Below are 144,179 nucleotides of genomic sequence, written 5' to 3'. Positions count from 1 at the left end.
GCAGTTAGGGAACAGATAAGTACGGCGTACAAATACAAATGGCTACAAAATACAGCGAACACATACAAAAGGCCACAAAATACCGATCACAAATGCAAAATAAATACAGATACAGCATAAAAACACAGAGCTAGACACAAATATAGAAATAAATACAACTTTACAACAACTACCAAATCAAAAAAAAAAAAAAAAAAAACTTTACAATACATCAGGGTTCAAGGGCTTTGATAAAGTTGTGTCTGTCCTTCTTCTTACTTATTATGCTGTCGATGTCGGCGTCCACACGGTTGAGGGCAGCGTGCATCTGCTTGGGAAGAAATCTCTCGGTGAGTACAAGCCTGTTGTGGTGAGCCACGAGTGCTGGTACCGACCTTAGGCTTGGCTGGGGAATCCTCCAAGAGCAAGCGTTCCAAATATTTGGAGATGATATCTGGCCCGTGATGAGTTTGGCTGTGAAGACCAGTCTCTTTTCCACGATCAGGAATTTCATCCTCGGGATGTCGAGTGCTTGTGCCATCATAGTGGTTGTGGTAGCGGGAGGTAGCCGAAGCTTGTTATTGGCCCATTTCAGTAACCAGTATTCAGCGGTGGTTTGAGGTTTGTATGTGCAGCGGAGGCCCATATTTCTGCACCATAGAGAATGGCGGGGTAGACGGTGGAGGTGATGAACCTTTTAATAGTGACAGGATGTCGGACGTGTAGCAGCTGCTGCTTTGAGATCCACCGTAGACGAGAAAATCTGGTACTGATTTTGTCGATCTGGTTGACAAAGGACATCTTTTGGTCAAACAGAACGCCAAGGTCTGTGTGCGAGGGTACGTTTGGTATTCGTACCCCTGCGAGTGAAGCGTTGAGTACTGTCAGCATGGATTTAAGGGAGAATATAACCTGAGCAGACTTCAGTGGGTTGATTTTTAGATTGAAGTTTGCCAGATACAATTCTAGATCCTTAAGTTGGGAATTGATCCTGTTGCTGAGCTGAACGGGATTGTCGCCAGGGTTAATTTGAGTCAGCAGTTTGAGGTCATCGGCATAGCATAGGAGAGGAGACCATTCGTTGAGGCAATGATTGGCTCGATGATAGCTGTGAATAGGACACCCCCCCCCCCTGCTGTACTCCAGCAGTAATGTCGCAGGATAGGGTATGTTGCTGCCGATGGAGAATAAGTATTCTGTGACAGAGAAGAGATTCCAAAAAGCACAGCATATCACCTCGAATATGAAATTTCTCCTTAAGTAGGAGGAGCAAGGCTGGGATCGACACGGCATCAAAGGCTGCGCTTATGTCGAGGTATGTGATTGCTAGCTCAGCTCTTTGTTCGAATGCTGAGAGAATGCGTTCTGTGGTGGCTGCCAAGTTGGTGATTGATGGTTTTCCTGCGATGGTATAGTGGATTTCAGGTGGTTTCGTCTGGAGGATTTGTTGAATGATTGTGGGTAGCAAAGCCTTTTCAAGAGTTTTTAACAGACAAGAGGCAACTGATATGGGTCTGAACTGGCTGACGTTTGTGGCAAATTGGTTTTTAGGGACGAGGTACACTCTGTACTTATTCCATTGGGGTGGGAAATAATGCTCAGCGAGGCATCTGTTATAGATCGAGAGAAGAGGGTCTATGATGAATGTGCTCAAGCATTTGATCATAAATTGCGGAATTCCATCCTCCCCAACAGCGGCTGTTGTGGGAAGGGAATTGATGGCACGTATGAGCTCCTGTTTCGTGATCTGGATGGTCCCTAGGACATCTGAAGGGCTTTCATAGTCAGGCTGGTTTGTTATTTGGTTTTTAGGAGCATTAGCAACTAAGGCCATATTGCTCCGGGATATGCGGTGGTCATTCCCTGACCTTTCCGCATCCTCCGTATGTGGTGGTGACGGGTTCGAACCCCGGTCTAATCAAGAAGCGTGTACTAGGCACTGCTGCTCCTTCCCACCTGGCTACGGAGGCGCCTAGTCAGGCTGGACATCTGTAGATGGGGCTGTGGTTGTATTTGAAAACCTGGCGATGTATTTGAGCCATTCTTGAGGATCAAGCATATGATTGAATCCACCATGTGGGGCAGCATAGAATGGCTTTCCTTTCCTCAGAGTGCGGTTAAGATTTATTTGGATTGCAGCAGCTTTCTTTCGATTAAAGTGGGCCCTGGCGCGGGAAAAGGCTATTCTGTCTTGACTGCCATTCGTAAGCTTCCATTTCTTATGTAGGACTTGTTTCATTTTGAAGCTGTTGTTGAGGTCAGCAGTCCACCACGATCTGGAACGGGGAGTTACTGTTACTCGTTTGGTGGCAGCATAGTCGGTGACGGATTTAATCCAGTTAGACAAGAGTGTCACTGCGAGGCTGAGGTCGCAGTCAATGAGGACATCCCAAGGAATGTAGGATGCTGCTTCTACACAGAGTTGAGGATTAAGGTATTTAGGTGCTGAAACGTATTTGACTATTTTGTTGTCAGGGATGTTGTAGTTTGACACCTGCAATGACCATGTCAAAACTATGGGCTGGTGATCGGACAGGAAGAATGCGATGGGATCATCCTCAGCTGTGCATGGTGTTGAAGCAAAAGCGAGATCCAGTAGGTTTAATCCCCTGGTGGGGTTCTCATTGACCCGTGTCATATTGATGGATTTGAAGGACTTGCAGAGCCTGATAAAGAGGTGATGTCGGTTTGGAGGCAGGTTAAAATCACCACAAACAAGGCGTTGTGCAGACGAACGAAGGTGGTTTTAGAGCCATTTCCCTAGATCTTCAATAATTTCAATTGTAGGCCCTGGGGGAATATACACAGATGCGATATCAATGTGGCTGGAGTGGATGCGTAGCGAGACTATAATCGCTTCGAAAGCTTGAGTTGCAGTTGAGGTCGAATTCACATATGAGAATAAGGAGGTGTTGTACAGTATGGCTACTCCACCGCCTCTAATGACAGTTCAAGAAGATCAGTGCCCACTGATGACCATTCTGTCTTCTCCCACTGAACCATCCCTTTATCCAGAGCAGAAACTTTCCCGTAATGGTGAACAAACTGGAGCTCTTAAAACGTTCTTAAGCAAAGAAGTATTTCTTATTTTTAGGTTATCCACACTATTTTCTATTCTCTGAAACAAGAATCGATAGCATATAGATCGGAGACCAATTTCTATCTCCTCCTGTGTACCGAAATTCTTTGATTAAATTAGATATAACGGAAATTGTTTTAGAGATCCCTGCCTCCAACTGTAACTGTTGAAATTCTGTCATTAACCTTTCACCATATTCATTTTGGTAAAAAGGGGTCGTTCAGTTACTAATCTCCTCGAGACTTTTCTTATCTCCAATGCAATTAATAATAAAAGTCAGTCGTATATAACTTACTCAGATTTGACTTTTCTTTTGATGCCGTAATCTTTCCGAAAACTTTTGCATCATTCGTGGAGGCCCTTTTTCACTTTATTTATTCATCTTTAGTTAATAGAATTTTAATCCTTAACGGTAAGGACTGTCACACTGTGAAAGAACAATTTCTGCAGGCATTCTCCAGAGTGGTACCTTGTCTATATTACTGATCTCGGCCTTTATTTCAGATCCACATGAAAAACAGCCCGCTATTCTTACATGCTGACTATTTAATGTATATTTTTAATTAATAAATTGATAGAAGAGGCAACAAATAACTGTCTTACTCCTACTGTTTTGCTAGTTTATTCGACTATTTTTGGCCACAAATTAATCCTGCCAACTCTGCTCATTGATTCCTTAAGATATCTGTTCCCTTTCAAACGTTTCCTGAAAGATACCACACGTATACTACAAATTGATTGCTCACATAAACCTTGCTTTTAAATGTTACAGTTCAAAATGTACGATCTATGAAAATTTGAGATGTTCTCCTATTATTAAGTTAATTCAGATAGAATCAATAATATTTTAATTTTTTTTAAATAAAATGCAAGCACCTTTAATTTTGGATAGCGTCAGTTTTCATATATCGGCTCCATGCACAAGAATACGATTATATCTGGTATATCAATCGTGAAACAAACTAGCACGCATTTTATACCCAAAAATTATTAAGCCTCATTATTTGTACTATTGTAGAGTTTTAGGAGCATCAACGACTAAGGCCATATTGTTCCGTATATACTGTCTGTAAATTGCGGGTGTTCTGAGGTCGATTTTCTGTTTGCGGGAAGAAAAATCAGTTCCCGGGAGAAAAAACCAAGTTGCTCTCCCCTGGAAGCGACTAACTCAACCACGTTATGAAAAAGGGTGATGATATGAGGAACATAAAAGTTGCCCATGTCATCTTTGGGGAGGACGGCGATTCTACCTGTCACCCCTCTCGCTAGTGGACGAACCCACCGCTTGGCAAGTGTTTAGATACACTGCATTCGATGTCAGTATGGGTAAAGGTATCTTTACCCATAAAGATACCTCTTTGCTCTTTCAAAGTTTACCGACTTTGAAAGAGTGATGATAGTGGGTGCCCGACGCATGGATCACTCTATCGCGGAGGTGGTACAGAAATTGCACTATCCCCGTTCGACAGTATCAACAGTATCGGGAATACGCCATATCCGGAATAACATCTCATCGTGGACAGCGCTGTGGGCGGAGAAAGGTGGTGGATGAATGTGGCCATCTGTTTCGCATTGCTTCAGCCAATCGGAGAGCGACAGTGGCACAAATCACCGCCGATTTCAACGAGGGAGGTGCCAGAAACGTCTCCACCAAGACCATCAGGCGATCATTAGCTGCAATAGGTTACGGTAGCCCCCGATCCGCCAGAGTCCAGTGCTAACACCACGACACAGGACTATGCGTCAACTGGGCGAAAGAACACTGGCACTGGACTTTGGATGATCGGAGACGGGTCCGATGAGTCCCGTTTCCAGTTATTTCGAGCGGACAGGATGGTGCGTATCTGGCGGAAACCGCACGAAGCTATGCACCCGCCACGTTAACAAGGAACTGTTCAGGCAAGTAGACGGTTGGCAATGGTCTGGGGCGTGTTCAACTGGCACACGTTAGGACCTCTGGTACGCTTAGACACATCTCTGAACGGTCCAGGTTACGTGTCCATCCTTGCAGATCATCTGCATCCCTTCATGGTCATCGTGCATCCACAGGGAACCGGACTCTTCCAGCAGGACAATGCGCCTCCCCACAGAGCCATGGTGACTAGAACATGGTTCGAAGAGCATTCCGTAGATTTATTTATACACAGTGTATTTACTATAGATGCTGATGCAACATCAGGCAAAAGAGAAAAAAAAAAAAAAAAAAAGTGTTCAAATACTCTTAAATCATTCCTCTTCATACTAATGTTCAACATACTGTACATACGCATTTTTTATTAAATTATTTATTATTTCGATTCAGTGGTTTTTATCCACTCTGATTCGCAAATATTTGGAGAATGCAGAAAACGCACTATAGACGCCTTTTTTAGTTTTAAAATAAGAGAACGGCAAAAAAAAACGAAAAAAAAAAAAAAAACTTTGCAGCATTTGCCATCGAAAAATTTTAAAATAAAAGTAAATAACATTAAACATAAAACCATGGAGATCGGGGACAATTTCGTTTTATAAATTCCAAATAGTTAACTTATCCCTCTCTAATCTAAATAATTTCTGACTATAAGGCTTATTGGAAACTTGTTCCAAATGTATTATTATGATTAAAATCAGTTTAATCCTATGTTTGGAAGGTAACCATAAACGGTGCGAGTATTAATTAAATTCTACATTAACTTACATGCGTAAATAAATTGATATATCGGCAGCTGTTGACATTTTCATTACACTAAGCTTGAGTTCACAGCTACTGGTAACAGTTGGCTGGTTTGTCGGTGTAGGATTTTAAGCGCATCAACAACTGACCATATTGCATCGTATATAATATGACTATAAATTGCGTGGTCAATTTGCTGTTTCCTGGACAAAAAACCCGAGATTCCGGGAGAAAAAACCATGCTACCCTCTCCTGAGACTAACTCAGCCACGTTGTGAAAAACACATATAAATATTCCTCGCGTCATCGACAGAATTCGAACTCGGGTCTTTTTCACCAGGTGAGGGGAGGGCAGTTAACTATAAAAGCTGTGCTATCCATGAGGGCAATATTCCGACCACGATTAGCTGTTTCCGGGAGACAGTACTGAGATTACAATAAATTATGGATATAGAATGGGTGGTCCTATTAAGCTGCCACAAGATCCAGTACTCTTCTACGAAAAAGTTTTTTTTAATGAGTGGAAGGGGGAACTCTGCTTCCTCCCATGAATTTACATTACGTAAAGCATCTCTGTACAAGCAAAACAGCGTTGTAAATTCCACCAAGGATGTTCCACTTCGTGCCCTAGAGCGATTAGTAAAATGGAGGGAAGATTCTCATTGCGCACAAGTGTAAAATTTCTGCGACTTGATCGTATGAAGTTCACCTTCGGGCAGGGTGTTGTGGAGAGACCAAATGAGTTTCCTGCAAAGGTGGCTGGAGGAAGAAAGTTTGGTAATTTTCAAAGAAGAATTCGATAATGATGTGTGCGTGTTTTTTTTTTTTTTTTTTTTTTGTAAGATGCCAGTTCGCTTCCTTGCACCATCATTCTATTATACTAATAGCAGATTAAAGCTTCAATTCAAGCCATGGTGCTATTTCCTGACGCCATTCTGAATCTTTTTGTAAAAGGTAAGCTGAGCTGTTACATGGCTGCTGATTTCTAATCCAGTGAACTCGAGGTAAGATTCATTTGTCTACATGCTTGCAGTCAGTTTGTTCGATAATTATAGGGACTCAAGATGGATTCGAGAGGAAACAGTTTCGGATCAGCAGCATAGAGACTATAGATTTCAGTAGACATGTAAAATAGGATACAGAGAGCACCCCTCCCAGTGGCACACTTGGTGAAATGTTTATGCAGTTTCTAGTGAGTAAGCAAGAGGGGTATGGGTCAAACAACCCAGATGCACAATAAAATGGCCCTAATCCTGAAGTGGGTTTTAAGAATGTGAATAAGAACTACGGAGATTTTGTCAAAAGTTTGTTTGATAACGAGAAATATGAAACGTTTGTGTCAAGAGTTTAAATTTTAAACCGAGTATCAGCAGGTTAGCGATTGTCGATCTTAAACTCTAAAGTCTATTGTCGATCTTAAACTCTAAGAGACTTTGAGACCAAGATACCTTTCCACTATTAAAGGAGACTTTTTTGTATATCTTTTGTCTGTCTCCGGACAAAATATATACAAAAACATATGTTTCGAGTTACGGCAATTCACTACTTCTTCAGTGTCTTGTTGCTGCCTCTTCGTTCATTTACGCACTAACTAATACTAAACTAGGGATCGTGTAATTTATCTATTTGGGAAAACTGTGCTGAGCTAAGGAGGCTGATGGCTAAAGCAGTATTGGATAACATTTGGAAGGATTTTTTTCGCAAAGAGATCCTGTAGATGATGCAGTTAGGTAATGCTATCTCTGCATCAAGAATGCCATCACGGAGTTACATCTCGGCTAGCAAATAAATGTTGAAATATGAGTCAGTTATAGGTTTCAGATGTTGGTACAATTTTTGTTTTTTAAGTTTTATAGGGATAGTTTCCTTGCGTGTTGAGACTATATTTTGACGTATGGTCTGGATGGGATCCTTATCAATCATTTCAATGATTCAAGACGAACGAAAGGGTTCATTTTAACCACTTTGGTCGAATTGAATAGAGTAACAAGATTTTACTAAGATAACGAGCATACATGCACACAGAAAAGTACTAATGATAAAGTAACACGAATAGCGGGAGTAACTTGAACCTTGCTATATTTTTTTTTTATTAATTATAACTTGAAGTTAAGGATTATATACAGTATATTTATTTCTAAAATAATTTTTTTTTTTAAATATTATAAGCCAGAATCCAGTAAATCCTGTAAACAGGAAGAATCTAACGATAATTGACTCATTTTAAAGTATGATTATTATTATATACGAGGGGGTATCAAAAAGTTCGATATCTAGAAATAATACCTAGTTCGATTACCTAGAAAGGTTAAACTTTACAGGAACTTTAATCCTTTTCTACGTACTCTCCATGTATAGTAACACATTTCTCCCATCTATGGATCAGCTGTTTAATGCCTTGATCATAGAAGCCCGCACTTTTTACCTGAAACTGATGACTTCCTGAGACGAATCAAAGCGGCGTCCTCGCAATGGTTTCTTCATTTCTCGAAACGAGAAGTCTGACGGTGCTAGGTCAGGCGAATAGGATGGGTGCTGCAGTAGTTCGAAGCCGCACTGGGCAAAAACGTTGGTGGTGTCAACGGCCGTGTGAGCCGTGTGAGAAGGTGTCCTCCTTCTGACAGAAGGAGGACACCTTTGGTTAACATTCCACGCCTTTTCACCTTCAAAGCATCGCGTAACTTTTTCAAAAGATTTCTGTAGTATTCTCCGGTAAGGTGTGCTTCCACTGCTTTGACATGTCTTTAGTCTCCGTATCATACTGGTACACCCAGCATTTGTCACCAACCGATCAAAAAAGTTCTCAATATCATCATTACACAAATCCAGCAGTTGGCAAGAACATTGCATTCGACATTGTTTCTGCAAAGACGTCAGCAATCTTGGAACACATCGTGCGGAGACCTTAGACAAGCGCAGATGGTCATGTAAAATGAGTCTCTGCGGTAGCACAGTGGCATCGTCACCGTCTTCACACCAGGTGGAAAAGGTCCGGGTTCGAATCCCGTCGATAATGCGAGGAACTTTAGTGGAATTTTTTCACTCAGTGGCTGAGTGGGTCGGTCTCAGGCGTATATAGCAAAATTTTTTCCCTGGAAACTTGAGTTTTTCGTCTAGAAAAACAGGCAAATCGACCATAGAACACACGCAATTTACAGACACAATACACGGCAGCAGATGACTGTAATATTCGAGTGGCCTTAAATAATAGTTAGGTCATGCAAAATGCTGTGGGCAGACCCATAACTAATTCCCACTGCATTTGCGATGAAATGAATTGTCACACGTCTGATTCAGCACCAGCTGCTCAACCTTTGCAATCGTCTCACTGTCTGTGGATGTTGATGGCTTTCCTTCTCTTGGCTCGTAAAAGGCATTTGTACGACCGCATTTTCACTTTTTTACAGTGTCAAAGGATGGATAATTCTGCCCATACACAGCTTTATTTCTTCGTCAATTTCCTGAGCTTTCTTGCCCTTCAAATGCAGGAACTTGATCATCACTACTCGATACTCCACTTTGTCAACCATAGCGTTCTTCCTCAGATTCCGGGCTCCACGTGTGCTGTACGATCACCTACGGGAATGAAATTTCACATGTTAGTTATTGACGCTGTAGACAACTTATATTAAAAACGGCATCGTTCTACTGATGTTTTATATAGGGTCAGGGTACGAACTTTTTGATATCCCCTCATAAAATTCGTTTGGTTCCAGGAAAGAAACATTCTTGGACACCTGTAAACTAGAAAGATGTCTTGATTCTACTATTTACAAGGACAGACGCACAGTAAAAATGATTAAACAAATCAGAGAGAGAGAGTAACTGCCTAATAAGCATTACTCTCCAGTTTCTGAAAGCACTCGGACGGACTGATTTTTAATTTCAATTCACAATGTTTTTTTTTTAATAAAATCGAACACGAATTCTTGCCATTGAGACCATGTAGTGTAATTAATCAGTCACCAGACGCAAACACCTGTTGTAACGTATGTAAAGAATTTTATGGAAACTGCAGAACCCGATTGTAGTTTGGAAAGTAACTATAGAAGCTGTTTCACGTAGTCTGATCTAGGCCCATTCTATGGAGAATCATGTCAATGCCAGGTGTTATACAGCTCGTCAACAGAGCAGCGTTTAGAGGGCAATACCATTGAAAACTTGTCTTCAACAGGCAGATCAGTCTCTTTTTTTTTTTCTTTTTTTTTTGTAGTTGTTGGCGCATAGGCTTCTATGGCCATAATGCACCTCCCAAGGTTTTTGCAGTACTTTGATCCAAGCCCGAGGCGGGAATCGAACCCGCGACCTTTGGGTTGCCAGGCAGGCACTTTACCCACCCGGCTAGCCCGGTCGGCCAGATCAGTCTCAATGCGGTTGAATCCTCCTGTGGAATGTTTCGGAGCAGCAAGCGAAAGCTAGACCACGAAGCAACGAATGAATTAGCAACTGCCTTCGAGTGTACAGTATACACACATCTTGTGAAAGTGTACTCGCTTTACTGATCGAAGGTCATTAATTAGTCTTGGGAGAAGGTTGCATTTTTTCCCTTTGGAAACTCGGTTTCCAAAGGAAAAAAGTACTCAATTAAAAAGGAGATTTTGCATAATTATAAATTCTTTTTTCATAATCGATGTATTCTTTAAGCATATAGTTAATCTACTCGCTGAGTGAATGTTTTCTCGTCCATGAATAAACAGTAGTTCATGCATTTTGTTGTTTCAGGAGATGCGAATACTTTGTCACTCTTCTCCCAATGGCGCAAGTTCGGCAAACTTCAATATTTCGTGCTGCCATACTCTCCATTCAATCGAATATGTTTATTAAATGCACATCTTTAATGAGCCTGCGTTGCCAGAATACAGAAAAGTCGTAAAAGCAAACCAATAGTCACACGCAGTTGCTCCCTCCCCCTTCCATCTCTTCACCAGAAAGAAATAATAGCGGGCGAACTAATTTGCTGTTTTTGCAAGAATAAGGCGAACTCATCTGGTATGGTCACACTTCAAAAGTTAGTTCCATCAATGGAGGCGCCCTCTGGTGATACCACGTACCACATGCAATCAAACTATTCTGGCTGTCTATTTCCCTTGGCAGCACTTTCGCGTCTCGCACGCTCTCCTGTCTCCCGGGGTGAGCGCGAAGGAAATTACTTTATCTTTGCCTGGGGGTGCTTTAATTTCCTACAACGACCAAACACCCTGACGCCTTTAGAAGTGCAGAACGATACGAACGCTCCAAGTTTACGATGTCAGCAACTGAGGTCACAGTCGTTCTTTTGAACTCTTAACAGAAATGTTTTCAATTATGCTTTCAAGTACCTCTTCTCAACACGTACACAACCCACCCATTGGGTTCTGACTCGCCACGAGAGAGGTTTGCACATTTTTCGACCTCTGAAGTAGTACTCGCGAAGTTGATAGATGGTAGGGGATAGATGAGAGGAGACGCATGACCGGGGCGCAAATATGTAAAAAAGGACATAAGGTTTTCACTCACGGAAAGCAAAGAGCGTCATGTCTAGAGCAGTGAGTTTAAATATTTACTTTGCACACCACAATTCACGAGGATGTAGTGTTTAACTGTGGGTCTTCTCACGAAGACCCACAGTTAAATCCACTGTTGTCCACTATTCTGTATCTTGTTATTAATAAAAATAAAAAAATAAATAAAATTCGACACAGGAGCCTCCACTCAAGAGTGAACTCAGTACGACTTAACGGATATCGACCCTAGTTGTCCCTGTGCAGCTTCTGCCAAATAGGATCCAATTCTACCTTAGTAATCATTGGTTATCCATCACTTCTCCCAAAGAAATCAAATTGAGACATCTAGTTAGAAAAGTCCGCTAAAAGTCACACAGGCTTGTGAATGTTTAGAGTAGCTATGAAACAGTATCTCTGCGTTTATCCACCTCTTTGACTTTGCTAGCATCACCCTTGCAACCCAGCCAAGATTCCCAATTATATACCAATTTAACTAATACCTGTGTCCCGGCTATTTAATCCCCCAAGTTTGGGCAAAGATTAACTGCTGCTCTCTCTCCCCTTTATTTGACACTCACTGATTCTATCGGTGTTTTCGCTTCTGCATGGAAATTTACCCTCATCCAACCAATTCCTAAAAAAATGGAAGAAGAACACGTCATCGAATTATTCGTAGCGCACGCAGCTCTTTCTAAAGTAATCAATTAAACTGCAGCCCTTACGCTTATCAAGGATCGCCAATATTATTTTCATATTAGCGAACTCTTGAAAGTCGACCCTGTAGGGTTTTAATGTTCATTCACAAGGGATCCCCTCCTTTGTGCTGTTCATCTGTAAAAAAAGTTGGAAAAACCGAAGTTGCTTTGGATGTAATATGAAATAAAAGCCTTGTGAGCAAGCTGCTATCCTGTGCTCTGTTGTCCTACTTTTGAAATTAAACGAGCAACTTCTTTACGCGTTCAATACATATGACTACTGTTCTTAGGAGCGTTAACAGACATGCGTAAAGCGTCCACTGTCTTCACCATGTCCATCCATATGTAACACCCAACTCCTACTAGATGAATTTTAATCAAACTTTGTATTATTACGCTGTTTTAGAAAGGTTTATCAAGCAATCACAAATTTTTAACTGAAATCGGACCAATAGAAATCCAGCAGTTATTATTTTGTTGTTGTTCATCTGCGTGTAACAACTCATTTCTCAAGTGAATGGATTTTCATAAAATTTAAATTTGTTTCCAGAACAATTTGCCAATATATCCCAAATTTCTAGATTTCTATTTAGAAATCTGAAAATTATAATTCTTTTATTTATTTTTTTTTTTTCACACACATATTACGTAGACTATCCACATGCCGTATATTGTGGCTGATGCACTGGGTATTGTTGCCATGTGGTAGTTGGAGGAATGAATGGGCAATGTGGTGGATGCGCAGAAACAAAATGTTCTTGATTCGCGCATGAAAGTCGTTGCTTTTTTTTTTTTTTTTGTTGTTATAAATCACGAACAGGAAATAATGATTATTTGTAATGCGCCTGAAATTCAAATGCACATTAACGAGTTTTATTTGCTCTTTTCCTATTGCACACCAACGATTTATATTGTCTTGAGGTTAGCTCCACTCCACAAACCGCACCAAAAAATGCTGTGATATCAATTGCCATTTGATGGTCAGAGTAGTAGCAGCTATGTTTTAATGCTGCTAAATGCAAGGTCTTACATGAAATAGCAACCCACAAATATTATAGACTTGGTGGGGTTGAATTAAGAACAGTGGAGGAGGAAACGCAAGTGGGGGCTACAATATGGGCAGATATGAAGTATTATGAACAAGGTAAACAGGAAAGCATGCCCTATCGATGATTTATCGAACACTGTCCTGTAGGGATAGGGAGGTCATAATGCGCAATTACAAGACCACATTCGGAATACTGTGTTCAAGAGTATGGAGACTCATTTGAAAAAAAAAAAAACACATCGAGCTTCTTGAAAAAGTCCCAGACGGGCAACTCGAATGGTTAGATCGGCAGAAGGACGGCCGTATGAGGAAAGACTCCAATTATGTGGGCTACAGAGCTTGGCAACTAGGCACCTCAGAAGTGAACTGATTCAGGTTTATAAGACTCTGAGAGGAATTAGTAAAATGAATGAAGGTGGAATTCTCACTGTTAGAAAGAATTCCAGAAGTAGGGGCCATAAATTCGAATTACAGGGCTTGAGGTTTAGATTTGATTGTAGGAAGTTTTATTTTAGCCAGCGATTGCTGGAACAAGTTGCCCTCGCAGGTAGTTGAGCTGACAGTTTGAATAAATTCAAAAAAGTTGAGCTGACAGTTTGAATAAATTCAAACTGTCAGCTCAACTTTCATAAAGGTCAACTGGATACTTACCTGTGTGAGGAGGAAAGCATATCATTTGTGTTTTCTTATCTACTTTTTTTTTTCCTTCCTTTTTTTTTTTTTTTTTTTTTTTTTGCCAGTGCAGCAAAAGCTTGTGGCTTCTTTGCGCTATATAGCGAATATTACTATTTCCCTAAGCACTGCTATCGAATTTATTCTCAAATGGTATGTGAATAACCCAGTGCCAGGAGATTGTTGTAGCGACGACCGATGCATTTGTCTTTGGAAGCAAGGATGGAAGGGGCGGAAGAGGATTTAATGATGTAAATTCCTATAATACACTTAGAAGGGAGGAGGATGGGCCCTCTTCAGAACATATACCCCACGTACTAACTGGTCTTGGGGTTTTGGAATAACTCCTTGAATCTCTATCGCTCTAAAATAACCCAATCTGCTTTATTCCTCGGGACAAAACAAATCTCGTTTGCTTATTATAACCTAGTCATACTCAGATTTCAGAATAAAAATTTCTTAGGCTTCTTTGTCATAAATTCCAAGCAGGAAAAAGTAGAACAGTAGCAATCCACAGAAAATTCTGTTATACTCAGTCTAACCTCTCCGAGAAATTTTCTGGTAATGAATACCAGCAAACTCGGAAGCCATTTGGCAACCAGCCAGCGTTCATTCAAGATCGACTTCCAACGCATCGCATTTTAATTCATTTATCCTCCGAAACAGTCGTCGTCCGCACGTATTTCTTAAAGTTACAGAAATTGATGTGCAAGTTACTTTTGCCTTGTTGAGTCCCTTTGGTTATTGAAACTATCTTTAAAAACACCGCGGTGCACGGAGGGTATTCGGAAAGCGCGCGTTGGTTTCAATAGAACGGATTAATCAGCTCGTAGTTATTTGCATCCATTCTGACCACGTCAATAATCGAACGCCTGAGTACAGAACTGCGAGGGATGCGAATACTCGAAATTGAATAATTAAATATTAATTACGGGGACTGTCATTACAGTTAAAACTGCATCCACAACAAGCGCTAATGAAGCGTCAGCTGCAAAGACGTCTCCGCTTTCGACGTTGAAGGCTTGCCTCGTGTTCCAAGCACTCATTATATGAGGGTGTGATTAATAACCGCCTCACGCAGGACACACAACTCATTCAGAGCTCACCAGGGAGCCACGAGGTATCCATCCTAAAAATCAGCCCTCTTGTGTCTGCAAGTTTGTCCATCTAGACTGATTTCTGCCGTATTTGACACCTCCCCAATGTGAAACCACATTTCTGTGTAACGGAAAATATTATTATTGTAATGAATTGCGATATTCTTTGAGGTCATGGCACTTCTCAACTTTTCATCCTACTGCCATGATATAATCTGTCGGATTTCCATTTGTGTTTCTCATGAATCATGCTGCTCCTTGACAGCATTTTAATTCTAATCGAGGGGTTGATAAGTTCTCGGCCTATAAATGAAAGAAACAAGGTAATCTAATTATATACATAGTTTATTTAACAAATTTGCCTTTCAACTACACACTCTTTGCACAGCGATGTTCCAGCATTAGTAAACCTCGTAAAAGGGGTGAAAGCAATCGCTTGCGATAATAATAAACGGATTTAATAATAATAATAATAATAATAATAAATAGAATTCGAAAGACTGCCTCCCAAACCAGCCTTCCGTATGACGTCATCATTTGATGCTAAATTCATATCCTTTAGATGTTTATTGAGATTTGAAAAGAGGTAATCCGATGGTACACGATCTGGTTAAAATGGAGGATGACGAAGAAGCCAGGAACCTTGTTCAGCTAATTTGGCATGTGTTTGATGTGCTGTGTGTGTGTGTGTGTGTGTGTGTGTGTGTGTGTGTGCACCAAAATATTGTCCTGAAAAAAGCAGGCGCTCCTCCGGCGAGCTTTCCCCTGCGTTTAGCTTTCAATTCCTCCTCCAGTTTATCCAAAAGCGATGAATAATTCTCAGCAGTTGTCGTTTTAGGATTTTTCAAGTAGTCAATAAACAAAATTGCAACCTTGTCCCAAAAGACAGAGGCCATAACAGATTTCTGGGTGCAGAAATTCCTTGGACGTAGGGGGAGCCACTGTGCCCCTCCACTCCAACTGTTCTTTGGTTTCTGGATCATAATGAAACAACGATATTTCGTCCATGGTCACAATTGCTGCCATTTATTATCATTGGCATCTTGCTCAAAATGGCAATTGAAAACAGCACACACTACGCTTTTGATCAACATTCAAGCCATTATGGCCAGAAAACAAAACTAATTGCCCATTAACACAGCAGTTTTATTATCCGCGTAGAAATCTCGATAATTCTTCGAGTAAATATGGTATCTAATGGCACTGTACAGTTCATCTAAGTTTTATTGTATACGTGATCTATTCATGTGATCTCACGTGCCTTGCAGTTGTTACTGTGGTGTGTAGAAGTTGTAAATATTCACCTCCCGCGTTTGGTTACTTTTAATTTGATAAATTTCTTACCTTAAAAAAAAAAAAAAAAAATCACCTCCGTCCACGGCGTGCCCGAGCTACTTCAATGAAGACACCGTGACGCAATGATTTGTAGACGTGGTCCCGCTGAATAGCAGGTGGGGTTTCAGAGGTGAACGCGATTCATCCATCAACCGGTTTCGATCTGTCAACCTTCTCTTTTCTCACGCGCATTCAATCATGCTGAAATGTCGAGGGTGGCCAGAAAGTTCGTTCTGTCTGTTTTTGATGGAGTCGAATAAAAAAAAAAAAAAAAAAAATCAATAACTCTGTCCAGCTTCCAGCCACACATTCCGAATGCGCCTCAATTAGATTTTTTTTTTCAAAAAAAAATTTAATAAGAATTTTATATCGTTTTGCACTGTGTAAGGATGCGTAGACGTAACCAACTCAGTCTGGTCTTACGCAGCATAAAATTCCTCATCATAAAGAATCTTTGGTGGTCCTTAAGTATCTTCAGTTCGCATACTTTTCCAAAAGCTCTTTTCCCCAGCAGTGTGGCGTCTCTCCCATAAACTGATGACGTGTGACTATTTCTCTTGCGCAGCGCTGCTTTCCCCGAAGTAAAAACGTAAGTAAATTGTCTCCGGACATACATCACACCATTGCCTCGTTCAGCTTTATTAAAATTGATCGTCTTCAAACATTATCTGTCCCTCTCCACTAGAAGACAATGTCTCCCACACAGAAGTCTGAAAGCAAGGCGTCAGAAATCTTTGAAAAATTGGTGTGAGAAAGAGCGCATTTGGAAATATATATCAAGGGAGGAGGGGGGGATTACCGTGCTGGACCCAAGAGTATTATCTACGCCTGAATAACTTGAAGGAATGCCGGGTATATTTTTAGAGCTGTAAATGACAACTGGCAATACTCTGGACGCCGTGGGGGGAAGATCAGCGCAGAAAATTAAACTTCTCATCCATCTCCCTCGAGGGAAAATCGTTGCCCCCCCTTCCCTCAGTCTGTCAATCTGTTTTTAGATTAAAAAAAAAAAAAAAATGAAATTTCCATTGGGCGCGTTCAGGAAAAACATTCGTGACATTAGCAACTCAAAACTTTCTTCTGTGGAGAGCGGTCGATAAAGGCGTTCTATTCCCATTGATATTTTGGCAAAAAAAAAAAATGCACGTGCAACGGTCTGGGTGGTGGGACGTAACGACATTCGCTGTTGATGTGACGTCTGCCGAAAAACATTTTCTTGTGTGCAAGATGTTACACCCGGCACTTAGGAGAAATTCATTTTTCTCTTTAACATGCACTTGTCGTCCCTTGCAAAATGACGTCAGCAGTGATAAATGACTTTCGGCAGACAGTCGGGAAAGAGTGCGTCGTCAGACCTTCTGCATGTACGTCACATCATTAAGTTTAAGCCCACCCACCACCTTCTCAAAATAGACAAATCCAATCTTTGCAGCAGAAAAACGACTCTGCCATCTACTCCTCTTCAGTCTGCAGTGGACTGTTCCAGATTGTTTCTACGCAACTAATAATCCCCGCTCGAATCCGTTTCACTTTCTTCGCTGCGTGAGCGTCCGTGCCAGCCACACTTCAATGATCGGCCGTTGCACGCGAGCAAGTGCTCGTGCCGAAGAAGACTCGAGAGTTGTTCGCATTTTTGCAACGGCAGAAAAATAATGCCAGCATCCTCGGTGGAATAGGCCACTAAAAGTCCGGGGTTTTACTGTCTCCGTCTGTTTATCTGCTCGCGTCTCTGAGGGACGCTCTTGTGACAGCACAACGCCAGCATGAAGTGTGTCATTCCTTGGAGGCTGCTGCCGGCGGAAGCTGCCGTGCATCCACTTATATCGCGTTACGTTGCGAAGGTTTTCGAGACAAAAGGAAAAGCAAAAGACAGTTGAGAATATTGTGCGGATGATAGATGGGCCTCCGCCTCGCTGGCAATGCATCACGAATTCCGGCACTGGAAGGTCGCGACACTAAAAACTCGACTTTCGTTTCGCAGTGTGCGAAGATTGGGCACTTTTTAATGAGTGAACGTGGCAGTCTTCAGAGACTAACACGGTGGTGTTCGAGTAAAAATTGAACGCTCCACTTCACCTGCATTTAGCAGAAACAGTAACTCTTGCCAAATTATCATACTGCTACTATTTCTACAGACATCTAACATCACAACAAAGCACCATTACAAATACTGTCACCACCACGCGGCAGAACTGGAATTCGTGGAAATGTCCTACTCAGAAGCGTTCATTCTAGACCATTTTCAGAACCCTGACACGAGCTTAGCCCAAATCAAAATCAGAACAAGACTCTCTCTCTCAGCATGATCCGGTAAATTGCAAAGGCTCGCGTTTAGATTCCACTAATAGCAAAAATTCTTCCTAAAAAATTTCGTCCAGAACTGAGTTAATTGATATTAGCCTTTTCGCCATAAAATCCAAGGTTTTTGCTTCCAAAATAAACAAACCAACACTTTGGGAACATTTGTCCAAACAATATACAGAATATGGAGTTAATATACTGTGTAATTTCGGTAGTGAGAGAGTGTGCATTGGAACATTAATGATAATTATAAGAGTATCGTTGAATTCGAATAGAATCCCTTTGGCCTGGAGAAGTTCCAACATGTCGTAAGTACTTAAAGACAGTTTTTAGAGAGAAGCGAGCAACTATAATCCGTTCAGATGGACTTCAGCGGTAGAGAAAGTAATCGAAGCGATGATCAAGAATGTATTGCTCGGCCACATAAAAAGAAATGGTATTTTGAAGGGAACACTGCATAGCTCTTAATTGTATCAGTAAACACCAACCCCAAAATAACTTATACACATGGTGTAGATGAATTAAAAATAGTAGAGGAAGAAAAGGAATTGGAAATTACGATAAGGACGTACACTGAGTCCTCAGAGGAGTGCAGACGGGCGGCAAGGAATGCCCATGTCCTATCGATTTATCAACCATTTGCATATAGAGAAAGGGAGGTAATATCCAATTGTGTAAAGGTGATTACATATAGTTGGATATAGGTAAGACATCACTTTGGATATTGTCCAAGTATGGCGACAGCTCCTGAAAAAGACATTGCACTTCTCGAAAGAGCCCAAAGACAGACAACCCGCTTTGTATGATCTGCAGGGTACTCGTGTGAGAGCCTTCAAATATGTGCGGTATAGATTTTGGTAACGATATATATATATATATATATTTTTTTTTTTTTCGGCAGTTTTGCAAGAGATGAGCAATTCGGTAGATTAATTTAATGGAAAAAGACTCGTTGTTCCTTTGAGTACTGGATCTACGACTGTTTTCTGAATCGAGATGGAATATTTGCCAGACTGGAAAGAAACGTTGAAGTGATCCTACAATTATATTCAGTCTTTATTAAAAGATAACATTAATCGTAGAACCAAAATCCGGGAACCCATCTTCCTTTAGCAGCCCTCAGTATCAGAGATCGGATACAGTGAATTATTAATTAGCAACTTTATTGAAAGTATCCTGGATTTTAGAATGTGCCCAGTCCTGAAAAAAAAAAAAAAAACGTTTTTAACGCAGGTGACAAAGAGTGCAGAAGAAGAGATAAATTAAATTAACAAAGCGCAGTTCATAGCAGGCTGAAATCCATAAGTATTGGCAATAAAGGAATGGAAAGATAAATTAATCATCTTTCCATTAAGCATTCAGCCTGTTGGATCTCAACTGGAATCTTCAATATTTAGACGAGGAGATTAGTAGGTCATTCGGTTGACTTATTAACCCATCGCTAATAAGTCAACTCATTCGCATTTAAGAAAATGCTCCTTCAAATGGCCCACTACTTATTCATCAGATACTGCGCATTGGTCTGATCAGCATCCCACAACTCTTGAACATAACACTGCATATCACAATAATTCTCTCTCTGCTGGAAGAGAACTTCATCTGTGATGTTTCCCCGTACAGCTCGGAGAAGAGGGGATGAGAAGGATTATAGTTCACGTGCAACGTGTTGCTACAGATGATGAATCGACTTCTCTGACGTCGTTGGAGGCGACGTGCACACCTCGGCGGTTATTACTTGGGATTAGGGAGGCGTCAGTAGAGTAAATTGCCATGGTGAACAGACCTGGCATGACGAGAGGTAATTTGAACTTTGCCGTAAGTTCGGTGGTCGTTCGTAAAGTCGTGCTTTCGGAACTGTTTCATGTTCTCACGAAGCGCGCATTGCGGGAGTTTTTCCATTAATTTGGCACACAGTTGTTACGGTGGAAGGCAGATTACCCTCCCCTTGATAAAGATCACTCGTGCTTCCTTCGTACAAACCGTCGGATGTTCCATATGACCTGGCGGAATGTGTGAGAACCTGCCCCACTACTTCTAACGTCTCAACACGATTTTGGTTGCCTTGGAAATATTAATCTTTGGTAACTAACTTTCAAACTGTTGGCACGCTCATTTCTTTTATTGAAGGCACCCATCCGCAGAGGGCGTGCTGCGTGTTTAGCATCCCCGAGATGATCACAACACCAGAACAGTGCGATAACAGAAACACGCGCAGAATTTTGATGTCATAAATAAATAATCGCTTTATTAAGTTATAAAACTGTTAAATTAGTGATAAATGTTAAAATTCCGTATTATTTGCAACAATTCCTATCTTTGGAGACCACAAGGCATATCCAGCTATTGCGGGTACAATTTGCATTCTTCGAATTCATTTAAATTTAAAATAAAAAAAAAGTTTCTGACATTTTTACGTTGCCTTATATAGTGGAATAGATAAAACTACAGTGGCCAACGCAGAGCTACGACTCCAACTTAACTGAAAGGGCAAAGCCAACACGGAATCTCAAAAGAGATTTAGGCTTTGCAAACCAGGAGTGGAATAAAGAAAATTGAAGTCATAAATATTTGTTTTTTAAAATTTAGCTTGAAATATACACACCAACAAATATTACATAGTGTATTTTTTAAGATCTAGGTTTTACACTACAAGATATAAAATACATAAAAATAAATATATAAAAAAAATTTGTTGTTCATGTTTTTACAAATTTTCTATAAATTTATGGAGTTAATCGATTTGGCAACTGAAAATACGGAAATTGCAGAAAAAATAAATACGACAAAAGTCATTTTAACATTATTTATAACATTATTAAGGAACTTTCAACAGAAAATCGATATAGGAAATGTTTTATTATTATTACTGTTTTTTTTTTTATCATCAACATAAATAATATCTTCAATGTCAGATGCATTCAATGTACCGTCACCTCGATTTGTCTTTACATTTTTGTAATAGTGACGTTTAACGGGAGGAACGTATTTCAATAGGTCCATCATGTCTTTTCTCTTTTCTTTTGTTACAGATCTTCCAGAAGGATATAACAAGGGTTGGTCCATATATTTCTGTATTGATGGTCTACCTGCTTGGGATTTTATAATATTTATTGAATCAAACTCTATATCTTCGTTAAACTTGCATTTGAATTGTATAATTTGTGGTTTCGACCTCTCTAATTCAATCCATTGCATATTGAGCCAGTTGACTGATAATTCCGTAATTGTTTTCTTTCTGTTAGTGATGGAATCTTCTAATGGTTTTGTGGAAAGTCCTGTGAATCATCTCAACGGTTTTTAATACTTACATGTTCTGATGATTTTGTACCAATCGACAGAAGAAAAAATGTTTTACTTCTTCGAATGTGATTCGATAATGGCAAATCTGAATCATTAGGCAAATAACTATGTCCACTTACCAAAAATTTCATTTCTATTGATTCGACTTTTATCTCTATACTTTGAACCAGTTTTAATATTTCTATTTTGTCCGGTGCACGAATTGAGTACATTATTATTTTTTTATGATTTTTAGCATAAGTTTTTATATACTTAATTAAGCATGATGAAATTTCTTGGGAACCACGCGATCCTTCAGTTCCATGGCTTCCCGGTGTTATCTTTGGGACGATGTCTTTTTATTGTTGCATTCCTAATAGAATCCCGTATAAAAATATTTTGTTTAACTTGACTCTTCAAGTTGTAAAAGGCCCTCATGGTTTCTTCTCTTTGATCAGAAGTGATATTTTGATTACGTTTCCGAGCACACTGACATGGTTTATCTTGAAATTCTTTTTCGGACATTAAACGTCCATTCCTATTTCTGTACTGCATCCTTGTCTTTTACGGTTCTGAACACTTCGAGCCCATTTGGCAGGATTCCGGCTCCGTTTTCTTCCAGTATTTGAACGATTTGTTTCGGTAGCTGAGTTATGGGTAATATATTCCTTGTTTAAATCTGACGATGAATCCGAATGAATACAAAAAACGTTTCTTTGAATTGGGGCTTTGAGTATTAGAGGATTACTATCTGATTCATTACTCTGCATTTCACAATAACAATTACTTCCCATATTTATTTTATACCCATAATTTTTGTTTCTTTTATAAAAACAATGTACTTTTATAATTAATATGATGTTTCTTGTTTAATACTTCACATAACCTCGATTATGGACAACTGTTGACTCCAAACTGGAGTTAATCGAAATGGCTTCTGAAATATATTAACTGTTCTTCCGAAGCCATACATGGTTCTGACATTTCGTAGTGATAAATAGAATTATCAAACCTTGATAATTCTATTAATTCGTTTGGTTTCTGAAAAGTTAAGCACTAATCATGTGCTGTGATACTAAATTTGAGAAAATTAAAAAAAGTGGAGTTGATCATTTTGGCCTCTGAGTGGCTCCAGTGACAACCAATGAGTTTCACTTGAACGTCTTCCAATTTGGTTTATATTATTTTTGGATTTTCTTCTGGTGAAGGGGATCTGTGCGTATTTATTGCAGTTTATTTCTAAACCAGCAAATAGAAAGAATTCTTCAAAGAGTCGTAATTGGTGGAAGGGGTTGAGCAAGGCATCCAGAAGAGATGTCCGGATCCTTAATAAGCGAAATATTTGATGTAAAAATATGCAACACATTTGTGTTAAGTGGCAAAGCAACTAATGCTGTGAGGCGTCAGTATGTTGTGTATGTAATTGGGGGTATTCTTTGATCGGTTCGACGGATGGTAAACTAACGAAGCACGTTGTAAAAAAAAAAAAAAAAAAAAAACAAGTCCATAAAAATTCCTCACACTATGAGAGGATTCGAACTTATAACTATCGTCCTCCCATACCTTTTCCATCCAGTATGGGAAGTTGGTGATTATAACCACTGTTCTACCCGCAAGGGGTTTGCTTGCTAAATCCTGATTAGAATATGTAGATCTTTCGTGGAGGACTATACGGTGATTGGCTGGTTATGTGCTAATACAATGGCCTCGTCAAAAAATGTTCAGGAAAAGGAGAATTCCCCATCCCATGCAATGAAACTGATATTTTGTGATTTTTTTTAGTTAATTTTCCTTTGGTATTATTAACATCAGTTTGTTGTACCAATGAATATGGTCTGGACCCCTTGCACACCATTCAGCCAGGAGGGCGATCCGTGAAGAAATTAATTATTTATGTTATATACAATAACCTAAAACGTATACAATAAATTTTTTACATACAGTATAAAATCAGACAGAGAGAATCTTTATTGCAACTAGATGAATACGATATATGTAAATAAGTAAAATTGCAACTGTCCCGTCACGGCCAAAGGCTCACATATTTAACCAAGACACGTTGTAATAGTAATATCTGCAAATTTGGGTAGACTAAGCTAGAGTCCATACGGTATGAGTCAGGAGCAAAAATTGACACTTCAGCCGGACCTCTCGGGCTATTTTCACTGGGCAGTAGATCACACAGCTCCACCAACATCAAGGTTAGGTTTCCTGCAGTTTTTCCGACCTATACGATTTTGATTCGCAGGATTTGTATGTCCAAGTTGGTTCTCTGCTGGTCTTTATCCCACCTACCTCATTACTGGACACAGATCAATAAACCACAAACTAACATCCATGGGAATCATTGACAACCCCTATTGTGCATGTGGTGAAATAGAAGGCAGGAACCATCTGATATATACCTACCAACATTATGAGGACCTCTGCAACATCCTGTTTACGCGTATACAAGACATCCCTCAAGGAAATGAACACTTATACATCAGAGAAGAAAACTACTACTACGAGTTCACAAAGTTTGCGCAAGCACTCTTCACAAGACGGAACACCCTATTGCCAAAGCACAATAGGAAAACTGCAAATATCCGATTCTAACCTAACTGGCCAATTGAACTTAACCTGGAGGAATAAGTGGCCCTTAGGCCACCTGATTCGCCAGTCGTGACTTACACGCAGCTCCCTTGCTGTGTGTCTTATTTATTATCCTCCCCGGGTTCCCCTTTCGACTGATGGAGTTTATTGCTCCATTGATAACTTGGAGGATGCCTTCGCCTACATCCTCCATATTTCTAGCTATACCCTACCCTCTTGTGTACATTCTATACTTCCCCCACTCTACCTTTTTTTTTTCTCCGTCCAGGAAGCTCAGGCGACCCTGGGAGACAACCCAGAGAATAATGGGCAACCTGGCTACCTCCTAGCAGTGTGTGCAGGCAACGCGGGGTACCATCAGTAGCCCTGCGGCCAAATGCCAGGACACACAACACAACGCTGCACATTCAACACAACACTTTTCTAGTATTTACAGTAGTACTGTATTTCTTCACAGCGTACATATAGCGCAGATGTGGGAAACCACAGGTGGCGCCTGACACTAATACTATGCACACTATGGCCCATTGCACGGTCATAGTGTTTCTGTTGCAAAAAATAGTGCAGAATATATTGCCTGTAAATCATGTGTATTCTGTGGTCGATTTTCCATTTTTGTGGATGAAAAACCATGCGACTCTCGCCTGAGACGACCAGTATTATTTTACTTATCTGACGGCGACAGATCCCGGCTTATATTTCATATACAAAATCCTGCCAACCTCCAGGTAATGAGAATACCTAAGTTATGCATGAAAATAAAAGAAACGAATCCATAAAAATTCTTTGGTCATTGTCAAGATTCGAATTCATGCCTTGTCCATCCGGTGTGGGAAGGACGATGATTGTAGCCATTGTTATCTGCGAGAGCAAGATGTATGCGTGTATAAAACGTAAGCTGAGGCCTTGCATGGAAGGTGGTTATATTATTTAAAGCATTATTGATTTTTTGTTACACGCGAGTTATCCACCGGCTTTATTTATTTATTTTTTTTTATTAAGTGAAAGATGCAAACACATCGCAAAACTGCAAACTCTATTGGATCTGTTTAATGCATCAGCCGTCGTATAATAACTTAATTGTATTTTTCGAATGCGCAACCTTCACTTCTGACTATGGTCCGTTGCTTGAGTGCTTAGTCGGAGCTTGCGGGTTGAAGCTAGTGCTACCCACTAAATACCCAGCCCATTCCGAAATGTGGCAACCAAAATTCTAGCTGCCCCTAATAATTAATTCCTCGCAGTCACACACTACGCCCCTGAAGTAGTGGATGCCCAACAATTCCGGAACAGCGACAATGTGCACCGTATAACGGGTAAAAATAAGAATTAAAATCGATTTTGACTAAAGGCCGCCGTAGCCTAGTGGTCAGGCGTGCGGGTGCATAAGTACACGTGCCTTGAGTGACGGGTTCAAGTCCGTGACTGCTGAATACGGTGCTGTTTCCTGTATTCTGTCTATCTTGTGAACCCCTCTGACCGCTTGGTCGGAGAGGTTCACGTTAAACAGAAAATTTAATTTACAGCTCAAACATGTCACTGATCATTAAGCGGGGTGTAAATAAATAAAGTAACTGCTTGGAAGTATAACCTTCATATGTATACAAATATCGCTTACCTGCGCTAAAGCATAAGAACATAAAGCATTTTATAGGAAGCAGTACTTGTAAATACAGTAGCAACTGCAACCAGCGTGAGTTCATTCCAATGTCAAAGGAAAGCCGTGTCCACCAACAAAAACGATGATTTAATATAATAAAGAAGACTGTACAAATAACCATCGATGTGGGGCCGCATATCAATTAAGCAGTCCACAGCAGTTTTGTTATAATCGAGTTGTTGCCATCCTGTTTCGAAAAACCCCTTCCTCGGGTGCTTTTTATTCGACGGTGCCATATTATACTGTCGGGGACACGACATTTGCTTTGAATGGAAGTGTAAACACAAATGTTAGGGTATGCACAAATCTGACGAGGCCACTTTCGACTGTGGCGAAGAAAGTAGGCTAAAACCTTTATTTCGAAAGGTATTAAAGCACGGAAATTATACAAGAGATGAAATGAGATAACCTAAAAAATGGACTTGATACACAGTGTTCATTTTGGAATTTTATTTTAAAAAAAATAGTTGTACATGTATTTCTATAGCGAAACGTAAACTTACACAAAATAAAAGAACAAGAGGGATTTACTGAATGAACATTAGCTAACTACGCATATGATCAATCATAAGGAATATTTATGCAAATATTTGATTAGCTGGTTTCAAAATACAGTACAGTATGTTTTAAAATATCCGGTAATGTGGCGCCATCTCTTGTCCATTAAAGTAATTTAAATCAATATTTACCAATCTAGTAAAGAAACACTAGATTGAAATCAAGGGCGGATTTTACCATGCTGTTAATACCTCCCTTTCTAAAAGCTTATTATGCTTTTATAGGATGTTTTACATGATAGGAAGTTTTCAAATCACCTTCAGTGGCGAGGAGGGAGAGTTTTATCTTACATTTATCGTCCATGGAATATATCTTCCATAAATCCATTCGATGGAAAAACTTCTGAAAAAATACACTTAATCTTAATTAAATACAGGGTGTCCCAAAAATAACTATTTATTTGAAGTTCAAGATAAATTTCATAAAAATATCCAAATGATTACACTTATATTTTTCTACAAAACATAGGTATTTACATTACTCTACAATTTTCATAATTTATTATTATTTTTTTAAGACCAAAATTTACGTATAATATCTTTTATTTCTATACAATAAAAAAGGTTTTCCTCCTAGTGATTTATTCAACCAATGGGAGAAGAGGGATGTGGGTTATGTGGTAATACCTAACAAATACTAAAATATGTAACAGAATCTTTTACTATGGTAAAACAAGCTTCTGTTTCAGCATGGTCAGGCCAAATAAACCTTGTGCACATGCTTTCAACATTAGCATTAATAGAAGCAGTAATGCAAGAAAGCAAGCTTATACAGCATCAGGCAAAAAAAAAAAAAAACTCTTCCCATTGCACTGATCCATTTGTTACAAATGTTTGTGTAGTTCTGCCTTGAATTTATTTAAACTATTAACTTCCACAACAACAGATGGAAGTTTGTTCCAGCAATCAGTATCCACTGGCTAAGGGCAAACTTCTGCACAACTTTTCTACAACTGTCTTTCCTTAGTTTGAATCTATGCCCCCTCAGGGGGCATAGATTCAAACTGAGGAAATGTAATCTGAGCAAAAGGAAGAATCCCATCAGCATTGAGCCTTCTCAATCCATTCAAGGCCTTATACACCTCCATCAGATCTCCTCATTGGTGATCTGATGGATCTGAGTCTACAGAAGCTACAGTTTGTAGAACTTAAGCCTTTCTTCATAAGAGTACCCCTTTGTTCCCTTCACCAGTCTTGTGGCCTTTCTCTGAACTCATTCTGGCAACTCTACATCCTTCCTAAAATGAGACTTTCAGCCTTGTATGCAGTACTCAAGGGGTGGTCTGACCATTGCCTTATACAAGGGGATAATCACCTCCTTGTCTCTGCTAGCAAAATTCTTATATATCATTGACAAAACTCTATGACCTGCTCTGTCAGCCCGTCTGCACTGCTCAGAGAACCTCATATCTGACTGCACAATTACTCCCAGTTCTTTTTCATTCTCCACCTCCCTGAGTTTAGTACCACACAGTTGGTACATTTCTCTTGGGGGTACTGCCAACCATATGCAGTACTTTGTATTTGTCAATGTTAAACTTCAGTTGCCACTTTTTACTCCATCTGCCTAACTCTTCTGGATCCTGTTGCAGTAGCATACATTAGCATTAGCATTAGTAGAGGCATTTGATGCAAGAAAGCAAGCTTATGCAGCATCAGCCCAAAAAAAAAAATAAATAATAAATAAATAAAAAATAACCACTTCCACTTCACCCCTCTGTTCGTTCGAAATACCTGTCCAGCTGAGCCTTAAACTTATTTAGGCTATCAACTTCCACGACAAGGGATGGAAGTCTATTCCACCAACCAACCACCCGCTGGCTAAAGGCAAATTTCCTCACGTCTATCCTACATCTGTCTTTTCTCAATTTGAATTTATGCCCTCTCAGATGATTATTCTGAGCAAGAGGAAGAATCCCATCAGCATTGAGCATGCTCAAACTAGCTACTCTTGCATTCAAGGCTTTATACACCTCTATCAGATCACCTCGCCGGTGCCTAGTCTCCAGACACTGTAATTTGCAAAACTTAAGCCTTTCTTCGTAAGAGCACACCTTTGTTCCATTCACTTATCTTGTTGCCCTTCTCTGTACTCGTTCCAGCATCTCTACATCCTTCTTGAAATGAGGCCTCCAGACCTGTATACGGTACTCTAGGTGTGGTCTGACCATTGCCTTATACAAGGGAATAATCACCTCCTTATCCCTGCTAGAAAAATTCCTATATATCATCAACAATACACCATGAGCTACTCTTGCAGCCCGTCTGCACTGCTCAGAAAACTTCATATCTGCCTGAACAACCACCCCCAGGTCCCTTACATTCTCTACCACTGTCAGTGTAGTACCACAGAGTTGATACGTTGCTCTGGGGTTGCTGTTTCCCATATGTAGTACTTTACATTTATCAATGTTAAACTTCATTTGCCACCTCTCAGCCCATCTGCTCAACCTTTCCAGATCCTGTTGCAGTAGGATAGTGTCCTTGACAACCCTGCCAACCTTCGTATCGTCTGCAAACTTGGACATTAAGCTTGATATACCATCATCAATATCATTTATAAATACAGAAAACAATAATGGACCCAATACTGAATCCTGAGGGACTCCACTAATAACATTAGTCCACGATGAGCAGTGTCCATTTATTACCACTCTCTGTCTTCTCCCCCTCAACCAATCCCTTTATCCATAGCAGCAATTTGCCTCCAATGCCACACTGCTCCAATTTGTGCAGCAGTCTTCCATGTGCAACAGTATAAAAAGCCTTTCTAAGATCCAAGTATATAATATCAAAGTTATTCCCTGCATCCAGTTCTTTTGTGACTGCATCATAGTATCCAATCAAATTGGTCAGGCAAGACTTCCCCTTAACAAAACCATGCTGTATCTGAGCTATAACTGAAGTCTTGTCTAGATGATCCTGCAGTGCTTCTTAAACCGGTGCCTCCATTAATTTTCCAGGAACAGAAGTTAAACTAACAGGTCTATAATTACTTGTGTCGCCCTTTGATCCTCCTTTGTGAATTGGGGTCACATTTGCACATCTCCAGTCCATGGGTAGGTCACCTGAGTCCAAGGAAGCTCTCATAATTATGGCTAAGGGTTTGCTTACTTCCTTTGCTGCCTCCTTTAATATAACTGGATAGATCCCATCCACCCCATTTGCCTTTCTTGTATTTATCTTCAACAATTTCTCCTCCACTTTACTCTCAGATATTACAAGATTCTCTAGCTTACTGCCAGAGTTGAATACACCTCTGGCATTCCCCTCGCTGAATAACTCCTCATGTGTGAATGTCGATGCAAAATATTCATTCAGTTTGTTAGCTACCTGAGCAGGATCATCAACAGTTGACATATCGATATCAAGTGGACCAATCTGATTCATCCCCTTCCTTCTAGAGTTTACATAAGTAAAGAACTCTTTGCTGTTTTTCTTTGCATCTCTTGCCAAAGATTTCTCGTAATCTGCCTTCGCCTGCCTAACCTCCTTTGTAACTTGGTTACAGATCAACTTGTATCTATCATAGGCTTCTGTGTCACGTGTTAATTTGTATGTATCCCATGCATTTTTCTTCTCTGCCATATGTCTCATTAGTTCATCTGACATCCACTTAGGCCTAAACCTTGAACAATATTTCTTAGTTGGTATGTAAAGCCTAGTAGCTTCCAAGATAAGTTCTTTGAATGCTTCCCATTTTGCATTTGCTGTTGGTAACATCATCAGTTGGTCCCACTGTATAGAATTTAAATACTGTCTCAGTCCATCGTAGTCGCCTTTACGAAAGCAATAACCCTTCCCTTTACCCCTAATGGTAGTTACCTCTTTGAGTAAATCCCACTTCAGCACACTGTGATCACTGCCACCTAGTGGTTCATTTACCTGCAGATTCTTAATGCATGAAGAATCACTACTGATAATCAAATCAAGAGTATTACTCAATCTAATTGCCTCCTGAACATGCTGATGTAGAAAACAATCATCCAATAAATCCACAAAAGCCTTGCTAGTGTGTAAGTGACCAGCCCCCAAATTCCAGTCAGTATCTGGGAAATTAAAATCCCCCATTATAAGACTTTCTGATTTACTGGCCCACTCTATTTCCCCGTACAGTTTCTTATTATACTCATCAGAGTCATTAGGCCTATAGCACACTCCTACTCTCAATTTTGATCTCCCAATGCTTATGTCACACCAAACTGACTCAACACTGCACTGTCCAGCAATGTCGACTGGCTTCACTTCCTTGGATTTTATGTATTTCTTAACTAATAGCATAACCCCTCCTCCCTTCCTACCCTGTCTATCCTTTCTGTAGACATTGTACTCCCGTTCTGCATTTCTTATATCTGTGTGACACCACGTCTCTGAAATCTCCACAATATCTGCCTTTGATGTTTTGAGCAATACTTCAAATTCATCAAATTTATTTACTAAACTCCTAGCATTGGTGTACACGCAAGTATACATCCACCTGTTCTTTTTCTTAGCTACCCTAATACAACCTATGTGTTTATTTGTACCCCAATGATTCCCAGCAGTCTCTGAAATATCCTGCATCTTATTTTCCAGGCTGCGCTCATTCCAATAGATGCAGTGCAAGAATCACTTTCACCTCTGCCAGTGGCTACTATTAATCTATTAGTCCTTGTATCCCCCCAATCTAGCAGTTTTCCGACCCACCTAACACTGCCTCGATAGCATCAGCAAACATTCTTGCACCCTTTCTATTTAAGTGTATCCCATCCCTGTAGAAGCAGTCTCTCCTGTTAACAAGTACAGATCAGGCTGAAAAAAATTCTACCCCTTGAGCCTTGCACAACCCTTCCAGGGCCGAATTGATCGACAGGGCTCTCATCATATACTCCCTCCTATCGTGTCTGGGCAGAATTGCAGACACTTTCAAATTCAACCCTAATTCACGGCTTTTTTTCAACAGTGACCTGTACTTGTTAAGTAATTTCGAAGGTCTCGTATCATTAGTGCCAACGTGTACAACTATATCACCTTTTGTGCCCTTAAAAGATGATATCCGCTCTACAACGTCATCAACCTTTGCCCCTGGCAGACATACCCTGGTCCTGTTCCACCTATCCTTTTTACAAAGCATGTTTCCCATTTCCCTGATAATAGAGTCACCAACAACTACTAGTTCCTTCGGGACCAGCGCATTCTGCCTTGGGGGCTGCCGATATGTTACGTGATGACCAAGTGCAAGCTCTGGCATTGGTGTGGGCAGCTGAGAGCTTGATGGGCCCCTCACTCTTAATCCTTCGAGGGCATCCACCCTGTCTTTACTGTCATTAACAACCTTTGTTTCATCTGCAGACTTGGACATTAAGCCTGATATATCTTTGTTTTATCTAGCATGACAATGTGGTACCATTCTTTATTTCAATATATAACGTATTTATGTATTCATAGCTGACAAAGATACACAAGACAGTGTTGAAAGCTTCCATAAGTATTTTATTTTATTTATTTTTTATCAAAAGAAGTGAGCACAGCAATCAGTGGGCAAAGCCCCCTAGATGCCATTGAGATATATTTTTTTTGAAATTCGCCATATTTAGCCTCATAGATAGTGACTTTTGGGACACCCTGTATAACATGAGGGTATCACACTTTTCCACTTTTTTTTTTTTTGTTTTTTTACACTTACTAAGGTATGTTTTATGTTTTACCACATTTAACCTAACTTAGTACAATAACTTCTTAACTAACTATTACAGCTGCTGAATCAACCTCATGGTCCCAACATCAGACCATCAATAAGGTTTTGTTCAGCCAAGCACCAATTTACAGCACTACAAGACAAAACATTTCGCGATTCACTTTCCACCTTGATGGTCCTCCTTGGCTGCATCTGAACTAAACCTCATATTTGTCCTGATGTGATGGATTCAAGTACTTGCTGTAGAAATGCAAGCTATAACATACTAACTTAACAAGTTATTGTACATGTGCAGTAACGTAATACAAAAATTAGCAGAAAATTTTTATTTCACACGAAAAGAGTATCACCAACTAATTTTATATTTATTCCAGCTATATGTTATATTTAATTCTACACTGTACATACTTCTTTTAAAAATATAAAACTTAACATTTGTTGCAATCCAAACGTCAAATGACTCGTAACCTTGGGAACGTTATCTACAAAAATTAGATAACGGCATAATTATTCTGATTAATGCTTACAGAAAGCCACTGTTTCCGTTCTTACTTTCTGCACTTTATTTTATTAATTTATCAATTAATTATTACTATTATTATTAATGAACGCAAATTACATGAAATTCTAATTTAGATTTTTTGTACTATTCTGTGCTTTATTCCCCTTTTCGATGACTCAAGATTTCTTAGCATATATCAGAGTTGGTTTCGCATTTAATTCGCCCCTAAAAATTCTTCACTCGTTCTATATTTTTAAGACATTTCAAATTAGCTTGCATTTTAAACTCTGAAAATTGGAGTCGCAATTTGTCATTTTAATGAGGTTATAAAAAATGATTTCACTTGTTGTTGCTTTAGACTGTAATTTTTAACTTCATTTTGATGTTAATTCATTAAATTGAGATGTTGTTTTAATCATATGTTATACTTAAGTAAAGCATAGGACTATGAATTAGAAATTCACTAATAAACATTCAGCATAAATACACAATATTTTGCTCATAGCGAACTCGAAAATAGTTGAAATGGCATCAATTTAATTGTATCTCATATTGTCATTACCTTCAGAATGAGTTACCATGATATTGCACTACATTGAATAAGTAAAGCTTCACTAATAGAGAAGACTATTGTTACTTATTCTAGGCAGATACCACCACCCAGCCAGCACAGTTTCAAGGCTTGTTAGCCTGTCATCAGTAGACAGGTAGGTACCCTGGTGTAGGTAACCCACCGATGATAGGCCAATAAGCCTTGAAATGGTGCTGTCTGGGTCCACTGAGAATAAGTAACAATAGTCTTCTCTATTAGTGAAGCTTTACTTATTCGAGGTAGTTCCATACCATGGCAACTCGTTCCAAAGGCAGTCACAATAACAGATACAATTAAATCAATGCCATTTCAACTACTTTCGAGTTCACTATGAACAAAACATTGTGTATCTGCATTGAACATTCATTAGTTAATTAATCATAAGTTATTATTATTATTATTATTAGTATTATTAATTTATTGTAAACGAATTCTCTTGATAAATAAAATTGTATTGTATTGTATTGTATTGTATTGTATTGTATTAGTATTAGCCATACAGTGCAAGGAAGCCTGAGGCTTATGCTGCACCAGCCAAAAAGAGAGAGAGAGAAAGAGTCAGAAGTAGAAGAGAATCACCAAGAAAGAGAAGAATGATGATATACAGCTCAGGACCCTAGGTGTAAGCCCATACTCACCAGATGTGAGCCCCCGGGGTAAATATGAATCGCATCATGTATTTATCAATTCATCATTTTTCACAGCTTGGTAAGTGAAATGGCTTTTTGATTTTGTTCGCTTATAGATATGGATGATGTTTTATCTGCTGTGATCAGTTCCTTGCAGCTTTTATTATTATTATTAGCCGTATGGTGCAAGGAAGCCTGAGGCTTATGCTGCACCAACCAAAAAGAAATTTCTGAATTACCCTAGAGAGAGAGAAGTAGAAGGCAATCACAAAGAAAGAGAAGAATGATGATATTCAGCTCAGGACCCTGGGTGTGCCAAGCCCATACTCACTAGATGTGAGCCCCTGGGGTTATTTGACATGTCACTTGCCTGTTTCTTATGCTGTGTGTGTATATATATATATCAAAAATTCAATCAAAGAACTCACACCCTAGTTGTAATCTAAAGTGTATGTACACATGTATAGTATTTTGTATTTGTGTTCTTGTTCCCACCCCTTACCTATCTTTATTCAGCCATGCTGCAAAAAAAAAGTCTATGAATCCCCATAACAAGAAAAAATTTTTTTAATCTGGATGTTTTTGCCATATTCATGGCAAAAACATCCAGATTAAAAAAATATTCCTTTTATAATGAAAAAATATATAAGCTTTGATAAAAATTAGATGAAATATATGAATATGACATTACTTAACTTCAATATGACATTACTTAACTAGTTGACATATTGTCCTTATTTAAAAATATGTATTTTACATAATAATGCAATTACTCAATAGGAGTGCAGGGAATAGTAAAATAGTTCAACTGTCCACAAAAGACTGATCCAAAAAGGAATTTCGGTGATATTTTCAAATGTTTCTCCTTTCTTATTTTTAAACAAGGGAATGATTGACATTTTCCCTATTCCCAAAAGGATATTGGATAACAGTAAAAAAAGGGAAGCAATGATAATTTCAAAAATGTGTCACCTCAATGAATCACATTCAATTTTCCTATTTAGGCGATATTCATATATCTCTGAAATGATCAAGAATGCAGTACACAAACATTTGGATGGAAATGGAATTCTGAAGGAAAGAAACAGCATGGTTTGTAGAAGGAATATATTTGATAATCACTCATGAGCTGAATGAAGGAAACAATTTCAGTATTGTTTACTTAGATTTCAGCAAAGCATTCGACTCAGTGCTGTAAACCGGAACATCCCTACAGGGATCGGCCCTGGAGGGATTGTGCAAGGCTCAAGGGGTAGAATTTTTTTCAGCCTGGACTGTACTTGTTAACAGGAGAGATTGCTTCTACAGGGATGGGATACACTTAAATAGAAAGGGTGCAAGAATATTTGCTGATGCTATCGAGGCAGTGTTAGGTGGGTCGGAAAACTGCTAGCTTGGGGGGAGACAAAGACCAATAGATTGACAGTAGCCACTGGCAGAGGTGAAAGAGATTCTTGCACTGCTTCTATTAGAATGAGCAGAAGCCTGGAAAACAAGATGCATGGTATTTCAGAGACTGATGGGAGCCAATGCGGTACAAGTAAACACATGGGTTGTGTTAGGGTAGCTAAGAATAGAAACAGGTGCAGGTATACTTGCGTGTACACCAATGCTAGGAGTTTAGTAAATAAATTTGATGAATTTGAGGTATTGCTCAAAACATCAAAGGCAGGTATTGTTGGGATATCAGAGACGTGGTGTCACACAGATATAAGGGATGCAGAACTGCAATTTGGGGAGTACAACGTCTACAGAAAGGATAGACAGGATAGGAAGGGGGGAGGGTTTATGCTATTAGTTAAGAAACACATAAAAACCAAGGAAGTGAAGCCAGTCGACATCGCCGGACAGTGCAGTGTTGAGTCAGTTTGGTGTGACATAAGCATTGGGAGATCAAAATTGAGAGTAGGAGTGTGCTATAGGCGTAATGACTCTGATGAGTATAATAAGGAACTGTACAGGGAAATAGAGTGGGCCAGTAAATCAGAGAGTCTTATAATGGGAGATTTTAATTTCCCAGATATTGACTGGAATTTGGGGGCTGGTTACTCACACACTAGCAGGGCTTTTGTGGATTTATTGGATGATTGTTTTCTACATCAGCATGTTCGTGAGGCAACAAGAGGGAGCAATACTCTTGATCTGATTATCAGTAGTGATTCTTCAGGCATTAAGAATCTGCAGATAAATGAACCACTAGGTGGCAGTGATCACAGTGTGTTGAAATGGGATTTACCCAAGGAGGTAACTACCATCAGAGGTAAAGGGAAGGGTTTTTGTTTTCGTAAAGGCAACTATGATGGTCTGAGACAGTATTTAAATTCTATACAGTGGGACCAACTGATGATGTTACCAACAGCAAACTCAAAATGGGAAGCATTCAAGGAACTAATCTTGGAGGCTACCAGGCTTTACATACCAACTAAAAAATATTGTTCAAGGTTTAGGCCTAAATGGTTGTCAGATGAACTAATGAGACATGTGGCAGAGAAGAAAAATGCATGGGATACATACAAATTAATGGGTGACTTGGAAGCCTATGATAGATATAAGTTGGTCTGTAACCAAGTCACAAAGAAGATTACGCAGGCAAAGGCAGACTACGAAAAATCCTTGGCAAAGGATGCAAAGAAAAACAGAAAAGAGTTCTTTACATATTTAAATTCGAGAAGGAAAGGGATGAATCAGATTGGTCCACTGGATATTGATGGTTCAACAGTTGAGGATCCTGCTCAGGTGGCTAACAATCTAAACGAGTATTTTGCATCTACATTCACACATGAGGAGTTATTCAGGAAGGAGAAGATGTAGGTAAAGTAAACATTGGCAGTGAGCTGGATGATTTTGTAATAACTGAGAGGATTTTTTTTTTTTTTTTTGATTTGGTATTTATTGGCGCATCGGCTTCTGTGGCCATATTGCACCTCCCAAGGTTTTTGCAGTACTTTGATCCAAGCCCGAGGCAGGAATCGAACCCGCAACCTTTGGGTTGCCGGGCAGGTACTTTACCCACTCGGCTAGCCCGGTCGGTTAACTGAGAGGAAAGTGGAGGAGAGATTGTTGAGGATAAACATAAAAAAGGCACCTGGGGTGGATGGGATCTATCCAGTTATATTAAAGGAGGCAGCAAAGGAGGTAAGCAAACCCCTAGCCATAATTATGAGAGCTTCTTTGGACTCAGGGGAGGTACCCATAGACTGGAGATGTGCAAATGTAACTCCAATTCACAAAGGAGGATCAAAGGCTGACACAAGTAATTATAGACCTGTTAGTTTAACTTCTGTTCCAGGTAAGTTAATGGAGGCACTGGTTAAAGAAGCACTGCAGGATCATCTAGACAAGAATTCAGTTATAGCTCAGACGCAGCATGGTTTTGTTAAGGGCAGGTCTTGCCTGACCAATTTGATTGGATACTATGATGTAGTCACAAAAGAACTGGATGTAGGGAGGGAATAACTTTGATATTATATATTTGGATCTTAGAAAGGCTTTTGATACTGTTGCACATGGAAGACTGCTGCACAAATTGGAGCAGTGTGGCATTGGAGGCAAATTGCTGCTATGGATAAGGGGATGGTTGAGTGGCAGAAGACAGAGAGTGGTAATCAATGGACACTGTTCAACGTGGACTAATGTTATTAGTGGAGTTCCTCAGGGTTCAGTGTTGGGTCCGTTGTTGTTTTCGGTGTTTATGAATGATATTGATGATGGGATATCAAGTTTAATGTCCAAGTTTGCAGATGATACAAAGGTTGGCAGGGTTGTTAAGGACACTACTGACGCTATGCTGCTGCAACAGGATTTGGAAAGGTTGAACAGATGGGCTGAGAGGTGGCAAATGAAGTTTAACATTGACAAATGTAAAGTACTACATATGGGAAACAGTAACCCCAGAGCAACGTATCAACTCTGCGGTACTACACTGACAGTGGTGGAGAATGAAAAGGACCTGGGGGTAATTGTGCAGGCAGATATGAAGTTCTCTGAGCAGTGCAGACGAGCTGCAAGAGTAGCTCATGGTGTCTTGTCAATGATATACAGGAATTTTTCTAGCAGGGATAAGGAGGTGATTATTCCCTTGTATAAGGCAATGGTTAGGCCACATCTTGAGTACTGTATACAGGTCTGGAGGCCTCATTTCAAGAAGGATGTAGAGCTGCTGGTACGGGTACAGAGAAGGGCAACAAGATTAGTGAATGGAACAAAGGGTTGCTCTTACGAAGAAAGGCTTAAGTTTTGCAAATTACAGAGTCTGGAGACTAGGCACCGGCGAGGTGATCTGATAGAGGTGTATAAGGCTTTGAATGGTTTGAGCATGCTCAATGCCAATGGGATTCTTCATCTTGCTCAGAATAATCACCTCAGAGGGCATAAATTCAAATTGAGGAAGGACGGATGTTGGATAGATGTGCGGAAATTTGCCTTTGGCCAGCGGGTGGTTGGTTGGTGGAACCGGCTTCCATCACTTGTTGTTGAAGTTGATAGCCTAAACAAATTTAAAGCTCAACTGGACAGGTATTTCGAACGAACGGAGGGGTGAAATGGGAGTGGGTTTTTTTTTTTTTTTTTTGGCTGATGCTGAATAAGCTTGCTTTCTTGCATCATATGCCTCTACTAATGCTAATGCTAATGTTGGAATCACAGGAAAAATCCTAAAGTGGATTACAGGTTTCTTTCAGGGTAGGAGGCAGAGAGCTGTAATTAATGATTACTCTTCATAATTGGACCAAAATAAGAAGTATGATTCCCCAAGGATTGGTACTGTAACCAGTTCTGCTTTTGATTTTCTTAAATGACATTTACAAAAGGATACAGGGCACGAGGTTAAAATTTGAAAATGATGTCAAGATTAGTAGACTAGTTAATAATCAGCACTTCTTCATTAGCATTAGCAAGGGCACATGATGCAAGAAAGCAAGCTTATATAATATCAGCCAAAAAAAAAAAAAAAACCCTAATTTCACCCATCCCCTTGCTCCAAATGTTTATCAAGTTGTGCCTTGAATCTATTTAAGCTATCAACTTCTACAACGACAGATGGAAGTTTGTTCCAGCAATCAACCACCCGCTGGCTTAAGTCAAACTTCCGCACATCTATCCTACGTCTGTCTTTCCTCAATTTGAATTTATGTCCTCTCAGGTGATTATTCTGAGCAAGAGAAAAAATCCCATCAGCATTGAGCATGCTCAAACCATTCAAGGCTTTATACACCTCAATCAGATCACCTCGCAGGTGCCTAGTCTCCAGACACTGTGGTTTGCAAAACTTAAACCTTTCTTTGTAAGAGCAACCGTTTGTTCCATTCACTAATCTTATTGCCCTTCTCTGTACTCATTCCAACAGCTCTACATCCTTCTTAAAATGAGGCCTCCAGACCTATATACAGTACTCAAAATGTGGCCTGACCATTGCCTTATACAAAGGGATAATCACCTCCTTATCCCTGCTAGAAAAATTCCTGTATATCATTGACAAGACACCATGAGCTACTCTTGCAGACTGTCTGCACTGCTCAGAAAACTTCATATCTGCCTGCACAATACGATATATACAGATATAAGGCCTGATGTAGCCCAGTGGTCAGGAGCGAGAGTGCATAGCACGCGTTCCTTGAATGGACCGGGGTTCAAGCCCGTGACTACTAAATACGATAAATATTTGTATTGACGATTTATTGTAAACTCTACTGACTTGGTTGTCATGCTGGAGTATAAACAGAAAATTTATTAATTTATTATATATTCAGTATGATATATATAGACTTCAGGGTTAGTCGGAACTGCTTGAAGTTCTTCACAGCGTAGATGGAAATAAGGAATGCCCATGGTGTCCTATTCATTTACTGGTACATTTGCTTTTACAGATAAGTATATCATAATCCCACTGTATAAAGCAACTGTAAGACCGTACTTGGAATACTGTGTTTATTTATGGAGACCACACCTAAAGAAAGATATCAAGCTTCTTGAAAGGTTCCAAAGGTGGGCAAAAAGACCCCAGGGGACTCACATCTGGTGAGTATGGACTTGGCACACCCAGGGTCCTGAGCTGGATGTCATCATTCTTCTCAAGATTCCTTTCTACTTCTCTCTCTCTCTCTCTCTCTCTCTCTCTCTCTCTCTCTCTCTCTCTCTCTCTCTCTCTCTCTCTCTCTCTCTCTCTCAGGGCAACTCACAGAAACTTTTTTTTGGCTGGTGCAGCATAAGCCTCAGGCTTCCTTGCACCATATGGCCAATAATAATAATAATAATCATACTATATATATCACACTGAAGTCAAGAAGATGTGGCATATGCAAGAAGTAACGACCATCCTGATCATCGTGTCAACCACTGGCAGTTCATCGTGTCAGCCTAGCAGCAATAGGTCTCCCAGAGAGCACCTACGAGGAACACCAGAAAGTTGCAATCCTGAACACCTGTAGGATAGTCTGAGAGTTCCTCGACCAACAGTGACACCAGACATTACAACCACCCTGTGTACTTGGTAGCAGTACCCGTCACAGAGTGGAATCACCCAACCAGGGAGAAATAATATAAGAGCAACAATAATAATAATAATAATAATAATAATGCACCTGATGAGATCAGCAAAAGGATGTCCATGTGAGGAAACACTTTGAATATGTGGGATGCTGAGTCTGGTAACTAGGCACCTTAGAGGAGATCTGATCTGATTGAGGTGAACAAGGCTCTGATGAAAAAAAGTAAAATGAACAAGAGTAAAATTTCACTGTTATAAATGATTCCAGAACAAAGGGCCATGAATTAAAATTACAAGGGATGAGGTTTAGGATGAACTGCAATACGTTTTCTTTTAGCCACAAGATGTTCATTAGTGTAAGTAGGCTTCACGGGTAGTTGAAGCTGACAACTTGATAAGATTCAAAGGTCAATTCACAGGTAACTAAGCAAGAAGGATGTCATAAAATAAAAATATAATAGAAAGTAATTTTATTTAAATTATATTTAATTAAATATAATTTAAATAACTTAAAGCTCCATCTGTCGTTGAAGTTGATAGCTTAAACAGATTCAAGGCAGAACTTGACAAACATTTGGAGCGAGTGGATGGGTGAAATAAGGGTTTTTTTTTTTTTTTTTTTTTTTTTGGCTGATGCTATATAAGCTTGCTTTCTTGCATCATGTACCTATGCTAATGCTATTACTTTGTATTATAGTTTTATTTTTTGCTTTTTATTATTTATTTTTGGCTGGTGCTGCAAAGGTCTCAGGCTTCCTTGTACCACATGGCTAATACTGATATTAAGTCAGTTTATGATCTGTTACCAACAGATTAGAATAACTGACAAGTTATTTTTTTAAAAAAACAAGTTTATACAATATCAAATTTGTCAGCTTATTTCATACTGAACAGCATTACCCTATCTTGTTTTTTTAATGTGCTTCTTTCTGTATGCTTAAAGACTTGGCATTAGTAGAGGCATAGGATGCAAGAAAGCAAGCTTATGCAGCATCAGCCAAAAAAAAAAAAAAAAAAAAAAAAAAACCCCTTCCATTTGTTCCAAATGCCTGTCCAGCTCAGCCTTAAATTTATTTAAGCTACCAACTTCCACAACAAAAGATGGAAGTCTATTCCATCAATCAATTACCCACTAGCTAAAGGCAAACTTCCACACATCTATTCTACAACTGTCTTTCCTCAATTTGAATCTATGCCCCCTCAGGCTCTTAATCTGAGCAAGAGGAAGAATCCCATCAGCATTCAGCTTGCTCATCCCATTCAAGGCCTTATACACCTCAATCAAATCACCTTGCAGGTGCCTACTCTCTAGGCATTGCAATTTTCAGAACTTAAGCCTTTCTTGGTAAGAGCACCTGTTTGTTCCCCTCACCAATCTTGTTTCCCTTTTTTGTACTCGTTCTAGCAACTCTACATCCTTCCTAAAATGAGGCCTCCAGACCTGTACATAGTACTCTAGGTGTGGCCTTGTATAAGGGGATAATCACTTCCCTTCCCCTGCTAGCAAAATTCCTATATATCATTGCCAACACTCCATGACCTGCCCTGGCCGCCCATCTACACTGATCAGCAAACTTCATATTTGACTACACAATTACCCCCAGGTCTTTTTTACTTTCCACTTCCTTGAGTGTAGTACCACACATTTGGTACATTTCAATATTAAACTTCAGTTGCCACTTCTCAGACCATTTGCCCAACTTATCTAGATCCAGTTGGAGTAGCATACTGTTTTTACTGTTGTTAACAACCCTGCCAACCTTTGTATCATCTGCTGACTTGGACATTAAGCCTGATATACCTTCATCAATATCATTGATGTTGTTTACATAAATAAAGAACTCTGTGCTGTTTATCTTTGCATCCTTTGCCAAAGATTTCTCGTAATCTGCCTTCGTCTGCCTAAACTCCTTTGTAACTTGGTTACAGACCAGCTTATATCTATCGTAGGCTTCTGTGTCACATTTTAATTTATATGTATCCCATGCATTTTTCTTCTGACACATGTCTAATTAGTTCATCTGACATCCATTTAGGCCTAAATCTTGAACAATATTTCTTTGTTGGTATTAGCATTAGTAGAGGCATATGATGCAAGAAAGCAAGCTTATGTGGCATCAGCCCTCTAATAAGACACTCTAATTTACTAGCCCACTCTATTTCTCTGCACAATTGCTCATTATACTCATCAGATTCATTAGGCCTATAACATAGTAGCTGGAGGCAGAGGTGAAGGTGATTCTTGCACAACGTCTATTAGAATAAGTAGCGACCTGGAACGAGGGGTGTTGGTGGTTTCAGGGATGGATGGCAGTCATCGTGAAATAGGTGGGTATATGGGATGTGTTAGGAGGAATAGGAATAGGTGCATATATGCTTGCATGTATACCAATGCTAGAAGTATAGTAAATAAATTTGATGAATTTGAAGTGTAAAATAATGTTCCGGGTAAAATAATGGAGTCACAGGTTAAAGATGCATTGCAGGATCATCTAGACAAGACTGCAGCAATAATTCAGACACAGCATGGGTTTATCTGACATCCATTTAGGCCTAAATCTTGTTAAGGGAAAGCCTTGTCTGACAAATTTGATTGGTTATTATGATGTGGTTACAAAGGAACTGGATGCAAAAAATAATTTTGATATCATATATTTCGATTTCAGGAAAGCTTTTAACACTGTTGCGCATGGAAGACTATTGTACAAATTGGAGCAGAATGGTATTAAGGGTAAGTTGCTACAATGGATAAAAGGATGGTTAAGTGGGAGAAGACAGAGGGTGGTAATCAATGGGTGCTGCTCTCTGTAGACTAATGTTATTAGTGGAGTCCCACAGGGTTCGGTGTTGGGTCCACTGTTGTTTTGTATATTTATCAATGATATTGATGAAGGTATATCAGGCTTAGTGCCGAAGTTTACAGATGATACGAAGGTTGACAGGGTTGTTAATGGCAGTAATGGCAGTGTGCTACTGCAACAGGATCTAGATAATTTGGGCAGATGAGCTAAGAAGTGGCAACTGAAGTTTAACCTTGACAAATGCAAAGTACTGCATATGGGTAGAAGTAAGCCAAGAGAAAAGTACCAACTGTGTGGTATTACACTTAAGGTGGTAGAAAATGAAAAAGACCTGGGAGTAATTGTGCAGTCAGATATGAAGTTTTCTGAACAATGCAGACAGGCTGCCAGGGCAGGTCAAGGCAATGGTGAGGCCACGCCTTGAGTACTGCGTACAGGTCTGGAAGCCTCATTTTAGGAAGGATGTCGATTTGCTTGAGCATGTACAGAGAACGGCAACAAGATTGGCGAGGGGAATGAAGGGATCCTCTTACCAAGAGAGGCTTAAGTTCTACAAATTCCAGTGGCTGGAGACTAGGCACCTGCACGGTGATCTGATTGAGGTGTATAAGGCCTTGAATGGGTTGAGCACGCTGAATTCTGATGGGATCCTTCCACTTATTCAGATTACGAACCTAAGGGGGCATAAATTCAGTATAAGAAAAGACAGATGTAGAATAGATGTGCAGAAATTTCCTTTAGCCAGCGGGTGGTTATTTGCTGGAAGAAACTTCGATCTGTCATTGTGGAAGTTGATATGTTGAATAAATTTAAGGAGGAACTGGACAGGCATTTGGAGGGAATGGTGTGATTTTTTTTTTGGCTGATGCTGCATAAGCTCATACACTTGCTTTCTCGCATCACATGCCACTACTACTACTGCACACCTACTCTCATTTTTCCTTTACCAGTGCTTATGTCACACCAAACAGACTCAACATTGCATTGTCCACCCACATCAATTGGATGCACTTCCTTCGATTTTATGTGTTTCTTAACTAACAGCATAACCCTTCCTCCCTTCCTGTCCTGTCTATCCTTTCTGTACACATTGTACTCCCCAAATTCCATTTGTGCACTGCTTATGTCTGTGCAACACCATGTCTCTGATATCCCAACAATATCTGCCTTTTATGTCTTGACTAGCAATTCAAGCTCATCGAATTTATTAACTCTACTCCTAGCATTGGTGTACATGCACCTGTTTCTACTCTTAGTTAACCTAACACAGCCCATGTATTTACTTGTTCCACTATGACTCCCAGCAGTCCTGGAAATTCCCACTGCCTTGCTTTCCAGGCTGCTGCTCAATTGCATTTCAATAGAAGTTTAATAATATGAAAATCGCCGATTAAAATTATACAAATTATAATCAAACATGCAAGTACTGTATTGTAATAATCTTATTCTTCTTTGCTTTTTTCTTTGCATGTGTATCAATCACTTCATTAATTTTTCCAATAACTTATTTTTGGTCCTCTAAGATTATCTTTATGCAATCTTTCAATATTACAGTACAGATGCATATATAATAAAAAGGATATAAAATGTATTGTTTATAGGCTGCGACCAAACTGTCTCATTTGCGGTATAAAAAGGAAGAATTAGCCACAAATAGACTCTTGCTGAGAAAAAAACAAAAAAAAAAAAAGTAATATGAAAACCATAAAGCAAAACTGCTGACGATTGAATTAGTGGCTGTATACTACCCGAAAGCCTTGGTACACTTTATAATTACAATTACAACAGCATCTAATAGCTTTATATAACTGTGTTATAATGTTATAACATACAATAGTGTTATAACTGTTGAGATACAAGTTTCGGGTTATAATTTTAAGGTTACAAGTTTAGGGTTAAAAAGACAGATGTAGGATAGACGTGAGAAAAATTTGCCTTTAGCCAGCGGGTGGTTGGTTGGTGGAATAGACGTCCATCCCTTGTCGTGGAAGTTGATAGCCTAAATAAGTTTAAGGCTCAGCTGGACAGGTATTTCGAACGAACAGAGGAGCGAAGTGGAAGTGGTTATTTTTTTATTTATTTATTTATTTTTTTATTTTTTTGGGTGATGATGCATAAGCTTGCTTTCTTGCATCAAATGCCTCTACTAATGCTAATGCTAATTATCTACTGAAATTGAAATTTTATTGAAATTAAACTGAAATCATGACTCAGACCAGAGCAGCAAAGCAAAAGGCTCAAGCTACTGGGAGTGCTGTGGCTCAAGAGAGCATTAGCATTAGTAGAGGCATATGATGCAAGAAAGCAAACTTATTCAGCATCAGCCAAAAAAAAAAAAAAAAAAAACACAACCACTACTCCCATTTCACCCCTCCGTTCGTTTGAAATACCTGTCCAGCTGAGCCTTAAATTTGTTTAGGCTATCAACTTCCACGACAAGGGATGGACGTCTATTCCACAAACCAACTGCCCGCTGGCTAAAGGCAAACTTCCGCACATCTATCCGACATCCGTCCTTCCTCAATTTGAATTTATGCCCTCTCAGGTGATTATTCTGAGCAAGAGGAAGAATCCCATCGTCATTGAGCATGCTCAAGCCATTTAAAGCCTTATAAACCTCTATCAGATCACCTCGCCGATGCCTAGTCTCCAGACTCTGTAATTTGCAAAACTTAAGCCTTTCTTCGAAAGAGTAACCCTTTGTTCCATTCACTAATCTTGTTTCCCTTCTCTGTACCCGTTCCAGCAGTTCTACATCCTTCTTGAAATGAGGCCTCCAGACCTGTATACAGTACTCAAGGTGTGGCCTGACCAATGCCTTATACAAGGGAATAATCACATCCCTATCCCTGCTAGAAAAATTCCTGTATATCATTGACAAGACACCATGAGCTACTCTTGCAGCTCGTCTGCACTGCTCAGAGAACTTCATATCTGCCTGCACAATTACCCCCCCGGTCCTTTTCATTCTCTACCACTGTCAGCGTAGTACCACAGAGTTGATACGTTGATCTGGGGTTACTGTTTCCCATATGTAGTACTTTACATTTGTCAATGTTAAACTTCATTTGCCACCCAGTTGGTTGGTGGAACTGACTTCCATCCCTTGTTGTGGAGGTTGATAGCGTAAATAAATTTAAGGCACAACTGGACAGGTATTTTGAACGAACGGAGGGGTGAAGTGGAAGTTTTTTTGTTTTTTTTTTGGCTGATGCTGCATAAGCTTGCTTTCTTGCATCATATGCCTCTACTAATGCTAATGAATAGGAACAGGTGCATGTATACTTGCTTGTACACCAATGCTAGGAGTTTGGTAAATAAATTCGATGAATTTGAGGTATTGCTCAAAACATAAAAGGCAGATATTGTTGGGATATCAGAGACGTGGTGTCACACAGATATAAGGAATGCAGAACTGGAATTTAGGGAGTACAACGTCTACAGAAAGGATAGACAGGATAGGAAGGGAGGAGGAGTTATGCTATTAGTTAAGAAACACATAGAATCCAAGGAAGTGAAGCCAGTCGACATCGTTGGACAGTGCAGTGTCGAGTCAGTTTGGTGTGACATAAGCATTGGGAGATCAAAATTGAGAGTAGGAGTGTGCTATAGGCCTAATGACTCTGATGAGTATAATAAGAAACTGTACAGGGAAATAGAGTGGGCCAGTAAATCAGAGAATCTTATAATGGGGGATTTTAATTTCCCAGATATTGACTGGAATTTGGGGGCTGGTCACTCACACACTAGCAAGGCTTTTGTGGATTTATTGGATGATTGTTTTGTACATCAGCATGTTCGGGAGGCAACTAGAGGGAGTAATACTCTTGATTTGATTATCAGTAGTGATTCTTCATGCATTAAGAATCTGCAGATACAGGAACCACTAGGTGGCAGTGATCACAGTGTGCTGAAGTGGGATTTACTCAAGGAGGTAACTACCATCAGGGGTAAAGGGAAGGATTATTTCTTTCGTTAAGGCGACTATGATGGTCTGTGACAGTATTTAAATTCTATACAGTGGGACCAACTGATGATGTTACCAACAGCAAACTCAAAATGGGAAGCATTCAAAGAACTTATCTTGGAAGCTTTATATACCAACTAAGAAATATTGTTCAAGGTTTAGACATAAATGGATGTCAGATGAACTAATGAGACATATGGCAGAGAAGATAAATGCATGGGATACATATAAATTAATGGGTGACATGGAAGCCTATGATAGATATAAGCTGGTCTGTAACCAAGTCACAAAGGAGATTAGGCAGGCAAAGGCAGATTATGAGAAATCCTTGGCAAAAATGCAAAGAAAAACAGAAAAGAGTTCTTTACCTATGAAAACTCTAGAAGGAAAGGGATGAATCAGATTGGTCCACTGAATATCAATAGTTCAACAGTTGAGGATCCTGCTCAGGTGACTAACAAACTAAATGAGTATTTTGCATCTACATTCACACATGAGGAGTTATTCAGGAAGGGGAATGCCAGAGGTGAAGTAAACTCTGGCAGTGAGCTAGATGATTTTGTAATAACTGGGAGGAAAGTGGAGGAGAAAATGTTCAGGATAAACATAAAAAAGGCACCCGGGGTGGATGGGATCTATCCAGTTATATTACAATAGTATAATCAGCAACCAAAGAAAACAAGAAGAAAATAACTAACCTCCATTGAATCGCAGAAAAAGAGGAACCCATGTCAAACTTACTAAGAAAGATACCTCTTAACAATCATCACAATTACCAAAGAAAACCTCATGAAAGCCATAAATTAACTTTCTAATAAAGCAAATGTTGATCTTGATAACTTCCTTCTTTTCATAGCAAAAATGAGCAGCTCTTACATTGTTAAGGTGTTGCATCACACCGTCAATGAAACCATTCAAAAAGGTATTCTCCCCTGTATGTGGAACAGCTACATTAGCATTAGCATTAGTAGAGGCATTTGATGCAAGAAAGCAAGCTTATGCAGCATCAGCCAATTATAGTCAGGCCCATTCCCAAAATAAAAAAAACCAAAAAAAAAAAACGCCAAAGACTACAGATCCATAGACATAAGTTGCATCTTCGTGAAGATTTTTGAGAAGACACTTCTCTCAGCCCTCACCTAACACTGCTTCGGGCATCGTCATCTGCACTCCGTTTTATCTGGAAGATCCACTTTTACAAATCTTCTTGAGACACTTTTTCAATGCAGAAAGCTCTCAACAATAAGGAACAGCTCGATATATCCACAGCTTTTGACAATATCTCGATAATGGCTCTGGAACAAATTCTATATTACTACTTCCAAAAACAGGGCAATCTTCTGAAGATTTTATGTATTATTCTGAAGAAATGACGCCTTATAATTTCTCAGGACGATTTTATTGTCCATTATTCCATTTCGCAGGAAGGCGTTCTCTCCTCAGTTTTATTTGCTGCAGCTCTGGAACCATTTTTTGCATTGCATAAAGACAACTTTATTGCATGCTGATCACCTGAAATTCTTCATCAAATCAAAATATATACAACAATTTAAGAAAACAAATCAACAAGCTATTAACACAATAAATGAACTGGAGTATTACCTCGATTGTATTGAACTGCATTCAAACCCAAGAAAATCTGCCCAGATGACAATTACAAAGAGAACGAGCAGGAACAATATCTTTATGTTGGTAAGTAGATTCGAAGTTTGAAAGATTAAATCACACGTAGAATGGGATAGGGGCTAACATTCTCCAAACACTTTGATTACATCAAAGCAAAACATATGCAGCACTCTGGAGGGTAACTCAGAATTTTTTTTTTTTTTTTTGGCTGGTGCAGCTTTTAACATGCACATTCATAAGCCTCAGGCTTCCTTGCACCAAATGGTTAATAATAATAATAATAATAACATGTGTAATTATGATTTTATATTAGAATATTTCGAATTTTGACATTTAGATTAATGAGAAGATATAGTTAAAAGGATCAAAACTATTCCTTCTCATTATTCTAAATGTCAACCTAAGATGTCAAGATTTGAAATATTCTAATATAAATTAATGTATTTCAAAATTTTGAATTCAACTTTTCAGGGCGAACGTCCCATGGACTTTGCAACCTTTTGCTCATGGGGGTTCGCGCATACTTTAGAACAGTAGTCTCCAAAGTTGGGGGTGGGCGAGATAATCCACAATAAATATTTATTAATTATGAAAACTTTAGTTTTTCGAAACATAATTGAAAATAAAAATTATAAATAAATGTTGTTTTAATACTTCAATATGCGGCTTTGTTTTAACATGCACATTCAAGTACATGCATTTTGTACTTGAACTTCAATTTAATTTTGTTTTGTGTTTTTTTTTATTGGTGATCTTTTAAAATTATATGTGAGTTTAGATATAATGCCTTCCATGTAAAATAATTTATAAATTTAAAAAATATTAAACTGATATACAGTATTTATTTTTTTATTCCGGGGTGCGCGCTAGTCCTTTTAAGTAAAATTAGGGTACGCGACCAAAAACGTTTGGAGACCACTGCCTAAGAATGTAACCCACACCCTTCTAGCCAATAGCTGTTCCAGGGTCTCTTCAACTGAGAAATAAATTGATGATAATAATAATCATTTGAATTAAAATTGCCAAAATTCTTCTCCAGGATAAAACATCATATAACATATGGGAAGAAAGCAGCAATCATTTACAAGGAACTGGTATGTCTTATTAGATCTTTCCAAATGATTTCACCTTTGAATTACACATTATTTCAAGAATTTGTTTACGATTTCCCCGTTCCTATGTGACCATTCAGGGTTTCCAAAGTAACACACGTCTGAAAAGAAGTTTCATTATATGGTTGACTACAATTTTCGATTAATACATTGTCTTTTTCCCCCCATTAAATATTTTGCAAAGTAAATTAAAGGAATTTTTTTTTTTTTAGAAAACAAAAGCATTAACATATTTTTAATAAACAATTTTGGATGATTACCGCTAGGTGGCGGAGATGACAACAGTGTGATTATCGTGCTCCGTATTTTTGATATTTTCAGTTTAATTATGAGTCATGTACTAGCTATATTTAGTATTAATCGAAAGTTCAGAAGTGCCTCTATCTAAATATACCAACTAAGGAAGAAATGCACAGTCAGGTAAATTATGATTATTGTTTTTTGGTCTCATGCATGCTATATGTGGTACAGCTATAGATAAGTTTTCTTGTCTGCGGAAAGTTCAACTACTCAGCTTTCCCCACCACTAATCCTCTCTCAAGGTCGCTCCTTACATTAAAGGCTCCAATTAAACCGTAACTGGGTGTGGAGTGTATAGCTCTCCCCACTACCGCACCTTTCATCGAGAAATAAGTGAAATAACTGGCCAACGCTCCAGATTTAAGTAAAACATATAAGTAACGCTTCTACGGTCCCAATCGTTAGAAATATGGAAAAGAAACCATCTGATATGACGGAGCAAGTATGCGGCATTTGTAACGTTGTAAATAAATACGCCATTAAATGCTCGCGATTGGCAGCGTCATTGGGAGCTGCTGTTCTCAAGTTGACATCGTGCGCTTAAATCAAAGCAGACGAAAGAAGTTCCTTTGCTCAAAATGCAGGTCCCACAACGAGAACAACAGCGCAGAACAACGGGAAGAAATAAATGCAGCAGAATCTCACGTCATAGACAACGATGACTCAGAAACTGAGGAACCTTCCCCACAGGTTTCCGACAACCTCGCAGTAACGGAGCTGAACGGGAACCTTAGTGGCTCATTAATTGATATCTTAGGTTGTGACGCATGCCCAGACGATTGCGCGCACAAGAAAACATATGATGATGGAAATGATACTCTTGACTACATTAAAGAAATAGGCTGTAGTGGGGCTCGGAATGATCAAGAAAGAAAAACAGGTCAGGATTACTTTAAGCATGAGTCTCAAATGCTAAAAGAGTTACTCGAGGAACTCCTTCTTCCAATCCACAAAACTCTGCAAGGAATCAAAGAAGAAAACCATGAACTGCATGAACAGAATAGAACTTTAATAGCCAAACAGAAACTAATTGATGATAAATTAGACACAGTCCTAACTCAACTACGTGCAATTAACGGAACAATCGGACGAAATATCCAGATACTCGAAAACCCACAGGCTTGCCCAGCTGGCACCTCGAAAGTTGCAAGAGGGAAACCGATGGAGAACTCGCACATTAAATCACAACGGACGACTACCCTCAAATTTAGGGCAGAGTTGCAAGATGCTGATCCCTGCAAAGAGCAGCCACCTCCTCAAAATTTTGATAATTCAAAAAACCAATCCTCCAATAAAAGGTATGCACAAATGCACAGGTCGGAAAACTGTCCAGCGACCGCTACCCCAGCTCTACTTCTTCTGCAAACCGAGACCGCAATAAAAAGAAATCAACCCCTCCATCAGAGCCAAACATGAACCAGAAACCTACTTTTTCTCAGGTTGTTTCTCTGCCGACAAAATCGGCCCCTCAAAATTCCACTAAAAAGGACCCCCCCTCACCTAAATGCCCATCAGCAACAACATGCCATACGGACAAATGGCGATTCTACTGATCATCCTCCAACATCCCAGCCATCTGATTATCACCCTTGTCTTGCAGAAAGATACAGCATCACCTCAGTTCAAACAAGAGGAAAGCTATTTGTCTCGCGGATTGAACCCAGTATCACACCGAGCGTCATTAAAGAAATGTGCGTAGAGGGAATGGGTATTGACGTGGAAGTACGACAAGTACGAACAAGACATCCAGCATATTCCTCCTTCACTATCTCATGCCCTATTAATTGTGAAGCACGATTACTAGACAAAACCATTTGGCCCACTGGCACCCTGGTTAAACGCTTCAGGGAACGTGCTTCGAGGCTCTCAACCAGGGTTGCTCAGTAGCAATTAAGGAATTCCTCATCAGACTCGAAAGAAAATATGCAAGTCTCTCTTTACCTTCAAAATGTGCGCAGCATAGCCAATAAACTTCACACTTTGCAGAACCTTCTATTGAGCTCCGAATATGAATTCATCTGCCTGACAGAAATCTGGCTTCATAATAATAGACAGCTAGATGCTCTGGCTGACAATTTTGGCTTTAAATGCGTTACAAGAGGAAGAGAAAACAAAAGAGGAGGAGGAGTAATGATACTCTATAAGAATAATTTCTCTGTAACTAAAAACCAAGAGTCACACTCGGAAAATTTTGAAGCCGTCTCAGCAACCTTCAGAGAAGGTACAAAGAATGTACAAATTTGTATTATATACCTTCCACCCAACCATGACAGCGAAGCCAGAAATGAACTCCTTACTTGGCTCGTTGCAAACTTGAACCCAAATGTAGAATCTATTGTGATGGGAGATTTGAACATGCCTCTTCCTAAGTACAAAGATGCAAAGAGCGAATTGGATGATACTATGGAAACCCTCTCGATGAAACAACTTGAAACGCCCCTCACAAGAGGCACACAGCGCCTTGACCTGGTATACTATAATGCTCTAGACATCACATTAACTGACAGTACGACTCGCTTCGCTTCGGATCACATCCCTCTCTCAATCCAAGTCAACCTGAGGAGTCAAGCTTGTAGACAAAAAGAGAACTGGAAGAGGGAAAACAACGCTGATGTTATCTTCTCAACCAAGTATATAAAACCAGACGTAATTTTGAAACGGCTCGCGAATTTCAACTGGCAAAATCTCTTCCAACTCCCCGTAGACGATGCCTTAGAAGCACTTTCGGATACCCTTCACTTTATTGCTCTTGAGGGCGCATCAAAACACATAAAAATTTCCCATCGAGCAAATTCCTGGTTTAGTCCACAAGTAAAATATGCTTTTAAAAAGAAGCAAAAACTCTTCAGAAAATGGAAAAAAACTGAACACCCACCTGATTATATTCGATATAAAGAAGCTAGAGCGCGGTTCATTCGATCGAAACGTCAAGCTCACTATGACATGGTGCGATCACATTTAAAGAAAGGAAGCAGGATATATAATAAGAAAAGGCGTACGGATATAATGCCCGAGCACACCTTCTCAGAATGGACCCAAGCCACCTTTGGAACTCCTCTAGCAGAAAATCAAGTTGAAAGTGAAGTCAACACAGAGAAAATCCGTGAAGCAATTAGCAAACTGAAGACAGAGAGGTCTATGCTGAACTGTCTCAAATCAGTATCGCTAGAGATGATATTAAAGCCGCTGTGAATAGCCTCAAGAATAAAGCCACAATTGGGCCTGATAAATTCCCACTCTTCATGATTAAGATCAGCAGTGTATACATCATAGATCTGCTCCTTCACATTTTCCACAAAATTTTCAGTGAAAACCACTTTCCGAAGATATGGAATACGTATTTCGTTAAACCTGTTCCCAAAAATAGCAATCCTAAATCCGCCAAAGACTACAGGCCTATTGCAATTGGATGTTCGTTTCAAAAAATATTTGAGAAATCCATTTTAAATACCATCAACCATCACTGCTTCGGGCATAGACCGGAGTACCTTCATTCAGTGATCCCACAAAGATCTACTACCACCAATCTCATGGAGACTCTATTCCGAATACAACACGCCCTTAACTTCAGACAGCAATTAGACATTGTCTTCTTAGACGTTGCATCCGCTTTCGACAGAATATCCATCTCGGCTATTACTATCATCTTGGAGGAATATTTCCATATAACTGGGCACGTATTAGCTATAATAACGAGTTCTTTGAGGGAGAGACACATCACTGCCATAAATGGAACTTCCAAAGAGACCTTCCAAGTCAACAGGGGAGTCCCACAAGGTGGTGTCCTCTCTGCTACTCTCTTCGCAACGGCACTGCATCCCTTCCTGATCCAAAATCAAAAGCAATTTGTTGTATATGCAGACGACTTGAAATATTTCGTCACCTCGAATGACCAAAACACATCTTTACAATGCAACAACGAAGCAAACTCCAAAATCGCCGAGTTGCAAGAATACCTTAATTGCATGGGGCTCCGACTAAATGAACACAAGACAGCCCAAATGGTTTTCACCAACAAGGTATTAAAAAACCACATATCAATACGCGTAAATGGCAGTGTGGTCAAAAAAGTCAGGACACATATTGATCTTGGTCTGAAATGGGACGAAAACCTAAACTTCACACTCCATTTCGGACATGTAAAGAAGAAAACTTACGCAGCGCTATGGACCTCCAGACAAGAACTAGTAGGTATCAGGAACCCTGACCTTGTTAAACAATATATTTTAAGATGCGTCATCCCCATCCCTCTCTACGCATCTCAGATTTGGTCTTCTGCCCCAGATGCTACCATCAAGGCTTTCCTGGGTTTAGAGTACTGGATGCTGAGATGGTTAAACAGGATCACTACGAAGCCATTTACAATCTCAAGAACCATTTTATATGCCAACTTGGATGTCACGCCTTGGTCTCACATTATTGTCACCAAGAACGTCCTCACGCTTGCAAAACTACTGACCGAAGAGTCGACTCGCCGAAAACTGACCACCTGCTGACTCGGCCCCGCATGACGCAAAGGTGGGCGAATAGAACAACATCCCTTCCAATCAGTAGCGCGCTCACACAGCTGGAAAGCCTTCGGCGATTTTTTCCTTTGAACACCATTAAGATGTTCAACGATCTTCAAGCAAACCCAGAAAGGCTTTGCACAGAGAAGAGATACAGGACCGAAGTGTTTCAAAAGCATTACTCCACCTATAAATGTTGAGTGATGCCGAGAGAATGCAGGAAATGAAAAATGAACTGGTTTTTGCTCCTGTTATTTTTATATTGGACGTCTTGTCTTTCTGTGAACTCGCTGTAAATAGTGCTGTACTTTTGTAGATGTGAACATTCTCTAATTCCTTGTAAAATTGTAAATTATGCTTGTGCTCTCTTTCTATCTGCCTGTCATGTAAAATAAGGCAATGATGTGTATAATATAATTAATTAGACAATGTATGATTTAGAAAATGTATAATTTAGACATTGTATAATTTGTATAATTTATAAAGACTTGATTTGTATAAATTATAAATAGATAATTATGTATATAAATTATATTTGTATATATGAATGTGCACCCCCTGGTTAATAGCTGTAAGCGGGTGTCTCTTAGGAGAAAATAAAGATAATAATAAAAAATAATAATATGGGTCTGCCTTAGCATTTAATAATTGTTGTTAAAATCTCTATTAACCTACAATTATTAGCATTAGTAGAGGCATATGATGCAAGAAAGCAAGCTTATGCAGCATCAGCCAAAAAAAAAAACTTCCAGTTCACCCCTCCATTCGTTCGAAATACCTGTCCAGCTGAGCCTTAAATTTATTTAGGCTATCAACTTCCACGACAAGGGATGGAAGTCTGTTCCACCAACCAACTACCCGCTGGCTAAAGGCAAATTTCCGCACATCTATCCTACATCTGTCTTTCCTCAATTCGAATTTATGCCCTCTCAGGTGATTATTCTGGGAAAGAGGCAGTATCCCATCAGCATTGAGCATGCTCAAACCATTCAAGGCTTTATACACCTCTATCAAATCAACTCGCCGGTGCCTAGTCTCCGGACACTAATTTGCAAAACTTAAGCCTTTCTTCGTAAGAGCAACCCTTTGTTCCATTCACTAATCTTGTTTCCCTTCTCTGTACTCGCTCCAGCAGCTCTACATCCTTCTTGAAATGAGGCCTCCAGACCTGTATACACTACTCAAGGTGTGGCCTGACCATTGCCTTATACAAGGGAATAATCACCTCCTTATCCCTGCTAGAAAAATTCCTGTATATTATTGACAAGACACCATGAGCTACTCTTGCAACTTGTCTGCACTGCTCAGAGAACTTCATATCTGCCTGGATAATTACCCCCAGGTCCTTTTCATTCTCTGCCACTGTCAGTGTAGTACCACAGAGTTGATACGTTGCTCTGGGGTTGCTGTTTCCCATATGTAGTACTTTACATTTGTTAATGTTAAACTTCATTTACCACCTCTCAGCCCATCTGCTCAACCTTTCCAGATCCTGTTGCAGCAGCATAGCGTCAGTAGCGTCCTTAACAACCCTGCCAACCCTTGTATCGTCTACAAACTTGGACATTAAGCTTGATATACCATCATCAATATTATTTATAAATACAGAAAACAGCAATGGACCCAACACTGAACTGTGAGGGACTCCACTAATAACATTAGTCCACGATGAGCAGTGTCCATTAATTACCAATCTCTGTCTTCTGCCACTCAACCATCCCTTTATTCATAGCAACAATTTGCCACCAATGCCACACTGCTCCAATTTGTGCAGCAGTCTTCCATGTGCAACAGTATCAAATTATGGTGGCCACGGTTTTTAATTAAATTCCTAAATACTGTACAGAGTTCATCTTGTTCGGCCACCAACGAAGTTTCTTTTCTTTAATATTTTAACGAAGGTCAAAAACACTGCCTTCCAATCAATAGGCGAAAATTCAGTGTGCAGAAGCATTCATCTCCGAACAACGACTCCCCTGATTACAAGAAGTTATTGTGACGGAACTTTCACGTTTAAGTCTATCCGACGGAGCATCATCATCGGCCATTTTCAATCCACTGCAGGATGAAGGCCTCTCCAACAACTTTCCAGTTTCTTCTGTTTTGTGCAATGGCCATCCATTTACTACACACGAACTCTTCAGTTTCATCTGTCCATCTCCGTTGTTGTCTTCCAGGTTTTCTTTTAGTTCCTCTTGGGTACTATTCTGTTGTTTTCTTAGTCCATCTGTCAACATGTCTTCGAGCTATGTGTCCAGCTCAAGTCCATTTCAGTTGTTTAGTTTTGATAAGAATGTTCTTTATTTGTATTTACTGTCTAATCCATTTGTTTCCTTCGTAATCCAACAGTCTGATTCCTAATATAATTCGTTCCATTCTTCTCTGTGTAGTTTTCAGCTTCTCTTCCATTCTTTTTGGTGAGAGCCCAATTTCACATCCATAACTAATGGTGCGGAGTATACACGGAGCATGTGTCGCTAACTATTTTTCTGTTTCTGTGATGAGAAGTTACGTACTCTCAGTAATTCTGAAAGAATTAAAGATTTTTTTTAGACTTTCTAACATTTGCATTTCTAATTCCCTGTGCTCATAGCAGCGATATTTTGTTGCATACTGCATTGTATATAAACAATTATAAACTAACAATAATAAATACAACATGACATTTTCATTATAATAGCAATATTGCCAATTATCATAAAAAAAAAAACCCTTTCAACTACCATGAAATTTCCAATGTTTTTTAAAGTCAATTATAAATTGCATTGTACACTTTTATGTAATACTAGTAGTAGTAATGGAGGCATGTGGCATCAGCCAAAAAAAAAATAATTATGTAATTATGTAGCAGGTACATAATGAGGTGTTGCCGCTCTACTCTTAGACTGATAGTGTCACAGCGGCAGCCGTTAAAAACGTCTTTACTGCAGGAATTCATTATGAAACTAAAATCAAGAGCAAAGTTACCATTTCGCGTATATGAAGAAGACATGTCGTATTACAATTCTGATACTGAATTATTTTATGAAATCCATCCATCCCCCATTTCCTTTTCGATAATGAGCAGTAAATTGTGCAAGAGTTATATCTTTTAATGTTTTTCATATTGATCAAAAATACTATCTTTCCATACATTAGCATTAGCATTAGTAGAGGCATATGATGCAAGAAAGCAAGCTTATTCAGCATCAGCCAAAAAAAAAAAAAAAACCCTCTCCCATTTCACCCCTCCGTTCGTTCGAAATACCTGTCCAGTTGAGCTTTAAATTTGTTTAGGCTATCAACTTCAACAACAAGTGATGGAAGTCGGTTCCACCAACCAACCACCCGCTGGCCAAAGGCAAATTTCCGCACATCTATCCGACATCCGTCCTTCCTCAATTTGAATTTATGCCCTCTGAGGTGATTATTCTGAGAAAGATGAATAATCCCATTGGCATTGAGCATGCTCAAACCATTCAAAGCCTTATACACCTCTATCAGATCACCTCGCCGGTGCATAGTCTCCAGACTCTGTAATTTGCAAAACTTAAGCCTTTCTTCGTAAGAGCAACCCTTTGTTCCATTTACTAATCTTGTTGCCCTTCTCTGTACCCGTTCCAGCAGCTCTACATCCTTCTTGAAATGAGGCCTCCAGACCTGTATACAGTACTCAAGATGTGGCCTAACCATTGCCTTATACAAGGGAATAATCACCTCCTTATCCCTGCTAGAAAAATTCCTGTATATCATTGACAAGACACCATGAGCTACTCTTGCAGTTCGTCTGCACTGCTCAGAGAACTTCATATCTGCCTGCACAATTACCCCCAGGTCCTTTTCATTCTCCACCACTGTCAGTGTAGTACCGCAGAGTTGATACATTGCTCTGGGGTTACTGTTACCCATATGTAGTACTTTACATTTGTCAATGTTAAACTTCATTTGCCACCTCTCAGCCCATCTGTTCAACCTTTCCAGATCCTGTTGCAGCAGCATAGCATCAGTAGTGTCCTTAACGACCCTGCCAACCTTTGTATCATCTCCAAACTTAGACATTAAACTTGATATCCCATCATCAATATCATTCATAAACACCGAAAACAACAATGGACCCAACACTGAACCTTGAGGAACTCCACTAATAACATTAGTCCACGTTGAGCAGTGTCCATTGATTACCACTCTCTGTCTTCTGCCACTCAACCATCCCCTTATCCATAGCAGCATACATCCAAAGACTCACTATCAACTTGTTGTTAGTGATTCAATTCAGCTTTTGATTTACGTAATTTCTGACGCTCATGTGGCCATTACCGTTGGCACGTATTCATTCGCTCTTGAACACACGAACATTGGGTATGCATTGGGAACAAACTTCCATCTGTCGTTGTGGAAGTTGATAGGTTAAATAAATTTAAGGAGGAACTGAACAGACATTTGAAGGGAATGGTGTGATTTTTTTTTTTTTTTTTTTTTTGGCTGATACTGCATAAGCTCATCACTTGCTTTCTTGCATCACATGCCCTACCACTACTATTGCGACAGATGAAAACTTGCTTCAGCAATTAACCACCCGCTGAGTAAACGCCAATTTCCGCACATCTATTCTACCTCTGTCTTTCCATAATTTGAATTTATGCCCCCTCGGTTCGTAATCCGAGCAAGCAGAAGAATCCCATCACAATTCAGCGTGCTCAACCTATACAAGGCCTTTTACACCTCAATCAGATCACCTCACAGGTGTCTATTCTCCAGCCGCTGCAATTTACAGAACTGAAGCTTTGCTTGTTAAGAGAACCCCTTCGTTCCCCTCACCAATCTTGTTTCCCTTCTCTGTATACACTCAAGTAACTCTAAGGATGAAATAGGTAACGATAATGCAGAACAGAGAGAAATAAGGTAATTGAATAGTACATATGAAGGTTATTATGCTCAAGATTGACGTTGTAGAGCAGATATCATGAAGTTGTAGAGCAGATATCATCTTTTAAGGGCACAAAAGGTGATATAGTTGTACACGTCAGCACTAATGATATCAAGAGTAGGAGACCGGCAGAATTGCTTAACAAGTACAGGTCACTGCTGAAAAAAAGCCGTGAAATAGGGTTGAATTTGAAAGTGTCTGCAATTCTGCCCAGACACGATAGGAGGGAGTATATGATTAGAGCTTTGTCGATCAATTCGGCCCTGGAAAGATTGTGCAAGGCTCAAGGGGTAGAATTTTTTTCAGCCTGGACTATACTTGTTAACAGGAGGGATTGCTTCTACAGGGATGGGATACACTTAAATAGAAAGGGTGCAAGAATATTTGCTGATGCTATCGAGGCAGTGTTAGGTGGGTCGGAAAACTGCTAGCTTGGGGGGATACAAAGACAAATAGATTAACAGTAGCCACTGGCAGAGGTGAAAGAGATTCTTGCACTGCTTCTATTGGAATGAGCAGAAGCCTGAAAAACAAGATTCAGGATATTTCAGACACTGCTGGGAGTCATTGCGGTAGAAGTAAACACATGGGGTGTGTTAGGGTAGCTAAGAATAGAAATAGGTGCATGTATACTTGCGTGTACACCAATGCTAGGAGTTTAGTAAATAAATTTGATAAATTTGAGGTATTGCTCAAAACATCAAAGGCAGATATTGTTGGGATATCAGAGACGTGGTGTCACACAGAAATAAGGGATGCAGAACTGGAATTTGGGGAGTACAACGTCTACAGAAAATATAGACTGGATAGGAAGGGAGGAGGGGTTATGCTATTAGTTAAGAAATACATAAAATCCAAGGAAGTGAAGCCAGTGGACATCGCTGGACAGTGCAGTGTCGAGTCAGTTTGGTGTGACATATGCATTGGGAGATCAAAATTGAGAGTAGGGGTGTGCTATAGGCCTAATGACTCTGATGAGTATAATAAGAAACTGTACAGGGAAATAGAGTGGGCCAGTAAATCAGAGAGTCTTATAATGGGAGATTTTAATTTCCTAGATATTGACTTGAATTTGGGGGCTAGTCACTCACACATTAGCAAGGCTTTTGTGGATTTATTGGATGATTGTTTTCTACACCAGCATGTTGCATCGTGATTCTTCATGCATTAAGAATCTGCAGATAAATGAACCACTAGGTGGCAGTGATCACAGTGTGCTGAAGTGGGATTTACTCAAAGAGGTAACTACCATTAGGGGTAAAGGGAATGGTTATTGCTTCCGTAAAAGCGACTACGATGGACTGAGACAGTATTTAAATTCTATACAGTGGGACCAACTGATGATGTTACCAACAGCAAACGCAAAATGGGAAGCATTCAAAGAACTTATCTTGGGAGCTACGAGGCTTTACATACCAACCAAGAAATATTGTTCAAGGTTTAGGCCTAAATGGATGTCAGTTGAACTGATGAGGCATATGGCAGAGAAGAAACATGTATGGGATACATACAAATTAACACATGATACAGAAGCCTATGATAGATACAAGTTGATCTGTAACCAAGTTACAAAGGAGGTTAGGCAGGCGAAGGCAGATTACGAGAAATCTTTGGCAAGGGATGCAAAGAAAAACAGCAAAGAGTTCTTTACTTATGTAAACTCTAGAAGGAAGGGGATGAATCAGATTGGACCACTTGATATCGATGGGTCAATTGTTGATGATCCTGCTCAGGTAGCTAACAAACTAAATGAATATTTTGCATCGACATTCACACATGAGGAGTTATTTAGAGAGGGGAAAGCCAGAGGTGTATTCAACTCTAGCAGTAAGCTAGAGAATCTTGTAATAACTGGGAGTAAAGTGGAGGAGAAACTGTTGAAGATAAACACAAGAAAGGCACCCGGGGTGGATGGGATCTATCCAGTTATATTAAAGGAGGCAGCAAAGGAAGTAAGCAAACCCTTAGCCATAATTATGAGAGCTTCCTTGGACTCAGGGGAGGTACCCATAGACTGGAAATGTGCAAATGTGACCCCAATTCACAAAGGAGGATCAAAGGCTGACACAAGTAATTATAGACCTGTGAGTTTAACTTCTGTTCCAGGAAAATTAATGGAGGCGCTAGTTAAAGAAGCACTGCAGGATCATTTAGACAAGACTTCAGTTATAGCTCGGACACAGCATGGTTTTGTTAAGGGTAAGTCTTGCCTGACCAATTTGATTGGATACTATGATGCAGTCACAAAGGAACTGGATGCAGGGAATAACTTTGATATTATATACTTTTATTATATAATATTATATGATATTATATACTTTGATATTATATAGTATATTATATACTATATTATATACAAAGCGAGTGCATTGAACCACTGAGGCTGGTTATGCGAGCATCACTAGACTCTGGGGAGATTCCCTTGGATTGGAAAAGTGCAAATGTATCTCCCATACATAAGGGTGGCTCTAAAAGTGAAGTGGGAAATTATCGACCTGTCAGTCTGACTTCAGTAGTAGGGAAAATCATGGAGGCATTGATCAAGGGTGGAATTCAGGATCATTTGGATAGAATTGAAATTCTCAAGGATACTCAGCATGGTTTTGTAAAGGGAAAATCATGTTTAACAAATCTGGTTCGCTATTTCGAAAGGGTCACTCACCAGCTGGATTTAGGGAATAATTTCGACATTGTTTATTTAGATTTCAGCAAAGCTTTTGACTCAGTCCCACATGAGCGGTTGCTTTATAAGCTGGAAGAGGTTGGAATCACTGGGAAAATCCTTAGATGGATAGAAGGATGGCTTCAGGGCAGGAGGCAGAGGGTTGTGATAAATGGCTATTCCTCAGATTGGGTTGATGTAAGAAGTGGGGTTCCCCAAGGATCAGTATTAGGACCACTGTTGTTTTTAATTTTCATAAACGACATTGATGAAGGGATAGAGGGCGTGATGTCTAAATTTGCAGATGATGTTAAAATTGGTAGAGTAGTTAATGATCACTGTCAAGCTGAGCTTCTTCAGAGAGACCTAGATAGACTTCAAGAGTGGTCAGAAAAATGGCAGCTGTGCTTTAATCCAACAAAGTGTAAGGTATTACACCTGGGAAACAGTAATCCCAAAATAACTTATTCACTTGGTGGAGTTCAACTAAACCCAGTACTGGAGGAAATGGACTTGGGTGTTACGATACGGTCAGACATGAAATTTTCTGAGCATTGTAAACAGGTTGCAAGGAAGGCCCATGGTGTCCTATCGATGATCTATCGAACTTTTGCAAGTAGAGATAGGGACGTGATAATCCCATTATATAAGGCCTATGTTAGACCACACTTGGAATACTGTGTTCAAGTATGGAGACCGCACCTAAAGAAAGACATCGAGCTTCTTGAAAGGGTGCAAAGAAGGGTAACTCGCCTGGTGAGATCGGCAAAAGGGCGTCCTTATGACGAAAGACTTCGAATATGTGGGTTGCAGAGTTTGGAAACTAGACACCTTAGAGGAGATTTGATTGAGGTGTTTAAGGCTCTGAGAGGCATCAGTAAAATGAATGAGGACAAAATTTTCAAGATTATAAATGATGCTAGAACTAGGGGACATAAATTCAAGTTACGCGGGGAAATGTTTAGATTGGACTGCAGGAAGTTTTATTTTAGCCAGCGAGTTATAAATTACTGGAATAAGTTGCCTTCATGGGTGGTAGAGGCCGACAGTTTGGGGAAATTCAAAGGTCATCTGGATAGTACTTTCGGGTAAGGGAAGCGCATAGGATGATAGGATTAATTTCCTTTTTATTTAATTTTTAATTTCATTTTATTATTTTTATTTATTTATTAATTATTATTATTTATTTATTTATTTAATTTTTGTTTTTATCATTGTTTTGTTCCGATTTTTTTTTTTTTTTTTTGGCTGGTGCAGCATAAGCCATAGGCTTTCTTGCACCATACGGCCGTTACTAATACTAATACTAATACTAATACTTGGATCTTAGAAAGGCTTTTGGAACTGTTGCATATGGAAGACCTCTGCACAAACTGGAGCAGTGTGACATTAGAGGCAAATTTCTGCTGTGGATAAAGGGGTGGCTGAGGGGGAGAAGACAGAAAGTGGTAATCAATGGACACTGCTCGTCGTGGACTAATGTTATTAGTGGAGTCCCTCAGGGCTCAGTGTTGGGTCCATTATTGTTTTCTGTATTCATAAATGATATTGATGATGGTATATCAAGCTTAATGTCCAAGTTTGCAGACGATACAAAAGTAGGCAGGGTTGTCAAGGACAATACTGACACTGTGCTGCTGCAACAGGATCTGGAAAGGTTGAGCAGATCGGCTGAGAGGTGGCAAATGAAGTTTAACATTGACAAATATAAAGTACTACACATGGGAAACAGCAGCCCCAGCTGTTTCAACTCTGTGGTACTACACTGACAGTGGTAGAGAATGAAAGGGACCTTGGGGTGGTTGTGCAGGCAGATATGAGGTTCTCTGAGCAGTGCAGACGGCCTGCAAGAGTAGCTCATGGTGTATTGTCAATGATATATGGGAATTTTTCTAGCAGGAATAAGGAGGTGATTATTCCCTTGTATAAGGCAATGGTCAGGCCGCACCTGAGTACTGTATACAGGTATGGAGGCCTCATTTCAAGAAAGATGTAGAGCTGCTGGAACGAGTACAGAGAAGGGCAACAAGATTAGTCAATGGAACAAAGGGGTGCTCTTACGAAGAAAGGCTTAAGTTTTGCAAATTACAGTGTCTGGAGACTAGGCACCAGCGAGGTGATCTGATAGAGGTGTGTAAAGACTTGAATGGGTTGGGCATGCTCAATGCCCAACCCATTCAAGGGTCTTAGAGGGGAACAGGTATCCTGTGTGTTATCAGACACTCAGCCTAAAACACTGATGGATCCAATAGCTCTCTATTACAGAAGATTTAGGAGAAGTCCGGTTGGCCTGCCTCCCTAAAACCACTCATGCACACCTTCTCGATGGTAAGCCCTGTTACGTCACTTAGGTGGCAACGAACGTGTAGAGTGGTTCTCTTCAAGACGCCTGGTCAGCGTGAAGAGGAAAAGACCAAACCCTCCAGCAATGAGAGCACAACAATACAAATGGCTCTCAGTCCCCAGCAGCTTTCACTCTCCCTCTTACGGCAGCGAGAGGATCAGAGTGGAAGCAGAGGGTGCTAAGAATCTCTGGGTACGACCAGGCTGCCATGCACGGAAATTGAACTTGGCCTGTTATAACGTACGATCACTCATCGGTGAAGACAGGATATTAGAGCTGGAAAAGGAATTAGAAAATGTGAATTGGAATATCATCGGTTTGGCTGAAACAAGAAGAAGAAATGAGTCACTTATAAGTCTATCAAGTGGAAATCTGCTGTACACAAATGGAAACAGTGAAAGGAGTGAAGGTGGAGTTGGGTTTCTGGTCCATAAAGATTTTAAAAACAACATTTTGGAATTCAAAAGTACATCACCAAGGGTGTCAAGACTAATACTCAAGATTTCTAAGAGGTACAAGCTAAAGATTATAATGATTTATGCACCAACAGCGAGCCATGATGATGAAGAGGTTGAAGAAATGTACACCGAAATTGAGAGTCTTCTAGATGAGCAGAAAACCCACTACACTATTATTATGGGGGACTTCAATGCTAAGGTTGGAAAAAGGCAAAACAGCACAGAAAGAGGAACTATAGGAAATTTTGGAATTGGCGAAAGAAATAAAAGAGGTGAAAGACTTGTGGAATTTGGAGAATCTCAAGGAATGTCAGTAATGAACACTTTTTTCAAGAAAAGGGTGAACAGAAAGTGGACATGGAAGAGTCCAAATGGATTAACAACTAATGAAATCGACTTCATCCTCACTAACAGAAGATATATTGTGAATGATGTTACCGTCCTGAATAAGGTTAATGTTGGAAGTGATCACAGAATGGTAAGATGTACACTTGATATAGATGTAGGAAAGGAAAGGAAAAAACTGACTCGAGTAAATAATACAAAGGTCTTTGAAATAACAGAGAAGGAGAAAAAGCAGTATGTACTGGAACTTAAGAACAAGTTTGAGCTTCTGCAGTCTGCTCAGGACCAAGATATCAACGAGGAATATTACAACTTTCTGAAAGTGATAAAGCCCAAGAAACCTATAGGGAAACAGAAATTCAAAGAAGAAAAAATTAGTCAAGAAACACTTGTCATGATGAACCAAAGACGACAAATGAAGAGCAAGAAAAACACTGACAGGGAGAAAATTGAGTATACTGAGTTATGCAAAGCCAGTAGAAAGAGACTCAGAGAGGACATAAGAAGATTTAACACAAGAAAAGTAGAACAAGCATTAAGGGAAAACAAAGGATTTAAATCAGCAGCCATGAGCAGTAATACAGAAAGACAAATGATACTGAAACTGAAGAATAGCGATGGTGTACTTATAAACAGCAGAGAAGGCATAATTCAAATAGCAGAAGACTACTATAGAGAATTATACAAGGAGCGAGGGAATGATACCAGCAGTGGGGAAGATGGATTGCAAAGTAGCAACACATACGACATACCCGATATTCTTCCTGATGAGGTAGAACATGCATTGAAGAAAATGAAGAATCGGAAAGCCCCGGGGGAAGACGAAGTTACTGTAGAGTTGTTAAAATTGGGAGGAAGAGACATAACACAAAAACTGGCAAGGCTCTTCACAAAGTGCATTAGAAAAGGTGTGATGCCTAAGCAGTGGAATAATGCAATCATAGTTTTGCTGCATAAGAAAGGTGATAAATCAGAAATTGGAAATTATAGACCAATTAGCTTGTTATCCCATATCTACAAGTTGTTCACAAGGGTTATTACTAACAGATTAGAAAGAATACTTGATGAGAATCAACCGAAAGAGCAAGCTGGCTTTAGGACAGGATTCTCAACTATGGATCACCTTCACGTAATATCACAGCTAATGGAGAAAGCAAATGAATATAAAACACCATTATGCCTGGCATTTGTGGATTATGAAAAGGCATTTGACTCCATACAGCATAAGGCAATGTTTCGGGCACTGGAAAGACAAGGCATAGATACTCCATATATTATGATTTTGAAGAAAATATATGAGAGTGCTACATCCTTTATTAGACTAGACAAAGACAGCAGCAAATTTAAAATCGAGAAAGGAGTTCGACAAGGAGACACAATATCTCCGAAGCTGTTTACTGCTGCCCTTGAGGAAGCTTTCAGAAGATTAGACTGGTCGCAGAAAGGAGTCAATGTGAACGGAGAGTACCTAAACGATTTACGATTTGCAGATGACATTGTGGTCATAAGCCACGATCCCAAAGAATTAGAGGAAAATCTTAATCAGTTATGCACAGTTAGTAAGGATTTTGGACTAAAGATGAATATGGCTAAAACAAAAGTAATGATGAACAAGTATGCCACGGAAAGGGAAATAATTATTGAAGGAGCAGTAATTGAAAAGGTGGTGTCATATACTTATCTGTGACAAGTTATTAGCTGTAATAATGATAAATGGCTGGAAGTCAAGAGAAGAATAAATTTGGATGGATAGCATTCAGGAAATATAATCACATACTGAAGAGCAATATCCCAGTTTGTCTGAAACGTAAAATAATGAATCAATGTATACTCCCCACCATGACTTATGGAAGTGAAACTTGGGCACTCACCAAAAGAATGGAAGAGAAGCTAAGAAATACACAGCCAAGAATGGAACGAATTATATTGGGAATCAGGCTGTTAGATAAGAAGAGAAACACATGGATTAGGCAGCAAACTCAAGTAAAGGACATTCTTATCAAAACTAAAGAACTTAAAATGGTCTTGGGCAGGACACACAGCTCGAAGACATGATGACAGATGGACTAAAAAAATAACAGAATGGTACCCAAGAGGAGCTAGAAGAAAACCTGGAAGACAAAGGCGGAGATGGATAGATGAAATTCATGAGTTTTTGAGTAGTAAATGGATGGCCAGTGCTCAAAACAGAAGGAACTGGAAAGTTGCTGGAGAGGCCTTCATCCTGCAGTGGATTGAAAATGGCTGATAATGATGATGATGATGATGATGATGCTCAATGCTGATGGGATTCTTCCTCTGGCTCAGAATAATCACCTGAGAGGGCATAAATTCAAATTGAGGAAAGACAGATGTAGGATAGACGTGCGGAAATGTGCCTTTAGCCAGCGGGTGGTTGGTTGGTGGAACAGATTTCCATCCCTTGTCGTGGAAGTTGATAGCCTAAATAAGTTTAAGGCTCAGCTGGACAGGTATTTTGAACGAACAGAGGGGTGAAGTGGAAGTGTTTTTTTTTTTTTTTTTTTTTTGGCTGAAGCTGCATAAGCTTGCTTTCTTGCATCAAATGCCTCTACTTATGCTAATGCTAATGCTAATATCTTCCCACCTTGATTGTCCACCAAATTCGTCTGACCGCAATACAATTGAACACCTGAGTGCAATGTTTTGGAATGGGAAGTGACATGTTTGGACAAGCAGCCATCATGTTTCCGAAACTATGGACAGCGATGCAGGCTGCATGGCTGCAGATTCCTACAGACGGCGTCACACATGTAGTGGAGTCAATTCCTAGGCGAATAGCAGCTGTTCATCTTGCTAACGGTGGCCCCATATGGTATTAGGTAGGTGGTCTTAATTCAGCGATCACTGAGTGCGTAATATTTGCATTCACTCTCTTTTCCCTAGTTCACTACCTATATAAACATTAGCATTAGCATTAGCATTAGCATTAGCATTAGTAGAGGCATTTGATGCAAGAAAGCAAGTTTATGCAACATCAGCCAAAAAAAAAAAAAAAAAAAAAAACCCACTTCCACTTCACCCTTCTGTTCGTTCAAAATACCTGTCGAGCTGAGCCTTAAACTTATTTAGGCTATCAACCTCCACCACAAGGGATGGAAGTCTGTTCCACCAACCAACCACCCGCTGGCTAAAGGCAAATTTCCGCACGTCTATCCTACATCTGTCTTTCCTCAATTTGAATTTATGCCCTCTCAGGTGATTTTTCTGAGCTAGAGGAAGAATCCCATCAGCATTGAGCATGCTTAAACCATTCAAGGCTTTATACACCTCTATCAGATCACCTCGCTGGTGCCTAGTCTCCAGACACTGTAATTTGCAAAACTTAAGCCTTTAATTTGCAAAACGTAAGCCTAATAAATACGTATAATTAATTAATACATAACTGATACGGAAGTTATATAAAGGGAACTCGGAGATAATTAATACTTGACTGATTGATTAATACTTGACGCTAAAAATATATATCCCGTTATAGCTGTGTTGGGAGATAAGTTAGGGTTATAAACTGAAATTGAAATTTTATTTAAATTAAAAGTAATCATGACTCAGACCAGAGCAGCAAAACAAAAGGCTCAAGCTAATGGAAGTGCTGTGGCTCAGAGGAGAACTGAGGGGGGCAGTTGCCTTCTGAGTCACAGCCTTCTAAAATGCACAGCTTGCATGATGTTTGTGGACCATCCAGGTACGGGACATGATATTGCCATGGGGGATGTCTTTGTGTGTGCACGATGCAAGGAGTGTATCGAAATCAGGCAACAACTCAGCGTTCTTATGGGCCTATATGAGAGCTTGAAGGACAGGGTGGATGCCCTCGAAGGAACTAAATTGAGGGGCCCATCAAGCTCTCAGCTGCCCACATCAACGCCAGAGCTTGCAATTGGTCATCGTGAAACACAGCGGCAACCCCCAAGGCAGAATGCGCTGGTCCCAAAGGAACTAGTAGTTGTTGGTGACTCTATTGTCAGGGAAACGGGGAACATGCTTTGTAAAAAGGATAGGTGGAACAGGACCAGGGTATGTCTGCCAAGGGCAAAGGTTGATGACGTTGTAGAGCAGATATCATCTTTTAAGGGCACAAAAGGTGATATAGTTGTACACGTGGGCTCTAACGATATCAAGAGTAGGAGACCGGCAGAATTGCTTAACAAGTACAGGTCACTGTTGAAAAAAAGCCTTGAAATAGGGTTGAATTTGAAAGTGTTTGCAATTCTGCCCAGACACGATAGGAGGGAGTATATGATGAGAGCTTTGTCGATCAATTCGGCCCTGGAAAGATTGTGCAAGGCTCAAGGGGTAGAATTTTTTTCAGCCTGGACTATACTTGTTAACAGGAGGGATTGCTTCTACAGGGATGGGATACACTTAAATAGAAAGGGTGCAAGAATATTTGCTGATGCTATCGAGGCAGTGTTAGGTGGGTCGGAAAACTGCTAGCTTGGGGGGATACAAAGACAAATAGATTAACAGTAGCCACTGGCAGAGGTGAAAGAGATTCTTGCACTGCTTCTATTGGAATGAGCAGAAGCCTGAAAAACAAGATTCAGGATATTTCAGAGACTGCTGGGAGTCATTGCGGTAGAAGTAAACACATGGGGTGTGTTAGGGTAGCTAAGAATAGAAATAGGTGCATGTATACTTGCGTGTACACCAATGCTAGGAGTTTAGTAAATAAATTTGTTAAATTTGAGGTATTGCTCAAAACATCAAAGGCAGATATTGTTGGGATATCAGAGACGTGGTGTCACACAGAAATAAGGGATGCAGAACTGGAATTTGGGGAGTACAACGTCTACAGAAAAGATAGACTGGATAGGAAGGGAGGAGGGGTTATGCTATTAGTTAAGAAATACATAAAATCCAAGGAAGTGAAGCCAGTGGACATCGCTGGACAGTGCAGTGTCGAGTCAGTTTGGTGTGACATAAGCATTGGGAGATCAAAATTCACAGTAGGGGTGTGCTATAGGCCTAATGATTCTGATGAGTATAATAAGAAACTGTACAGGGACATAGAGTGGGCCAGTAAATCAGAGAGTCTTATAATGGGAGATTTTAATTTCCTAGATATTGACTTGAATTTGGGGGCTAGTCACTCACACACTAGCAAGGCTTTTGTGGATTTATTGGATGATTGTTTTCTACACTAGCATGTTCAGGAGAAAACTAAAGGGAGTAATACTCTTGATTTGATTATCAGCAGTGATTCTTCATGCATTAAGAATCTGCAGATAAATGAACCACTAGGTGGCAGTGATCACAGTGTGCTGAAGTGGGATTTACTCAAAGAGGTAACTACCATTAGGGGTAAAGGGAATGGTTATTGCTTCCGTAAAAGCGACTACGATGGACTGAGACAGTATTTAAATTCTATACAGTGGGACCAACTGATGATGTTACCAACAGCAAATGCAAAATGGGAAGCATTCAAAGAACTTATCTTGGGAGCTACGAGGCTTTACATACCAACCAAGAAATATTGTTCAAGATTTAGGCCTAAATGGATGTCAGATGAACTGATGAGGCATATGGCAGAGAAGAAACATGTATGGGATACATACAAATTAACACATGATACAGAAGCCTATGATAGATACAAGTTGATCTGTAACCAAGTTACAAAGGAGGTTAGGCAGGCGAAGGCAGATTACGAGAAATCTTTGGCAAGGGATGCAAAGAAAAACAGCAAAGAGTTCTTTACTTATGTAAACTCTAGAAGGAAGGGGATGAATCAGATTGGACCACTTGATATCGATGGGTCAATTGTTGATGATCCTGCTCAGGTAGCTAACAAACTAAATGAATATTTTGCATTGACATTCACACATGAGGAGTTATTTAGAGAAGGGAAAGCAAGAGGTTGAATATCTGACCAATTTGATCGGATATTCAACTCTAGCAGTAAGGTAGAGAATCTTGTAATAACTGGGAGTAAAGTAGAGGAGAAACTGTTGAAGATAAACACAAGAAAGGCACCCGGGGTGGATGGGATCTATCCAGTTATATTAAAGGAGGCAGCAAAGGAAGTAAGCAAACCCTTAGCCATAATTATGAGAGCTTCCTTGGACTCAGGGGAGGTACCCATAGACTGGAAATATGCAAATGTGACCCCAATTCACTAAGGAGGATCAAAGGCTGACACAAGTAATTATAGCCTGTGAGTTTAACTTCTGTTCCAGGAAAATTAATGGAGGCGCTAGTTAAAGAAGCACTGCAGGATCATTTAGACAAGACTTCAGTTATAGCTCGGACACAGCATGGTTTTGTTAAGGGGAAGTCTTGCCTGACCAATTTGATCGGATACTATGATGCAGTCACAAAGGAACTGGATGCAGGGAATAACTTTGATATTATATACTTGGATCTTAGAAAGGCTTTTGATGCTGTTGCACATGGAAGACTGCTGCACAAATTGGAGCAGTGTAACATTGGAGGCAAATTGCTGCTGTGAGTAAAGGTGTGGCTGACGGGGAGAAGACAGAGAGTGGTAATCAATGGACACTGCTCGTCGTGGACTAATGTTATTAGTGGAGTCCCTCAGGGCTCAGTGTTGGGTCCATTATTGTTTTCTGTATTCATAAATAATATTGATGATGGTATATCAAGCTTAATGTCGAAGTTTGCAGACGATACAAAGGTAGGCAGGGTTGTCAAGGACACTACTGACACTATGCTGCTGCAACAGGATCTGGAAAGGTTGAGCAGATGGGCTGAGAGGTGGCAAATGAAGTTTAACATTGACAAATGTAAAGTACTACACATGGGAAACAGCAACCCCAGAGCAATGTATCAACTCTGTGGTATTACACTGACAGTGGTAGAGAATGAAAGGGACCTGGGGGTGGTTGTGCAGGCAGATATGAAGTTCTCTGAGCAGTGCAGACGGGCTGCAAGAGTAGCTCATGGTGTATTGTCAATGATATATAGGAATTTTTCTAGCAGGGAGAAGGAGGTGATTATTCCCTTATATAAGGCAATGGTCAGACCACACCTAGAGTACTGTATACAGGCCTGGAGGCCTCATTTCAAGAAGGATGTAGAGCCGCTGGAACGAGTACAGAGATGGGCAACAAGATTAGTGAATGGAACAAAGGGGTGCTCTTACGAAGAAAGGCTTAAGATTTGCAAATTACAGTGTCTGGAGACTAGGCACCAGCGAGGTGATCTGATAGAGGTGTATAAAGCATTGAATGGTTTCAGCATGCTCAATGCTGATGGGATTCTTCCTCTCGCTCAGAATAATTACCTGAGAGGGCATAAATTCAAATTGAGGAAAGACAGATGTAGGATAGACGTGCGGAAATTTGCCTTTAGCCAGAGGGTGGTTGGCTGGTGGAACAGACTTCCATCCCTTGTCGTGGAAGTTGATAGCCTAAATAAGTTTAAGGCTCAGCTGTACAGGTATTTTGAACGAACAGAGGGGTGAAGTGAGAGTGGTTTTTTTTTTTTTTTTTTTGGCTGATGCTGCATAAGCTTGCTTTCTTGCATCAAATGCCTCTACTAATGCTAATGCTAATAATGCTTTCTTCGTAAAAGCACCCCTTTGTTCCATTCACTAATCTTGTTGCCCTTCTCTGTAGTCGTTCCAGCAGCTCTACATCCTTCTTGAAATGAGGCCTCCAAACCTGAATACAGTACTCTAGGTGTGGCCTGACCATCGCCTTATACAATGGAATAATCACCTCCTTATCCCTGCTGGAAAAATTCCTGTATATCTTTGATAATACTCCATGAGCTACTCTTGCAGCCCGCCTGCACTGCTCAGAGAACTTCATATCTGCCTGCACAACCACCCCCAAGTCCCTTTCATTCTCTACCACTGTCAGTGTAGTACCACAGAGTTGATACGTTGCTCTGGGGTTGCTGTTTCCCATGTGTAGTACTTTACATTTGTCAATGTTAAACTTCATTTGCCACCTCTCAGCCCATCTGCTCAAACTTTCCAGATCCTGTTGCAGCAGCATAGTGTCAGTGGTGTCCTTGACAACCCTGCCATCCTTTGTATCGTCTACAATCTTGGACATTAAGCCCGATATACCATCATCAATATCATTTATAAATACAGAAAACAATAATGGACCCAACACTGAGCCCTGAGGGACTCCACTAATAACATCAGTCCACGATGAGCAGTGTCCATTGATTACCACTCTCTGTCTTGTCCCCCACAACCACCCCTTTATCCATAGCAGCAATTTGCCTGCAATGTCACAGTGCTTCAATTTGTGTAGCAGTCTTCCATGTGCAACAGTATCAAAAGCCTTTCTAAGATCCAAGTATATAATATCAAAGTTATTCCCTGCATCCAGTTCTTTTGTGACTGCATCATAGTATCCAATCAAGTTGGTCAGGCAAGACTTCCCCTTAACAAAACCATGCTGTGTCTGAGCTATAACTGAAGTCTTGTCTAAATGATCCTGCAGTGCTTCTTTAACCAGTGCCTCCATTAATTTTCCTGGAACAGAAGTTAAGCTCACAGGTCTATAATTACTTGTGTCAGCCTTTGATCCTCCTTTGTGAATTGGGGTCACATTTACACATTTCCAGTCTATGGGTACCTCCCCTGAGTTCAAGGAAGCTCTCATAATTATGGTTAAGGGTTTGCTTACTTCCTTCGCTGCTTCCTTTAATATAACTGGATAGATCCCATCCACCCCGGGTGCCTTTCTTGTGTTTATCTTCAACAGTTTCTCCTCCACTTTACTCCCAGTTATTTCAAGATTCTGTAGCTTACTGCTAGAGTTGAATACACCTCTGGCATTCCCCTCGCTTTATAACTCCTCATGTGTGAATGTCGATGCAAAATATTCATTTAGTTTGTTAGCTACCTGAGCAGGATCATCAACACTTGACCCATCAATATCAAGTGGACCAATCTGATTCATCCCCTTCCTTCTAGAGTTTACATAAGTAAAGAACTCTTTGCTGTTTTTCTTTGCATCCCTTGCCAAGGATTTCTCGTAATCTGCCTTCGCCTGCCTAACCTCCTTTGTAACTTGGTTGCATATCAACTTGTATCTATCATAGGCTTCTGTGTCATGTGTTAATTTGTATGTATCCCATGCATTTTTCTTCTCTGCCATATACCTCATTAGTTCATCTGACATCCATTTTGGCCTAAACCTTGAACAATATTTCTTAGTTGGTATGTAAAGCCTAGTAGCTTCCAAGATAAGTTCTTTGAATGCTTCCCATTTTGAATTTGCTGTTGGTAACATCATCAGTTTGTCCCACTGTATAGAATTTAAATACTGTCTCAGTCCATCGTAGTCGCCTTTACGGAAGCAATAACCCTTCCCTTTACCCCTAATGGTAGTTACCTCTTTGAGTAAATCCCACTTCAGCACACTGTGATCACTGCCACCTAGTGGTTCATTTATCTGCAAATTCTTAATGCATGAAGAATCACTGCTGATAATCAAATCAAGAATATTACTCCCTCTAGTTGCCTTCCGAACATGCTGATGTAGAAAACAATCATCCAATAAATCCACAAAAGCCCTGCTAGTGTGTGAGTAACCAGCCCCCAAATTCCAGTCAATATCTGGGATATTAAAATCTCCCATTATAAGACACTCTGATTTACTGGCCCACTCTATTTCCCTGTACAGTTCCTTATTATATTCATCAGAGTCATTAGGCCTATAGCACACTCCTACTCTCAATTTTGATTTCGCAATGTTTATGTCACACCAAACTGACTCCACACTGCAGTGTCCAGTGATGTCGTCTGGCTTCATTTCCTTGGTTTTTATGTCTTTCTTAACTAATGGTTGGTGGAACAGACTTCCATCCCTTGTGGTGGAGGTTGATAGCCTAAATAAGTTTATGGCCGTGGACGGCCATAAACTTATTTAGGCTATCAACCTCCACCTTATCAACAACTATCAACCTTATTTAGGCTATCTCCTTTGAACGAACAGAGGGGTGAAGTGGAAGTGGGTTTTTTTTTTTTTTTTTTTTTTTGGCTGATGCTGCATAAGCTTGCTTTCTTGCATCAAATGCCTCTACTAATGCTAATGCTAAAATGCTAATAGCATAACCCCTCCCCCCTGCCTATCCTGTCTATCCTTTCTGTAGACGTTGTACTCCCCAAATTGCTGTTCTGGATCCCTTATATCTTTGTGACACCACGTCTGTTATATCCCAACAACATGTGCCTTCGATGTTTTGAGCACTACCTCAAATTCATCAAATTTATTTACTAAACTCCTAGCATTGGTGTACACGCAAGTATACCTGCATCTGTTTCTATTCTTAGCTACCCTAACACAACCCATGTGTTTACTTGTACCGCAATGGGTCCCAGCAGTCTCTGAAATACCATGCATCTTGTTTTTCAGGCCTCTGCTCATTCTAATAGAAGCAGTGGAAGAATCTCTTTCACCTCTGCCAGTGGCTACTGTCAATCTATTGGTCTTTGTCTCCCCCCAAGCTAGCAGTTTTCCAATCCACCTAACACTGTCTCGATAGCATCAGCAAATATTCTTGCACCCTTTCTATTTAAGTGTATCCCATCCCTGTAGAAGCAATCTCTCCTGTTAACAAGTACAGTCCAGGCTGAAAAAAATTCTACCCCTTGAGCCTTGCACAATCTTTCCAGGGCCGAATTGATCGACAAGGCTCTCATCATATACTCCCTCCTATCGTGGCTGGGTAGAATTGCAGACACTTTCAAATTCAACCCTAATTCTCGGCTTTTGTTCAACAGTGACCTGTACTTGTTAAGTAATTCTGCCGGTCTCCTACTCTTAATATTATTAGTGCTAACGTGTACAACTATATCACCTTTTGTGCCCTTAAAAGATGATATTCGCTCTACAACGTCATCAACCTTTGCCCCTAGCAGACATACCCTGGTCCTGTTCCACCTATCTTTTTTACAAAGCATGTTCCCCGTTTCCCTGACAATAGAGTCACCAACAACTACTAGTTCCTTCGGGACCAGCGCATTCTGCCTTAGGGGTTGTCTCTGTGTCACGCGATGCCCAAGTGCAAGCTCTGGCGTTGATGTGGGCAGCTGAGAGCTTGATGGGCCCCCTCAATTTAGTTTCTTCAAGGGCATCCACCCTGTCCTTCAAGCTCTCATATAGGCCCACAAGAACGATGAGTTGTTGCCTGATATCGATACACTCCTTGCATCGCGCACACACAAAGACATCCCCCTTGGCAGTATCATGTCCCGTACCCGATTGCTCTGCAAACATCAAGCAAACAGTGCATTTTATAAGGCTGTGAGTTAGAGGACAACTGCCCCCCTCAGTTCTGCTCTGAGCCACAGCACTTCCATTAGCTTGAGCCTTTTGCTTTGCTGCTCTGGTCTGAGTCATGATTCTATTAATTTATTAATTAATTATGTTATGTTATTAATTATATTACATTTGTAATCTAAGTCGTTATATGTATTTATTTAAACGTACAATTTAACTGCTAACGAAGTTCACCTAACGCTATCTAGTACGGTATATAACCTACGGTATATCTATTACGGTATCACAATGGCGGGAAAGTTACTAACGGTGACGGTAGTTACGAACGGTAGTTATGAACACGTGGAAACCTTTACCGATACTTTTACAAGGCCGAGTAAAGAATAAATACACCAAATTAATCAAAAAATCACAAAATAATGTTATACTACTAAATTTAAATCAAAAGTTTTAGAAAAACAATAATTTCAAATCAATAAATAAGAAAAATCCACTTAGCGGCTTTGAACACGACCGTCACCAGTGGCCTCGTCAGCAGACTCCTATGTATGTCGTGTATTATACCGACATACATACGTAAACTATGTATGTCGGTGACCTTAACAGCGGAGAATCACCGTTGACGGTGATTTTCGTGGCTATAGGATTCAACAAAGCGAGATGTTGCTATTAACTAACGATACTGCGCTGCAGCCGCTTTGCACTAAGTGTGAAACAAAGGTACAGCAGTTGACCTTGAACCTGTCCCTAGTTTTCTGCCAAGTTACGTTACAACATGCTCATTCACTTTGCAGTGAATTCACTTTGCAGCTGCAAAAACGAAGTTAATGAAAACCAGTGAGACAGGTATTCATTAACTTCGTTTTTGCAGTTTTCTATAAAAATGACAGACAAAAGAATCGAACAGCGAATCAACCTCAAATTTTTAACAAAACTAAAGAAAACAGCAACTGAATTACGGAAAGTTATTAGTTGTTATGTCAAGTTTATGGAAAGATCCTATGCCCAGATCTTCTATGTTTGAATGGCATAAAAGATTTTTAGAAGGAAGAGAGAATGTGGAAGATGATGAATGATCAGGTCGTCTTGTGTCCATGAAAACTGATGACAATGTGGACCGTTTAAGGACACTAGTTAGAAGTGATCATTATTTAAGGATTACAATAGTTGCATCTGAACTCAATATGGAGAAAGTAACAGTTAGGCAAATTTTAACTGAAGATTAGGCAGAGAAAAGTGTGTGCCAAGATGGTGCTAAAAGATTTGAATGAAGGTCAAAAAATGAGAAGATTAGCATTAGCATTGGTAGAGGCATTTAATGCAAAAAAGCAAGCTTATGCAGCATCAGCCAAAAAAAAAAAAAAAACCCACTTCCACTTCACCCCTCTGTTCGTTCCAAATACCTGTCCAGCTGAGCCTTAAACTTATTTAGGCTATCAACCTCCACCACAAGGGATGGAAGTCTGTTCCACCAAACAACCACCCGCTGGCTAAAGGCAAATTTCCTCACGTCTATCCTACATCTGTCTTTCCTCAATTTGAATTTATGCCCTCTCAGGTGATTTTTCTGAGCTAGAGGAAGAATCCCATCAGCATTGAGCATGCTTAAACCATTCAAGGCTTTATACACCTCTATCAGATCACCTCGCTGGTGCCTAGTCTCCAGACACTGTAATTTGCAAAATTTAAGCCTTTCTTCGTAAGAGCACCCCTTTGTTCCATTCACTAATCTTGTTGCCCTTCTCTGTACTCGTTCCAGCAGCTCAGCATCCTTCTTGAAATGAGGCCTCCAGACCTGAATACAGTACTCTAGGTGTGGCCTGACCATTGCCTTATACAATGGAATAATCACCTCCTTATCCCTGCTGGAAAAATTCCTGTATATCATTGACAATACTCCATGAGCTACTCTTGCAGCCCGTCTGCACTGCTCAGAGAACTTCATATCTGCCTGCACAACCACCCCCAAGTCCCTTTCATTCTCTACCACTCTCAGTGTAGTACCACAGAGTTGAAACAGCTGGGGTTGCTGTTTCCCATGTGTAGTACTTTACATTTGTCAATGTTAAACTTCATTTGCCTCCTCTCAGCCCATCTGCTCAACCTTTCCAGATCCTGTTGCAGCAGCATAGTGTCAGTAGTGTCCTTGACAACCCTGCCAACCTTTGTATCATCTGCAAACTTGGACATTAAGCTTGATATACCATCATCAATATCATTTATAAATACAGAAAACAATAATGGACCCAACACTGAGCCCTGAGGGACTCCACTAATAACATTAGTCCACGACGAGCAGTGTCCATTGATTACCACTCTCTGTCTTCTCCCCCTCAACCACCCCTTTATCCATAGCAGCAATTTGCCTCCAATGTCACACTGCTCCAATTTGTGTAGCAGTCTTCCATGTGCAACAGTATCAAAAGCCTTTCTAAGATCCAAGTATATAATATCAAAGTTATTCCCTGCATCCAGTTCTTTTGTGACTGCATCATAATATCCAATCAAGTTGGTCAGGCAACACTTCCCCTTAACAAAACCATGCTGTGTCTGAGCTATAACTGAAGTCTTGTCTAAATGATCCTGCAGTGCTTCTTTAACCAGTGCCTCCATTAATTTTCCTGGAAAAGAAGTTAAACTCACATGTCTATAATTACTTGTGTCAGCCTTTGATCCTCCTTTGTGAATTGGGGTCACATTTGCACATTTCCAGTCTATGCGTACCTCCCCTGAGTCCAAGGAAGCTCTCATAATTATGGCTAAGGGTTTGCTTACTTCCTTTGCTGCCTCCTTTAATATAACTGGATAGATCCCATCCACCCCGGATGCCTTTCTTGTGTTTATCTTCAACAGTTTCTCCTCCACTTTACTCCCAGTTATTTCAAGATTCTGTAGCTTACTGCTAGAGTTGAATACACCTCTGGCATTCCCCTTGCTGAATAACTCCTCATGTGCGAATGTCGATGCAAAATATTCATTTAGTTTGTTAGCTACCTGAGCAGGATCATCAACAGTTGACCCATAAATATCAAGTGGACCAATCTGATTCATCCCCTTCCTTCTAGAGTTAACATAAGTAAAGAACTCTTTGCTGTTTTTCTTTGCATCCCTTGCCAAGGATTTCTCGTAATCTGCCTTTGCCTGCCTAACCTCCTTTGTAACTTGGTTGCATATCAACTTGTATCTATCATAGGCTTCTGTGTCATGTGTTAATTTGTAAGTATCCCATGCATTTTTCTTCTCTGCCATATGCCTCATTAGTTCATCTGACATCCATTTTGGCCTAGACCTTGAACAATATTTCTTAGTTGGTATGTAAAGCCTAGTAGCTTCCAAGATAAGTTCTTTGAATGCTTCCCATTTTGAATTTGCTGTTGGTAACATCATCAGTTGGTGCCACTGTATAGAATTTAAATACTGTCTCAGTCCATCGTAGTCGCCTTTACGGAAGCAATAACCCTTCCCTTTACCCCTAATGGTAGTTACCTCTTTGAGTAAATCCCACTTCAGCACACTGTGATCACTGCCACCTAGTGGTTCGTTTATCTGCAGATTCTTAATGCATGAAGAATCACTGCTGATAATCAAATCAAGAGTATTACTCCCTCTAGTTGCCTCCCGAACATGCTGATGTAGAAAACAATCATCCAATAAATCCACAAAAGCCCTGCTAGTGTGTGAGTAACCAGCCCCCAAATTCCAGTCAATATCTGGGAAATTAAAATCTCCCATTATAAGACTCTCTGATTTACTGGCCCACTCTATTTCCCTGTACAGTTCCTTATTATACTCATCAGAGTCATTACGCCTATAGCACACTCCTACTCTCAATTTTGATCTCCCAATGCTTATGTCACACCAAACTGACTCAACACTGCACTGTCCGGCGATGTCGACTGGCTTCACTTCCTTGGTTTTTATGTGTTTCTTAACTAATAGCATAAACCCTCCCCCCTTCCTATCCTGTCTATCCTTTCTGTAGACGTTGTACTCCCCAAATTGCAGTTCTGCATCCCTTATATCTGTGTGACACCACGTCTCTAATATCCCAACAATACCTGCCTTTGATGTTTTCAGCAATACCTCAAATTCATCAAATTTATTTACTAAACTCCTAGCATTGGTGTACACGCAAGTATACCTGCACCTGTTTCTATTCTTAGCTACCCTAACACAACCCATGTGTTTACTTGTACCGCAATGGCTCCCATCAGTCTCTGAAATACCATGCATCTTGTTTTCCAGGCTTCTGCTCATTCTAATAGAAGCAGTGCAAGAATCTCTTTCACCTCTGCCAGTGGCTACTGTCAATCTATTGGTCTTTGTCTCCCCCCAAGCTAGCAGCTTTCCGACCCACCTAGCACTGCCTCGATAGCATCAGCAAATATTCTTGCACCCTTTCTATTTAAGTGTATCCCATCCCTGTAGAAGCAATCTCTCCTGTTTACAAGTACAGTCCAGGCTGAAAAAAATTCTACCCCTTGAGCCTTGCACAATCTTTCCAGGGCCGAATTGATCGACAAAGCTCTCATCATATACTCCCTCCTTTCGTGTCTGGGCAGAATTGCAGACACTTTCAAATTCAACCCTAATTCTCGGCTTTTGTTCAACAGTGACCTGTACTTGTTAAGTAATTCTGCCGGTCTCCTACTCTTAATATTATTAGTGCCAACGTGTACAACTATATCACCTTTTGTGCCCTTAAAAGATGATATTCGCTCTACAACGTCATCAACCTTTGCCCCTGGCAGACATACCCTGGTCCTGTTCCACCTATCTTTTTTACAAAGCATGTTCCCCGTTTCCCTGACAATAGAGTCACCGACAACTACTAGTTCTTTCGGGACCATCGCATTCTGCCTTGGGGGTTGTCTCTGTGTCACGCGATGCCCAAGTGCAAGCTCTGGCGTTGATGTGGGCAGCTGAGAGTTTGATGGGCCCCTCAATTTAGTTTCTTCGAGGGCATCCACCCTGTCCTTCAAGCTCTCATATAGGCCCACAAGAACGCCGAGTTGTTGCTTGATATCGATACACTCCTTGCATCGCGCACACACAAAGACATCCCCCTTGGCAGTATCAGTCCCGTACCCGATTGTTCTGCAAACATCAAGCAAACAGTGCATTTTATAAGGCTGTGTGTGAGTCAGAGGACAACTGCCCCCCCCTCAGTTCTGCTCTGAGCCACAGCACTTCCATTAGCTTGAGCCTTTTGCTTTGCCGCTCTGGTCTGAGTCATTATTCTATTAATTAATTAATTAATTATAATTAATTATGTTATATTATTAATTATGTTAAATATAATTAATTATATTACGTTTGTAATCTAAGTTGTTATATGTATTTATTTTAAAGTTCAACTAACGCTATCTAGTACGGTATATAACTATCGTATCACAAAGGCGGGAAAATTACGAACGGTACCGGAGTTGAAACACGTGGAAACCCTTACCGATACTTTTATGCAATTACAAGGCCGAATAAAGAATAAATACACCAAATTAATCAAAAAATCACAAAATAATGTTATACTACTAAATTTAAATCAAAAGTTTTAGAAAAACAATAATTTCAAATCAATAAATAAGAAAAATCCACTTAGCGGCTTTGAACACAACCATCTCAAGTTGCCTCGTCAGCAGACTCCATTCCAAATTCCAAGTTTGTGATGATGTTTTGAAAAATTGAAGAAGATCCAGACTTTCTGAGTATTGTAATTACCTCTGATGACAGTTGGCTGTTCCAGTACGACCCAGAAACTAAAAGACAGTCAATGCAATGAAGACAAATTATCCACCTCCCTTCCAAACAGAAAGCAAGAATATCAAAAATGAAAACCATGCTTCTTTTTTTTTTTTTTTTTTTCGATATTAAAGGAATCATTATGGCTGAATACGCCCCACCAAATCAGACTACTACACTGAAGTTTTGACAAGTCTGCGTGAAAAAATTCGAAGGAAAAGACCTAAATTGTGTAAGGATGGTTGGATGCTCTATCAAGATAATGCTCCAGCACAGCCTTCGTTGGTAGAATCGCCGTTCTCCCCACACCCGGTCGGAAAGACCTGAGTTAGAGTCCCGTCGATGACGTGAGGAATTCATATGGGCCATTTTCAGAACGTGACTGAATTAGAGTTTTTCGTCCAGCATTACGGTGTGAAATTTTTGTGTCAAGCAAACAAAAATTCGATCTCAGAACACACGCAATTTACAGACAGTATATACGGAACTATATGGCCTTAATCGCCGATGCTCCTAAAACCCTAACACAACAACAACAACTCGTTACTTAATAATCACATCTTATAAGTCATTACTGTTTGTCATACAACAAACATCTTGTATCCATTATTATTATTATTATTATTATTATTATTATTATTAAATGTATCCATTTATTGTAAACGAATTCTCTTGATAAATAAAATTATTATTATTATTATTATTATTATTATTATTATTATTATTATTATTATTATCAGTTTATTTAACAAACACCCCTGTACAGAAATTTACTAGGAGGGTGGCGCATACATACATCACTTATTAGAGTGTAACAGGATTAAATATCAGCAAATACATAAGATTTATACACATAGAGGAAGAATTACATACAGACATCCTGCATTCACAGAAAAATTACAAAACAATATATGTACATAGAAAAATTACAAAATTACAAAACAATGTACATACATAGAAAAATGACATCGTCATTTACACTATGAATTGGTCCTCATTTTTATTCTCTGAACAAAAGGAATACCCTCAGTCCTATAACAGTCTTTTGGAAACACAATATATCGTTCATTTAAGATTTTTATGAGTTCGGCACTTGAAGTCTTTCTTCAATTACTTTCTTTATCATATTTGTAGTTCTGTGTACAGATCCTCTGCAATGAGCTTCCTGTAAGTTTTCTCGTGGCAGTACCTGTCCGGGTCTATTTTGAGGTCTCTAAGCAGCTCCAGAGTATTGGCAGGAAACATCCGCTTTAATCCGTCCGTGTGGTGGAGAGCGCTTCGGAGACTATGAGGGTTGTGGAGGCGAGCTCCAGGGCGGGGCCTAACTACAAGATTTTCAATTTGAGGGGCATCTAAACTCCCAGTGAGAAGTTGTGCTAGAGTGTAGATGTTTCGTATTGTGATCATCTGAATCCACGGAGCTGTGTTCAAGTTTGCGTACAGTATGGATTTCGAAATTGTGAAGGGCTTCCCGGCGATCCTATTTAACCACCGGAGCAACCAGTACTCCAGGCTGAGAAATTTCCTGATATAAGTATTTGGAGCAGAGGACCAAATTGTCGAAGCATATAAGGATACAGGAACGATACATCTTTGGATATATTGGGTCACTAGCTGCTGGTTTCGAATCCCAGTTATTTCCTGTCTTACAGCCCATATGGAAGCGAGAGTTTTTGTTCTCGTGTTCTGAAAGTGCCTTTGGAAGGTTAGGCCCTCGTCCCACGTCACTCCTAGGTCGGTGTATGAGTTGACTTTCTTCACATGAGCTCCATTAATAGATAATTTGATTTGATTTTTTATCTTCTTATTAGTTATTGTCAGTTGTGCTGACTTGTCTGAGTTTAGCCACAAACCGATTTTGCGTAGGTATGTCTCCAGTTCACACAGCTTAGCGTTGGCATTGAAATTGACGTCGGACACCTGAGATCCTTCGTTAGAGACAACAAAATACTTAATATCATCGGCGTAGGAAATAAAATTCTGATTCCGCGCCAGAAAAGGCTCTAGGGCGAGAGCAAACAGCAAAGCTGATAAAACTCCTCCCTGAGGGATGCCCCAAGTGAGGGTGTATTCTGCACGGAATTCTTGGTGTTGTACAATGAGGTGCCTTGGCTTCAAAATGGTCTTGATGATCTGCAATAGTTTGCCCTCAATGCGGAAATATACTTTCAATATGTTTTCAAGTGCAGGTAGTGACACATTATCGAAAGCTGCCTTTATGTCAAGGAATATGATGTCAATTTGGGCTTTTTCATTTAATGCATGCTGCATTCTGAAGAGAGTCTCCAACAGATTAGTAGTAGTGGATCGTCTCGGTACTACGGTATGGAGGTGGGGGTGGCCTGTGCGCGAAACACTGTTGGGTTAAAGCAGGAAGGATGGCTTTCTCAAAAAGCTTTAAAAGAGAACAACTGATGGATATAGGCCGAAAGTCTGAAGAGGCCTTAGGATTCTTCTTTTTTGGCACCGGTCGCACAAAGTAGTGATTCCATCCCTCGGGGAGGATTCCATCTCTCAAGATGTTTTGGAAAATGTGCAACAGCACATCAACAATATAGGCACTGCATATTTTTAAAATAAAGATAGGAAACCTGTCGGGGCCAATCGTAGATTTGGTAGGCAAGGAATTGATGGCCTTGATGAGATCTTCTCTAGAAATCGTGACTGTGGATAAAGCATTCTCACAAACGCCTCCTCTCACTAAAATATGTTGTGCCATATTCTCCAGCTGATATCCTTGTACATTTTTTGCTTTACCTTCAACTGGCATCCTTTCAAAGCACTCCTTAGCCCAGTGTCCGAATGTGGTTTCATCCATTTCAAATTTAGCGGCCTTTTTGCTCACGATTCTTTTCGAATGTCGAAGCTTTCTAATAACCTCTTCGTAGCGTGAATGTCGTTTCTTTTTCAAGAAAATGGCTCTTTTATTCTTGTAGTCCGTGAAGTCTTCATTCAATCCTGATTTTTTCCATTTCCTATAAGCCTTTTGCTTGGCCACAAACGCCTGTTTTAAATTTTCGTTGAACCACGGTTTAGTTTTGTCCGTGACGCTTACCTCTTTTGAGGCACCCAGGTCAGCAATAAATAGGAGCTCTTTCTCTATCAAGTTGGCAGCTTCTTCCACCGGTTTACTGTATAGAGCATTCCAGTTGTAGGTCTTGAGAAGTTTTAAAATAATCTCAGGTCTAATGAACTTAAGAGAGTATATCTTCTTGGTTTGACGAATTTGCTCATCGATGCGTTGCTCACCTGCACTATTGGATAGGGGAATTTCACAACATATTGGGTTGTGATCTGACTGGAATTTAGTTTGAGGGGTGACATTTTTGATGTTTATCAGATTATGATATAATAAATCCAAATGCTGCTCTCCCCTAGTCGGAAGCGTATCAAGTAGGGTCAGTCCTAAGGTCTGGAGGGTTGCATCAAGGTATTCTTTAGCTTGTTCGTGTCTTGGGCTAGGCATATTAAAGTCGCCAGTTACAATCATGGGAATATCTGTGCCCAGATTCTCTGAAATCCACACAAGAAGCTCGGTCCTGGTGTCAGCACTGTGTTCCGGCGGAAGATAGATAAGGCAGACTTGGATTTCTTGAGCCTTCCTCGTGACAGACGCGGATATGGCTTCAAAGTGTTCAGACTGACTTTGTTTAATTCTTATAGGATGTAAACTTTCATGATAAAGGATCGCAACTCCTCCACCCCGCTTATCTATTCTGTTGTTCCCAATAAATCTGTAACTGGAGGATTGTACCAGCAGATCCAGTTGCCTGTTATAATTTAGCCAAGTCTCCACTATACACATAAAGTCATATTCTTCAAGGAGTAGGCAAGTCTGCAATGTGTGCAGTTTGTTAACAACACTTCTAACGTTCTGAATAAAAAAGCAAATGGTCTGGCATTCTCCAGAAGGGGCATTCCGTTGCTTTAGTGGCTATGTAGGTTGATGCGTACTACTGGTTCTTTGCACATATGCGGTGTTCTTTTCTCGATATCGTTTAACTAGTGCACCCACTGGCCAGTTGTTGTTTTCAAGGATTAGATTTAGGTCATCAGGGGAGCATGTGAGCAAAAATGACGCATAAGAAGGATGCCTTGTTTTCAGCTGTCTTACTTCTGTGTGGACTCCGAATCCTTGAGCAAACATGGCCTTTATGTCATTCGCCTGCGTGTTCGGGGCAAGCCTAGTAACAAAGACTTTCTCTCGGGTTCTGACGGCTGTAATATTGAACCTCCTTGCCAATTGGCCATCTGTTGGGAGGTTTGTATGAGCTGTATCTACATTAAAATTATAGTTCGGAGATTGTGTAGAGGGATAAGTGTTATTATTCCGGATCTCGCTATTGCGTATATTTGTTATGAAAGTTGCTCTTCGGTTGGTAGCCTTCGCCACACTCTGATCCTGCTCTCTCTCATAAGTCTTCTGGGATAAGGTTTTCCTTGTATTCCCGTTTGATGTTATTTCCGCATATGTCAGCCTGGGATACTTTTCAGGGCACACTCTATTAGCCTCACACATGGCCGGAGAGTAAGAGCAAGATAGATCTTGTGGTAAGGGAGATGGGGGGGGGGGCTCGGGTAGGGGTTTTAGATCCTTGTTGCATATATTCTAACAGGGGCTGTTGCTCATGATTATTTATCACCGGTGGTTGCTCGATTAGTCCTCTAGTTTCTCTGTTTCGCCGATAGGGAGTGACGGGAGGGACATTTAATATGGCATCTTTTGGTATATGTCCCACTAATGGTTCAGCATTAATAACCGAGAAGGGGGCATGAGCTTGGGCATCCTGTCCGCTTCTATGGAGTATAGCGCCATGCTCTTCGCGTTCAGGCTCCAAGGTTTGAGGCACTCGCGGTATTGTTTGGTAATTTGGCTTACCCCACAGCATCATGCAGCTTTTCAGGTCAGTGATCTGGCCTTTTATCGAGCAAATTTCCTGTTTTATTTCTTCGTTCTGTGCGCGGAGTTCTTGGTTGTTAATGAGAAGGGTGGACAAGCACTCGAAAATTCGAGGAAATTTTTCTTCTAGATTATGCATGTATTCTTCGGCCTGGATTGCAATAGGTTTAAGAAATTCCCCAAATACTTCATCTGTTACGCTTTTGAGCATTTGTTTAGTGCCACTGAAAAAGGCGGTGTTTGACTGATTAGCCAAGGCCTTAGGTGGGTTTGCCTGCGGGCTGACAGGGGGATTTGCATGAAGACAGTCCTCGGGACATGTATCACAACCAAGGACGTTTAAAATGTCAGAATCGAGTTCTCTGCTGGTGTATTTCCCATTAACATCTTTTAGATAGTCACTTGTTCGTTCATGGCCATAATTTTCGTGATCTTTCTCGTCTTCTTTATTATTTTCTAAATTATTACTTCTTCCATTGTTTCCCGAGTCACTGTGGTGTGCATCAGCGGTGGGGTGAGGGGTCAGCGTAGCCACTTCTTCCGATGTGTTGCATTGTTCGGTCGGCGCATTTCTTTCTTCCTGACGGGGGGAATCGGGCTTCTGATTGGAGGTTCTTGCAGCTCCTGTCTGTTTATTGTTTAAGCAGCATTTTCCCAAGAAGCCTTTCCTCTTGTTGAGCGATAAGCGCGAGAGGCTCGAGTATCCTGAGCATAACCGGCATATTCTATGCTTTGACTTACTGCAAAGTAGGGTTTCATCTGCGGAATTATTGCAGAGATCGCATATGCCGGGAGTTACTGCGGTTGTCATGTTTAAGAACTGGTCCGGTTGTTAAAGTTGCAGCGAGGTAAGAATGCAGGGAACGGTTTCTTATTTCCGCTCCAAATTTAAATTTATACACACGATCCAAATTAAAGCACTCTGAAACTGTACAATGTTCAGTTTCTTAACAGAAATGTCATGAAATCTCCTGAGCACTGTAATCTGCTGATAAGTATTTTCCTGAAGTAAACAATATTCCCTGTGGGAACGGGGTTATTCTTCAAAGGGACAGTGAAATGAAGGTCAATCTCTGTTGCAGGTGTACGAACGAGAGTGTCTTCGTTCGCACGTTAACCCTTCAGGCAATTATTCCAACTGCTATTGTACGATGCAGGCTTATCATGTTGAAGGAATGCGAACTTCCGTATAGAGAATTTAGAAACAAATATGGATATAAAAAATTACCTGGTCATACTAGACATCAGAAGGCACTTGAATTGGATCATGCACGACATCTCGATTGTATCAGTATAAAAATTCCATACTATGGAGCTAGAGATCACCACTTAAAAACACAATAATGCGGAGCACTGAATTAACCAGCCGCACGGACGACTCGTGAGTCAATACAAATTGTATTGTATTGTATTGTATTATTATTATTATTAGCTATATGGTGCAAGGAAGCCTGAGGCTTATGCTGCACCAGCCAAAAAAAAAAAAAAAAAATTCCTGAGCCACCCTGAGAGAGAGAAGGGAATCACCAAGAAAGAGAAGAATGATGATATCCAGCTCAGGACCCTGGGTGTGCCATGCCCATACTCACCAGATGTGAGCCCCTGGGTGTATTATCATTACTGAACGAAAACGTGAAACAGAATTCCACATAAAAGTCTTCCCCTGTGTGTGGGTTTGAAGATGCTTATTACATCTGTGAAACGTATGATTGTTGCACTATATTAATAATAAATAGATTGAAAACCCACACAGGTGAAGTGCCTTCGAGTGATCTGATCTGAATAATTGTGCAAAGTGCCGTTTAAATGTCATAACGTGACTCCGCCCAAAAGTGACGTTCAACAATGACGTAGGGTAGCGATACGGCCGCCGTAAGTTAGCCCCAAAGTGAAAGTAGTTTTGCTCTTTTTTCGATTCGTTCGGCAATGTGACAGCGGAATGGGTACCTCTGTAAACATGGAAAAAGAAGTTACCCATAATAATGAAAACATAGAATTATCTTCGGCAGAAGAAGAGCAAGTTGAACCTAGCTCAACGGAAAATGGAGTGATGTCTTCCTGCGACTTAATTAAGGGTATCGTATTCCTAGTAATTACGATGACACTTTTTCTTGCTGATTTTGTATCAGATATATTGCTTTCCTGCCAGCATTACTTAGATGGTAATTTCATATTCTTTGGCCTCACACTGGCATTTAGCCTGATTTCTCCAGTAACCGTTAGCATCTTTAGTTGGATGTGGTATCTGTCAGATTATAAAAATAAGAACATCCTTAAACCCGACTGTAGGGTGTGGATATGTCGAGGGATTTTTCTTCCTTTGGGATTGGAGCCATTGCCCAGGTAAGACAAATATCAGTGCAATAAATAACATTTGTACGTGTTAGGAGTTCATACGAGGGACATAAATTCAGACTTCAGTTTGGAGTAGCAGAAATCATAAGCACATTCTCCATTCGAACCCCCCCCCCCGGCCGAATTATGATTTCACATTTTCATAATGCTTAGTATACTATAAACACATAACATAACATTCAGCATTAACTGAAAACACCAAAACGCTCACCTGCCGTTTCAGAACTTTGTCAATGTGAATAATTCATCGTAGTGTACAGTAAAAGTACCAGATGCTCAGTCCAACAAGTAAAGGTCGCGGGTTCGATTCCCGCCTCGGGCTTGGATCAAAGTACTGCAAAAACCTTGGGAGGTGCAATATGGCCACAGAAGCCGATGCGCCAACAACTACCAAAAAAAAAAAAAAAAAAAGTCCAACAAGTGGATAGCACTGGCCTCATTATACAGTGTGAAATTACTGTATATTCCCCCCCACACGAACTTTAACCTTACAGGGAACATCCATTTAATTTGTGAGAAATATTAGTAAAATTATGTTGGATTTGTTTCACGAAGAATTTACTGCCATTTTGTATGGATTCAAATCGGTGAATCATTACTATTAGCCATATAGTTCAAGGATGCTACAGGCTTTTGCTGCACTAACCAAAAAAATAAAAATTAATTAATTAATTTTAAAAAATAAAAAAAAATAATAAAAAAATAGAAAAGTAATAGAAAAAAATAATAATCAACAGTAATAACCAAAGAATAAAATAAATTAAAAATAATAAAATTATAAAGGTGGATATAAAAAACAGAAAAAATATAAAAATTAGATAACAAAATAGACTAACTATGTGCTTCTCACCTCACATAGGAACTATTCAGTTTACCATTGATTTTAATGAAACTGTCAGCCTCAAGTACCATTGGAAACAACTTCTGGTAATCAGTGACTTCCTGGCTAAAATCTCTTACAATACAGTCAGTTGGTCTGAACCTCTTCCTCTGTAATTTGAATTTATGGTCCCTAGTTCTGGATTCCTTTATATTACAGAAAATTTTACCTTCATTCATTTACTAACCACTCTCAGAGCCATATAGACCTCAATCAGGGCCCTCCATCTAAGGTGCCTGGTTGCCAGGCTCTGTATTATATTATATTAACCCCAGGAGCTCACATCTAGTGAGTATGAGCTTGGCACACCCAGGGTCCTGAGCTGGATATTATCATTCTTCCCTTTCTTGGTGATTTCCTTCTACTTTTGGCTCTCTCTCTCTCTCTCTCAGGGTAACTCGGGAATTTTTTTTTGGTTGGTGCAGCATAAGCCTCAGCCTTCCATGCACCATATAACTAATAATTATAATAAATATTTAATATAATTTTTATAATTTTTATAATTTTTTAAATAATAAATCAGGATTATTAAACCTTCAGCATATTATTACTTTTATTAACCCAGCTGCCTCTAGCCAGCTGAGCAATTGCCTTGACAGTTATTATTATTAGCTATATGGTGCAAGGAAGCCAGAGGCTTATGCTGCACCAGCCAAAAAAAAAAAAAAAAAGAAGAAATTCTGAGTTATACCCTGAGAGAGAAAGAAAATAAAAGTCAGAAGTGGAAGAGAATCACCAAGAAAGGGAAAAAATGATTATATCCAGCTCAGGACCCTAGGTGCGCCAATCCCATACTCACCAGATGTGAGTTAACAGTGAAATGGAATGAATGAGTACAACAAACAACTAAACAGAGAAATCAGAACATCTTATAATGGGGTTTTTTAACTTCCCAGATATTGACTGGAACTTGTGGATTGGTTACTTGCACACTACCAAGACTTTTGTAAATTTATTGGATGATTGTTTTCTACAGCAGCATATTCAAGAGGCAACCAGAGGGAGAAATACTTTTGATCTGGTCTGTCAGCAGTGATTATTCATGCATTAAGAATTTGCACATAAAGGAACTGTATGCACTTGTTTATAAAAATTTGATATAAGAGGAGTTTACCTCAATATAGTACGAGGAACACTTCCGTATGATACCCTCCAGAAATTAAAACGGAAAAAACGAAAAAATCGACAACTTTCCGTTTTTCAACTTTTCGTTTTTTCCGTTTTAATTTCTGGAGGGTATCATACGGAAGTGTTCCTCGTACTATATTGAGGTAAACTCCTCTTATTAATTTACTAATATCATTATCAACGTAGAACATATTGAGTATTACAGCTCTGATTCATACTATCTATATAAAAATTTGATGTATAATATGTTGTTTGTTGTTGACCTCCACCCTACTGAAGTAGGGTGAAGTCAATCAACAAAACTGCAATTCTCACAAAATTCCAAATTCTAAGGTGTGTAAAGTGGTGAGATAGCAGAGCATAAAAACAACACAAAATTTACATACATAATAAACTTTTACTAAGCATTATATAACAAATTTGCATATATACATACAAATTTAAATTTTCATATATAGGAACTCTGATGCATGACAATTCACCATCTCACACTCATCATCAGCTATTATTAGGAAAGGTGCTTCTCTTCCTTTACAAGTTTACACATACCACTTTACATCACTTGTCTCTGACTTACTACAAATCACCAGTGTCTATCATATCACTTATCAAATCAATTACTATATTCATCACTTACATCAGTAGTACTGATTACAAAAACTGTTTTCTATCAAATCACCTATCTATCAACACATATTAAATGAATTACTATTTTCCATCACCTTACATCAGTAGTACTTCTACAGCTTCATTATTTCTATCAACACCTATCAAATCAGTTTCTATTTTCATCACCTTACATATCTCTTATTTCTATTTTAGTTAACAGAAGAGACTGCTTCTACAGGGATGGGATACACTTAAATATAAAGAGTGCAAGAATATTTGCTGATGCTATCAAGGCAGAGTTAGATGGGTCGGAAAACTGCTAGCTTGGGGGGATACATGGACTAATAGATTAACAGTAGCCGCTGGTAGAGGTAAAAGTGATTCTTGTACTACTTCTATTGAAAGCAATTGAGCTGCAGCCTGGAAAGCAAGGCAATGGGGATTTCCAGGACTGCTGGGAGTCATAGTGGAACAAGTAAATACATGGGCTGTGTTAGGGTAACTAAGAGTAGAAACAGGTGCATGTATACTTGCATGTACACCAATTCTAGGAGTATAGTTAATAAATTCGATGAGCTTGAAGTGCTAGTCAAGACATCAAAGGCAGATATCATTGGGATATCAGAGACATGGTGTCACACAGACATAAGCAGTGCAGAATTAGAATTTGGGGAGTACAATGTGTATAGAAAGGATAGACAGGACAGAAAGGGAGGAGGGGTTGTGCTGTTAATTAAGAAACATAAAATCTAAGAAAGTGCATCCAATTGATGTTAGTGGACAATGCAATGTTGAGTCTGTTTGGTGTGACATAAGCACTGGAAAAGGAAAAATGAGAGTAGGTGTGTGTTATAGGCCAAATAAATCTGATGAGTATAATGAGCAATTGTGCAGAGAAATAGTTGGCCAGTAAATCAGAATGTCTTATAATGGGGGAGTTTAATTTCCCAGAGTAACTGGAATTTGTGGGTTGGTCATACACACTATTCATGAGCAAGGATTTTGTGGATTTATTGGATGATTGTTTTCTACATGAGCATGATCAGGAGGCAACTAGAGGTAGTAATACTCTCAATCTGACTATCAGTAGTGATTCTTCATGCATCAAGAATGGATGATCCTGTTGCAGTAGCATACTGTCATTACTATCATTAACAACCTTTTCAACCTTTGTATCATCTGCAAACTTGGACATTAAGCCTATATACCTTCATCAAGGGGCTTAGAGGGGAACAGGTATCCTGTGTGTTATCAGACACTCAGCCTAAAACACTGATGGATCCAACATCTCTCTATTACAGAAGATTTAGGAGAAGTCCGGTTGGCCTGCCTCCCTAAAATCCACTCATGCACACCTTCTCGATGGTAAGCCCTGTTACGTCACTTAGGTGGCAACGAACGTGTAGAGTGGTTCTCTTCAAGACGCCTGGTCAGCGTGAAGAGGAAAAGACCAAACCCTCCAGCAATGAGAGCACAACAATACAAATGGCCCTCAGTCCCCAGCAGCTTTCACTCTCCCTCTTACGGCAGCGAGAGGATCAGAGTGGAAGCAGAGGGTGCTAAGAATCTCTGGGTACAACCAGGCTGCCATGCACGGAAATTGAACTTGGCCTGTTATAACGTACGATCACTCATCGGTGAAGAGAGGATATTAGAGCTGGAAAAGGAATTAGAAAATGTGAATTGGAATATCATCGGTTTGGCTGAAACAAGAAGAAGAAATGAATCACTTATAAGTTTATCAAGTGGAAATCTGCTGTACACCAATGGAAACAGTGAAAGGAGTGAAGGTGGAGTTGGGTTTCTGATCCATAAAGATTTTAAAAACAACATTTTGGAATTCAAAAGTACATCACCAAGAGTGTCAAGACTAATACTCAAGATTTTTAAGAGGTACAAGCTAAAGATTATAATGATTTATGCACCAACGTCGAGCCATGATGATGAAGAGGTTGAAGAAATGTACACTGAAATTGAGAGTCTTCTAGATGAGCAGAAAACCCACTACACTATTATTATGGGAGACTTCAATGCTAAGGTTGGAAAAAGGCAAAACAGCGCAGAAAGAGGAACTATAGGAAATTTTGGAATTGGTGAAAGAAATAAGAGGTGAAAGACTTCTGGAATTTGCAGAATCTCAAGGACTGTCAGTAATGAACACTTTTTTCAAGAAAAGGGTGAACAGAAAGTGGACATGGAAGAGTCCAAATGGATTAACAACTAATGAAATCGACTTCATCCTCACTAACAGAAGATATATTGTGAATAATGTTACCGTCCTGAATAAGGTAAATGTTGGAAGTGATCACAGAATGGTAAGATGTACACTTGATATAGATATAGGAAAGGAAAGGAAAAAACTGACTCAAGTAAATAATACAAAGGTCTTTGAAATAACAGAGGAGGAGAAAAAGCAGTATGTACTGGAACTTAAGAACAAGTTTGAGCTTCTGCAGACTGCTCAGGACCAAGATATCAACGAGGAATATTACAACTTTCTGAAAGTGATAAAGCCCAAGAAACCTATAGGGAAACAGAAATCCAAAGAAGAAAAAATTAGTCGAGAAACACTTGTCATGATGAACCAAAGACGACAAATGAAGAGCAAGAAAAACACTGACAGGGAGAAAATTGAGTATACTGAGTTATGCAAAGCCATTAGAAAGAGACTCAGAGAGGACATAAGAAGATTTAACACAAGAAAAGTAGAACAAGCATTAAGGGAAAACAAAGGATTTAAATCAGCAGCCATGAGCAGTAATACAGAAAGACAAATGATACTGAAACTGAAGAATAGCGATGGTGTACTTATAAACAGCAGAGAAGGCATAATTCAAATAGCAGAAGACTACTATAGAGAATTATACAAGGAGCGAGGGAATGATACCAGCAGTGGGGAAGATGGATTGCAAAGTAGCAACACATACGACATACCCGATATTCTTCCTGATGAGGTAGAACATGCATTGAAGAAAATGAAGAATCGGAAAGCCCCGGGGGAAGATGAAGTTACTGTAGAGTTGTTAAAATTGGGAGGAAGAGACATAACACAAAAACTGGCAAGGCTCTTCACAAAGTACATTAGAAAAGGTGTGATGCCTAAGCAGTGGTATAATGCAGTCATAGTTTTGCTACATAAGAAAGGAGATAAATCAGAAATTGGAAATTATAGACCAATTAGCTTGTTATCCCATATCTACAAGTTGTTCACAAGGGTCATTACTAACAGATTAGAAAGAATACTTGATGAGAATCAACCGAAAGAGCAAGCTGGCTTTAGGACAGGATTCTCAACTATGGATCACCTTCACGTAATATCACAGCTAATGGAGAAAGCAAATGAATATAAAACACCATTATGCCTGGCATTTGTGGATTATGAAAAGGCGTTTGACTCCATACAGCATAAGGCAATGTTTCGGGCACTGGAAAGACAAGGCATAGATACTCCATATATTATGATTTTGAAGAAAATATATGAGAGTGCTACATCCTTTATTAGACTAGACAAAGACAGTAGCAAATTTAAAATCGAGAAAGGAGTTTGACAAGGAGACACAATATCTCCAAAGCTGTTTACTGCTGCCCTTGAGGAAGCTTTCAGAAGATTAGACTGGTCGCAGAAAGGAGTCAATGTGAACGGAGAGTACCTAAACAATTTACGATTTGCAGATGGCATTAGTAGAGGCATATGATACAAGAAAGCAAGCGTATTCAGCATCAGCCAAAAAAAAAAAAAAAAACCCACTCCTATTTCACCCCTCCGTTCGTTCGAAATACCTGTCCGTTTGAGCTTTAAATTTGTTTAGGCTATCAACTTCAACAACAAGTGATGGAAGTCGGTTCCACCAACCAACCACCCGCTGGCCAAAGGCAAATTTCCGCACATCTATCCGACATCCGTCCTTCCTCAATTTGAATTTATGCCCTCTGAGGTGATTATTCTGAGCAAGATGAAGAATCCCATTGGCATTGAGCATGCTCAAACCATTCAAAGCCTTATACACCTCTATCAGATCACCTCGCCGGTGCCTAGTCTCCAGACTCTGTAAATTGCAAAACTTAAGCCTTTCTTCGTAAGAGCAACCCTTTGTTCCATTCACTAATCTTGTTGCCCTTCTCTGTACCCATTCCAGCAGCTCTACATCCTTCTTGAAATGAGGCCTCCAGACCTGTATACAGTACTCAAGATGTGGCCTAAACGTTGCCTTATACAAGGGAATAATCACCTCCTTATCCCTGCTAGAAAAATTCCTGTATATCATTGACAAGACACCATGAGCTACTCTTGCAGCTCGTCTGCACTGCTCAGAGAACTTCATATCTGCCTGCACAATTACACCCAGGTCCTTTTCATTCTCCACCACTGTCACTGTAGTACCGCAGAGTTGATACGTTGCTCTGGGGTTACTGTTTCCCATATGTAGTACTTTACATTTGTCAATGTTAAACTTCATTTGCCACCTCTCAGCCCATCTGTTCAACCTTTCCAGATCCTGTTGCAGCAGCATAGCGTCAGTAGTGTCCTTAACAACCCTGCCAACCTTTGTATCATCTGCAGACTTGGACATTAAACTTGATATCCCATCATCAATATCATTCATAAACACCGAAAACAACAACGGACGCAACACTGAACCCTGAGGAACTCCACTAATAACATTAGTCACGATGAGCAGTGTCCATTGATTACCACTTCCATTGATTACCACAAGCCACGATCCCAAATAATTAGAGGAAAATCTTAATCAGTTATGCACAATTAGTAAGGATTTTGGACTAAAGATGAATATGGCTAAAACAAAAGTAATGATGAACAAGTATGCCACGGAAAGGGAAATAATGATTGAAGGAGCAGTAATTGAAAAGGTGGAGTCATATACTTATCTGGGACAAGTTATTAGCTGTAATAATGATAAATGGCTGGAAGTCAAGAGAAGAATAAATTTTGGATGGATAGCATTCAGGAAATATAGTCACATACTGAAGAGCAATATCCCAGTTTGTCTGAAACGTAAAATAATGAATCAATGTATACTCCCCACCATGACTTATGGAAGTGAAACTTGGGCACTCACCAAAAGAATGGAAGAGAAGCTAAGAACTACACAGCGAAGAATGGAACGAATTATATTGGGAATCAGACTGTTAGATAAGAAGAGAAACACATGGATTAGGCAGCAAACTCAAGTAAAGGACATTCTTATCAAAACTAAAGAACTAAAATGGTCTTGGGCAGGACACATAGCTCGAAGACATGATGACAGATGGACTAAGAAAATAACAGAATGGTACCCAAGAGGAGCTAGAAGAAAACCTGGAAGACAAAGGCGGAGATGGATAGATGAAATTCATGAGTTTTTGAGTAGTAAATGGATGGCCAGTGCCCAAAACAGAAGGAACTGGAAAGTTGCTGGAGAGGCCTTCATCCTGCAGTGGATTGAAAATGGCTGATGATGATGACCTTCATCAATACACAAAATAACAATAAGCCCAGCACCAAACCCTGGGGAACACCACTAATAACATTAGGCCATGTAGAGCAGTGTCCATTTATTACCACTCTCTGCCATCTCCCACTCAACCATCCCTTTATCCATTGCAGCAACTTGCCCCCCGGCCGCCTCCATAGCCAGGTGGGCAGGAGCAGCAGTGCGTAGTACACGCTTCTTGATTAGACCGGGGTTCGAGCCCGTGACCACCAAATACGGAGGATGCGGAAAGGTCAGGGAATGACTACCCATATCCCCGGAGCAATATGGCCTTAGTTGCTAATGCTCCTAAAAACCAAATAAACAAACAAGCAGCAACTTGCCCTTAATGCCATATTGCTCCAATTTGTAAATAGGCAACAGTATCAAAAGCTTTCCTGAAATCCAAGTATACGATATCAAAATTATTTTTTGCATCCAGTTGCTTTGTGACCACATGATAGTATCCAATCAAACTGGTCAGACAAGACTTCCCGTTAACAAACCCATGCTGTGTCTGAACTATTATTGCAGTCTTGTCTAGGTGACCTTGCAACACTTCTTTAACAACGGGGATTTTAATTTCCCGGATACTGACTACAATTTGTGGGTTGGTCACTCACACACTAGCAAGGCTTTTGTGGATTTAATGAATCATTTTTTTCTACATGAGCATGAACGCGAGGCAACTAGAGGGAGTAATACTGTTGATCTGATTATCAGTAGTGATTCTTCATGCATCAAGAATTTGCAGATAAAGGAACCACTAGGTGGAAGTGATCACAGTGTGCTGAAGTGGGTTTTACTCCAAGAGGTAATTACCATCAAGGGTAAAGAGAAGGGTTTTTGCTTTTGTAAAGGTGACTATGGTGGTCTCAGATGGTATTTAAATTCTATACAGTGGGACCAACTGATGATGTTACCAACAGCAAATTCAAAATGGGAAGCACTCAAAGAATTAATCTTCAAAGCTACTAAGCTTTACGTACTACATATGGGAAACAGTAACCCCAGAGCAACGTATCAACTCTGCGGTACTACACTGACAGTGGTGGAGAATGAAAAGGACCTGGGGGTAATTGTGCAGGCAGATATGAAGTTCTCTGAGCAGTGCAGACGAGCTGCAAGAGTAGCTCATGGTGTCTTGTCAATGATATACAGGAATTTTTCTAGCAGGGATAAGGAGGTGATTATTCCCTTGTATAAGGCAATGGTTAGGCCACATCTTGAGTACTGTATACAGGTCTGGAGGCCTCATTTCAAGAAGGATGTAGAACTGCTGGAACGGGTACAGAGAAGGGCAACAAGAGTAGTGAATGGAACAAAGGGTTGCTCTTACGAAGAAAGGCTTAAGTTTTGCAAATTACAGAGTCTGGAGACTAGGCACCGGCGAGGTGATCTGATAGAGGTGTATAAGGCTTTGAATGGTTTGAGCATGCTCAATGCCAATGGGATTCTTCATCTTGCTCAGAATAATCACCTCAGAGGGCATAAATTCAAATTGAGGAAGGACAGATATCGGATAGATGTGCGGAAATTTGCCTTTGGCCAGCGGGTGGTTGGTTGGTGGAACCGACTTCCATCACTTGTTGTAGAAGTTGATAGCCTAAACAAATTTAAAGCTCAACTGGACAGGTATTTCGAACGAACAGATGGGTGAAATGGGAGTGGGTTTTTTTTTGGCTGATGCTGAAGAAGCTTGCTTTCTTGCATCATATGCCTCTACTAATGCTAATGCTAATAACAAAAAAGAAATATTTTTCAAGGTTTAGGCCTAAATGGATGTCAGATGAACTAATTAGACATGTGACAGAGAAGAAAAATGCATGGGATATATATAAATTAACATATGACACAGAAACCTACGATAGATATAAGCTGGTCTGTAACCAAGTTACAAAGGCGGTTAGGCAGGCGAAGGCAGATTACGAGAAATCTTTGGCAAAGGATGAAAAGAAAAACAGCAAAGAGTTCTTTACTTATATAAACTCTAGAAGGAAGGGGATGAATCAGATTGGTCCACCTGATATCGATGGTTCAACTGTTGATAATCCTGCTCAGGTAGCTAACAAACTAAATGAATATTTTGCATCTACATTCACACATGAGGAGTTATTCAGTAAGGGGAATACCAGAGGTGTATTCAACTCTGGCAGTAAGCTAGATAATCTTGTAATAACTTGGAGTAAAGTGGAGGAGAAATTGTTGAAGATAAATACAAGAAAGGCACCTAGGATGGATGGAATGTATACAGTTATATTAAAGGAGGTGGCAAAGGAAGTAAGCAAACCCTTAGCCATAATTATGAGAGCTTCCCTGGACTCAGGGGAGGTACCCATGAACTGGAGATGTGCAAATGTGACCCCAATCCAAAAAGGAAGATAAAAGGGAGACACAGGTAATTACAGACTTGTTAGTTTAACTTCTGTTCCAGGGAAATTAATGGAGCACTGGTTAAAGAAGCATTGCAGGATCATCTAGACAAGACTTCAGTTTTAGCTCGGACACAGCATGAGTTTGTTGAGGGGAAGTCTTGTGTGACTAATTTGATTGGATACTATGATGTAGTCACAGAGGAACTGGATGCAAAGAATAACTTTGATATCATATATTTGGATCTTAGAATGGCTTTTGATACAGTTGCACATGGAAGACTGCTGCATAAATTGGAGCAGTGTGGCATTGGAGGCAGATTGCTGTTATTGTTAAAGGGATGGTTGAGTGGGAGAAGACAGAGAGTGGTAATCAATGGACACTGCTCTTCGTGGACTAATGTTATTAGTGGAGTCCCTCAGAGTTCAGTGTTCGGTCCATTGTTGTTTTCTGTATTTATAAATATATTGATGATGGTATATTTGGCTTAATGGGCGCCTCCATAGCCAGGTGGACAGGAGCAGCAGTGCATAGCACATGCTTCTTGATTAGACCGGGGTTCGAGCTCGTGACCACCAAACACGGAGGATGCGTAAAGGTCAGGGAATGACCACCGAATATCCCCGGAGCAATATGGCCTTAATTGCTAATGCTCCTAAAAACCAAATAACAAACAGGCTTAACGAAGGTTGGCAGTGTTTTTATGTGACACTAATCACAGTACACTGCTGCAACAGGATCTAGAAGAGTTGAGAAGATGGGCTGAGAGGTGGCAGATGAAGTTTAACATTGACAAATGTAAAGTACTATATATGGGAAGTATTAATCCCAGAGTAACGTATCAACTCTGTGGTACCACACTGACAGTGGTAGAGAAAGAAAGCGACCTGGGGGTAATCGTCAGGCAGATATGAAGTTTTCTGAGCAGTGCAGACGGTCTGCAAGAGTAGCTCAGGGTGTCTTGTTAATGATATACACGAATTTTACAAGCAGGGATAAGGAGGTGATTATTCCCTTGTATAAGGCAATGGTCAGACCACACACCTGGAGTACTGTATACGGGTCTCGAGGCCTCATTTTAAAAATGATGTAGAGCTGTTGGAACGAGTACAGAGAAGGGCATCAAGATTAGTGAATGGAACAAAGGGTTGCTCTTATGAAGAAAGGCTTAAGTTTTTCAAATTACAGTGTCTTGAGACTAGGCACCTGCGAGGTGATCTGATTGAGGTGTATAAAGCCTTGAATGGTTTGAGCATGCTCAGTGCTGATGGGATTCTTCCTCTTGCTCAGAATAATCGCCTGAGAGGGCATAAATTCAAATTGAGGAAAGACTGTTTTAGGATAGATCTGCAGAAGTTTGCCTTTAGCAAGCGGGTGCTTGATTGCTGGAACAAACTTCCATCTGTCGTTATAGAAGTTGATAGCTTAAATAGATTCAAGGCAGAACTTGACAAACAGTTGGAGTGAGTGGATGGGTATAATAAGGGTATTTTTTTTTTTTTTTGGCTGATGCTATATAAGCTTGCTTTGTTGCATCAGGTGCCTTTGCTAATGCTATATTTTTTTGTTAAAAGTTTTTTTCCTACAAAAATTGAATATTTAGTTGAAAATATTTTTTTACTTCAGAAATAGATTAACATAATTTCAGAGTTTGTACCTTAAGGCATTAAATTTCCTACATAAAATTATTTTTTCAAATTCATTAAGAAGTTAAGGATACTTTGTTTAGTGCATCATAATTTCTCCACTTTTTAGCCCACCTCATATTTGCCCAACTTACCCTACATAATTTTTTTAATAGCTAGATTACAAGTTTAGCTATAATTACAGGAAGTAAATCGATAGTTTATATATTTCAGATACCTTACAGCTGTGCATTATAAAACTAAATGCTTGAAAGACAAAGAACTAAAAGGAGAACAGCTGCAAGCTGATTATGAAGAAGCTGATGCATCACTTCTCCGATTATTTGAAAGCTTTTTAGAAGCTTCTCCACAACTTGTGCTGCAATTATACATATTGTTGCTTCCAGGAAATGAATGGAATAGTTATACAAGTGAGTATTTTCTAATGTTTAAGAAGTATTTTTCTAAAACCAAGCAATATATCATTGAGCCATTCTTCAGAAAAAAATGGGAAACCAATTCTTTCTCTTCTATACCACAAAAAGGCTATTCCATGGGGACAGCAGATTCTTGGCAGCCTTGACCCTAAAAGCTCTGCAGACCCTATGGGTAGATTTATAGCTCTCATGAGACCACCGAGTTCACATTTTGTAAACAGCTGCGAACCAGAGTTGTAAATTTCTTCATCACAATAATTTATTATTACTATTAGCCATATGGTGCAAGGAAGCCTGACTCTTTTGCTACACCAGCCAAAAAAAAAAAAATTCTGAATTACCCTGAGAGAGAGAGAGAGAGAGAGAGAGAGAGAGAGAGAGAGAAAGAAAGAAAGAGTCAGAGAGTCAGAAGTAGAAGGGAATCACCAAGAAAGAGAAGAATGATGATATCCAGCACAGAACCCAGGGTGTGCCAAGCCCATACTCACCAGATGTGAGCCCCTGGGGATCATCCTTTAGATAAGAAATGTCAGATTTGGGTCTGTTGGCATGTTCAAGAAATGGTGGAGGTTCAGGTTGTGGGTGTACTGGTGTTACAGCTGAAGTAATGTTTTAGGTCACACAATGCTGTTTGTTCTTCACGTTATAACCTGCTTCATTTAGGGAACAAAAGTAGCAGTCATTAATATGATCCCGAAATTTTCTCCAAATCATGAGAAAGGCAAATGTCATGATTTTCCATTTTTTTTTTTTTTTTTTGTTAGTTGTTGGCACGTCGGCTTCTGTGGCCATAATGCACCTTCCAAGGATTTTGCGCTACTCTGATCAAGGCAGGATTCGAACCCATGACCTCTAGGTTGCCAGGCAGGCACTTTACCCACCCAGCTAGCCCGATCAGCTGATTTTCCATGATCGCAATCACACACACACATAGCACATTTTATGGGGATGGGGGAGTCAATTTTTATCTTGGTCACCTAATTTAATTCCAAAATATGCAGCATATACATTTTTCACAAATGATGTTATATCCTGATATTCCAGCTGTTGACAGGAACTTGTTGGTTCGTCACTCACAGTGGCGATAACAGGAAGCGATACTCTTGATCTAATTATCAGCAGCAACTCTTCATGCATTAAAAATTTCCAGATAAAAGAACCACTAGGTGTCAGTGATCACAGCATATTGATGTAAGATTTACTTAAAAATTGAACTACCATCAAGGGCATAGGGAGTCGCTTTTGCTTTCATAAAGGTGACTACAGTGATCAGAGATAGTTTTTAAATTCCATACAGTGGAAACAAATGATAATGTTAAAAAAACAACAAATTCTAAATGGAAGTAATCATAGAAGCTACTGGGCTTTTAATACCAACAAAATGACAAATCCGTGCTGTGATTGCAGTATAATTGCATGCCTCTCCAGATGGTCCTGCATTACTTTTTTAATCAGTGATTCCATTATTTTCCACAGAACAGACATTAAGCTAACAGGTCTGTAATTACCCATTTTGCTTTTTGATCCCCCTTTAGGAATTGGGGATATATCTGCATTTCCCCAGTCCACAGGGACCTCCTCTGAATCCAGTGATGCTCTCATAATTATGGCTAAGGATTTGCTTACCTCCTTTGCTGCCTCCCTTAATATAATTGGACAGGTTCCATCTGTCCTAGGTGTCTATTTTTTATGTCCATCCTCAACAATTTCTCCTCCAAATTTCCTGGCGCCTCCTTAGCCAGGTGGGAAGGAGCAGCAGTGCGTTGCACACGCTTCTTGATTAGACTGGGATTCAAACCCGTCATCACCAAATACGGAGGATGTGGAAATGTCAGGGAATGACCACCACATATCCCGGAGCAATATGGCCTTAGTTGCTAATGCTCCTAAAAACCAAATAACAACAACAAATCCACTTTCCTTTCAGTTAACACAAAGTCATTTAACTCCTCAGGAACGAAATTCCCGCAAATAGTGAGGGTTTACTGTATATGATATAAAAATTATCTTTTGCCTCCAGTTCCTTTGTGACCACATCATAGTATCCAATCAAATTTTTCAGACAAGACTTTCCCTTAACAAATCCATGCTGTGTCCAAATTATTACTGCTGTCTTGTCTAGATGATCCTGCATTGCAGTGCTTCATTAACCAGTGACTTCATTATTTTCCCCAGAACAGAAATTAAACTAACAGGTCTATAATTATTTGTCACCCTTTGCATTCCCTTTGTGAATTGGGGATACATTTGCACATCTCCAGTCCATGGGGACCCCCCCAACTCTATGCATGCTCACATAATTATGGCTAAGGGTTTGCTTCCTTCCCTTGCTGCCTCCTTCAGTATAACTGGATAGATTTCATCCACCACAGGTGTAAATTTTATGTTTAACTTCAACAATTTCTCCTTCACTTTGCTCTCAGTTATTACATAATCACTCACTTAGCCCCTGTTAGAGTTTGATAAACTTCTGGCACTCCCCTCATTGAATTAACTCCTCATGTGTGAATGTAGATGCAAAATACTCATTCAGTTTATCAGCTACTTGAGCATGATCGTCAATAGTCAACCAATATATATTAAGTGGTCCAATCTGATTCATCCCCTTCCTTCTAGAGTTTACATAAGTAAAGAACTCTTTGCTGTTTTTCTTTGCAACCTTTGCCAAAGATTTTTCGTAATCTGCCTTTGTGACTTTCGTAATCTGCCTTTCGTAACCTCCTTTGTGACTTGATTTTGCAATTTATATGCATCCCATGCATTTTTCTTCTCTGCCATGAGCATCATTAATTCATCTGACATCCATTTAGGCCTGAACCTTTAACAGTATTACATAGTTGTTATGAAATGCCTAGTAGCCTCCAGGATTAAGTTCCTGAAGGCTTCCCACTTAGAATTCACCATTGGTAATGTCATCAGTTGATCTCACTGTATAGAATTTAAAAACTGTCTGAGACCATTGTAGTCACCTTTACAAAAACAAAAACCCTTCCTTTTACCCTTGATGGTAGTTACATCTTTAAGTAAATCCCACATCAGTACACTGTGTTCACTGTCACAAAGTGGTTCCTTTATCTGCAAATTCTTAATACACGAATAATCACTACTGATAATCAAAAGTAAAGAACTCTTTAAAGAACTGATTTACATAAGTAAAGAACTCTTGATCTGATTATGACCACCCATAATCAGATCAAGAGTATCACTCCCTCTAGTTGCTTCCCGAACATGCTGCTGCAGAAAACAGTCATCCAATAAATCCAAAAAAGTCTTGCTAGTGTGTGAGTGACCAACCCAGAAGTTCCAGTCAATATCTGAAAAGTTAAAATTCTCCATTACAAGACATTTACTGGCCCATTCTATTTCCCTGCACAACTGTTTGTTTTACTCATCAGCAGCATTAGGCCTATAACACACTCCTACTCTCATTTTGTCATTCCCAGTGTTTATGTCACACCGAACAGACTCAACATTGTACTGGCCACCCATGTCAACTGGATGCACTTCATTAGATTTTATGTGTTTCTTAACTAACAGAATAACCCCTCCTCCCTCCCTTTGTCTTTGTTAAGGGGAGATCATCTTTAATCAATCTGGTTGGTTACTATGAGGCAATAACAAAGGAACTGGATGAAAAAAAAAGATATTTTGACATTGTTTATATTTATATTTCAGTAAAACATTTGACACTGTTCCATGAAAGACTGCTGCACAAATTGGAGCACTATGGCATTACTTACAAGGTACTGCTATGGATAAGCAATGGTTCAGTGGCAGAAGAGAGGTTGTTTATAAATGAGCATTCTCTTCTGATACTAATCTTATTAGTGGAATCACTCAGGGGTTCAATGCCAGATTGCTTACTGTTTTCAATATTTATTAAAGATATTGATGAAGGCATATCAAGCTTATTGTCTACGTTTGCTGATAATACAAAGGTTGGTATATTTTAATGACACAAATGAAGGTATAGTACTACAGCAAGACCTAGAGAAAGGACATAAAATGTACTCTTAAGGCAAAAGACTTCAGGTCTGCAAATTGCCATGCTTAGAACCTAGACACTTGCAAAGAGAACTGGTTGAAGTGATCGGGGTTTTAAATGGATTAATTAGCATTACTAGAGGCATATGATGCAAGAAAGCAAGTTTATGCAGCATCAGCCAAAAAAAAACTCTCCCATTTCACCCCTCTGTTCATTCCAAATACCTGTCCAGCTCAGCCTTAAATTTATTTAAGCTATCAACTTCCACAACAAAAGGTGTAAGTCTGTTCCACCAATCAACTACTTGCTGGCTAAAGGCAAACTTCCACATTTCTATCTAACAACTGTCTTTCCTCAATTTGAATTTATGCCCTCTCAGGTGATTATTCTGAGCAAGAGGAAGACTCCCATCAGCATTGAGCATGCTCAAATCATTCAAGGCTTTATACACCTCAATCAGATCACCTCGCAGGTGCTTAGTCTCCAGACACTGTAATATGCAAAACTTAAGCCTTTCTTTGTAAGAGCAACCCTTCGTTCCAATCACTAATCTTCTTGCCCTTCTCTATACCCATTCCAACAGATCTTCATCCTTCTTAAAATGAGGCCCCCAGACCTGTATACAGTACTCAAGGTGTCACCTGACCATTGTCTTATACAAGGGGATAATGAACTCCTTATCCCTGCTAGTAAAATTTGAGTATATCATTGACAAGACACTATGAGCTACTCTTGCAGACTGTCTGCACTGCTCAGAAACTTCATATCTGCCTGCACAATTTTCCCCAGGTCCTTTTCATTCTCTACCACTGTCAGTGTAGTACCACAGAGTTGATATGTTACTCTGGGGTTACTGCTTCCCATATGTAGTAGTTCAGGCCCCTGTTATAACGCAGTTCGCTTTACGCTGATTCGCTATTTATACCCCGTATCTGACTATAACGGTGTCACAGATCACTATAACGCTCTTTTATAGATTGCATTTTTGGCTGGCGCCTCCGTAGCCAGGTGGGAAGGAGCAGCAGTGCGTAGCACACGCTTCTTGATTAGACTGGGGTTCGAGCCCATCACCACCAAATACGGAGGATGCGGAAAGGTAAGGGAATGACCGCCGCATATTCCGGAGCAATATGGCCTTAGTTGCTAATGCTCCAAATAACAATAACAACAGCATTTTTGGCATATTTAACGAAATCGTTTCATTTGATGGAGTCGATAGCTTGAAAATTAATAGCAAAACAGCATTAAAATGTTTCCCATGCCGACTTGAGAAATTTACCCACGCTCAGTGAAATTTTCTCACACGCTAATTTAATTGCAGTACAGTGACTTTTTACGTAGTTCCCAGATCAACATTTAAAAAAATGATCAAGTATATTGCTTGTAATATTTGCGTTATATGCATTTATCTGAAGTCTAGTCATCACTCAGTACAGTATTAGACATCGTGCGTAACGAACAGTTTACTTGAACATTGTATCATAATTAATGCAACCAATGCAGTTACATTTTCGAAGAGTTAATAATGGCCGATAAAAATGAAAAAGCAACACCGTCTGTGTGCTGTATGAAGACTATAAATGTAAGAAAAAGACTGAATTTGAAAATTAAATTAGACATTTTGAAGCGAATCGATTCCGGTCAAAGACAAGTGGATGTGTGCCATAATTTAGGACTCGCAAGTTTAACTGTAAGAACAATTATAAAAAAAAATAAAGAATTAATTTTAGCAGCAGGAAAGATAGCTGTTCCACTGCAAGCAACTAGGGCTAGGCCAGCTGTTAGGATTGAAATGGAAAGACTTTAACTAATTTTATTGAAGATAATATCCAATGCAGAATTCAGTTAAGTTAAATATTATAAAAAAGAGAGAGAGAGATTAGCCAATATAATGATCTGAAGAAAACTCACCTAAAAAAAAATATGTGGAACCATTTAAAACTAGTAAGAGCTGGTTGAATAGATTTAAAATCCAGGGAGAAGCTGCAAGTGCAGATCAAGGAGCCGAAACTTTCAAAAAATAATATGTTAAAATTATTGAAGAGGGGTATTATGTGTTATACTTCTCAACAAGTTTTTAACATAGATGAAGCAGGACTTTTGTGGAAACGAATGCCTAAAAGAAGTTTCATTTGAAAGAAGAAAAAAACATGCCAGGTTTCAAAGCGGCGAAGGATCGGTTGACTTTATTGTTGGATGGTAACGCTGCGGGGAATTTAAAATTAATACCCCTTTTAGTTTATTTGGAAGAGAACCAAAGTTCAACCCAAAATTGACACATTTTTCATGATTAAATTTATCAATTAAATTAAATCAATTTAGATCAATTAAATTCATGATTTTAATTGGAATTTTAAGTTTAATTTTGATACGTAAGTAGTTACCACATAATTATATACGTATGTAATGCAGAATATTTTATATGTAAAAATATTTGAATATTAAATATTTTGACGGATATTTGTGCATCTTTTCACTACCGTTTATTATTGATTAGGACATATCCTATGGCACCGACCGCAACTCACAAATACGTTACCTTATGGGAATGCGGCACTCGCTTAGCGCAGATTCACTTAGCGCTCTGTTTTTCTGGAACGAATTATCAGCATTAAGCGGGGGTCTCCTGTACTTTACATTTGTCAATGTTAAACTTCATTTGCCACCTCTCAGCCCATCTTCTCAACTTTTCTAGATCCTATTGCAGCAGCGTACTGTCATTAGTGTCCTTAACAACCCTGCCAACCTTCATATCATCTGCAAACTTGAACATTAAGCATGATATACCATCATCAATATTATTTATAAATACAGTAAACAACAATGGACCCAACACTGAACCCTGAGGGACTCCACTAATAACATTAGTCCACGATGAGCAGTGTCCATTGATTACCACTCTGTCTTCTCCCACTCAACCATCCCTTTATCCATAGCAGCAATTTGCCTCCAATGCCACACTGCTCCAATTCGTGCAGCAGTCTTCCATGTGCAACAGTATCAAAAGCCTCTCTAAGATCCAAATATATGATATCAAAGTTATTCTCTGCATCCAATTCCTTTGTGACCACAGTATAGTATCCAATCAAATTGGTCAGACATAGTATATAGTACATAGTATCCAATCAAATTGGTCAGACAAGACGTCCCCTTAACAAAACCATGCTGGTTTTATGAGCTATAACTGAAGTCTTGTTTAGATGATCCTGCAGTGCTTCTTTAACTAGTGTCCCCATTAATTTCCCAGGAACAGAAGTTAACCTAACAAGTCTATAATTACTTGGGTCACCCTTTGATCCTTCTTTGTGAATTGGGTCACATTTGCATTTCTCCTGTCCATGGGTACCTCCCTGAGTCCAAGGAAACTCTCATAATTATGGCTAAGGGTTTGCTTACTTCCTTTGCCGTCTGCTTTAATATAACTGGATAGATCCCATTAACCCCAGGTGCCTTTTTTATGTTTATTTTCAACAATTTCTCCTCCACTTTCCTCTCGGTTATTACAAAATCATCTAGCTCACTGCCAGAGTTTAATTCACCTCTGGCATTCCCCTCATGTGTGAATGCAGATGCAAAATACCCATTTCGTTTGTTAGCCACCTGAGTAGGATCATCAACAGTTGAACCATCAATATCTAGTGAACCAATCTGATTCATCCCTTTCCTTCTAGAGTTTACATAGGTAAAGAACTATTTTTTTTTTTTTTTATGAAAACTTCAAACACGAAAGGTTTCAAAACCTATAGTACTTAGTACCGTGCATGGGTTGAAAGAGAAGATGGGGTGGGGGGGGGTTGCCGGAAACTTTGCTCTAGAGACTAAACATGGGTTTCACCACTTCAAGCCTCCAATAAGCAAAGTGGTGGTATTTGCTGTTTTTCTCTGCATCCTTTGCCAAAGATTTCTCATAATCTCCTTTTGCCTGCCAAATCTTCTTTGTGGCTTGGTTACAGACTAGCTTATATCTATCATAGGCTTCCATGTCACCCATTAATATATATGTATCCCATGCATTTTTCTTCTCTGCCACATGTCTCATTAGTTCATCTGATATCCATTAAAGCCTAAACCTTGAACAATATTTCTTAGTTGGTATGTAAAGACTAGTAGCTTCCAAGGTTAATTCTTTGAATGCCTCCCATTTTGAATTCGCTGTTGGTCATTTGAATCATCAGTTGGTCCAACCATATAGAATTTAAATACTGCCTCAGGCCACCATAGTTGCCTTTACGAAAGCAAAAACCCTTCCCTTTACCCCTGATGGTAGTTACTTCTTTGAATAAATCCCACTTCACCGCACTGTGATCACTGCCACCTAGTGGTTCCTTTATCCGCAGATTCTTAATTCCTGAAGAATCACTACTGATAATCAGATCAAGAGTGTTACTCCCTCTAGTTGCCTCCCGATCATGCTCATGTAGAAAAGTGTCATCCATTAAATCCACAAAAGCCTTGCTAGTGTGTGAGTGACCAACCCACAAATTCTAGTCAGTATCCGGAAAATTAAAATCCCCCTTGTTAAAGAAGTGATGCAAGGTCACCTAGACAAGACTGCAGTAATAGTTCAGACACAGCATGTGTTTGTTAATGGAAAGTCTTGTCTGACTAGTTTGATTGGATACTACCATGTGGTCACAAAGGAACTGGATGCAAAAAATAATTTTGATATCATATACTTGGATTTTAGGAAAGCTTTTGATACTGTTGCCTATTTACAAATTGGAGCAATATGGCATTAAGGGCAAGTTGCTGCAATGGATAAAGGGATGGTTGGGTGGGAGATGGCAGAGAGTGGTAATAAATGGGCACTGCTCTACATGGACTAATGTTATTAGTGGAGTTCCCCAGGGTTCGGTGCTGGGGCTATTGTTATTTTGTGTATTTTTGTGTATTGATGAAGGTATATCAGGCTTAATGTCCAAGTTTACAGATGATACAAAGGTTGGAAATGTTGTTAATGATAGTAATGACAGTACGCTACTGCAACAGGATTTAGAAAAGTTAGGCGGATTGGCTGAGAAGTGGCAACTGAAGTTTAACATTGACAAATGCAAAGTACTGCATATGGGTAATTGTTCAGTCAAAGTACTGCATGGGGGTAATTGTTCAGTCAGATATGAAGTTCTCTGAGTAGAGCATACGGGCTGCCAGAGCAGGTTATGGAGTTTTGTCAGTGATGTATAGGAATTTTTCTAACTGAGACAAGGAGGTGATTATTCTCTTGTATAAGGCAATACTATTCAGGCCACACCTTGAGTACTGTGTACAGGTCTGGATGCCTCATTTTAGGAAAGATGTCAAGTTGCTAGAATGAGATCAGATAAGGGCAACAAGATTGGTGAGAGGAACAAAGGGGGTGCTCTTATGCAGAGAGGCTTAAGTTCTGCAAGTTGCAGCATCTGTAGACTAGGCACCTGCGAGGTGATCTGATTGAGGTGTATAAGGCCTAGAACGGTTTGAGCAGGCTTAATTGTAATGGGACACTTCTGCTTGCTCAGATTAATAACCTGAGGTGGCATAGACTCAAATTGAGGAAATACAGTTGTAAGAATAGATGTGTGGAAGTTTGCCTTTAGCCTGTGGGTAATTGGTTGCTGGAACAGACTTTCATCTGTTGTTATGGAAATTGATAACTTAAATAAGTTTAAGGCTCAGCTGGACAGGTATTTTGAACGAACAGAGGGGTGAAGTGGAAGTGGTTTTTTTTTTTTTTTTTTTGGCTGATGCTGCATAAGCTTGCTTTCTTGCATCAAACGAACAGAGGGGTGAAGTGGAAGTGGTTTTTTTTTTTTTTTTTTTGGCTGATGCTGCATAAGCTTGCTTTCTTGCATCAAATGCCTCTACTAATGCTAATGCTAAATAAATTTAAGGCTGAACTAGACAAACATTTGGAATGAATGGATCAGTTACATGGGAAGGGGTTTTTTTTTTATTTTTATTTTGGCTGATGCTGTATCAGCTTGCTTTCTTGCATCATATGCCTCTGCTAAAACTAATAAGGGGATACAAATTTAACTTGAAAAAGGATGACTGCAGGAGAGATGTGTGAAAATTTTCTTTCTGCACAAAGAGTAATTGATTGTAGGAACAAACTACCATGTCTGGTGAAATGGAATTGGGTAGTTTCAATAAATTTAAGGTAAAATTAGTCAGATTATTAGAGGAGATGGACATATGAAATGGCTTGCCTTCCTATACTATTCAGGAATTTCTGCTACTAATATGTAGTATCTTCAATTATCTATATATTACATTTCTGTTGCCATATCTCATTCCACCCTGTCTAATTTTTCTAGGTGTTGTTGCCATTGTATGCCTTGAGTACTATCATTAACCGTCTTGCCAACCTTTCTATCACCTGCAAACTTAGACTGACTTAGACTTAAGTTTTGTATGCCTCCATATATAGTATTGTTAATAAATATTGAAAACAGAAATGACTCAACCCAGAACTTTGAGGGACTACATTAAAAACAGTAGTCCAAGAATGGCAGTGCACATTTATAACCATATATCACTGTCTTCTCCCACTCAACCATCCCTTTACCCATAGCAATAACTTTTCTCCTTATGTAACAGTGTCAAAAGCTTTGCTGGATCTCAGTATATGATGTTAAAATTATTTTTTGGATCCTGTTCCTTTGTTTTCTGCATCATTGTATCCAATCAGATTGGGCAGAGAAGATTGTGCTGTAACAAATCCATGCTGTGACTGCAGTACAACCCGTCTAGATGACTGTATGACTTCTTTAACCAATGATTCCATTATATTCTCTGGAATAGAAGTCATGCCTAACTTCACACTTTAAATCCCCCTTTGTGAATAGGAAAAACATTTGCACATCTCCAATCCATAGACATGTACCTCCTCTGCATCTAAGAATGCTCTAGTAATTATGGCTAATGGATGCCATAAATGCTCTAGAATGCTCTAGTAATTATGTTTGCTTGTCTGTTTTGCTGCTGCTTTTAATGTAATTGGGTAGATTGCATCAGCTCAGGTGCCTTATCACAAAACCGTTTAACTATCAGTCATAACTTAGTATTATTCTGGTAATGCCGTTCCTAAAACTTTTTCACTCATGAGAAAGTTGGTCCTACTGAACAGAATTTAAACACTAATTCAGTGCACCCACTTTAGATGTGTGCACTGCCTTAGATTCTATGTGATTCTTAACTATGAGCATAACTCCTCTCCTTCCTGTCCTTTCAGTATACATTATACTCACCAATTTCTGCATCCCTTATGTCTGAATGATACCATATTTCTAGTATCCCTACAATATCTGCTTTTGATGACTTAACTATTCATTCAATTTCAGATTTATTTACTATGCTCCTGTCATTAATATAAAAACTGGTTCTCAAGGGCAGCCATAGTGGCCAAATGTGGCCACCAAGACATTTCTGTGTGGCCACCAGACAATTTTCATAAATATCAAAATTTTTTATTTATTAAATTTCAACATTAAAAAAATTATTTTATATACAATAAAATATCATGGACATTTATAAATGCAATATTCATCGGCATGAGACATGATTTTTTATTCAGAGTACCGGCATTTAAATTCTCGTTTTTTGCATGTTCATAGATCTTTATTACTATACATTAGATTACCTGAAACTTAAAAAAAACCAAAACAAGGTTTATTACTATATAGCCCATGTAATTAATAATAAAGATTCTTTAATTATTTCTTTGTATAATTCGGTTACATACAAAAAGAAAATTTATAAATATAAATACCACAATGGTCTTTGACCACTCATTTGATATTTTTTTAAATTTGTTTTTATATTTGCATTTTAATAGCAAAGTATTACAACAGTTGCAATTTTACATGATATTATTCTACAAAACTCAAAAATATATTCATTTCTCAGCTGACTTCAGGATAGAATCTTAAATTACATAACTTATTATTATTAGTTACAGTTTTTATAAGCACTGTAGGAATGTTATTATTATTCCTGTGTTATATGCATATAAATTCCATCTAACTAGCATTGTTATTGGTAAAATAAATGTCTTAATAAGAAAGGAATTGTGCGGCCACCAGCTAATCTCGTGGCCATTTCTGTGGCCACCAGAAAAAACTCTTGAGAACCAATGGTATAGAAGCATATGTATGCCTGTTTTTTTCTCTGAGTCACTTATATATTTGCTTTTCCTCATGAGGACCACCAGCATCCCAATAATCACTCACTCCTTTTTTACTAGGCTGCTGCATCTATTGATAGAAGCAGTGCAAGAATCAATTTTACCTGTGCATGTAGCTACCATAAACTATTAGTCCATGTATCTCTCCCTTCCTTACAAACTATGGGTAGCATTTTTCTGATCCACCTAACATTGCCTCACTAGCATCAGTAAGTATTCTTGCATCCCTTCTATTTAAGCCTATTCCATCCTTGTAAAAAAACCATCTTTCCTGTATGTTTTAATAATTATATTCCAAAATTTGCAAATAAAGTATGTGCAGGGTGGAATTCTTTGAAAAACTTTGTATGTTGTTTAAATGTACAAAAAAGAATGTGAGCACCATTGTTTGGAGAACTATGAAATTATGCATAACTAAGGCATGGTGCAAAGATAAGTGAATTTTAACCAGTGAGACAGCCACTGCAAGCCATTCATATCATTGTTAGGGAAGGCATTACATATATCCCAAGTATATACAGGAAAGAATTCCACAGACAATTTGATATTTATTTATTTAGAAGAATAAATATTTTTAGAATACCTTTTTATTTTTAAAAGCTGTTGTTGTTATTGTTGTTATTTGGTTTTTTAGGAGCATTAGCAACTAAGGCCATATTGCTCCGGGAATATGCGGTGGTCATTCCCTGACCTTTCCGCATCCTCCGTATTTGGTGATGTGCTCGAACCCCGGTTTAATCAAGAAGCGTGTGCTATGCACTGCTGCTCCTTCCCACCTGGCTACGGAGGCACCATTTTTAAAAGCATCATTAGACATTGATATATTCCTCATATTGAATTGATGTACGAAGTGGGTTCCCCAAGGACCTGTATTGGAACCACTCTTGTTTTTGATTTTCTTAAATGACATCAGTGAAGGGAAGAGGGCATGATGTCTAAATTTTCAGATGATTTAAAGATCGGTAGAGTAGTTAATGATCATCGCTAAGCAGAGCTTTTTTCAGAGTGACCTAGATAGACTTCACAGATGGTCAGAAAAGTGGCATGCTTTAATTCAGCAAAATGCAAGGTCTTGCACCTGGCGAGCAGTAACCCCAAACCAACTTATACACTTGGTGGAGTTGAACTAAGTCAGTAGTGGAAGAAAGGGACTTGGGAGTTGTGATACGGTCAGACATGAAGTTCTCCGCACATTGTAGACAGATTGCAAGGAAGGCCATTGATAGGCCCATGGTGTCCTATCAATGATTTATCGGACACTTGCTAGTAGAGATAAGGATGTCACAATCTCATTATGTAAGGCTATTGTTAGACCACACTTGGAATACTGTGTTCAAGTATGGAGACTGCACCTAAAGAAAGACATTGAGCTCCTTGAAAGGGTTCAAAGACAGATAACTCGCCTGGCGAGATTGGCAAAAGGGTGTCCATGTGAGGAAAGAGTTGATTGAGGTGTTTAAGGCTCTGAGCGACAAAAGTAAAATGAGTGAGGACAAAATTTTCATGGTTAAAAATTATTCTAGAACTAGGGTCCATAGATTCAAGTTACGAGGGGGGGGGGGTAAGTTTAGACAGGATTGCAGGAAATTTTATTTTAGCCAGCAAGTTATAAATTACTAGAATAAGTTATCTACATGGGTGGTTGAGACTGACAGTGTGAGGAAATTCAGTGGTCAACTGGATAGTTACTTATGGGAGGAGGCAAATGCATAGGCTGTCTATTTCCTTTTCTTTTATTATTATTATTTTACTCTTTTTTTTTGGCTGGTGCAGCATAAGCCTTAGGCTTCCTTTCACCATATGGCCATTACTAATAATAATATAATTAAATATGTCAAAACATTTACATTGTGAAAGTTACATACATTCAGTGAAAGAATGTTCTTGAAATAAGATGATAATTTATTCTACAATGCTGTATCAATACTTTGAAATGCTGTTAATTTCAGTTAATAGTCTATGATTTTGAGCAAATAATTTAGTGTTTATTCATTTTTAAATGAAGGCTATTAAATTTTGAACCACATACTTTGCTTGCTGAGTATTCATTCCTCTGAATACTTGAGTTTGAATCAAGAGGTTTGGCTCTTGATTCAAACTCAAGTATTCAGAGTATTCAAAGTATTCAAGTATTCAAACTCAAGTATTCAAGTATTCAAACTTTTTTATAAATCAAGAGGTTTGGCTCTTGATTTATAAAAAAAAATCAGCTTGGCATTTTTTTTTTTTCCCTGCAAAGTGGAAGGGCAAAATTAGCATTAGTAGAGGCATTTGATGCAAGAAAGCAAGCTTATGCAGCATCAGCCAAAAAAAAAAAAAAAAAACACTTCCACTTCACCCCTCTGTTCGTTCAAAATATCTGTCCAGCTGAGCCTTAAACTTATTTAGGCTATCAACTTCCACGACAAGGGATGGAAGTCTGTTCCACCAAGCAACCACCTGCTGGCTAAAGGCAAATTTCCGCACATCTATCCTACATCTGTCTTTCCTCAATTTGAATTTATGCCCTCTCAGGTGATTATTCTGAGCGAGAGGAAGAATCCCATCAGCATTGAGCATGCTCAAACCATTCAAGGCTTTATACACCTCTATCAGATCACCTCGCTGGTGCCTAGTCTCCAGACACTGTAATTTGCAAAACTTAAGCCTTTCTTCATAAGAGCACCCCTTTGTTCCATTCACTAATCTTGTTGCCCTTCTCTGTACTGGTTCCAGCAGCTCTACATCCTTCTTGAAATGAGGCCTCCAGACCTGTATACAGTACTCTAGGTATGGCCTGACCATTGCCTTATAAAAAGGAATAATCACCTCCTTATCCCTGCTAGAAAAATTCCTATATATCATTGACAATACACCATGAGCTACTCTTGCAGCCCGTCTGCACTGCTCAGAGAACTTCATATTTGCCTGCACAACCACCCCCAGGTCCCTTTCAATCTCTACCACTGTCAGTGTAGTACCACAGAGTTGATACGTTGCTCTGGGGTTGCTGTTTCCCATGTGTAGTACTTTACATTTGTCAATGTTAAACTTCATTTGCCACCTCTCAGCCCATCTGCTCAACCTTTCCAGATCCTGTTGCAGCAGCATAGTGTCAGTGGTATCCTTGATAACCCTGCCTACCTTTGTATCGTCTGCAAACTTCGACATTAAGCTTGATATACCCTCATCAATATCATTTATGAATACAGAAAACAATAATGGACTCAACACTGAGCCCTGAGGGACTCCACTAATAACATTAGTTTACTTGTACCGCAATGACTCCCAGCAGTCTCTGAAATATCCCGCATCTTGTTTTTCAGGCTTCTGCTCATTCTAATAGAAGCAGTGCAAGAATCTCTTTCACCTCTGCCAGTGGCTACTGTTAATCTATTCGTCTTTGTTTCCCCCCAAGCTAGCAGTTTTCCGACCCACCTAACACTGCTTCGATAGCATCAGCAAATATTCTTGCACCCTTTCTATTTAAGTGTATCCCATCCCTGTAGAAGCAATCTCTCCTGTTAACAAGTACAGTCCTGGCTGAAAAAAATTCTAACCCTTGAGCCTTGCACAATCTTTCCAGGGCTGAATTGATCGACAAGGCTCTCATCATATACTCCCTCGTATCGTGTCTGGGCAGAATTGCAGACACTTTCAAATTCAACCCTATTTCACGGCTTTTTTTCAACAGTGACCTGTACTTGTTAAGCAATTCTGCCGGTCTCCTACTCTTGATATCATTAGTGCTAACGTGTACAACTATATCACCTTTTGTGCCCTTAAAAGATGATATCTGCTCTACAACGTCATCAACCTTTGCCCCTGGCAGACATACCCTGGTTCTGTTCCACCTATGCTTTTTACAAAGCATGTTCCCCGTTTCCCTGACAATAGAGTCACCAACAACTACTAGTTCCTTTGGGACCAGCGCATTCTGCCATGGGGGTTGCCGCTGTGTTGCGCGACGACCAAGTGCAAGCTCTGGCGTTGATGTGGGCAGCTGAGAGCTTGATGGGCCCCTCAATTTAGTTCCTTCGAGGGCATCCACCCTGTCCTTCAAGCTCTCATATAGGCCCATAAGAACGCTGAGTTGTTGCCTGATTACGATACACTCCTTGCATCGCGCACACACAAAGACATCCCCCATGGCAATATCATGTCCCGTACCTGAATGCTCCACAAACATCATGCAAGCTATGCATTTTAGAAGGCTGTGATTCAGAAGGCAACTGCCCCCCTCAGTTCTCCTCTGAGCCACAGCACTTCCATTAGCTCGAGCCTTTTGTTTTGAATAAGCTTCATATCACTGCCAAAAAGGTCTAGCATCAATTAGAACAATAGCATTATTCACCAGTCATTCATTTTGTACAGAAATTCATTATAAACCATATTAATAATCTATCTTTTATAGATATTTTTCTTCGGCATCAGTACTGTGTACTGATGCCAAAGAAAAATTTCCATGGTCCAGACAGAGAGCATGATATTTTTTGCATACCCAATTAAATCCCAGCCCTACCTACATTCAGCAATATGACATACTCCATCTTGTCATTACTTAGAGTTTTGTCTTATATATTGCTTGTGCCCTCACTACATTGCTCCTTAATCTTACCAATTATTTCAAATTATTAAAAGCCATAAAACTATCATGTTTATAATAGTTATAGTATTTAATATATATATGTTATGTGTAATTATTTAATTGCAGGCTGGTACCAAGGAATAACAGCCCAAATTTCTCTGATATCTCTTGGATGGGGTTTGGGATCCTTTCAACGAGCTGCCCGTAATGCTCAGAAAGTGAAAGCACGAATGACATGGCCTGGCACAATGTTATATGTTGCAGCCAATTACTTTATTATTGCTTCTCGTATATTTTCTATGGCTCTTTTTGCTACTATTTTCCCACACTGGCTGATTGGGATCTGCGTTGTGCACTGGATTTGTATGTCTATATGGATTTTATCATTAAAGACACAGTTGTTTAAAAACAAGTAAGGTCCTCTTATGCCAAAATTTATTCCACTTTATTTTCCTTGAAATATTTAATTCTGTTTTTCTGATATGATGTGTTGAAAGACATATATCAGAGCAAATTAAATTCATAATGAGGAAATGAACACAATCTTAAGTATGGCAGATCTTAAGTTTAAATTTTAAATTTAATTTAAAGGTTACACCAAGACAAATTCCTCAAATTAAATCAATTCAAGCACACAGTGGTCAGCATTTTGGAACCTCTTTGAAGTTCTGAAAATTCATTTTCAGGATATAAAATTCATTTTCAGGACAGAGGTCAAGGTTCATAGAACCAGAGATCCTAGCTACATTTTTACTTACTCAGACCTTGGTGCTGTTATGTTTTAGAAAATGAAGCCTGAAGAGCTTCTGAAATGTTGACTATTGTGTGGTTGAATTAATTTGGTGCAACTTTTAAATTTCATTAAACTAATTAGTTAAAACATAATTTATGAGTGTTCATTTCCACATTTATAATTTTTTGTTTTTTTCAATTTAGATGCCTTGTTTTCTGTACAACTTTATTTATATGAAATAAAATTGTACAGAAAAGAAGGCACCTAATTTATTTATTTCACTTTACTTATTCTCTTTATTTCATAGAAGTGAAGTTGTATATAACTGTGGTGTTGGGAATAGGATCTTTCCTTCTTGCCTATAGAAGTGCTGTGCTTTGCTTGTCATTATAATATGTGTCTCTCTTCTCATTTTTATTTTACATATGCTGCTGTCTTCATCTAAAAAATATTGTCTAATATATATACAGCCGATTCCGGTTATTTGGGACACATCGGGACTAGTGCATTTTGGCCTGATTAAGCGGCTGCCCCAATTATCCGAAATTTCACGTAAATAGTTAAAAATACAATGGACCCCCGCTTTACAATTGGTTCACTGTAAAATAAAATCACGTTATGATAGTCACCATAGTAAAGTACCGTTCACTATACGATGTGTAGTAAGCGCCTGTCATTGTGATCATGTTTGTGAATTGAATTTTAATTCTATTAAACAGCGATTCTAATTAGCAAAAATAGGAGGAATATTATCCACAGGCTATAAAAGTAAAGATATATTAAGCACAAATTTGCCCTTTATTACCTTACCAATTAAAAAATTAAACGATACGTGAAAATCGGAAGAATGTACGTGATAATCGGAATAATTAATACATACTGTAATATGTACATACGAACTATTTGACATTTCTGTTCACTGACATTTGTGGGTGGGGGTTAAAATTTAAAACAGTAAAAAGATAAGCAATCAATATCAAAGAACATGACACACACAAATTGCAAGTAACACGATACGCGCAAGTGAGAACGGAGTGACATGTTACGAAGCTTTAAAAATAGGACTGAAGAGAAGATTCTGAAAATGAATTTTTTTATATGATTGAAGATTTCATGGAAGTGTAAACACATTTCACCATACTAACCCACAGAATTCCAGCTGTCGGTATTAATGCAAATTCAATAAGATCGAGTTTACTATCCGTTTATGATAAAGATAGATTTCACTAACAGAAAAGCCCAATAAACAGGTGACTGCTAATTGTTTTTATTGTTTTAACCTCCAGAAATCTGACCAAACCACATGGTACGGTCGGAGACAATTGTAGGGTAATCTCCAGTGCTGCAGTCTCGTGCTCTGATTAAATGGCATGTTGTCCCAATTAAGCAAAGTAAGCCCTGGCTATTTACTCGATTCGGTTCTGTTTTTTAAGATTTGCCCCAAATAATTGGCTGCCCCGATTAACCGGTGGCCCAAATAACCAGAATCCACTGTATATATATATATATATATATTTTTTTTTTTTTTTTTTTTTTTAACTAGAGTTTTCTCATTACTTCTAGAAACATTCCTGATAGGCTTCTTTGGTTTTTGGTATTACTAATAGTTCCTGTGTCGTATTCTGAATAATTTCCTCCTGCATTTCAAATCTGTGATCTTTCAAGGAGGACTTTAAGTTTGAGGGAAAAATCATAGGAAGCTAAACCTAGTGAGTATGGCAGATGGGTAACACTCGGTGTTACAGTTCCTCACAAAAAATTCTCGAATGGAAAGTGACAAGCATTCATGGAAAGTGACAAGTTCCTCACAAAAAATTCTCGAATGGAAAGTGACAAGCATTCATGGAAAGTGACAAGTTCCTCACAAAAAATTCTCGAATGGAAAGTGACAAGCATTCACGGGTATTGTCACAATGCAAGCACTAATTCCAAACCTACTTTTCTGGCCATTTTCTCTAAACAGCATCTCACAATATGCATAGAACTGTTTTGAAGAATTTCTGGTGAACTATGCCCAATGAGTCAAAAATATGAAAAGCACAATTTTCACATTTGGTCAAGATTGTCTTATCTTTTTTTGGGAATTACAGTACAGAGGAGTCCTTCACTGAGAGGACTGGACCTTTATTTCTTGATTATAGCCATACACCCATGATTTGTCACTAGTAGAGAAAAGATGTAGAAACAAAGTGTAGGTCAGCAAGAACATGCTGACAAAGATCCTGATGTCAAGAACTCACCACTCCTTGTGACAGTCAATAAGGATGTAAGGCACAAACTTGGCTGAAATGTGTCACATTTACAAATCTTGTGCTAAAATTTATTGGCATGTCCTGTGAGAAATATGTTTCACTAGCAATTACATGTACAGGTAACCCTAGTATAACACCGTAATTTGGTTCTTACAAAATCTCGTGTAATGTGAAACTATGTTATACAGGACTAAGAACAAGTACAAAAATGGGGATTACGTTCCAAAACCTAACAAAAATACACCATTTTTTTTTATAACTATCAGAAACCTAATCTTTATAGTAGTAATAACTTAATATTTTAACTTTATTTTTATAATAGTAGTAACTTAAATAGTAATAACTGAACAAACGTCTCACCTTACAAACTGTGATACTTATATATCAGATAATGTACATTCATTTAATTTTCTTCCTCTTCATTGCTGCTAAGCACAATCTCTTCTCTTCTGCAGCATCTAGATTTTGTGTACCTGCTGCTCTCTTTAAAAGTCACGAACTGCACACTTTGAAGTCACAATTTTTATCGTCTCAAACAAGCACAAGTTCAGTAGCACAGAAATTCCAGAGATCCCCCAACAAAATACAGTGGACCCCTGATTTAAAGATATAAAGCACAAATTTAATTTTATTACTTTACCAATTCACAAAGTTAAATGATACATGAAAATCGGAAGAATATTTTCCAGTTAGCAAAATAAAAATAAATTTACGCTTGCATGCATAGCTTAATTATTACGTACTGTAATATGTACATACTAACTGATACTTCTGTTCACTGACTTTTTTTTTTTTTTTTTTGTTGTAAAATTTAAAACAGTAAAAATGATAAGCAATCACTAAGAACATGATATGCACAAGTAAGATATGGAGTAATGAGTTTCTGAAAATTTATGTTTTTTATATGATTGAATATTTCATGGAAGGGGAAACATATTTCACCATAATATCATGAAAACCCACAGAATTCCAACTATTGGTACTATAGCAAATACAAGAAGATCGAGTTTACTACCCGTTTATAATTGATTACATTAACAAAAAAGACCAATAAACCGGAAACTGCAAATTGTTTTTATTGTTTTATGGTAGTGACCTCCAGAAATGTGTTTTAATAAAATGTGAGCTTGCGTCGGGTGATAATAGCGAGTTGTTGCTTTAACCCTGTAAAGTTCTTTACAAAAATTTCATTTTGACCGTTATCGTGGTGCCGACTAAGAGAATAAGTGACAGCAGTACTAGTACTGGACAGGTTGCAAGGAAGGTCTGTGGTGTCATATGAATGATTTATTGAACATTTGCTAGTAGAGATAAGGACATCATAATCCCATTATATAAGGCTATTGTTAGACCACACACTTGAAATACTGTGTTCAAGTAGCATTAGCATTAGTAGAGGCATTTGATGCAAGAAAGCAAGCTTATGCGGCATCAGCCAAAAAAAAAAAAACCCACTTCCACTTCACCCCTCTGTTCGTTCAAAATACCTGTCCAGCTGAGCCTTAAACTTATTTAGGCTATCAACCTCCACCACAAGGGATGGAAGTCTGTTCCACCAACCAACCACCCGCTGGCCAAAGGCAAATTTTCGCACGTCTATCCTACATCTGTCTTTCCTCAATTTGAATTTATGCCCTCTCAGGTGATTTTTCTGAGCTAGAGGAAGAATCCCATCAGCATTGAGCATGCTTAAACCATTCAAGGCTTTATACACCTCTATCAGATCACCTCGCTAGTGCCTAGTCTCCAGACACTGTAATTTGCAAAACTTAAGCCTTTCTTCGTAAGAGCACCCCTTTGTTCCATTCACTAATCTTGTTGCCCTTCTCTGTACTCGTTCCAGCAGCTCTACATCCTTCTTGAAATGAGGCCTCCAGACCTGTATACAGTACTCTAGGTGTGGCCTGACCATTGCCTTATACAATGGAATAATCACCTCCTTATCCCTGCTGGAAAAATTCCTGTATATCATTGACAATACTCCATGAGCTACTCTTGCAGCCCATCTGCACTGCTCAGAGAACTTCATATCTGCCTGCACAACCACCCCCAAGTCCCTTTCATTCTCTACCACTGTCAGTGTAGTACCACAGAGTTGATACGTTGCTCTGGGGTTGCTGTTTCCCATATGTAGTACTTTACATTTGCAATGTTAAACTTCATTTGCCACCTCTCAGCCCATCTGCTCAACCTTTCCAGATCCTGTTGCAGCAGCATAGTGTCAGTAGTGTCCTTGACAACCCTGCCAACCTTTGTATCGTCTGCAAACTTAGACATTAAGCTTGATAGACCATCAATATCATTTATAAATACAGAAAACAATAATGGACCCAACACTGAGCCCTGAGGGACTCCACTAATAACATTAGTCCAAGATGAGCAGTGTCCATTGATTACCACTCTCTGTCTTCTCCCCCTCAACCACCCCTTTATCCATAGCAGCAATTTGCCTCCAATGTCACACTGCTCCAATTTGTGTAGCAGTCTTCCATGTGCAATAGTATCAAAAGCCTTTCTAAGATCCAAGTATATAATATCAAAGTTATTCCCTGCATCCAGTTCTTTTGTGACTGCATCATAGTATCCAATCAAGTTGGTCAGGCAAGACTTCCCCTTAACAAAACCATGCTGCGTCTGAGCTATAACTGAAGTCTTGTCTAAATAATCCTGCAGTGCTTCTTTAACCAGTGCCTCCATTAATTTTCCTGGAACAGAAGTTAAGCTCACAGGTCTATAATTACTTGTGTCAGCCTTTGATCCTCCTTTGTGAATTGGGGTCACATTTGCACATTTCCAGTCTATGGGTACCTCCCCTGAGTCCAAGGAAGCTCTCATAATTATGGCTAAGGGTTTGCTTACTTCCGTTGCTACCTCCTTTAATATAACTGGATAGATCCCATCCACCCCGGGTGCCTTTCTTGTGTTTATCTTCAACAGTTTCTCCTCCACTTTACTCCCAGTTATTTCAAGATTCTGTAGCTTACTGCTAGAGTTGAATACACCTCTGGCATTCCCCTTGCTGAATAACTCCTCATGTGTGAATGTTGATGCAAAATATTCATTTAGTTTGTTAGCTACCTGAGCAGGATCATCAACAGTTGACCCATCAATATCAAGTGGACCAATCTGATTCATCCCCTTCCTTCTAGAGTTTACATAAGTAAAGAACTCTTTACTGTTTTTCTTTGCATCCCTTGCCAAGGATTTCTCGTAATCTGCCTTCGCCTGCCTAACTTCCTTTGTAACTTGGTTGCATATCAACTTGTATCTATCATAGGCTTCTGTTTCATGTGTTAATTTGTAAGTATCCCATACATTTTTCTTCTCTGCCATATGCCTCATTAGTTCATCTGACATCCATTTTGGCCTAAACCTTGAACAATATTTCTTAGTTGGTATGTAAAGCCTAGTAGCTTCCAAGATAAGTTCTTTGAATGCTTCCCATTTTGAATTTGCTGTTGGTAACATCATCAGTTGGTCCCACTGTATAGAATTTAAATACTGTCTCAGTCCATCGTAGTCGCCTTTACGGAAGCAATAACCCTTCCCTTTACCCCTAATGGTAGTTACCTCTTTGAGTAAATCCCACTTCAGCACACTGTGATCACTGCCACCTAGTGGTTCATTTATCTGCAGATTCTTAATGCATGAAGAATCACTGCTGATAATCAAATCAAGAGTATTACTCCTTGTAGTTGCCTCCTGTATGGAGATTGCACCTAAAAAACACAAAGTTTCTTGAAAGGGTCCAAAGACAGGTAACTCGCCTGGTGAGATCGGCAAAAGGGCATCCGTACTAGGAAAGACTTTAAATATGTGGGTTGCACAGCATGGAAACTATGCACCTTAGAGGAGATGATTGAGGTGTTTAAGACTCTTAGAAGCAAAATGAATGAGGACAAAATTTCACAGTTATAAATGATTTTAGAACTAGGGGCCATAAATACAAGTTACATGGGGGAGAAGTTTAGACTGGTTTGCAGGAAGTTTTATTTTAGCCAGCGAGTTAGAAATTACTGAAAAAGTTACTAACATGGGTGGTAGAGGCTGATAGTTTGGGGAAATACAAAGGTTAGCTGGATAGTTACCTGCAGGAGGAGGGAAATGCCTAGGTTGTCTATTTCCCTTTCTTTTATTATTTATTTTATTTTATTATTATTATTATTATATTACTCTTTTTTTTTTTTCTTTCTTTCTTTTTTTTTTTTGGCTGGTGTTGCATAAGCCTTATGCTTCCTTGCAGCATATGGTTATTACTAATACTAAATTATATTTTTATCCACTTGGCAAGGACTGGTATAACCTTTCTACAGTATAACAGTCAACTTATGCCCAACAGGGTAACTATTTACATATTTTCATCCTCCCACAGTGGTAATTTTTTCTATCCCTATGGTGCATTGGAATCAATTTTTGACTATTTGTAAAAATTTTAATTAACTAAACTGAACCGAATAGTGGGATGAAACAGGTATGTGTATATTTCTGATATGATTTTGTTTATGTCAAATATATAGTAAAGTGCCTAGTTACCAATATATTTTAGCATTAGCATTAGCATTAGCATTAGTAGAGGCATTTGATGCAAGAAAGCAAGCTTATGCAGCATCAGCCAAAAAAAAAAAAAAAAAGTAACATAAATAAATAAAAATAACCACTTCCTCTTCACCCCTCTGTTCGTTCGAAATACCTGTCCAGCTGAGCCTTAAACTTATTTAGGCTATCAACTTCCACGACAAGGGATGGAAGTCTGTTCCACCTACCAACCACCCGCTGGCTAAAGGCAAATTTCCGCACGTCTATCCTACATCTGTCTTTCCTCAATTTGAATTTATGCCCTCTCAGGTGATTATTCTGAGCTAGAGGAAGAATCCCATCAGCATTGAGCATGCTTAAACCATTCAAGGCTTTATACACCTCTATCAGATCACCTCGCTGGTGCCTAGTCTCCAGACACTGTAATTTGCAAAACTTAAGATTTTCTTCGTAAGAGCACCCCTTTGTTCCATTCACTAATCTTGTTGCCCTTCTCTGTACTCGTTCCAGCAGCTCTACATCCTTCTTGAAATGAGGCATCCAGACCTGTATACAGTACTCTAGGTGTGGCCTGACCATTGCCTTATACAATGGAATAATCACCTCCTTATCCCTGCTGGAAAAATTCCTGTATATCATTGACAATACTCCATGAGCTACCCTTGCAGCCCGTCTGCACTGCTCAGAGAACTTCATATCTGCCTGCACAATCACCCCCAAGTCCCTTTCATTCTCTACCACTGTCAGTGTAGTACCACAGAGTTGATACGTTGCTCTGGGGTTGCTGTTTCCCATGTGTAGTACTTTACATTTGTCAATGTTAAACTTCATTTGCCACCTCTCAGCCCATCTGCTCAACCTTTCCAGATCCTGTTGCAGCAGCATAGTGTCAGTAGTGTCCTTGACAACCCTGCCAACCTTTGTATCATCTGCAAACTTGGACATTAAGCTTGATATACCATCATCAATATCATTTATAAATACAGAAAACAACAATGGACCCAACACTGAGCCCTGAGGGACCCCACTAATAACATTAGTCCACGATGAGCAGTGTCCATTGATTACCACTCTCTGTCTTCTCCCCCTCAACCACCCCTTTATCCATAGCAGCAATTTGCCTCCAATGTCACACTGCTCCAATTTGTGTAGCAGTCTTCCATGTGCAACAGTATCAAAAGCCTTTCTAAGATCCAAGTATATAATATCAAAGTTATTCCCTGCATCCAGTTCTTTTGTGACTGCATCATAGTATCCAATCAAGTTGGTCAGGCAAGACTTCCCCTTAACAAAACCATGCTGTGTCTGAGCTATAACTGAAGTCTTGTCTAAATGATCCTGCAGTGCTTCTTTAACCAGTGCCTCCATTAATTTTCCTGGAACAGAAGTTAAGCTCACAGGTCTATAATTACTTGTGTCAGCCTTTGATCCTCCTTTGTGAATTGGGGTCACATTTGCACATTTCCAGTCTATGGGTACCTTCCCTGAGTCCAAGGAAGCTCTCATAATTATGGCTAAGGGTTTGCTTACTTCCTTTGCTGCCTCCTTTAATATAACTGGATAGATCCCATCCCCCCCGGGTGCCTTTCTTGTGTTTATCTTCAACAGTTTCTCCTCCACTTTACTCCCAGTTATTTCAAGATTCTGTAGCTTACTGCTAGAGTTGAATACACCTCTGGCATTCCCTTTGCTGAATAACTCCTCATGTGTGAATGTCGATGCAAAATATTCATTTAGTTTGTTAGCTACCTGAGCAGGATCATCAACAGTTGACCCATCAATATCAAGTGGACCAATCTGATTCATCCCCTTCCTTCTAGAGTTTACATAAGTAAAGAACTCTTTGCTGTTTTTCTTTGCATCCCTTGCCAAGGATTTCTCGTAATCTGCCTTCGCCTGCCTAACCTCCTTTGTAACTTGGTTGCATATCAACTTGTATCTATCATAGGCTTCTGTGTCATGTGTTAATTTGTAAGTATCCCATGCATTTTTCTTCTCTGCCATATGCCTCATTAGTTCATCTGACATCCATTTTGGCCTAAACCTTGAACAATATTTCTTAGTTGGTATGTAAAGCCTAGTAGCTTCCAAGATAAGTTCTTTGAATGCTTCCCATTTTGAATTTGCTGTTGGTAACATCATCAGTTGGTCCCACTGTATAGAATTTAAATACTGTCTCAGTCCATCGTAGTCGCCTTTACGGAAGCAATAACCCTTCCCTTTACCCCTAATGGTAGTTACCTCTTTGAGTAAATCCCACTTCAGCACACTGTGATCACTGCCACCTAGTGGTTCATTTATCTGCAGATTCTTAATGCATGAAGAATCACTGCTGATAATCAAATCAAGAGTATTACTCCCTCTAGTTGCCTCCCGAACATGCTGATGTAGAAAACAATCATCCAATAAATCCACAAAAGCTCTGCTAGTGCGTGAGTAACCAGCCCCCAAATTCCAGTCAATATCTGGGAAATTAAAATCTCCCATTATAAGACTCTCTGATTTACTGGCCCACTCTATTTCCCTGTACAGTTCCTTATTATACTCATCAGAGTCATTAGGCCTATAGCACACTCCTACTCTCAATTTTGATCTCCCAATGCTTATGTCACACCAAACTGACTCCACACTGCACTGTCCAGCGATGTCGACTGGCTTCACTTCCTTGGGTTTTATGTGTTTCTTAACTAATAGCATAACCCCTCCCCCCTTCCTATCCTGTCTATCCTTTCTGTAGACGTTGTACTCCCCAAATTGCAGTTCTGCATCCCTTATATCTGTGTGACACCACGTCTCTGATATCCCAACAATATCTGCCTTCGATGTTTTGAGCAATACCTCAAATTCATCAAATTTATTTACTAAACTCCTAGCATTGGTGTACACGCAAGTATACCTGCACCTGTTTCTATTCTTAGCTACCCTAACACAACCCATGTGTTTACTTGTACCGCAATGGCTCCCAGCAGTCTCTGAAATACCATGCATCTTGTTTTTCAGGCTTCTGCTCATTCTAATAGAAGCAGTGCAAGAATCTCTTTCACCTCTGCCAGTGGCTACTGTCAATCTATTGGTCTTTGTCTCCCCCCAAGCTAGCAGTTTTCCGACCCACCTAACACTGCCTCGATAGCATCAGCAAATATTCTTGCACCCTTTCTATTTAAGTGTATCCCATCCCTGTAGAAGCAATCTCTCCTGTTAACAAGTACAGTCCAGGCTGAAAAAAATTCTACCCCTTGAGCCTTGCACAATCTTTCCAGGGCCGAATTGATCGACAAGGCTCTCATATAAATATATTGGTAATTATGCACCTTAAAGGGAGATATATTGAGGTCTGTCAGGCTGAGAATAAATAGTAAAATGAATGAAGATAAATAATTCCACAACAAGGGGTTTTAAATTATGAGGAAAGGGATTTAGTGTTGACTGTAGAAAGTTTTCTTTTAGCTAGCAGTTTAACTATTGGAATAAGCTACCTCAGTGGATAGTTGAGGCTAACAGCGTAGGGAAATTCAACAGTCTACTAGATAGATACTGATCTGAATGTTAATCTGAGATTACTACTACTACCACCACCCACATTCAGTACCTTGAATTTGTCAACGTTAAACTTCAATTGCCATTTCTCAACCCTCTACCTAATTTTTCTAGATCTTGTCAGCAGCATACTTTCATTACTTCATTAACCATTCTGCCAACCTTTGTGTCATCTGCAAACTTAGACGTTAAGCCTAATATACCTTCACCAGTATCATTAATAAATACAAAAAACAACAATGGGTCCAGCACCCAACATTATGGAACTTCATTAATAACATTAGTCAACGAAGAGCAGTCTCTATTGATAACCACTTTGTCTTTTCCCAATCAACCCTTTTTTTTTAATCTATGGCTGTAACTTTCCCTTAATGACACACTGCTTCAATTTGTACAGACGTCTTTTATGTGCAACAGTATCGAAGCTTTCCCGAAATCCAAATATCATCAAAATTATTTTTTTCATCCAGTTCCTTTGTCATTGTATCATAGTAGCTAATCAAATTGGTTAGACAGGATCTCCCCTTAATGAACCCATGCCATCACTGCAGTATTAGTGCATTTCTGTCTAGATGGACCTGCATCACTTCTTTAACTAGTGACTCCATTATTTTCCCTGGAACAGAAGTTAAGTTAACCAGTCTGTAATTACTTGTCTCCTTTTGATCCCCCTTTGTGAATTGAGATACATTTTTACATCTCCAGTTCATGGGGACCTCTCCCTGAATTCAAAGATGCCTTTGTAATTATGGCTAAGGGTTTACTTACCTCCTTGACCACTTCCCTTAATAGAATTGGATAGATCTGTCCACTCTAAGTACCATTTTTTTTGTTTAACTTTGACAATTTTTCTTCCACGTTCCTCTCAATTATTACAGAATCATTTAGTTCCCTGTTCGAGTTTGATAAACTTCTGGCATCCTCCTCCCTAAAGAATTCCTTATGTGTTAATGTAGATGCAAAGTACTTATTCAGTGTGTCAGCAATCTGAGCAAGATCAACAGTCGAACCATCAATATCAAGTGAACCAATGTAATTCGTTACTTTCTTTCTGGTGTTTACACAAGAAAAGAAGTCTTTGTTGTTTATCTTTACATCCTTTGCTAAAGATTTTGCAAATCGGCCTTAGCTTGCCTAACCTCCTTTGTGACTTGATTACAGACTAGTTTATATCTACCATAAGCTTCTATGTTTCACCTGATAATTTATATACATCCCATGCATTTTCATCTCTGCCATGATTCTCATTAGTTCCTCTGACACCCAATCAAGCCTAAACCTTGATAAATATTCCTTAGTTGGTATGACAAGCCTGGTAGAGTCTGTGATTAATTCCTTGAATGTATCCCATGTAGAATTTGCTGATGGTAGCATCATCATTTGATCCCACTGTATAGAATTTAAAAATTGTCCGAGACCACTGTAGTCACCTTTACAAAACAAAAACCCTTCCCTTTACCCTTGATGGTAGTTACATCTTTAAGTAAATCCCACATCAGTACACAGTGATCACTGACACCTTGTGTTTATATTCAGATTCTTAATGCATGAATAATCACTGCTGATCAGATCAAAAGTATCACTCTCTCTTCTTGCCTCTCTAATGTGCTGCTGTAGAAAACACACTACCAACATTAATTCACAAAAGTCTTGCTAGTGTGTGTGACCAACACACAGGTTCCAATCGATACCTGGATAGTTAAAATCGCCCTTTACAAGACATTCTAATTTAATGGCCCACTCTATTTCTCTGCACAATTGTTTGTTGTACTCATCAGAGTCATTAGGCCTATAACTCACTCCTACTCCATTTTCGCTTTCCCAGTGTTTATGTCACACGAAACAGACTTGCACATTGCACTGTCCACCCATGTTAACTGGATGCACTTAGATTTTATGTGCTACTTAACTAAGAGCATAATTTCTTCCTCCTTCTGTCCCCTCTGCATACATTGTATGCCACATATTAAATTTCTACATATCTTATAATGGAGTGACATCACTTGTCTAATATTCCCGCAACTTCTAAATTTGATAATTTCTGCACCACTTCAAATTCATCGAATTTATTTACTATGCTCCTAGCATTGTTAAGCATTCAAGTATATATGCACATATTCTTAGTTACCCAAAGCCCATGTATTTTCTTGTTTCATGATTAACCCATAGCAGGTCTTGAAATCATCGGTACCTTGCCTTCCAGGCTGCTACATATTCCAATAGAAGTAGTGCAAGAATCTCTTTCACTTTTGCCTGTGGCTGTTGTTAATCTATTAGTCTGTGTATCCTCCCTCCTCTCAAGCTAGCAGTTTTCCAACCCACCTAACCCTGATTATACTCTCTGCTATTGTGTCTGTGCAGAATTGCAGACAATTTCAAATTTAACCCTAAGGCTGGTTTTGTGTGAGGATACTGAGATACAGAATTCATGTTTCTTTTATATGGGTGATACAATATCGGACAACTTGGGATGAGGAGTGAGCATGACCAAGTGCTCCCCACACCACTTGATCACCCATTTTGCCACCAAGAGTGTTGCATTATCTGATGCTGCATAAGCTTGCTTTCTTGCATCAAATGCCTCTACTAATGCTAAGAGTTTTTTTTGTTTGTTTTGTATTTGACAATAAACATGGAATTTTTTTTTTTTTTTTTGTATTTGACAATAAATATGGTAGCCAACTTCATTCTCATCTGTTTTTGCTGGCTACTTTTTTTTTATTTTTATCAAACATTCTTTTGAGTAGCTGAATTGACCTGTATAATATTATGTAACAAATCAGCATACATCTCAAAGCATGACCTGAAGTTAGTTTGCCACTGCTGCTATTTAATATTTAATTAGACATGAAATTTAATTAGAACCACAAATGAAAGTCCTGTTGTATTGTGAAAATTATTTATTATTTTTCACAATACAACAGTACTTTTGGGCCTGTTAAAATCACTGATTACAAGAAGTTCCTCATTAAAGACATTTAGGGCGTGAGCAGAAATTTTCTATCTCTGGAACATAATAATTTTTTTTTTCTAAGTAACAGGTGTGTAATAAGCAATTTCAAGCAGAGAAAAAAATTCAGTTAAGAGTTCTGCTAGAATATAATTGGATGATTGGATACTATGATGCAGTCACAAAATCGCTGGATGCAGGGAATAACTTTGATATTATATACTTGGATCTTAGAAAGGCTTTTGATACTGTTGCACATGGAAGACTGCTGCACAAATTGGAGCAGTGTGGCACTGGAGGCAAATTGCTGCTATGGATAAAGGGGTGGTTGTGGGGGAGAAGACAGAGAGTGATAATCAACGGACACTGCTCTTCGTGGATTAATGTTATTAGAGAGTCCCTCAGGGTTCAGTGTTTGGTTCATTGTTGTTTTCTGTATTTATAAATGTTATTGATGATGGTATATCAAGCTTAATGTCCAAGTTTGCAGACGATACAAAGGTTGGCAGGGTTGTTAAGGACACTACTGACGCTATGCTGCTGCAACAGGATCTGGAAAGGTTGAGCAGATGGGCTGAGAGGTGACAAATGAATGCGAAAAAATTTATTTGTTGCACAGAGCATTAAACTACAATACATAAATAAGCTTTCGGCTGGGTGGCAGCCTTCATCGGATTAAAATACTTGAATGGCAGTTAGAATAGAGATGCGCTGCCAGTAACTAAAGGTTAACATTGACAAATGCAAAGTACAGCATATGGGTAGCAGTACCCCTGGAGTTATATACCGGCTATGTTGTACTATACTCATGGTAGTGGACAATGAAAAAGACTGACCTGGGGATAATTGTGCAGTTGGATATGAAGCTTTCTGAGCAATACAGATAAGCTGCTGGGACAGCTCATGGGGTTTTGTTAAGGATATACAGGAATTTTGCTAGCAGGGATAAGGAGGTCATTATCTCATTTTATAAAGCAATGGTCAGACCACATCTTGAGTACTCCATACAGGTCTGGATGCTGCATTTTAGGAAGAATATGGAGCTGCTGGAATGAGTATAGAGAAGGGCAATGAAATTGGTGAGGGGAACAAAGGGGTGCTCTACCAAGAAAGGTTTCAGTTGAGCAAATTGCATCATCTGGAGACTAGGCTTATGCTAGGTGATCTGATTAATGTGTTTAAGGCTTTGAATGGATTGAGCAAGCTTAATGCTGATGAGATTCTTCCTCTTGCTCAGACTACACACATGAATTCAAATTGAGAAAGGACTGTTGCAAAATAGATGTGTGGGAAGTAGTAGTAGTAGTAGTAGTGGTGGAATGTGATGCAAGAAAGCAGTGTATGAGCTTATGCAGCATCAGCTCATACACTGCTTTCCAAAAAATTCACACAACCATTCCCTCTAAATGTTTGTCCAGTTCCTCCTTAAATTTATTTAACCTATCAACTTCCACAACGACAGATGGAAGTTTGTTCCAGCAATTAACCACCCACTGGCCAAAGGCAAATTTCCGTACAACTGTTCTACCTCTGTCTTTCCTTAATTTGAATTTATGCCCCTTTAGGTTCGTAATCTGAACAAGTGGAAGAATTCCTTCAGAATTCAGCGTGCTCAACCCATTCAAGGCCTTGTACACCTCAATCAGATCTCTGCGTAGGTGCCTAGTCTTCAGTCATTGCAATTTGCAGAACTTAAGCCTCTCTTGGTAAGAGGATCCCTTCATTCCCCTCACCAATCTTGTTGCCCTTCTCTGTACACGCTCAAGTAAATCTTCATGCTTCCTAAAATGAGGCCTCCAGACCTGTACGCAGTACTCAAGGCGTGGCCCGACCCTTGCCTTATACAGAGGGATAATCACCTCCTTTTCCCTGCTAGCAAAATTCCTATATATCATTGACAAAACCCCATGACCTGCCCTGGCAGCCTGTCTGCATTGCTCAGAAAACGTCATATCTGACTGCACAATTACTCCCAGGTCTTTTTCATTTTCTACCACCTTAAGTTTGTCCTTAGCCAGTGGGTGGTTGATTCCTGGAACAAACTTCCTTCTGTTGTGGAAGTTGATAGTTTAAATAAATAAATTCAAGGAACAACTAGACAAACTATTGGAGGGTATCAATAGGTGAAATGGGAGGGACTTCTTTTTTTTTTTTTTCTCAGCAGAAATGACAGAATAGAATTTAAGCTTCGGTCAAGTCTTGATGAGATTTTTTTATTTTTCTGTATTGGGTAGCACATATGGGTTTGTGAACCACTCATATTCAGGACTGTGTTATTGAATTTTTAAATTTTATTGAATTTTTTAGGTTACTCTACATTTAAAAAATAATAGTTGTCCAATTTATAAAATACATGTTTTCTCCTCTGGTATCCTAATTTAACCTCTTCTTTTATAGTGTCTATACAAATGCAAAGTATGTAACAGTTAATAATGTAGATAAAAAAATGCCAAATAGCCTGCACTTTTTTAAGATTTCATGATACCATAAAAGTACAATAATATAGTGTCTTATTATAAATAAATAAAAAAATTAATTTTCTGTTTATACTCTGGACTACCAAATGGCCAGAGGAGTTCACAAGATAGAGAGAGAATGCAAGAAACCACCATATTTAGCACTCACAGGCTTGAATCTTGGTCACTCAAGCACATGTACTTATTTTTTCTCGTGCCTGACCACTGACCATGAGGGGTGGGCTAGCCAGTACAGTGCATGGTTCCTCTCTACCCCTATAATTAAATGTTGATTTGCTCCTACAAATTTTTCACTGCACATATTTCATGAATATTTCACTGCACATAGTAATAAAATTTCTTTCTGTCTGCAAAACATCTGAAGTGAATACAGTAACTCAGCTCATGGAGTTATGGCAGTGATATACATAGGAACTTTGCCCAAGGGGACAACAAGTTGATTATTGCACTATATAAAGCAGTGGTTAGGCCACATCTTGAATACTCCATACTGATTTGGAAATCTGATTTTAGGAAGAACATAGACTTGTTTGAAAGATTTCAAAGATTTCAGAGAAGAGCAACAAGATTAATTGAAGGTTCGAAAGGGTATGCTTACCATCAGAGACTTCAGTTCTGTAAATTGCAATGTATAGAAACAAGGCATCTACATGGAAACCTAATTGAAATGAGCAAGGTTTTGAAAGAGTTGGAGTAAACTAAATAGAGATGATATCGTACTCTTTTTCAGTTTGTGCATGCAAGGAGCAAAAGTTTAAATAAGGATGTTTGCAGAATCTGTACTGAAATTTGTTTTTAGCTAAAGAATGATGTTGTGAAGTATCTTCACATCAGACAATCTTAGAAGGGATGGTAAAATTATTATTATTTTTTTTTTCTCACTTTTTCATTTCTGAATATTAATTCTCAATAATAATCTTTTGGAGAATAGTCTCGTTTTCAGTAAAAAATATTCTCTACTCACATCATTATTTGTTCATCCCACAATGAATTCCTCTCTTGGTCTTCCACCTATCTCTTTTTCTTTCTTTTGTTTAGATTTTATATATGCACAAAAATTAATATTTCTTTTATGTTAACGTATATTATTAATGTATCATGTTTTTTTTTTTTTTTTTTCAGGAAATGTCTGGAAATATTTTACAACTTAATTATTGGAGAAATATTTATATTCTATTACTTTAACCCAGTAAACAGCAAGACCAGATGGCGACAGGCTGTATTTTACATCATAATGTTTTTTGAAAACCTTTTATTTTTAATTATTTGGAATATATATGCTGATCCATGCATTTGGTACAAAGAATTGGCATGGATAGTGTGCCCCTTCTGCTTTTTTTTTGGATTGATTTTAATGGTAAGTAAATATTTAGCCGCACACAGCAGGTCAGTAAAACCTCTCAGTATATATATATATATATATATTTTTTTTTTTTTTATGTTATTTTGACATTAATATATTATGTTCATTTTGTCAGATATAATTATTCCATAATATTATATTATAAATTATAATAGGTATCATCTCATTAGAGAAAGAATGCTAGAAAACAGGCCTTGAGCATTAGGAAGCATAGCATAGAAAACTAGTAAAAACTAACACACCCAGAGTTAAAATAAATAAACTTTAATATAATGGAATAAATAATTTAAAAAAAATTCATAAAATAGAACATAAAATCCAATAAAAGCATTAAAATACAGTAAGTAGCTTTCAAGGTGAGGTGCCTCTTCTTCAGCTTGAAGAAGAAATCAACCATTTCAAATCATTTTATTTTCTCTATTTTATTGCTTCTATTGATTTTTATCAGTTCCATTTTACTAAATTTATATTTTACTTATTTATTCCATTATATTATATTAATATCTTTTATTACATGACATTATATAGTTTGAAGTACATGTATATTTATTTGCTGTTTATTTTAACTTGGTGTGCCAGCCATTACAAGAAGTTTTCTACATTACAGAAAGAATACTATAATGGTACATACTGCTTGCTCTTTCCATGTTCAAAATCTGCCTTAAAATCCCAATTTAGTGACTGCACATTTAGAAGTTATGGAACTAAGTGCTTTTTTTTTTTTTTTTTTTGGCCCCAAATTAGCAATCACTTTAGATTTGCTTGAGCGTGTACAGAGAAGGGCAACAAGATGCATCACATGCCACTACTACTACTACTGCTTTAAAATTCCATTTTATATAAAGCTTGCAGTACAGGGTGCATTCAAGTTACAACTCTTTTAATTTATTCAACAGAAATGATACATGATAAAAGAAAGGAATTTGGAGACTATGGTGAAAGAAATTTTTAACATGGTCTCCAAGATGTTGTTAATCATCTTTTATTATTATTATTATTATTATTATTAGCCATATGGTGCAAGGAAGCCTGAGGCTTATGCTGCACCTGCCAAAAAAAAAATTCCTGAGTTACCCTGAAAGAGAGAACCTTTACAAATCTTGTAAAGGTTTTACCATGAAGGGAGTCTTTCATTTTCAGAAACAACTAGAAGTCATTGGGCATGTGTGTTGCTGTGAGAGTGTGTGGAAGGTCCAGGATAATTTTAAAAATTTGTTTTCTCTAAAAAAAATCCTTCTAGCAGCATGATAGGGAGAGACATTGTCATGATAGATGAAAAGTTGATTCACAAGATGTGGACATTTCTGTTGCAAAGCTGGAAGGGATTTCTCCTTCAGAACTGCTGTATAGCTTAGATTGTTGTTTCCTGTTAACATTAAACAAATATGTTAATGTATTGTTCAAAATGCTGATAAAATGAATGCTGTAAGGGTCAAAACACTGAATTGGTAAAATCCCAACAGCTTATAACTGGTTACAATACAAAACAGTTGCAATGTTGTTGTTATGTAAATTTTATCTGTTATTAATAATTTAAACAAAATTTCTGACTGGAGTTGTTGTTTTTTTTTTTTTTTTTTTTTTTAATGAGTTTCAGAGTTATCAGTAGTTCTTGAACTTATCCAAGTTTGAGGTGCCAGTGTTTCAATTTGAACTGTCACCATTTTGATTATCTCTTATTTTACCTATTGGATGTTTTGATTGTCAGCATTTTGATTGTTGGTAATCAACTAAACCTACTATTCACACAGTGCAATGTTAAAGAATGTATCAAGCCTACTCATTAACTATAACTATTAACTAAATAGTTATAATTAATGAGTTCTCCCTAATGTAACAATTGAATATAACTATTCCATAGTTATAAACTTAATGAAAGTAAACCTTCATAACATGGAAAAGGGCTTTATTTTCTTTCACATGAGTTTATAGTTTTTGGAAGTTTGCAAAGTGATTAGCATTAGTAGAGGCATATGATGCAAGAAAGCAAGCTTATGCAACATCAGCCAAAAAAAAAAAAAAAAAAAAAAACGCTCCCATTTCACCCCTCTGTTCGTTCCAAGTACCTGTACAGCTCAGCCTTAAATTTATTTAGGCTATCAACTTCCACAACAAGGGATGGAAGTCTGTTCCACCAACCAACCACCCGTTGGCTAAAGGCAAACTTCCGCACATCCATCCTACATCTGTATTTCTCAATTTGAATTTATGCCCTCTCAAATGATTATTCTGAGCAAGAGGAAGAATTCCATCAGCATTGAGCATGCTCAAACCATTCAAGGCTTTATACACCTCAATCAGATCACCTTGCAGGTGCCTAGTTTCCAGATACTGTAATTTGCAAAATTTAAGCCTTTCTTCATAAGAACAACCCTTTGTTCCATTCACTAATCTTGTTGCCCTTCTCTGTACTCGTTCCAACAGCTCTACATCCTTCTTAAAATGAGACCTGTATACAGTACTCAAAGTGTGGCCTGACCATTGCCTTATATAAGGGGATAATCACCTCCTTATCCCTACTAGAAAAATTCCTGTATATCATTGACAAGAAACTATGAGCTACTCTTGCAGACTGTCTGCACTGCTCACAAAACTTTATATCTGCTTGCACAATTACCCCAGGTCCTTTTCGTTCTCTACCACTGTCAGTGTAGTACCACAGAGTTGATACGTCACTCTGGGGTTGCTGCTTCCCATATGTAGTACTTTACATTTGTCAATGTTAAACTTCATTTGCCACCTCTCAGCCCATCTGCTCAACTTTTCTAGATCCTGTTACAGCAGCGTACTGTCATTAGTGTCCTTAACAACCGCCAACCTTCGTATCGTCTGCAAACTTGGACATTAAGCTTGATGTACCATCAATCATATCATTTATAAATACAGAAAACAACAATGGACCCAATACTGAACCCTGAGGGACTCCACTAATAACATTAGTCCATGATGAGCAGTGTCCATTGAGTACCACTCTCTGTCTTCTCCCACTCAACCATCCCTTTATCCATAGCAGCAATTTGCCTCCAATGTCACACTGCTCCAATTTCTGCAGAAGTCTCCCATATGCAACAGTATCAAAGGCCTTTCTAAGATCCAAATATATGATATCAAAGTTATTCCCTGCATCCAGTTCCTTTGTGACCACATCATAGTATCCAATCAAATTGGGCAGGCAAGACTTTCCATTAACAAAACCATGCTGTGTCCGAGCTATAACTGAAATCTTGTCTAGATGATCCTGCAGTGCTTCTTTAACCAGTGCCTTCATTAATTTTCCTGGAACAGAAGTTAAACTAACAGGTCTATAATTACTTGTGTTGCCTTTGATCCTCCTTTGTGAATTGCAGTCACATTTGCACATCTACAGTCCATGGGTACCTCCCCCGAGTCCAAAGAAGCTCTCATAATTATGGCTAAGGGTTTGCTTACTTCCTTTGCTACCTCCTTTAATATAACTGGATAGATCCTCTCCACCCCGGGTGCCTTTTTTATGTTTATCTTCAACAATTTCCCCTCCACTTTCCTCTCAGTTATTACAAAATCATCCAGCTCACTGCCAGAGTTTAACTCACCTCTGGCATTCCCCTCCCTGAATAACTCCTCAATGTTGAATGTAGATACAAAATACTCTAGTTTGTTAGCCACCTGAGCAGGATCGTCAACAGTTGAACCATCAATATCTAGTGAACCAATCTGATTCATCCCTTTCCTTCTAGAATTTACATAGGTAAAGAACTCTTTGTTGTTTTTCTTTGCATCCTTTGCCAAGTATTTCTCATAATCTGCCTTGGCCTGCCTAATCTCCTTTGTGACTTAGTTACAGACCAGCTTATATCTATTATAGGCTTCTATGTCACCCAATAATTTATATGTATCCCATGCATTTTTCTTCCCTGCCACATGTCTCATTAATTCATCTTACATCCATTTAGGCCTAAATCTTGAACAATATTTCTTAGTTGGTATGTTGAACCTAGTAGTTTCCAAGATAAATTCTTTGAATGCTTTCCATTTTGAATTTGCTGTTGGTAACATCATCAGTTGGTCCCACTATATAGAATTTAAATACTGTCTCAGACCACCAAAGGGCATAGTATTAAATACACCAGCTGCCATTGCAGATGAACTCAACAGTTATTTTGCATCGATATTTACAAATGAAAAACCTTTTATGGCAATGAGAAATTGTGGGAGCGAAGTTGAAAAATATGTAATTAATGATATTGAAATTTCGCAAGATTATTTAATGAAACAACTTTCGAGCCTACAGGCCAGTAAGGCTCCTGGAGTTCGTGGAATATACCCTATAATCTTAAGGGAGGTAGCAAGTAGTGCATTGAACCATTGAGGCTAATTATGCGAGCATCACTAGACTCTGGGAAGATTCTGTTGGATTGGAAAAGTGCCAATGTATCTCCCATACATAAGGGTGGCTCTAAGAGTGAAGTGGGAAATTATCGACCTGTCAATCTGACTTCAGTGGTAGGGAAAATCATGGAGGCAATGATCAAGGGTGGAATTCAGGATCATTTGGATAGAATTGAATTTCTCAAGAATACTCAGCATGGTTTTGTAAAGGGAAAATCATGTTTAACAAATCTGGTTCACTATTTTGAAAGGAACACTCACGAGCTGGATTTAGGGAATAATTTCGACATTGTTTATTTAGATTTCAGCAAAGCTTTTGACTCAGTCTCACATAAGCAGTTGCTTTATAAGCTGGAACAGGTTGGAATCACTGGGAAAATCCTTAGCTGGATAGCAGGATGGCTTCAGGGCAGCTGGCAGAGGGTTGTAATAAATGGCTATTCCTCAGATTGGGTTGATGTAAGAAGTGGGGTTCCCTAAGGATTAGTATTAGAATCACTGTTGTTTTTAATTTCATAAATGACATCGATGAAGGGACAGAGGGTGTGATGTCTAAATTTGCAGATGATGTTAAAATTGGTAGTGTATTTAATGATCAGTGTCCAGCTAAACTTCTTCAGAGAGACCTAGATAGACTTCAGGAATGGTCAGAAAAATGGCAGCTATGTTTTAATCCAACAAAGTGTAAGGTATTACACCTGGGAAACAGTAATCCCAAAATAACTTATTCACTTGGTGGAATTCAACTAAACCCAGTACTGGAGGAAAGGGACTTGGGTGTTACGATATGGTCAGACATGAAATTCTCTGAGCATTGTAAACAGGTTGCAAGGAAGGCCTATGGTGTCCTATCGATGATCTATCGAACTTTTGCAAGTAGAGATACGGACGTGATAATCCCATTATATAAGGCTTTTGTTAGACCATACTTGGAATACTGTGTTCAAGTATGGAGACCGCACCTAAAGAAAGACATCGAGCTTCTTGAAAGGGTGCAAAGATGGGTAACTTGCCTGGTGAGATTGGCAAAAGGGCCTCCTTATGAAGAAAGACTTCGAATATGTGGGTTGCAGCGTTTGGAAACTAGACACCTTAGAGGAGAATTGATTGAGGTGTTTAAGGCTCTGAGAGGCATCAGTAAAATGAATGAGGACAAAATTTTCAAGATTATAAATGATGCTAGAACTAGGGGACATAAATTCAAGTTACAGAGGGAAATGTTTAGATTGGACTGCAGGAAGTTTTATTTTAGCCAGCGAGTTATAAATTACTGGAATAAGTTGCCTACATGGGTGGTAGAGGCTGACAGTTTGGGGAAATTCAAAGATCATCTGGATAGTACAGTACTTTCGGGTAAGGGAAGCGCATAGGATGATAGGTTTAATTTCCTTTTTTTTTTTTTTTTTTTTTTTGGCTGGTGCAGCATAAGCCATAGGCTTTCTTGCACCATGCAGCCAATACTAATACTAACTCTCTCCTTATGCAAAAAAATTATAAAATGATATGTTAAAATAATATTAAAATAATTTAAAACTCATGTGTTTTATGACATATCTGTCACTATCAACTGACGGGTAGTCTAACATCCCAGGATTGCAGTGGTGAACCGCAACCTGACCCCAGAAATATCAAACCCCCATGATCTTTAGTGAAGGAAGACATTTTGTCATGAACGCGAATTTAAAATACGAGTAAAATATGATAAAAATACTATAAAAACAATGAATTAAAATACACTAAAATTTCCTCCCTTAAGTGGACCAAAACCTTTCGACAAGTGTCATGTTCACAGGGTAGGAATGAAACTAACGAAATTTGTGCGTGTTCAGAATCTTATAAATAGGAGATTAGTCTTTGGTATGCATGCATTTCAAATGACCACAAATCAGAAATAAGAAATGGAGGACAAATCTTAATCGAGTTTCTTTGTAATTTCATTTCTAAAGTTTCGGCATTCAGTAACTTAGTATAATTATGTTGAATAAAAATTTTGGCTTCATTAATCTGAAATCTAAATGTTGTACTCTGTTATATGATTCTTTACGTCATATACTGATTTGACCACCTCATAAGAGTTTATCAGATTGACATCACATATTTCATCACTCTTATAGTGTCACCATCTTCTTCTTCTTCAAAAAAAAAAAAAAGACAGTAATGCAATTTGTATGTATTCATCCTTCCTGAATAATATGAAGATTTTCTTCAGTCCTTCCACAGCAGTTCTATTTGGCTTGTTTTGACCATTAAAACTGAAGTCAGCCTCATTAGATATGAATGATTTTATGACATTTTGATTAGCTTCAGCAATATTTAGAACTGATCTGATAGTAGCATAATCTGCTTCCATAATTCTGAACAAGGGATAGGATTTTCCTGAGATGTGGCCAGTTAACATTTGTCTCTGATGACAGTTTTCGGCTAAGGTAAAGAAAGCCAACACGAGAATGACAAGAAACGTCGGATAACTTGCACAGAAAATTACTTTCCCGACACCGGACTCTAGCACTGCTCGCCCAGTAAACAGACGGTAGGTGTTATCTGTCTGGAGCCGAAATCGAGAAGGATATATTGATTGACGAGTAGGCATGGCAAACGATGAAATGATTGGTGATGGGTGCGACAGCCGACAAGCTACTGTGTAGTCATTGGTTGGCAGTATTGTGTATTTATGAGTAAAGAACAGTGCATAATAGTTTTGTGATAAATGATAAACAGGTAATAGCAGCGACGAATCTTTTAAAGATGGAAGAAATTTGTAAGGAAAATAAAACGTTGGTTCATTTTTTGATGAAAACTAAATAAAAGTTTCATTCCGTTCATTTTTATGTTCTTCATTATGTTTTTTTCTCATTGTTAAAATCAGATTTTTGGAGTTCATGTTTTTACTATATTGCTGATTTAGGTTTGGTTATGAAAAAAGGAAAAGATTTCTTTATTTTTCGTAACCTGACCTTTTTTCACCATTAGGGCATATTATTGAACAAGAAAATAAAAATACAGTATAAAAAAATTTATTTTTTTATGAATGTATTTCTAAATATGACTGTGATTCTAAAGAAAGAAGGTTAGGTTACCCCCTCCACTTCGGGAGGGGTTCAAGCTCCCATGGGATTCAAGTGGAGGTAACCTGATCTTTTTTTCACCATTATGGAAAGC

General features: G+C 39.1%; 1 protein-coding gene across 1 annotated transcript; it reads left to right on the top strand.

Annotated features, from left to right (window-relative positions):
• The first annotated feature begins 89,149 nt into the window (after nt 1–89,149).
• Nucleotides 89,150–119,589, top strand: LOC150092033 (XK-related protein 6-like). The gene is made up of 4 exons (XM_090371068.1): nt 89,150–89,553; nt 101,886–102,082; nt 118,931–119,216; nt 119,511–119,589. Exons 1-4 carry the CDS (start codon nt 89,150–89,152, stop codon nt 119,587–119,589), a joined length of 966 nt encoding a protein of 321 aa, XP_090227194.1.
• Nucleotides 119,590–144,179: the final 24,590 nt, after the last annotated feature.

This window comes from Mastigoproctus giganteus, chromosome 1 (assembly GCF_048544385.1).
Source record: "Mastigoproctus giganteus isolate SK-2022 chromosome 1, ASM4854438v1, whole genome shotgun sequence".
NCBI classification, from domain to species: Eukaryota; Metazoa; Arthropoda; class Arachnida; order Uropygi; family Thelyphonidae; genus Mastigoproctus; species Mastigoproctus giganteus.
Note: the sequence above shows the minus strand (reverse complement) of the source record. Positions and strands in the feature narration are given on the sequence as shown.

Bases quoted from the DNA above. Each gene is read 5' to 3' on its own strand.
- LOC150092033 (XM_090371068.1), top strand. From the start codon at position 89,150: ATGGGTACCTCTGTAAACATGGAAAAAGAAGTTACCCATAATAATGAA. The intron at 102,083-118,930 runs GTGAGTATTTTC...ATTTAATTGCAG, and splicing joins TGAATGGAATAGTTATACAA to GCTGGTACCAAGGAATAACA. The intron at 119,217-119,510 runs GTAAGGTCCTCT...ATTCATTTTCAG, and splicing joins ACACAGTTGTTTAAAAACAA to GACAGAGGTCAAGGTTCATA.